General features: G+C 39.4%; 1 protein-coding gene across 12 annotated transcripts; it reads right to left on the bottom strand.

Moving 5' to 3' along the window:
- Positions 1-43,322: 43,322 nt before the first annotated feature.
- On the bottom strand, positions 43,323-132,204 carry SLC38A1 (solute carrier family 38 member 1). Of its 12 annotated transcripts, none has more exons than XM_003825760.6 (17): positions 128,767-132,204; positions 103,458-103,572; positions 99,926-100,140; positions 89,807-89,882; positions 89,396-89,511; positions 69,312-69,385; positions 67,787-67,879; positions 67,413-67,494; positions 66,336-66,418; positions 64,788-64,846; positions 64,553-64,669; positions 63,261-63,340; positions 61,335-61,435; positions 58,885-59,003; positions 58,179-58,320; positions 57,980-58,077; positions 43,323-49,312 (listed from the first exon to the last, which is right to left on the bottom strand). In XM_003825760.6, the coding sequence occupies exons 3-17, from the start codon at positions 100,045-100,047 to the stop codon at positions 49,211-49,213; spliced, it is 1,464 nt and encodes a 487-aa protein (XP_003825808.1). In that variant the 5' UTR covers positions 100,048-100,140; positions 103,458-103,572; positions 128,767-132,204; the 3' UTR covers positions 43,323-49,210. The 12 variants fall into 12 exon arrangements, with proteins under 12 accessions (XP_003825808.1, XP_003825807.1, XP_063449148.1 ...); XM_003825759.6 differs by having other exon boundaries at positions 129,106-132,204; XM_063593078.1 differs by having other exon boundaries at positions 127,466-129,271.
- Between the last annotated feature and the right edge of the window lie 11,975 nt (positions 132,205-144,179).

The raw sequence follows: 144,179 nt of genomic DNA, 5'->3' as shown, positions 1-144,179 counted from the left end.
GTGGTGTATTACTAAAGAAATCTTTGCCCAGACCAATGTCCTGGAGAGTTTTCCCAATGTCTTCTTTTGGTAGTTTACAGTTTGATGTCTTAGATTTAAGTCTTTCATCTATTGGGATTTGATTTTTGTATATGGCAAGAGATAGGGGTCTAGTTTCATTCTTCTGCATATGGATATCCAGTTTTCCCAACACTGTTTATTAAAGAGACTGTCTTTTCTCCAGTGTATGTTCTTGGCACCTTTGTTGAAAATGAGTTCACTGTAAATGTGTGGATTTGTTTCTAGGTTCTCTATTCTGTTCCATGTCTGTTTTTATGCCAGTACCATGCTGTCTTGATTACAATACCTCTGTAGTATAATTTGAAGTCAAGTAATGTGATTACTCCAATTTTGTTCTTTTTGCTCATGATAGCTTTGGCTATTCTGGGTCTTTTGTGATTTCATATAAATTTTAAGATTTTTTTTTCTATTTCTGTGAACAATGTCGTTAGTATTTTAACAGGGATTGCACTGAATCTGTAGATTGCTTTGGTTAGTATGAACATTTTAACAATATTGATTCTTCCAATCCATGAACGTGGAATATGTTTCCATTTTTTGGTGTCCTCTTCACTTTCTATCATCAGTGTTTTACTGTTTTAATTGCAGAGATCTTTCACTTCTATGTTAATTCCTGTTATTTGATTTTATTTGTAGCATTGAAAATGGGATTACTTTCTTGATTTATTTTTCAGATTGTTCATTGTTGGCATATAGAAATGCTACTGATTTTTGTATGTTGACTTTGTATCCTGCAACTTTACTGATTCAGGTCTAACAGTTTTTTGGTGGAGTATTTAGGTTTTTTCAAATATAAGATCATATCCTCTGCAAACAAAGATAATTTAACTTCTACCTTCAAATTTTGATGCCCTTTACTTCTTTCTCTTGTCTGATTGCCCTAGCCAGGACTTCCAGTACTATGTTGAATAACAATGGTGAGAGTGGGTATTTTTGTCTTGTTCCAGATCTTAGAGGAAGGGCTTTCAGCTTTTCCCCATGCAGTGTGATACTACTGTGGGTCTGTAATATATGGCTTTTATTATGTTGAGGTATATTACTTCTATACCCAGTTTTTTGAGGAATTTTACATGAAGGGATGTTGAATTTTATCAAATGATTTTTCAGCATCAACTGAAAAGATCATATGGTTTTTGTCCTTCAATTTCTTTCCTAATTTCTTAATTGACCCAGTGGTAATAAAGATCATATTGTTTAATTTCCATGTGTTTGTATAGTTTCCAGAATTTCTCTTGTTATTGATTTCTAGTTTTATTCCATTGTAATCATAGAAGATGCCTGATATTATATCAAGGTTTTTTGAATGTTTTAAGACTTGTTTTGTGACCCAACATATGGTCTATCCTTGAGAATGATCTAGGTGCTCAGGAGAAAAATGTGTATTCTGCAGCCATTGGATAAAATATTCTGTTAATATCTATTAGGTCCATTTGGTCTATAGCACACATAAAGTCCAATGTTTGTTGATTTTCTGTCTGGATGATCTGTCCAATGCTGAAAGTGGGGTGTTAAAATCTCCAGCTAGTATTGTATCGAAGATTATCTCTCTGTTTAACTCTAATAATATTTGCTTTATATATCTAGGTGCTTCAATGTTGAGTGTATATATACTTACAATTTTATATACTCTTGCTAAATTGATATCTTCATCATTATATAATAACCTTCTTTGTCTGTTTCTTCAGTTTTTGTCTTGAAATCTATTTTGTGTGATACAAGCATAGCTACTCCTGCTCTTTTTTTTTTGGTTTCCATTTGCATGGACTATCTTTTCTTCATCCCTTTATTTCCAGATTACATATATGAAGTGCATTTTTTGTATGCAACAGATCATTAGGAGTTGTTTTTTTTAACCCATTCAGCCAGTCTATAACTTTTAATTGGAGATTTTAGTCCATTTACATTATAATTACATTATATTATTGATAAGTAAGGACTTATTCCTGCCATTTTGTTATTTATTTTCTGGCTGATTTCTGGCCTTCTCTTCCTTCTTTTCTTCCTGTCTTCCTTTCTCTGGTGGTATGTTTTGATTTCTTGCTTTTTATTTTTTTGTTTATCTGTTTTATGTTTTTTGATTTGAGGTTACCAGGGAGCTTGGAAATAATATCTTATAACTTATTATTTTAAACTGATGATAACACTGATTGCATAAACAAACAAGCAAAAAAACTAATAAAATTTCTACACTTTATTACTCTGCTTTTTAACTTTTGTTGTTTCTATTTATATATTATTGTACTGTCTATGTCTTGAAAAGTTGTGTAGTTATTATTTTTTATTGGTTCATTTTTTGTCTTTCCACTCAAGATATGAGTAGTTTACATACCACAATTAGAATGTGATGATATTCTGTGTTTTTCTGAGTACTTATTATTACATTGAGTTCTGTGCCTTCAGATAATTTGACTGTTCATTAACGTTCTTTTCTTTCAGATTGAAGAACTTGCTTTAGTATTTCTTGTTGGATAGATCTGATGTTGATGAAATAACTCAACTTTTATTTGTCTGGGAACATCTTTATTTCTTCTTCATGTTTGAAGGATATTTTTGCCAGATATGCTATTCTAGGGTAGAAGTTTATTTTTTCCTTCAGCACTTTCAATATATCATGCCACTCTCTCCTGGCCTGTAAGGTTTCCACTGAAAAGTCTGCTGCCAGATGTTTTGGAGGTCTTTTGTATGTTACTTGTTTCTTTTCTCTCACTCATTTTAGGATCCTTTCTTTGTTCTTGACCTTTGGGAGTTTGATTATTAAATGTCTTGAGGTAGTATTCCTTGGGTTAAATCTGCTTTGTGTTCTATAATCTTCTTGTACCTGGATATTAATTAGATTTGGGAAGTTCTCTTGTCAAAGGTTATCCCTTTGAATAACCTTTCTACCCCTATCTCTTTCTCTACCTCCTCCTTAAGGCCAGTGTCTCTTAGATTTGCCCTTTTGAGGCTATATTTTAGATCTTGTAGACATACTTCATTCTTTTTTATCCTTTTTCCTTTTGATTCCTCTGACTGTGTATTTTCAAATAGCCTGTCTTCAAGCTCACTCATTGTTCCTCTGCTTCATTAATTCTACTGTTAATAAACTCTGATGCATTCTTCTGTATGTCAACTGCAATTTTTCAGCTCAAGAATTTCTGCTTAATTCTTTTTAATTATTTCAATCTCTTTTTAAAATTTATCTGATAGAATTCCTAATTCCTTCTCTGTGTTATCTTGAATTTCTTTAGGAATCTGCCTGGTGCTGTATTCCACTGCTGCTGAGCTGGCACCCAAGCCACAAGACAAAGTCCTTCCCAGTCTTCTCTCCCCTCTCCATAAGTAGAGAACTCTCTCCCCACAGCCATCACTGCCCCAGGACTATGGCAGTTAGCACCAATGTTCACTCAAGGCCCAAGGGCTCTTCACTCAGCTTGTGGCGAATGTTTTCAGGCATGTGTCTCTTTCTTTAGCACATTGGGCACCCTTCTGGCCCTGGGAAAGGCCAGAAATGCCATCCAACAGCCAAGGCTGGGAATCAGGGACTCCAAGAGCCTGCTTGGTGCTTTACCCGACTGTGGCTGAGCTGGTATCTAAGCTGCATGACAAAGTCCCCTTTACTCTTCCTTCTGCTTTTCCTAAGCAGAAGGAGTTTCTCCCCAAAGCAGCCACAGCTGGGAATGTGCTGGGTTACACCTGAGGCCAGCACATCTCAGAGTCTTACCCAGGGCCCATGGCAAGTACTACCTGCATTCTTCTTTGCCAGTTATTGAACAAATATTTTATGGACCCCTGCCAATATGCCTGGGACCATGCTGGGTACTAGGAATATAAGATGGTTCTGGAGACAGAGAGACCTGGCTAAGTCCCCTCCCTTGGAGCAGCTCACAGTCTAGAGGTGGAAATAGACAAATGAAGTAGGAATTACAATGCTGAATAGTAAGGGTGATGATGGGGACAGAGTAGTCAGCTTAGGAGGACTGAAATTGGGGTTTGGCTATAGTAGATACAGGGTCTTGTTATGTTGCCCAGGTTGGACTCAAACTCCTGGGCTCCAGTGTTTCTCCTGCTTCAGCCTCCTGAGTAGCAGGAGCTACAGATGTGTGCCACAATGGCCTATGAGGCTTAGCTACATTTAAACTATTAAAAAAATTCTCTTCTTAAGAATTTATTCATACAAAGAGTGGAGAAGAACTCAGAAGTGTGCTTAAAATTCGATGTGGATTGCTGGGTGCGGTGGCTCACACCTGTAATCCCAGCACTTTGGGAGGCGGAGGCAGGCGGATCACCTGAGGTCAGGAGTTTGAGACCAGCCTGGCCAACATGGTGAAACCCCGTCTCTACTAAAAATACAAAAATTAGCTGGGCGTGGTGGCAGGTGCCTGTAATCCCAGCTACTCAGGAGGCTGAGACAGGAGAATCACTTGAACCTGGGAGGCAGAGGTTGCAGTGAGCTGAGATCTCCAGCCTGGGCAACAAGAGTGAAACTCCGTCTCAAAAAATAAAAAATAAAAATTGGATGTGGACATATTCAAACATATTTGGGGTGTGCATGTGCTACATTTGGCGTGTGTTAGGGGACATGATAGAAGCCATGCTGCAAGTAGGTAGAATCTGGTATGATGAGCCAAATTCAGCAAAAGGACTGAGATATGGAGAGAAGTTGTTTTAAATAAAGTGTGGCTGCAGGCTGTAAACTCATTTGATCTTTTCTAGCACTCCTGGATTTCTGTGTGTGTAATTTTGAAGTTTAAGCCACCTGCTCAAGTGGAACCCTCTAAATAACCTACAGCAGAGAATTAAGTGCCTTGTCTTCACTTTGCAAGAAATGGCAGTGGTTTCAGACCACAGTAAGCATGTTTAGTATCAGCAGCCAGGTCAGTAAGCAGCAATTTGTGCCTCAGTGGGGACCATGCAGAGGTTGGAGTGACAGCGGCCAGCAGTACTGCATGGCTTGGGTTGTCAGAAGCCAGCAGAGGCAGCACTATACCATGACATACCTTCTCCATAGTATCACTCTATCTAGTTTTGCACCTTTGAATGTTGTCTGAAGTCCCTTGAAAACATAGAAAGAAATGGTGTCATAGAGACCAGTGTAAATGGTGACTCAGACTGATTCTTAAATGTGTGCAAGACCCTCCCTGGGAACTCCCGTGGCAGTTTGAGTGTCCTTATAAGTGGTGGGAGCTTAGTACAATCAAGATTTGGCATGAATATTAATGAGACCACCACTCTCACACTGGGAAGAACTCTTAAGCCTGAATGAAATCCTTGATTTTGTTAGCTTTCTTGCTTCAGTCCATTCCACATCTGCTTAGGTGTCTTTCCTACCAGATCCGTGAGTTGCTAGTTGTGTCAGTTCTCTTTCAAACTAGAATCCTGAATAGATATCGCCAAGGATGCATTGTCCTGATGGTCACATGTCATTGCCTGTAGAAAGCAACGGGGGATAATGATGGTGACATTCTTAAAGGGGACCATTCTCTGCCCCGCCTCTGATACGAAGTCAGAACTCCTCTTTGGTATGTAAAAAAATTACTTCTTCCTTTTTGTAGGTTGCTTAACTTATACAATAACTTATAGCTCTTCAATCATGAAAGCAATTTCCCAGGCCAGGCCCAGTACTTTGGATTCAGTCCAGTGATAAGTATAAGAATTAAATCACTTAACAGACCGATAGGAGCAAAATAAAAAAAGGAAAGGACTAAGGTTCCAAGTTTAAAAATATTTTTTCCACAAATATACAGTATGAGTCTTCTTTTTCAAGGTAATAAAAGAGTACCAAAGGGAAAGAAAACATAAATCTGCATACACAAAAAAACCAGCTTTGTTTTGCCAAATACAAAGAAAACATAAACTGAAATATTAATTCAGTCATGTGATTGCCTAATTACTCCTCATTTGAAAATTAGGTAGTATTATTTTCAAATTTTCAGGGGTACTTAAAGGAATCTGCTACTGTACATTTAGATATAGGTAATGTAGGTATACGGTTTAAAATAAAAAAGAGATCTGAAGCCAAGTTTTCTCCTAACTCATTTTACCCACAATCAGCACATATAAGTAAATAAGTAGTAGAAGGGTTCAGAAATCTTCTGCCTTGTCAAGCTTACTATCATTCTCCTACAATCAAACATCTATAGAGACCCCTTTCTTAGGCGTTAAAATACTTAGAATAAGCAAGCTCTTGTGCTCTGGTATATGTGTCTCTATCCTTCAATGGATTCTATCCCTTTGGTAGTTTTAAATAAGGCTTTATGTTCCCTCCCTTGAGTCTGGGGAGATTTGTGACTCCTCCACTAACAGAGTATTGTATAAATGGTGCTGCGTGACTTCCAAGACTACATCACAGAAGGCCATGCAGCTTCTGCCTTGTCTCTCGGAAGCCCAAGCCTCCATAAACTCCCACTTCCAGCGGTTATATGGGAAGTCCTACCACCCTGTGACTGCTGTGCGGGAAAGACCACATGTAGGTGCTTTGGTGACAGTCTCAGCTAAGCCCAGCCTTCCAGACGTCCCTGTCAAGGTGCCAGACATGCAAATGAGCCACCTTGGAACCTTCAAACCCATCGTCTGCCCACTGCTTACTTGAGTGACCCCCGCTTACACCATGAGGAAGAGAAGAATCATCCAAAACTCCTAAAAAATGTTGCTTTTCCAACCCATCTCCATTATTATAGCCTAGATTATTTACAAAGCTCATTTTCAAGTAAAAGTTTTCAAGTAGGAACTTTAAGAGGAAATACTTCAAATCTGCCCAAACCTCTCACCCACAATATCATGAGATATAACAACATGGTTGTTTTGGGTCACCGTGTTTTGGGGGTAGATAACTAAAACAGTCTCCTTTGGAGCCACTTCTGGGGAACCCTGTTGTGCTCTGAAATTATGTGTTCTTGTTTCTGAAATTCAAAATAGCATTTTGTACAATATTAAATGTATCTGGTTAAATGATGTAAAAATTATTTTGCTAACATTTCTCATTACTTTATGGCTAAATTGGCTTTTATTGGCTGGTTTGGAGACTTCATCATCAATAAAAAATCATGTGTGGGTTCTGCATATCTAACACCTAACTAATGAATAAATTTCTGGAGTTCACTTGTTTGTTGACTGGGAACTGTCTATGTGGAAAGCAACTGCAGCTCTGGGAATAAACTTAGCTCCACAGATCATAAATAGGATATGGTCAAACTAGAATCCTGAATAGATATAGCCAAAGTCAGTACTGCCTGCAAATTGAGTGGCCATAGCTGCAGAAAGGATGGCAAGATGACTTCCATTGGCCTTTTTTCTACAGGGCTCTTACCTCTCACACACTGCCCTGCATTGGAGTGAGAGCCTCATCTGCCGGCGCTCAAATGCTCAGTAACATTTCGTTTGTGTTTCTTTCATAGTGCTTGCCACACTCTGCTTGAATTTTATTTATTTCTAGATATTTATTTTCCTTTCTTCTGCTACACTGAAAATGCCTTGAGAGTGGGATTATGTTTCATTTATTTTCTATCATTTGGACAGCGCATGCTGCCTTACAAGACAGATACATATTTGTTGACTAAAGGATGTTGCTTTCTTAAAATGGCTGCAATGGCCGATGGATGATATTCTAGCCCTAAGTTGCCAGGCTGTGAACTTCTCCTCTCCTTTTTTTTTTTTTTTTTTGAATTTTTCATGATGTAGAATCACAGAATATCAGAATCGGCTGGGAACTTAGAGATCATTTACAGATGGAGGAACTGAGAACAGGGCTGCCTAGTGAGTGTGAAAGCTGGGGCTGAAGCCCAAGTCCTGACTCCAAGTCAGAGCTGTTTTCACCACACTAAGCAATCTCTTCATGTCATTGACCTGTTATCTCCATTCTGGCATTGGTGACAATATGCCATGAAGTAGCTGCTCCACAGATCTCACTCTGGCTAATTCTGTTTGTTATTGTTGTTGTTTAAAGAGATGGAGAGTCTTTTTCTGTTGCCCAGGCTGGAGTGCAGTGGCGTGATCATAGCTCACTGCAACCTCTCCCTTCTTGGCTCAAGTGATCCTCCTGCCTCAACCACCTGAGTAGCTAGGGCTAGAGGCGTGCACCACCACACTCAGCTAATTCTTTTATTTTTGTAGGGGTGGGGTCTTGCTTTGTTGCTCAGACCTATCTCAAACTCCTGGGCTGAAATGATCCTCCTACCTCAGCCTCTCAAGTTGCTGGGATTACAAGAATGGCCCACTATGTCTGGCTTTAGTTCTGCATCTTTAGCCACTGTCTAAAGTTACTCAATTTTGCTTTTCCATCTCATTTCAATTATTGTAGTTACACAGTTTTAACTCATTTTCAAATATTAGTTTTCAAGTAGGAACTTGGAAGGGAGAGTAAGTGTTTCCTTCAAAAAAGTAGTTTATCTGATGTTCTCTCAGGCCCATCTCATATGCATTCATTGATTCAGTCAACATTCATTACATATTTATCATCAGTATTGCAGGAGGTTGCTCTGTGATGATGTTTTTGCTATTTATTTAAATGTGCTATTAATTTTTTTGGTAACATATTCAACATTATCATTTGCCTTCATGTCCTACTCAAAACAGTCACTGTTGTTTTGGATGCACTTTTCATGCATTCATTCCACAAATACTTGTTGGGGCCCTCGTATGCCCTGTCCTAGGAATCACGATAGAGTGCCGAATGAAACAGGCATGGTCCTTGTCTTCACAGAAATTACAGTTTAATGTTGTCTTGGCTATCTTGGCTCTGCCTTTCCCTCTGCCTTATCTTTTTCCAAGCCTGAAATTCCCTGGGGGAAGACAAAAAGCGAGCACATTTCCCATCCGATCACATTGTGTCTTACATCCCAGGACTTGATCCTTCCCCCGCCACGTTCCCAGCCCCCGGGCTCTGCCACTCACATGCAGTCCTTGTTCATATCTCTGTGTCTTTAGGCAAGGCCATTCTCAAACTCTGGAATCTCCTCACATCTCTCTTATGTCAGAAAAACATCCATTAATCCTTCAAGATCTAGCCCAGATGTTCCTTCCTCATGAAGTTTTTCATTCCTCAGGCATTCTACCTACCTTTAAGTGCTCAATAGCACTCAGATTCTTAAGGAAACAAAGCCAGTTTAGAATACATACAAATATATATGAATGCAATTCAAATCAGAATACTAAGGTATTATAAAAAAGAAAACTCAGAAGAGATTTTTTAAACTGTTATGCATACACATGTGAAAAAATTCAGTTGTGTGAAGTTCCAACCCTTTCCCCTCCATTAAGGAAACCATGGTTACAAGTCTGTTGTAATCTCTTCCAGATACATACTCTATGCATACATGAATAGAAATCCCAAGAATTTTGTGGGAAAACTGGACAGGAAAAACAAAACCAGAGAAGAAAGAAGAGAGTGTGCATAAGAAGAATAGTGAAAGGTGACATGCCCTACCAGTTATAATAATTATAACTAACACCGATTGGCAGACTACTTCCCCTGAGCTAGGCACTATTCTGAACACTTTATTGGAATTAGTTATTTAATATTCATAACAACCCTGTGGGTTAGGTACTGTTATTATCCCCTTTTTATAGATGAAGACATTGAAGTAATGTGCACAAGATTATTACAAAGTTGATGGCATCTGAACTAAACCCAGACTTTCAGTTTTGAGAGCCCACATGCTTAACCCCGCTGCCATCCTGTTAAGCCATAAAAGCCACAGCAATAAAAAGTATGATATTGACACAGGAATAGGTAAATAGAACACAGGAATAGAACAGAGTTCAGAAATAAATTCATAGAAAAGGTGACATTCCAATTTAGTGGGAAAGGGTGGGATATTTAATACATGATGTTGGCATAATGGGATATGCCTTTAGAATAAATCAAGGTTATATATTATCCTCAGACAACATTTAAAAATCTAGATGGATGGAAAGTGTAAACTCTAAGAAAAATTAAGAATAAAAAAATTCAAGAGGAGCTCAAAGGTCATAAAAAGAAAGACAGACATACTTGACTACATGAAAATGAAACAAAATAAAAATAAAAATTATAGACTGGAAAAAATATTTATATTACATTTGAGAAATAAAGGGCTTCTACAAAATAGTAAGGCAAATAAAAAATCTGATAGGAAGATGGGCAAAGTATATGAAGAGAAAATTGACAGAACAGGAACTCAAAAAGTCCAACAAACATAAGAAATGTTATTTAATTTCCCAGATAACCGGGAAAATTTAAATTGTATCATCTTTCAGCCATCAGATTAGCAAAGCCTTTAAAAAGTGATGGCATTTAATGTCAGAGAAGCTTTCAAGGGATTCACTGTCCAAAGAGAAAGATAGATACATTTAAAAAATAAATCTGACTGAAATACATGCTGTCATGAATTACTGGTGTATGAATTACTAGGAGCTTTTTGAAATAAAATTAACATTGTCTATTAAGATTTAAAGTCCACATAGTAATTGACTCAACAAATACTTACTTAGAAGTCTGTCCCATAAAAATAAACACACACAAAATTCAGGATACACACAAGAAAGTGGTCATTAAAGCATTGTTTGTATTGGGAGGGAAAAAAGGAATAAAAACAAACTGAATGTTCTACAATAGGGAAATGATCGAATGAATTCCACTGTATGCAATATTATGCAGTTATTTAAAAATGTATCAGATCTATATTCATTGAGCAAGAGAGATATCTTTGGGTAGATGGCTAAATTTAAAAAAAAAAGAAAGTTGCTGAATAATGTGAGTAGAATGATTCCATATTTACCAAAGTGAAGCAAATGAAAAGTAAGCAAATAAAACCCTTGTGGGTGTTCTGTGTTTGATGGAGAAAGTGTGGAAGGAAATATAGTTAAGCTCCAAACCAGCTAATAAAAGCCAATTTAGCCATAAAGTAATGAGAAATGTTAGCAAAATAATTTTTACATCATTTAACCAGTCTGTTCAGCTGTTCCTTGGGGAAGTGGGCATGGAGGAAGGGGGTGGGGGGAGGTAATGAATGCCTTGTATTGTTTAATTAAATGCTTTGTATTGTTTAATTTGTTACAATGAGGATATACTACTTTTGTAAGTTAAAAAAGCCTCTTTGAGCACTCCAACCATTGTGTTATTTTCATCTGACTCTCATTATGCCTTGAAATGCTACTTATATTTTGTCATTCCCTCTTCCTTTCTGAAGACAAATTTTTATCTCTCCAGGCCCAGCTCTAGAGCTACCCCACTATGAAGCCTTTTTTGACTTGCTTACTAGGTAGACTTTCTTTGTACCCTGTGATTTTCTTTACTATTAATTTAGCGCTGATGTAGTTTGGCTCTGTGCCCCCACCCAAATCTCATCTCGAATTGTAATCCCCATGTGTCGAGGGAGGGATCTGTTGGGAGGTGATTGGATCTTGGGGGTGGTTTCCCCCATGCTGTTTTTGTGACAGTGATTGAGTTCTCATGAGATCTGATAGTTTTAGTCTTTGGCAGTTTTTCCCTGCTCTCTCTCCTGCTGCCCTGTGAAGAAGTTTCCTGCTTCCTCTTCACCTTCCGCCATGATTGTAAATTTCCTGAGGCCTCCCCAGCCACGCAGCACTGTGAATTAATTAAACCTCTTTCTTTTAAAAATTACCTAGTCTCAGGTATTTCTTTATAGCAGTGTGAAAATTAACTAATACAAGCACTTATCAGAGTTAACCATGCTATGAGTTTACTTGGCTGTCTACTTTTTGCTAGAACTTAAACCTTTCAAGGGTAGAGACTCTTGTTTCATGTATTTAGTAATGTCTGTGCCTGGCACAGAGTCGGTGCATAATAGTTGTTTGTTGAGTGGAGAAGCTAAGTCTTTGAAGGAGAGACTTACCTTGTAACATGTAGTTCATAAGCCTATTTATGGCACTGTTCAAAAATATCATTGCTCCAGTCAGCAATCTTTAAAAAAATCTGATGATTAAGAAGATTATAAACACATTTCTGCTGAATCTTAGTGGGAAAAAAGTCCCTAGGATTAATATATTTAAATTAACCTTGAGATGTTAAGTTCTCATATCAAGTATTTACTTGTAATAAAAATAGATTTTCCCCCTAGCTCTGCATTCCCTAATATTTAGAAAGGTGTCACCAAATATATACAAACATTTCTGACAGACCTAAATGACAGGAAGAAAAAGGGGATGTTGTCATACTCATTTTTCAAGGTCTATTTCTTTTCTGGTTTTCCCAATGAAAGTAGCATTTTTAAAAGTGCTATAAAAGTAATGCCTAATCATTTTTAAAATAATAAAATGCAGAAATTCACAAAAAGAAAGTGAAACCCACTTGGAATCTTATTATTTGTTGATAAATACAATTAGCATTTAACTATATATCATTTCAGGCTTTTTTCTGTACTCAACTCACAAATATTTGTACAAAACAGGATCTTAAAATCATAGTATTTTGCAACCTGATTTTTTACTTAAAATAAATCTGGTCATTTTCATATTAATACATATAGACCTACATCTGCACTTTTAATGGTATTTTTTCTCTGGATGTATCATAAGTTATTAAACCAATATCCTATTGATGATGGATGCATAAAATTAAGGTAAGGGAATCACACTCTGTGTTGGAACCCATGGTATGCCTCTTATTAGCTGTGTGACCTTGGGCAAATTTATTTAAATTCTCTGGACCTCAGGCTCCTCATCTGTAAAAGTGGGGAAAGTAATAGTGCCTACTTCCTAGGATGATCATGAGAATGAATGAATGCATGTGAGCCACCTATTGCAGTGCTGGTATACTGTAAATGCTCAGTGTTAGCCACTAGGTTAAGTATCTTTAGAATGGTAGTGGTAAAGGAGAAAGCATAATCAAATAAGCTGAATGGTAACATATTCGCAGACTAGAGAACTGAAATACAAAAGTGACATTAGGAATAGATCGGAAAGAATGTCTATCTGTAGTGTTCATTTGACATAGTGGAGAATCTTTGCCTTTGTTTTTCAGGAAACACAATTGTTCTTGGCTCCACTTTAGAGGATGCACATGGCTCAGTGCAGGGTGAGATTGATTTTGGCAACTGAATGGAACATTGGAAAGTTGAGTTTTAAGGCTCATTTGTGAAAAACAATAGCAATAAAGCAATTGACTAAAATGTCCTAATACAAGAAAATGATTGTTTAGAGTGTTGGATGTGATTTTTGGCTCTTGAATAAATTGCTTTGTTCCATTCATGAGAATAGCAGGGATTTTAACAAACATTATACGGTATTTTAAATTTTAGAAGAGCTTAAGTCTTGCATAATTTTATTTACTGTTGAGTAAAACGAATATACAGAACTATATTTCATTCACATGTGTATATATGCCACACTATTAGAGTTCCCTTGAATTTATATAATAATGATAAGAATAATTCTGCATGCTTGTATAGTGCTTAAAACTGTTGTATGAATTTTTCAATTTTTAGAGTATTGCTTCCTTTTTTTAATTATATACTCTGATTAATCACTACTTTTGAAAAAAAGTAAGAAATCAGATCAAACTTATTTAACCTCAGGTTAAAGAAAAGAAAATGTGTTTTTTTTTTTAGTTGTGGAGAAAATGCATAGCCAAGAAAATCCCTGTTGAAATGTAAATTTTATAATAACATGAACTACAAAAAAATCATATGAGTGGCCGATGCCATTAAAATCAATTGATTTCTGTCGGACACAAACTACAGAAATCCCTTGTCAGAGAGGAGGAATATAGTTATTTTTAACTTGGTAACAAAATATTAATTTTGCATTATTTTTACCTGTAAAACCTTTCGGGAAGAGACAAATTACTTCCCCGTTGCCTAAGACAAAACAAAATGAAAACCATGTAAATTCTTTCATTGCACAAACTATTGCATTCCAGATGGTGGTGCTGTTCTCATTGAAAGAACACATCCCAAAAATGGTTTTGTTTTTTTTTTTTGAGGTAAAATTTTGCAATTACTCTTTCATTTATAAATTAAACTGTTAAGACAACAATAAATTATAGATACACTTTCTACTAGCCTTTAAAACTATTGTTTTTAGATTTGGGATTACTTTAATCTATAGTGATTAATCAACCATGTACTTAGCAAAAAGATAGTGGTGTGGTATATTTATTTATGGTGGGTAGTGGTGTAAAAGTGTACAACACCATTCTGTGTATTTGAAAAGCAAAATATCCAAAGAATGCCACTATCTTTGTAAAACACAGTGCTACATTTATGAAGACACAAAAACCTATAGAAAAGGTGCAAAATTTTAAGACAAATCATTACTCAGATGGTTAAATGGAATTGCTAGTCAGATTCAAGCAGGGAAGCAGACTATTAAAGTCACACAATATATAACTGCCAACAGCTTTGCTTTCATTTTAGATAACATTTTGTTGTTGTTATTTCATTTTTTCAGTTTCATATTTTTATTCCAGTCACTTCCTAAGAAATGAAAATTTCTTTCTTTCTATAACATTTGCTTTATGAAACAATGCCCAAATATTCATATGTAGCTCTCTGAATGCCTGTGGATGCTTAAAGAAAAAATATCACCACATATTTATTTAAATTAGATGAAATCCAAATGTTTCCTGTGCAAGGACTGCAGTAGTTCTGTGAATTTGGGCTGGGATTGTCTCTAGTGTGGAAGTTGTTCCCCGGGTAGAAGCCCATATTAAAATGATTAAACACATCTTTCACTGTAAGAAAAACCAATCACTTTCTGTCAGGAAACTAGACATCCCATGTCCCCTTCCCTTCATCAAAATATCCTTAAAGGTTTTAAACTATTTTCTTTCCTTAGAAGAGTAAACAGTGCAGTTGACTCAGAAAGGAATCTGAGTCAGAAAGGAATCAGACTGGGATCAGTCTGGGATTCTGGAATCCATCAACCACTGACTTTTGGCCTTAGGCAAGATGCCTCACTTGTCTAAGCTGTTCCTTATACATAAATGAAAGGGTTGAACTAGCATATAGATAACCTCTCAGGCCACTTCCAAATCTATAACTATGATTCTAAAAGATATTAATAGAGATTTAATATATATATGTATTTACACACACAATAATATATATGTATATTTAAACAAAAAGCAAAATGAATTATTATTTGGCCATAAAAGGAAAGAAGTACAGATACATGATAGATTAAGATGGATGAGCCTTAAAAGCATAAACTTTCATTCATGCTAAGCGGAAAAAGCTAGCCACAGAAGACCACATATTGCGTGATACCATTTATATGAAATGCACAGAAGAGTCAAATCTGTGAAGACAGAAAGTAGATTAGTGGTTGCTAGAGACTGGAGGATGGGAGAGGAGAGTTTGGAAGTGGGACTTGACTGCTAATGGGTATAAGATTCCTTTTTGGGGTAATGAAATATTTTACAATTAGATTATGCTGATGGTTGCACTCTTAAAATATATTAGAAGCCATTGAATTGTATGATGTAAATATAGTGACATATAAATTATATCTGAATAAAGCTGTTTTTTAAAATGTGTATTTATATATATGCATATATATGTGTATTGTATGTATATATGTGTGTATTTGTCTATGTATGTAAACTCTGAAGTAGCATAGGTTTCCTATGATGATTCTTTGGCAAGCAGCATGATCTTAAGAGCTTTCACAAGCATAATATATTATGGGTTCCCATGAGAAAGGATGTGTAAATATATAAAGCAGTAATTTGGCTTTTCAAGTGCCGGAGACAGATGCTTTGGACAGGCTTAGGTTTATCCCTTCCTGCAACAAAAGTTATAGGTCCAATGGGTCCCTCCATCTAAGATGGCTTATTCTAAAATAAAACTTCTTTCTAAGGCCTGTTTTCATTGTTCTCAATATTCCAGGTAAGTTTACAAGGAGTGAATTTTGGATTTCCTATCATATGGTTTTGTAGATTTTGTGTTTTTTGTTGCTTATTTTCTCCTGTTCTTTGTCTTTTATTCAATTATCGAAGTTTTATTTTGTTTTTGTTACATTTAGTTTTTCTAGTTGCTTGGAAGTTACACAATCTATTTCTACTTCGTAATGATTATTCTTATATCTTTTATAATATACCTTTTAAGTATATTTTTCTCTCTATGTCTAGAGTGATCCAGCATTTAACTCAATCATGAGACAAACTTTTGCATACCTTCATTTACCAGCTTACTCTTTTTCTGCTGCTATTTTATGCTGAGATCATCTGGATTTTCATTTCTGGTGGTTATTCTCTTTCCTTACCTCCAATTATTAAGATTTAACTTAATAATTGTTAAATTATTAATTAACAATTATAAGTATATAATAACTTAATAAGTCCCCTACTTATGATGGTTTGATTTATGATTTGTCAACTTTATGATGGTGTCAAAGCATACCCATTCAGTATGCTCTTTGACCTAAGAGGTTACATCAGGATAAACCCATTGTAAGTTGAAAATGTTATCAACTTACAATAGGTTTATTGGGATGTAACTTCATCATAAGTCAAGGAGCATCTGTAATTTTTTCTAGTTTCTTTGTCCATTCCTCCCTTTTTTCTTATCCTGTGTCTTCTTCTTGAGTTCATTTTTCATTATTTGGGAGTACATTCTTTACTAATTTTTTCAGAGATAACTCATGGTTGATAATTTTTTGAGTAGTTACATTTATAAAAATGTCTTTGCCTTCACCTAAGTTATAGTTTAGCTAGGTATAGAATTTTAGGGTCAATCTTTTCTCAGAACTTTGAGGATGTTACAATCTTCTTAATTCAGCATTATTGAAGTCTAATGTCAACATGATATTCATTCTTAAATAGATCATCCGTTGTTTACCCTCTAGAAGCCTTTAGAATGCCCACCTTATTCTCTTTGTTCTGAAATTTCACAAGGGTCACTCTGAGTGAATCATTTTTTTAAAATTTATTCTGCTTGGAACCTGTTGGTTAACAATATGAATATTTTCTTAATCTAAGAAATCTTATTTTACTAATTTCTCAATTTTTTCTCACCTACGTTTTCTCTAGAATGCCTTTAAAATGAACTCCTATTTCTAGAACCCTTATTAAATGGCTGCGGAAATCTGGGTCAATCTTTCATGTCTCTAAACTTTTCTTTTTTTTTTTTTTTTTTTAGACGGAGTTTCACTCTTTTGCCTAGGCTGGAGTGCAGTGGCATGATCTCAGCTCACTGCATCCTCCGCCTTCTGTTTTGAAGCGATTCTCCTGCCTCAGCCTCCCGAGTAGCTGGGATTACAGGTGTCCACCACCATGCCTGGCTAATTTTTGTATTTTTTATAGAGATGGGGTTTCACCATGTTGGCCAGGCTGGTCTCGAACTCCTGACCTCAGGTAATCTGCCTGCCTCAGTCTCCCAAAGTGCTGGGATTACAGGCGTGAGCCACTGAGCCTGGCTCTTTGTATTCTTTATTCCTTTATGTTTTCCATTGTTTTGAGAGCATTCTCAAAATGCTATTTGTCTATGTCCACTCTACTATTTTGCCCCAAATCAATGTTTTTATTTTGTTTTTCAAGTCTTAAATTTCTACCATATTCAGCTAATGTTTTAGTTACAGTGTCCTTCTACATCTTTCCAGAGATTTTTATATGCTTATTCCAAAATGTTGTGAGCTCTTTTAACTATGATTCTTCAAAATGTTTTACTTGCTGAGTTTTTGCCTTTGTTTCAAGGTATTAGTGTTTTCCAAATGTTTGCAGATTCTTAGTTGTTTGTTCATCTTTGTATTTGAGAATTGGTTTGTCTCCTCTGTTTAAACACTGTTTATGTGGGAGAGATGAGAGGTGCTAGCTGTTCAGCTTGGAACTGGTACTTTTTGTCTTTTCCTAGTGTAACTTCTCCACCTCCCAGAGGGCATTCTTCTTGGTTTCTTGCCCTGCTTCTCCAGCCCCAGAATGCAGGTTCACTGATTTTGCCTGTAGTAAATACTACTTCTACTTTTGTCCTGCTTTTTATCTGTCTGTATCTTTCAGTGCCTTACTTGGCTTGCCCATGGCCCCTTCATGCTGTTGGCTATAATTTCCTGAGAGAAGGGAAGAATTGGGTGGTGAGACCACCTCTACTCTTAGTTTTGTTTTGTTTCATTTTTAAGCATGGTGTAGGAACTCAGGCAATTACAAATTTTGAGAAAAAAATAAAGTATGTTTAACTAAAAAAACTAGATTTCTGACTTAGGCTTTATACTGCTAACTTATTTAGCATCAAATGCTTTTTAAAACACAGGCTATGAAATAAGGAAAACTGATTTTTGAGTTCCAGTTCTGTCCCTTTTCCCAGGTGTTGTGATTCATCTGTGAACCTGAATTTTTTCCTCAATAAGTTCAGGATAGTAAGAATACCTGCTGCATATATTCTGTGATGATGAAATATAACAGTAAAAGTGAAAGTACTTTGAGAGCATCAAAGAGCCACTAACAGTTTATTATTTATGGCACTAAATAATGCCCCACTCAGACCTTTGGTAGGAGGATAAAGTAGGTAGTAGGAAAATATAATAAAAGACTGAGGTACCCAAGATGAGGAAAGAGGAGATTGCCACAGGCTCTTGTCCTGAACTCTTGTTTTATAAACTTTGCTCTCTATTCTTTAGAATTCCTAAAACCAAGATTTTCTGCATGTCAGATCCAGGAACTTTGCTTTCCTTATGGCATAAAAGCTAGCCAAAAGAATCACTGTGAAGGTTCTCATCAACCAGAGTAGATAATTGGTTATGGGGTATGAAGGATGGCTACTGATACTCAGTAGACAGGATTCTAAAATTATATTAACTTTTTCCTAGAACTTTATCAAAGTGACAGTTTTATATGTATCTCTGTGTACAAGAATTTGAAGCTAGCTAAAATCTAAATCTGAAAATATCTTCTATAAAAGAGAGGACTTTGTAGTTTTTTTTTTCTTTCTCTCTCAGTGATGAAAAACTGGATAGAACCATAAACACTTCAAAGGATGCGAAATCCACATGGGCTGGAGTCCTAGCCAGAGTCCTTGCCAAGATCACTTTCCTCAGAGGATTTTCATGCTCTTCCTTTCTTTGGGGAATCAAATTTCCCAGCCACCTCAGCCCAAGATGTGCTGTAGTTACATGTACTCACTTTGTGGCTTTATATTAAGAGGTAAAATGAGGAGTGGTAATGCTAAAAGGCAGTGGGTATGGAGAGATTTCCTTTGGATGTGCTTTCACTTGGGCTATACCAGGTACTTGGAATTCTGTGTTTTACTTTTGGATAAAATAATTCTTTGCCAGAATGTTTTCTTCACTAGCGTGAAGCCATCTAGCTGAATCAAAATGGAGCTGCTGCCTGCCTACAGATTTTTTATGTGGGTGAACATTATTGTTTTTTAGAGAGGTGAGAATATTTATTTCCCTCCATTTTCATTCTTCAGAGATTATTCTATCACTTTGGATTCAGCACAGGTTACCCAGCAATTACTACTCACTCTTCTTGGGTTCAAATAAATGAGTTTGGTCCAACGTTTCCTGTATTTTAAAATGGAGGCAGTTCATGACGATGAGGATTTGGGGAGGAAGTGGATTTAATTAGACAAGGAAAAGGGTAGGAGACTGGACACCATTCGGGGCTATTTTCAGCTAGTTGAGCCAAATTGTTATTGACCTAAAGCTGACAGCTTTTCTGTGGCCTGCACAATGTGAATTTAGTGAGCTCAGCCAATTCTCAGAGGACAAGCTCTTATATTTCTAGACATACCAGCAGTGGTTCCCGACATTTAGATTTCATGGACAAGTACAATTAAAAATAAAAGAAGTATGGAGATAGAGAGAAGCCAAAAAATCTTAGGAAAAGGTCAGCCCTTTAAATGGAATACTTTCAAATATATGAAAGAAAAAAAAAACACCTCACTTCAATGTGATCGATTTTCTCATTTTTTTCCTGGCCAGTGAAAACTAGATCCTGGGACAGCACTGGACACACACAGATGTTTGAGAACTACTGTTCCCAATCTATGAATGAGGCTGTAACTTTTCAATCTGCAAATTCACTTCAGATATTTAAGAAGAACCTTCTAAGTGAAAATATGAAAGTGAACAAAAGTTTTCCTTTTTAAATACACTTGTGTAACCAATTGTTTGGAACAAGTCACCAATGATGCCTTACTTCAGTTCACTATTCTTTAAAAGATGTATTTGTGAAATTATAATCATTCAAATAGCCATTTTGAGGGCTATGTTTTTTTTTTTCAGTCACAAATCTAAGTGACCCTGAGAATTGTAAAAAGATACTATGGAAATATCAATAGTGTTTTTATGTTTTGAGCCAATGATTTTAAACTTCCACTTGCTAAAAAAAATCAAGAAAGATGAAGTATGAAAACAAGCACGTAGATCTTTCTTTTGTATTACATGTGTGTAACTAAGAAGCCAGTACTCAGATAAATGGCTACAATCTTAATAGCTCGCTCCTGGATAGCCAAAACTGCATTTCTCTTTTGTCAGGACTGGAAGTATGTAAATTGATTGCCCAATTAAGGAAAGGTTGACTGAAGGTGAGTAAGGTTTCAATGTTCCTGACTTAATTGCTCAACAAGCTTTATTAAGGGGCTAAATGGAGCAGCAAGGGAGTGGCTGGAGTGCAAGGGACTGCTTCTCACCGAGTATTATTGGACGGCTGCCAAAGACAGTTAAAAAGTAAAATAAAATAAAGCTGCTCAAGCGTCTTATGCCGTGAAGAACAAGATTCTTCATGTTGGGGCTCGCAGTTTTAGTTATAGCAAACTGATTACAACATACATAATTTCTAGTTACAGATAAGGGGCCATTTGCACAGCATCTAGTAGTTTTCATATAATCTTGCCCTGGATTCTGTAAGTTAATAGAGGTAATATATTATTATGGAAAAAGATGGAATCTGGCAAAGATCTCAGGCACTGAAGGAACCAGCTGTTCCATAGCAATGTGATTTTGCACGCTTCTTGGGGCCTGGCATTCTTAAACTTCCACCAGCGTTAATTCTTACTGGTGAGTTTTCGCTCTACTGGGCCTGCTTATGCAACTCAGTGGCCCAAAAGTCTGATGTCACAGCCTAATGCTGCGTGTCCTCTGCCAAGAGTCTTTTCTGTGGGCACACATTTCTGATGAGAATCTACCCTGCTTTGACTCTTGACTGCATCAGTCTCTGGCAATTACCCTTGTGAAAATAACTCCTTTTTCAAGCATGCAATGTGTCTGGCTTTTATCCAATGGTTTAATCACAAACTCTCTGTGACAGCTTTACCTTGAGCAGCCCCTTAGGGAATTCAGAAGAGCTAGGGTTGCATTTGGACTCTCTAACTACAACATTCTTTTGGCTTTTATGCTGGCCTCAGATCTGGTCTAAACAATGATTTTGTATTTGCTGAGCAGAGTTTTTCACTACTTTGTTCCATGAATTCAAAGGAAGCATGGAAAATGGCACAGATAAGATCATCTTAATGTTAATAGGGGCCCTTATTGTGGGCTTACTATGTGACAGATACTGTGCTAGAAAATTTACAATATGCTATCCAGTCTAATTATTCCTTACAACCATTCTATGGGATGACTATTATTATTCCCACTTTCTGGTTGCGGACACTGAGACTGAAAGAGATTAAGGAAACCTGCCCAATGTCACTTAGCTTTTAAGTAGCAGAGGCAGGATTCCAACCAAGGTCAGTCTGTGTCCAGAGCCATGTTCCTACCTCCTTGCAAATTCTCCTAGACAATACATTTGTCCTTGGGCCTTGTGGGGGAATTATGGAACAGAAGAACAGGCATTAACACACAGAGAGAGACACACACAGACACACACACACAGACTCCAGAGTCTAGCCTTGCTTCCCATCAGACATGGGACTAGTGCTCATAGAGCTGACTGGGGATATCTCTACCTGCCTAGGACACCAAATCTCTGTAAAAGACAGCCCGCTTCCTGAAGCCTCGTCTAGTGGAGGGAGGTTCTGACATACTGTTTTGTTCAGGCTGGTCCTCCACCCCAAGAATGGAGCTCTGCTTCCTACCCTACCTACCTAAGGACTACTCTCCAAAGGAGTACAAGAACCCAAGCCAGTTCACTGCAAGGCAGGTTATGCTGGATGCCTTTTTGGGCAGGATGTAAGGCCTGTTTCCTACCTTATTTCCATTTTGTGTGGTGGTCTGATATAAGGCTTTGCTTGTGGGCAGTGCTGTAGCACTGGTTCTAGCTGAAACTGCCCCATGAGGACAGGCTCCTTCATCAATTAACCCACTTACCATAGAAGTTGGACCCTCCTTACCAAATTTGTCTCTAGTAAACGGTGTTATGAGGTTCTAGCCTAGATTTAATAAATTTACATCGTATGCTTCCCCACCCCCAACAAAGTTGGGAAAATTGAAAAAAAAAATAGTCACTTTCACAGTATTATTTTGAGAACTGAAAAGTACGAAGTAATACAAAATTAATAGAAATTTCAAAATGACAAGCATTTTGATATGTCCTTCTAAAATACTGATAAAGAGAATTCTTCTTTCTGAAAGCAACTGGGTTCTGAAGAGACAGGGTGTGTTGAAATTTCCTATGCTTTTAAATGGTTCTGGAATTCTACTTGATTGTTGGGGATTTGGGGTATCATTTGGAAAGCAAGATAACCCAAGAGCAAAAAATAGTCTTTTGGAATTATCCTAATATCTGCTGAATTCTCTTTAGCTTCGATGATAATGAAGGTGAACTGGGCAAAAAGAGTTTGCTTTGAAGTCTCCTTTAATAAAAGCCAAATCATTTTGTTTTAGAGAGAAGTTGGAAGGATAGGTATTCTGTTAGCTAAATTTCCTCTATTGAGTTTCCCTTTAAGAAATAATCTAGAAGATCTTAAGATCAACTGATTATTTGCTGAAATCAAATTATGATAACTGGGGAACCCCTTAGATATGACTTTCTACCTGTTTGGTACCAGACAGTGGGTTGCTCGGCGAGGAAAGCATACTTACAGATTGCAGTTCATGATTGCATTGTTCTAAATCATGGATGATGCTACAGATGATAGTCTGTCTACTGCAATTCGGCCTGGGGTTAATTAATATTGAGAGAGGATATTTTAGCCTCAAATTCTGCTCAGTTCCTGTATTTGGTGTGAAACTTTCACTTTCTCTGGAAAACAGTCCTTAACTTAGAAGGAATTGTTGATCTAGAGCTGAAGACAAGGCAGTTTAAAAGCTTCATCCATATCCCTACAAAGGACATGAACTCATCCTTTTTTATGGCTGCATAGTATTCCATGGTGTATATGTGCCACATTTTCTTAATCCAGTCTATCATTGTTGGACATTTGGGTTGGTTCCAAGTCTTTGCTATTGTGAATAGTGCCACAGTAAACATACGTGTGCATGTGCCTTTATAGCAGCATGCTTTATAATCCTTTGCTTATATACCCAGTAATGGGATGGCTGGGTCAAATGGTATTTCTAGTTCTAGATCCTTGAGGAATCGCCACACTGTCTTCCACAATGGTTGAACTAGTTTACAGTCCCACCAACAGTGTGAAAGTGTAAAAGTGTTCCTATTTCTCCACATCCTCTCCAGCATCTGCTGTTTCCTGACTTTTTAATGATTGCCATTCTAACTGGTGTGAGATGGTATCTCATTGCAGTTTTGATTTGCATTTCTCTGATGGCCAGTAATGATGAGCATTTTTTCATGTGTCTGCTGGCTGCATAAATGTCTTCTTTTGAGAAGTGTCTGTTCATATCCTTCGCCCACTTGTTGATGGGGTTGTTTGTTTTTTTCTTGTAAATTTGTTTGTGTTCTTTGTAGATTATGGATATTAGCCCTTTGTCAGATGAGTAGATTGCAAAAATTTTCTCCTATTCTGTAGGTTGCCTGGATGAAGCTGGAAACCATCATTCTCAGCAAACTATCGCAAGAACAAAAAACCAAACACTGCATGTTTTCACTCATAGGTGGGAATTGGACAATGAGAACACTTGGACACAGGAAGGGGAACATCACACACTGGGGCCTGTTGTGGGGTGGGGAAAGGGTGGAAGGAAAGCATTAGGAGATATACCTAATGTAAATTACAAGTTAATGGGTGCAGCACACCAACATGGGACATGTATACATATATAACAAACCTGCACGTTGTGCACATGTACCCTAGAACTTAAAGTATAAAAAAAAAAAAAGTTCAACAAAACCCTAACTGGGAGAAAAAGGGGAATTTGTGTGCCTGGTTAGGATATGGATTGGCGCTTCTTATCACCCACCTAAAAGTACATGAAGGAGAGGAAATGAGTCACAGGAATCATCGAATCAAGTAAACTTTATCTGTAATTTCCCAATTAATCCCAAAAATGGATTATTTTCAGAACAAAGTCTTCCTTTTAAAATGCAAAACAAAAAAAGGATGAGACTTAGAATAAAAGATGAAATAGTATAGACCAATGAAAGTAGGGCAAAGCACATCTCTTCATCTCTAGCAGTGGTTCTCAACCTTTTATATGTGCCAGAATTATCTAGGGAACTTCTTGAGTATGCAGATTCCTGACCCTATCCTATGATTTAATAGGTTTGAGGGGGATTCAGGAATTTACATTTTTGTCAGGGACACCCAACTATTCTGATCCAGGTGATCCACAGGCCATGTTTTGAAAGGCACTGAGCTATACTAGTACAGATTAACATCTGTAGATGCTGGTGTAACTGGTTGGATTTCCTCAGGGAGTGAAACTTGATAAAGGGTTGGGCAGACAAGCCTGAACAGAGAATCTCTGGAACTCATCTTTGGTCTGGGGCTTGCACATTGTCTCATTCCTTCTGGATTATATAAACTACATTCAGGAAAAGGTGGGAGCAAAAACACTCTATACACACACATGTGCACACACACACACCCCTCTGATTTCTGTATTCCTGAATATCTTAGGCAAATACATGCTGGGATGCATATCTTATCATTAGCAAAAGCTTTCTCTAGTTATGTCAGTGAATAAACCCTAGTACCTTATTACCTATTACTTTCTCCGCATTTGGACCTTGCAGAACTCTCCAAATTCCAACCAGCATGGACAAGGATCTTCTCAGCTGAGCCTTACACTGCTGCAAGATTGGGAGGATCTGCTGGCCTTTTTTCCCTTTCCCTAAAACTGCCTCTACCTTGGCTAGACTCTCCTATCCAGATCTATCCAGGTAGACTCTCTATATGAGTTCTGACCTGGTCCTTGATCCCATTTTGTCTGAGATAAGCAGGATACAAGCATATTTAGATTCCTCCTCCATACCAGCAGGATTTAATAATATTTAATTTACCTTCCATTCATTCAACAACATTTTTGTGCCTACTCAATACTTGAGTGTCTACTATGTGCCAGGAACTGTTCCAGGAACTTGGGATATATCAGTGAACAAAACAGAAGGATCCCCCATCCCCTTGTAGAGCTTATATTTCAGCAGACGATATAGACAACAAACAATATTTATAATTAAGGTGGTAAGTTCTCTGAGAAAATGACAAAATGGAGTTAAGGATGTGTGTGTGCATGTGTGTGTGTGTGTGTGTGTGTGTGTCTATGTATACGTAAGTTGCATTATTACACAGAATGGTCAGGGTAAGTCTTATTGAGAAAATGAGAACTGTGTAAGGATTAAAAGGATGAGAGGAAGGTAGCCAGATGATATTTGCGGAAAGAGCATTCTATTCTATGCTGGGTGAGGTGACTCATACCTTTAATCTCAGCACTTTGGGAGGCTGATGCTGGGGGATCACTTCAGCCCAGGAGTTAGAGACCAGCCTGGGCAACACAGCAAGGCTTGTCTCTACAAAAATTTTAAAAACAGCTGGGTATGGCGGTGCATGCCTGTAGTCCCAGCTATTTGGGAGGCCCAGTTGATTGAGGCTGCAGTCATCTGTGATCACGCCACTGCATTCCAGCCTGGGTGACAGAGCAAGACTCTGTCTCAAAACACACAGGTACACACACACACACACACACACACAAACACATACACCCCAAAAAACATTCTACCCAGAGGGATAAGTTACAAGAAAGTCTCTATGGCAAAGATATGCCTGGCATGTTCAAAGAACAGCCAAGAAGCCAGTGTAACTGGAACCAATTGAGCAAGAAGGATAACAGGAGACAAAATAAGGGGTACTGGTGGGGAAAGTCAAGAATAACTACAACTTTTTGTCTGAGCTGCTAGAAGATTGGAGTTGACATTAGCTGAGATAGGGAGGGCTATGGATGGAGCTGGTTTAGGGAACAGGGAAATCAAGAGGCTTGTTTTGGAAATATCAGACATTCACAAGAAGATGTTGAGTAGGCACTTGGGCATATGAGCTTGGAGTTCAACAGATTCATAAAAATGGCAATCATTAGCATGTAGAATTTATTAAAGGACATGGGAATGCTTGAGGTTATCAAAATGTAGATGAAAAAGGGGTCCAAGTCTGAGCCTTGGGGCACCACAACATTAAGAGGATAAATTAAGCGAAGCAAACAGCAAAAGAAAGTGAGAAGAAGCAACCCAAGAGGTATGACGAAAACCAAGAATGTGGTATGTTTGGAGAGTATTATGGAAGAGGGAGAGCATCAAAAGCTGCTGATATGTCAAGGCCCAAGGTTTGAGCATTATAATTAATAACATGGAATGGGTTCAAATGAAATGCAAGGAAAGCAGCTGAAAACAGTAAATATAGATAACTCTTTCTAGGAATCTTGCTGCCAATGGAAAGGAAGAGAAATGGGACAGTAGGGAATAAGTGAGGTGTTATTGTTGTTGTTTAAATGAGAGAAATATAAATGCTAATATGGCTGATGACAATGATTGGAGAGAGAGAGAAGAGAGAGAGAAAAGGTTGATGCTGTGGAGAGACAAAGGAAAATTGCTAGAGCAATGTCCTTGATTTGATAAGAGGGGTTGGAGTCCAGTCCACAAGTGTGGAGACTAGCTTTATATAGAGTAGAAATAGATCATCTGTGGTACCAGAGAGAAAAGCTGAGTATGTGGGAGATGAGGCTGCTTGTTAGGTACGTGAGATGGTGCGAGCTGGGGGAGGTTGTCTTCTGATTGCTTCAATTTTCTCAGGAAAGTAGGAAATAAAATCACCTGTTGAGAGTGAAGATGGGATGAAATTTTGGGTTTAAGAAGAGAGAAGAAGGTGTGAAATAGAGAGGAGGGGAATGAATGAACTTGAAATATGTGGTATCATTACCTGTAGCCATTAGGGGCACAGTGATAGTTCCTGGTCATAAATTTTCACTACAACTCATTAGGAGGTTGTAGTTTTTCTCCAGCCATATTTAGATGCACAGGAGCAGCCACTGAGTAGCTGAAAATTGGATTTAACCCAAGGAGGAAAGAAAAGACACTTTCAAGAGGAGTTAAAATTGAAGAGAATCTGATGAAGGGACAATTCTTGAAGATAAGGGCTGTGATATGGGGAGCCCACAGGATGATGAAACACTCCAGGGTTAGCAACAGCAGGGAGACATTACCACCCCAAGGCTAAAAGGGCAAGAGTAGTTATCAGAACCCTGTGACAAGTGCAGCTGTAGGAGAAAGGTCCCTCATTCCGATCTGTGGCCTTAAAGAAACTCAGCCATTGCCAAACTTCAGCCTGACTGTGAAGAGCAGAAGATCAATACCCCTACCACTCTTTCTCCTGCCTTCCATGCTCCGTGGTCCCTCTCATTGGCTGAACCTAACTAATAGCTAAAGGAGGGAGAATCTTGTTAAGACATCTATAAAAGGCAGCCTCCTAGGGCACAGAGCAAAGAAGGATAGAGCGAGAATCTAGAGGAGTGAACAGAGAAGAACATCCAGTCTGACAAGAGTTATGCTTTTGCCAAATGAGTACAATGAAGTGAAAGAGTGGCAAGGGAATTATATGCAAGTATGCAAGAGAGTGATTTAGAGGCATACCTTGGGGGTACTGTGGGTTCAGTTCCAGACCACCACAATAAAGCAAATATCACAGTAAGTGAGTCATATGAATTTTTTGTTTTTCAGTGCATGTAAAAGCTTACACTATACTGTAGTATAGGAAGTGTGTGATGTCATTATGTCTTAAAAAATGTGCATACCTTAATTGAAAAATACTTTATTGGTAAAAAAAAATGCTAGCAATCATCTGAGCTAGTTGTAATCTTTTTGCTGGTAGAAGATTTTGCCTCAACGTTGATGGCTGCTGACTGATTAGCGTGGTCATTGATGAAGATCAGGGTGGCTGTGGCAATGTGTTAAAATAAGACAAAAATAAAGTTTGCCTCACTGATTGACTCTTCCTTTCAGAAAAAAATTTTCTGTAGCATGTGATGGTGTTGGATAACATTTTCCCCACCGTAGAACTTTCAAAATTAGAGTCAATACTCTCAAACCCTGCCACTGCTTTATCAATTAAGTTCATGAAATACTCTAAATTCTTTGTCTTCATTTCAACTATGTTCAGGGCACCTTCACCAGTAATAGTTTCTATTTCAAGAAACCACTGTCCTTGCACATCCGTATGAAGTACCTACTCATCTGTTCAAGTTTTATCATGAGGTTGCAGCAATTCAGTCACATCTTCAGGCTCCACTTCTCTTATTTTTCTGCCACATCTGCAGTTACTTCCTCCAATGAAGGCTTAAACCCCCCAAAGCCATCCATGAAGGTTGTAATCAACTTCTTCCAAACTCCTGCTAATGTTACTATTTTAACTTCCTCCCATGAATCACAAATGTTATAAATGACATCTAGAATGGTGCATCCTTTCCAGAAGTTTTCAATTTACTTTGCCCATATGTATCCATAGAAGCTATAGTTTTATGAAATATATTTCTGAAATCAGAAGACTTGAAAGTCAAAATGACTTCTTGATCCATGGGCTGCAGAATGGATGGTGTGTTAGCAACAAGAAAACAACAGTTATCTCCTTGTACATCTCCCTCAGAGCTCTTGAGTAACCAGGTGCTTTGGCAATAAGCAGTATTATTTTGAAAGGAATCTTCATTTGAACAGTAGGTCTCAGCAGTGGGCTTAAAAATATTCAGTAAACCAAGCTGTAAACAAAAGTGCTGCCATCCAGGCTTTGTTGTTCCATTTATAGAGCATAAGCAGAGGAGATTTAGCATAATTCTTAAGGGCCCTCAGATTTTCAGAATGGTCAATGAACACTGGCTTCAACTTAAAGTCACCAGCTGCGTTAGCCTCTAACAAGAGAGTTGGCCTGTCCTTTGAAGCTTTGAAGTCAGGCATTGACTTCTCCTCTCTAGCTATGAAAGTCTCAGATGGCATCTTCTTCCAATAGAAGGCTGTTTGGTCAACACTGAAAATATGTTTTTAGCATAGCCTCTTTCATCAATGATCTTAACTAGATCTTCTGGATAACTTGCTGCAGCTTCTCCATCAGCACTTGCTGTTTCACCTTGCTCTTTTATTGTAGGTAGATGACTTTTTCCCTTAAACCTCATGAATCAACCTCTGATACCTTCAGACTTTTCTTCTACATCTTCCTCACCTATCTCAGCCTTCATAGAATTGAAGAGAGTTGGGGCCTTTCTCTGGATTAGGCTTTGGTTTAAGAGAATGTGATGACTGGTTTGATCTATCCAGACCACTAAAACTGTCTCTCTATCAGCAATGAGGCTGTTTCACTTATCATTTGTGTGTTCACTGGAGTAGCACTTTAAATTTCCTTCAAGAACTATTCCTTTGCATTCACAACTTGGCTAACTGTTTGGTGCAAGAAGCCTAGCTTTCAGCCTATCTTGGCTGTCAACATGCCTTCCTCACTAAGCTTAATCGATTCTAACTGGGTTGAAGGGAGAGACACACAACTCTTCCTTTCAATTGAACACTTAGAGGTTGGGTTACTAATTGGCCTAATTTCAGTATTGTTGGGTCTCAGGGAAGAGGGAAGCCTGAGGGGAGGGAGGGAAATGGGAACAGCTAGTTGGTAAAACAGTCAAAACACACACATTAATCAATTAAGTACACTGTCTCATAAGGGTGCAGTTTGTGGTGTCCCAAAACAATTACAATAGTAACATTAAAGATCAGTAACAAGAGGTCATGGTAACAGATGTAATAATATTGGAAAAGTATGAAATAGTACAAGAATTACCAAAATGTGACACAGATACTAAGTGAACACATGCTGTTGAAAAAATGGTGCTGATAGCCTTGCTCAAGGCAGAGTTGCCACAAATCTTCAATATGTAAAAAATGCACTATCTGCTAAGTGCAATGAAAGGAAGTATAATAAAATAAGATACTCTTGTGTAATAATTGTGGAATTTAAGCTGGATAAAGAAGTAAAAAGGACATAAAAGGCATAAGGGGCAGTGAGAATGCAGAGAACTTGTCATCTGGTGAAAATGAATGAGAGCTGGCATTCAGGTAACAGAAAGAGTAAGCTATACAGACAGGAAGTGGTGGTCAGAAAGTGGGATATATGGAACTGAGATTACGGAGGAGTTGCAATTGTTGGTGATGCCAAGGTCTAGATATTATGATGCAAGTGAGTGACTAGCATGGAGGACAAAGTCACTGAAGGAGGGGAGGTCAAGGAACCAAGAGGCCAGACCCAGGATCTGATGGCATACTGGCAGCCTTTGTGCCCAGGAGTTACTCCCAGACCACCTTGTTATCAGATCCTGCTGTTGCTGTACCTGTTTGCTGCCTCAGCTGGTGGCACTGGCTTTTGCCTCAGCCTTGGTTTCTAAGTTCCAGTCAGTACCTTGTTGAGTACTCTTGTCCCTTCTAGGACTGGAGACTTGCCCTGAGGTACAGTATGGTTGACTGTGGACCTGCTGTCTTTGGAAAAGATTCCTGGCCAATGCTTATTGTCATCCTCACCTAGGAATTGCTTTTGACTTTCTGTTGCAGTTTCATCACTACAAGGAACCTAGTCACTTTCCTTTTGGAATCAGTAGCTCCAACACAAGGCCATCACCCCTGAAGCTGGTATGACAGTTCCTATAGGCCTCCTGAACCTTCCCTCAACTGGCAGCTGGATGGCCTCCCCCAAGAACCAGTCCTCATGCTGAATCTCTTTACCTTCCCATGTGCTCTCGCTGCTGAGGCCATTATGGCTTGAATTAGGGGGCTGAGTTATGAAAATACTACTGAAGGGGAATCTATAAATGGTCACAGCAAAGTGGCAGGTGCTAGTCACACAATAGTCTTTTTAACCACATTGTGTGATGTAAAGTAATCCTATGTCCAACTCCAAATCCTGCATTCTTAGAGTTTTTTTTCTCATAAATATTTGTAAAATAACTTTTTGGTTCATAGATAAAACCTAAGTACTCTTAATTTTTTTTTTTTTTTTTTGAGACACAGTCTTGCTCTGTCACCCAGGCTGGAGTGCAGTGGTGCCATATCAGCTTACTGGCTCACTGCAACCTCTGCCTCCTGGGTTCAAGCTATTCTTGTGCCTCAGCCTCCTGAATAGTTGGGATTATAGTCACGTGCCACCATGCCTGGCTAATGTTTGTATTTTTTAGTAGAGACCGTTTTCGCCATGTTGTCTAGACTGGTCTTGAACTCCTGACTTCAAGTGATCCACCTGCCTTGGCCTCCCAAAGTGCTGGGATTACAAACATGAGCCACCACGCCTGGCCCTCTGTTAAACTTTCTCACAAGGGAAAATCACATGAGTTATATATAAAGCACATAATATAAAGCCGATATAGCTTTTCAAACTTACTGTAAGTGTTTAGAGCTAGAATAATGGCAAATTTTAGAGGAAAAAAGAATGTCAGTGATAAGTTGACAAACCTGGAAATAAGTAAGATGCTTCTTCTACCTGGCATAATAACATAAAGAATCTAGAGCCTGCTGGTAATCAGTTAGAAATGGAGAAGGAGAAAAATATTCAGTTTACAATTGTGACAAAAACGACACAATTCTCAGGAATAAATCTTAAAAGAAAGGTATAGGATCTATATGAAGCAGACTAAATTCTTTCTGAAAGATACAAAATAGCATCTACATCAATTGAGAGACATGCCATGTTTTAGATGGGAAGAAGACTTAATGTAAGAAAAACGTCTCTTTTTCCTAAATAAAAAAGGTTAATGTATTTCAATGTCTAGCTACATCCAAAAAGGCTTTCAAAACTTGCGCAAAATTATTTTAGCACCAAGAAGAAGATTATACATTTAAAAGTGACCAATAATTTTTTAAAAGAAGGGTTGAGAGAGCCTTGCTATATCAATTATTGAAACATAATATAAAATGACTGTAATCCAGACAGTGTTAGCACAGGACTAGAAAAATTAGTAAGAAGACTAGAAGAGGAAGCCAAAAAACAAATCGAAATATACTTGAAAACTTCATCAATAAACAGGCAAAGAGTGGCTTATATAATAAATGGTGCTGACTTAATTATACATCCATCTATAAGAAAAGATATGCCCTCACCTCATGTACATACAAAAATATTTTTCAGATGGATTGAAGATGTTAAATATTATAAACAAGATAATACACTAATTAGATTAAATTTTAGGAAGATATTCTTATTACTTGATACTAAGAATTTCTTTACAAAAACAAGAAATAAAGAAAACCCCAAACCTTAAAATAAGAATAGATAAATTTGACTACATGAAAACATGAAATAAAAGGATACAAGAGATATTACGAAGTCTAAAACCAAATACAGTAGACTGGGAAAAAAATATTTCGTAACACAAATAATAAGCAAGTGTTCTTGCCAGGAATGGTGGTATGTGCCTGTGGTCCCAGCTACTCGGGAGGCTGAGGCAAGAGGATTGCTTGAGCCCAGGAGCTTGAGGCTGCAGTGAGTTATGATTGCTCCACTGCACTCCAGCCTGGGTGACAGAGTGAGACCCTGTCTTAAAAAACAAAAATTCAACGAACAACAAAAAACAAGTGTTCCTTTGTTCCTCTTATACAAATTGAGTAAAAAAAAAGACAACCCTACTGAGCCATGGATAAAGAACTTGAAGAGACATTTCAAAGGAAAGGAAATGAGAATTGCCAGTAAACACATGAAGCAATGATCAGTCATGGTTTAAAATTTTAAAATAAAATGAAAACAAAATTCCATGTTTTTGTCATCACTAAGCAAAACTTTAAAAGTGTCTCAGCATTTAGTACTGGTGAGGGTGCAGGAAAAGGGGCAAATATTTATTACTTGTGTATTTGTGGATTATTACTAATAGTTTTAAAAAGTAATTTGATAATTTCTGTTAAAGTTAAATAAGCACAGACCTTTTGAATCCCCAAAACAATCTCACTTTTAGGATTTTATGAGATATTTTGGGATATTTAGAGAAACAATGCAGCAATTTACAAGCACCTGTGGTGAGGATATTTGTTGCAGCACTGTGTGTACTGGTTAAAACTATAAAAATCTGTATGTCTCTCAATAGAGGAGAGATTGAAAAAAAATTATATCCCTGGTTTATGCATACCAGGGAATGCTATGCAAGTATTCCTAGAGTGAATTAAATCTGTAGGTACTGTTTCAGAGGCATATTCAAAATCTATTAAGTGGGAAAAGAATCAGATGATTTACTTATGCTTAAACGTGATGTGTACCATTCTAAGTTGTTGCTGTTGTTTTAATTAATGTCATTTACTTCTCACAGCAATTTTATGGAAAGCTTCTCTTATTACTTCCATTTTACAAAGGCAAAACCAGGCATCAAATAACATGTCTGAGATTGCTGATCCAATAAATTTGAATCCAACCAGTCTGACTTTAGAATCCGTTTGTGTAACCACCATGCTGAAAGTCATATTCCTGATATTTAGTATCAGTCTAATATTCTAAAGACAAACAAACAAATCCAGCCCTATATCTATGTGTCTCTAGGTAGATATGTATTGCTATGCAAGCACTGGGGAAAAGGGTATTAATTTTTATTGTTTCAGTGGGTGGGATAATAAGAGAGAAGATTATTAGTCATTTCTTAATACATGTCTGTAATATTTGACATCTTGCAAGGAGGAACCTATAATTTTTGAAACCCCTAGGAAGAAATATATTTTTAAATTAAATTAAACAATTGTAAAGAGAAAGAAAAATAAATCTGGAAACAGATGTTGAATCCTGTGTCTAATTATTCCACTTTAAAGATGAAATGTGACTTAGTGTAAACACTATCATGTATTTATTCACTTAAATATTTATTTGAACCCTTACCCAGTTTCAGGTGCTGAGAGACAGCAGTGAACAAAATAAACCCTGCCCTCATAGAGTTTACATTCTAGGTAGGCATAGACCATAAACAAATAACTAAACAAACTAAAGCATTTCAGATGAAGACAAGAGTTGACTAAAAAAACAATAATAATAAAGCAAGAGAAAGCATATAGGGAGTGAAGTGTGAGTGGGATGGGTAGGTAAGTTGTTATTTGTTGTGAAATGCTCTGAGAGTGTCTTAGTGAGAAGGTGACACCTGAGAAGAGACCTGAGGGCAGTGAGAATAAATTATACATGAATAAGCGTGAGAAGAGGATGACAGCAAAGGGAACAGTAAGTGCACAGGCCCTGAGGTCAGAGTCTGTTAGTTATGTTCCAGGAACAAGGCCAGTTTGGGTGGTGGTGGCTGGGGTGGGGGGTTTCAGGATGTGGGAGGAAGAGATCATGGGAAGACCATCTGGGGAAGGGCTTCGGCTTTTTCTCTGAGTGATATGGGAAGTCGTGGAGCCTTGGAGGAATTGCGAACAATCACATGATACGACTTACTGACCTACTACTCGAAGAATCGATTATTTAGTCGGTCATTTCAAATGTGAGGGTAGTAAAGTATTTGCCATTCATTTCACACAGCACACACAAACAGTGCAGTGAGTGTCCCCTGAGAGCATTATTTGAAAAGGGGATGTGGTCTGCAAGAGTTATCAGGGAAGTCTGAGAGGGGAACTATGGGGTGTTCCTGAGAACAGTTTGGAAATCCCATGCTAGGTCCCAGGTGAACAGACACTGCAGACAGAATATGCTGTTTACCTGGTTTATGTGGTTATGTCATTCAGAGAAAGAACCTTGGGAGATTGGTAGGGGAATTTTATTCCAAAAGGAGCATTATCTATATGTTTGATATTGAACACGGGGAGGAAGGTCCACAAGACTTAGCTAAGGCCTGCCCCAACCCCATACTAAAAAAGAAAAAAAAAAGGCAAAAAACATAACCAGGATTTTATTTTACTTTTTAAGGAAAGATCAAAACAATAGGGGGAAAATAATTATTTAAAATACAACCTATAGGTACTGTGGGCTGAGGCACACTTAACGTATTAGGTTGGGTTTCCCAGAAGCAAATCCCAATACAGAATGTACGTGAAAGTGATTTATTAGGAAGTGTTCCCAAGAAGAATTCACAGAGGGTCAGGGAGTGAGGCTGGGAAGGGAAGGAGCCACACAAGGAAGGACGCAGTATCCAGCAAAACCCAGAGGGAAACTGGCACCATCCCACGGGGGAGCAGTGCAGACACGCAAACACATCTCCACACCGTCCCCATCAGTGGCAGGGCTGCTGTGCCATTTACACCTGTCAGTCACGGGTTAAGTAAGCGGGGAAAGGCTAAATACCCGGCATGTACATCACATAGTGGGCTATACTGACAATCTCTCAGGGAACAGATCCAGGAATAAGGACATCATTTGACTGTCAAAAGGGTCTTTGAAAACTATGAATGGAAAGTAGATCTAACTTTTTCCTTCATGCTGTTCCAAACCATCTGTATTCCACAGGAAAATAAACCTTTACCTCAAATAAAAACTTTGATGTTTGAAAAGTAAAAGCGAGCGGCTTCCCCAGGCAGAAAGGACTGCTTCTAAACTACTTAGAAGAGCTATCCTTTCAAAAGGTAGGGATGGTATATAACATGTTTTCTGATGCCCGATTTCCAAGTGCTGAGCTGTTCATACAGATCTAATTTGCTTCCAATGTGACTGACTGAAGAAAAAGTCACCAACTGGTGGTGGTCAGGGCCCTGTCCTGCTCTCAGACACGTTCTGTTTGGCCTGCCTATTGTTTCCGAAAATTGGAATTGCAATGTTTATCTTCATATAAGACATTTTTTGCTCATCGAGAATATATCAAAAAATTACTCTATGTCCACGGTACCCATATCATGAATAAAATAAAAAGCTGATGATCAAAGATAATAAATACCATGGGGGCAGCAAGTATGACAACATCAAATATCACAACAGAGATGAGAATTTCACATCCTATGAATAGTATTCTTTTTTCCTTTTTTTTAAGAGGCAGAGTCTCACTCTGTCACCCAGGCTGTAATGCAGTGATGTGAATACAGCTCACTGCAACTTCAACCTCCTGGGCTCAAGTCATCCTCCTGCCTTGGCCTCCCGTGTAGCTGGGACCATAGGTGCATACCACCATGCCAGGCTAATTAAAAAATATATTTTTTTGTAGGGGCAGGATCTCACTTTGTTGCCCAGGCAGGTCTCAAACTCCTGGGCTCAAGCGATCCTCCTGCCGATATTACAAGCATGAGCCACTGCACCTGGCTGATAGTATTCTTAACAAAAATAATAAGACAAAGGCCACACACAGGCAATCTGAAGTAGGATGGTAAAACTGGTTCAAAGAACATTTTGAGGCCAGGTGTGGTGGTTTGCACCTGCAATTCCAGCACTATGGGAGGCAGAGGCAGGAGGATTGCTTGTTCTTATATCCTCTTGTAAGTTAGTAAGACCCCATCCTTACAAAAAAAAAAAAATTTGACAGGTCTGGTGGTGTGTGCCTGTGGCCCCAGCTACTGAAGAGGCTGAGGTGGAAGGATCACTTGAGCCCGGAAACTCAGGCCTGCAGTTAGCCGTGTTCTAGCCACTGTACTCCAGCGTGGGTGACAGAGTGAGACCCTGTCTCAAAGAAAAAAAAAAAAAACTCAGAGCATTTTGAAGAACTGGATGTTTACAGGCATATAGAAATAATAGAAAAATATAACAAGATTGTTAAGTTAGATACGAACCTTTGAGGTTATTTTTCTACTGGGCAGAAATCATTTGCATCTCTACCAGATAAAAATCTGAACAAACAAAAGTACATTCCTCTAGATAATTAAATAACCCTTGGCTAGGACTGGTAAATAATTTCCCAGTTTCATATTATATCTTCTCTTCATCTTAAGTTTGGAGTAATTTTTTAAAATAATTTTTTTAATTTAACTTTTAAATTCAGGGGTACATGTGCAGGTTTGTTACATAGGTAAAGTTTTGTCACGTGGGTTTGTTGTACAGATTATTTTGTCACCCAGGTATTAAACCATTGGTTATTTTTCCTGATCCTCTATCTCCTCCCACCTTCCACCCTAGAAGATTTTGAAAATATCTCGACTATACCACTAGAGATTATGATTTAATTGGTCTGAGGTAGGGCCCTAGCATAATTATTTTTTAAAGCTGTCCTAAATTCATAAATTTCATAAAAACTACCCCTATCATTTTGAAACTGGCTATGCAGAAACAAACTAGAGTTGAACAGGGATTTACCAATTAATATTTTCTGATGCATGTGGTCAAATACCATCTCTAGTTTCTATCTGTGGTAGGGAGCTGGGCTAACTGCGAGCTTGAATATGGAAAACAGGGCTGGGGCTGGGTTTAGTTAGGGGAAGTATAAATATAAGGACTGTTGAAGAGCTTATTGAAAAAACAGAAGTGGTGAAAGAACAGCTAGGAGGACTACAGAAACATAAAAGAAGAGAGGCTGGAATATGAACTGAGGTAAACAGACAAGATGAGAATCTGACATTCTATTGTTCATATGTTCTTATACCTTCTTGTGAGTTTAGAAAAATTCACAGACACAGAATTGATGGGACAAAAGTAAAGAGCACTTACAATATTCATAGATATTGCCAAATTGCTCTCCAAAAAGGTTGCAACAGTTTACATTCTCACCAACTGCATACACAAATGCCTGTTTCTTACATCCTTACCGGAACTATAACAGCAACCATTTTGGTCTTTGCCAATATGAAAAAGAAATAAAAAGGTATCATATAGATATTCTAATTTGCATGTATTGATTTAAGAGTTAGAGCGTTAGATTGAACACATCTCAAGTGTTTATTGTATTTCTTTTTCTGGTGGCTCCCTTTTTATTTTCTACAGCTTATTTTTTTCCTTCTTAGTGATTTTTAGAAGCTCTTGATTTATTAAGGAAATTAGCCTTATGCTACGTAGCCAAGGGCTGCTTAGGGAAACTTTAAGAAGCTTCTAGGTGCTTCTTTGTGAAGACAATTAGTCACTTTTAAACAAGAGAAAAGTAGAATGGCCCTTAAATTCTGAATAGCAGCCAAATTTTCTTGAAAAGGGGATTTTTAAAAAAGGAGCCAATCAGGCAAGCACCACTCCAAAGGAAGGATGTGACAGTGTTTCTGTGGTTTAACATGAGTGCCCCAAGTCAGACATTTCTGCACCAAAAATTATTGAGTCAGGCAAAGTTGCAGAGGCACCAGGACAGCTCCTGGGAAAATAATATTGTCTCCTACTCAATTTTTTCCCTTTTGGGTTTTGCTACTTTTCATACTTCACTTGTGGATTAAGATAATCGTGGAAGGAGCAAGAAACAGTCAGAGTTCTACAGGGGAACTCACCATGAGGACATCAGGAGTAGAACCTGGAATCAGTATCAAGTTTCAACTCCCATGCGTTGGGGGAAAGTGAGAGGGTTGGTTTTAACACAGTGTACAGCTGTAAACAAAAGGCCCCCCTGAGCCAGACAGGGTGGAGGGTATGGATTGGGAGTGAGCTGGTGGCAAACTGAGGAGCCATTCCTTGCTTGGGCTCCGAAAGTGACAGCTACCACAGCACTGTGTGGATTGGGGTCAACCTTCCTCTGCTGCTTCAGCCCTCCTCGAGTTGTGGACCTATGAGGACATGATTGCAGCAGCAGACACAGATGTAACAGATTGCACAGGGCCGGTGTTCAACAAGGACATCATGTGGCAGTGGCGGAAATGAATGAGGTGGGAAGGAAGCCTGCTGTGAAGCCTACATTCACCAGTTCTCTCTTTGCCTGGAGTTTGGAAGCAGACACCTCTGGGTTCTTGCACCATTTGGAAGTGGGAAAGAAAGAGGTGTTAGGCATCCTGGAAATTTGGCCAGGGGAATATTTTGAATAATTTGAACCTCAAACTGAAGAGGCAGGTCCCATCCATTGCAACATGTGAGTGGCAAATATTAGTTTTGTATCCCATTTGGATTTTCAGATTTTTTTACATGTTAGCACTATTGTATGTCATACAGAGTTTTAAAATATTTACTGATCGATTACTTCCTCTGTGGCTCCTATGTTTTGTAACAAGAGAGATCTTCTGCACTCCAAGGTATTATCTATATAAGATATAGATATATATATATTGCAAGAGAAAAATTGCGAAGGACTTTGAAATGGGCAAAACAGATTATTAGGTGACCTTTCAGTGGAATACCACATGGTCCTTCAAGGTTATCGATAAGGATACCTAAGATATAATGGATAACTATTAGTTACTGAGGTAAATTAACTACAACTTTTGGTCTTATTATCAAATAGGTTTCTGCTTCCTGAAACTAACCTTAGTCTCTGCTATTAACTACAAGCCAAAATTTGGTTCTTCAGCAAAGAAAGACAGCCTCAGAATCTCATGGAAGAAGACTGCACCAAGTACTTTAAACTATCGAAGTCTATTCGAAGAATAGACTCTTGGGTACAAACCCTGAGCTGATGGTATTTAGACAATTTTCAGTCTGTACCTGTGTAATGAGTATGAATTTACAGGAGTCTTTTCAATGCAGAAGCACATAGCTTTCTGAATGCAGAAATGCCAATCCAAAATTCAGCAAAACACAATTACAAAGGACAGAATGAGCTGATGAGGAAAATTTTTACTGTGGTTGTATTGATGTTGTTTTAAGGTTGTATTTGCTGGATATATAAGGAAGACATTTCTCTTTCTTCTTCGGCTATCTTCAGTCTACAACAATTCAGTAGACTCTGCTTTTGTAAAATGAAACTAAACATTTTCTTCCTGCTTTTCACTGAACTCTCCCCCACCCCGAGTTTAAACACTGTGACTGAGTTACCTTTTTGACAGCAATGTAGTTATTTGCATAGGTTCAACAAGAGTCTTTTTCTTTCCCGGTGCATAACTGGACAAAATTGAATGTCACCATGGCCTTACTTGGAAGATCATATGTGAGGATGATGGTCATTTAACAGGTATGTCAAACAACTCCAAGGAACAAAGGTTAATTTTATTTCTGTAGCCAATGCCTACAAAACCCTGGCTTAGTACCAACCTTCTAGGGTTGTAACCTAGAGCCTAGTACCTAAACTGGTCTATAGGATCCTATTATGATGGGTGGTGACAAAGAGCACTTCCTGGCAGGCCATGAACCTTAGTAAATTTAAGCGAACTCAAGTAGAAAGGAATTCATCCAAATCTATAGATGGTATAGGTGAATATGGTGGAGTCTCTCGGGCTTGCTTTCCTAGCCCTGAGCTAGCAAATGATGGAGACTTTTTCCTCCTCAACCCATAGAGACTTTTAAAAGTGTAGTTCTATGGCTCCAGTAGCTGTTCAATAGTACATAGCTCTAGAATTGCAAACCAAACTCAAGGAAGCTTATGTGGTTAATTAACACCCTTGCCGCACCCATGCAAATAATCAGGCCAAGGCTAATGGGACCATTCTTTTTATGACCAAGAATAATCTTTGAGATTTTTATAGTCACAAAGGGGAAGTTGTTAGGGAAACTGGAAAGACTTTAAAAGAAGCAAAAAAGATTACTGGGTGGGTGTACTTTCAACGAAATATTATATGCTGCTTCTGGGTTATCTGATTCTATAAGAATTTTGCCTCGCACCGCCTTTTTTTGGTTTTTGAGCTACTTTATAACCCTCTAAATTGTAGAAAACTGAGAGATGGAAATGATTATTGTCCAGACATACAAAATAATTCTGTCTGATTAAGATGCAATTAATTAGATGATGAGTTAGTGGGTGCAGCGCACCAGCATGTCACATGTATACATATGTAACTAACCTGCACATTGTGCACATGTACCCTAAAACTTAAAGTACATAAAAAAAAAGATGCAATTAATTTCCCCCTGTGGACAGGCCAGTTTTGCATCTATTAGCAAATTCATTTTAGAATTCCTGATTGCTGATATATGTATCTGTTCTTTGAGTTCTCCTTTGGACCAATTTTTAAACACATTACTTGTTCCTTAATTAATAAGCTAACTAAATTTTTTGACACATACTTTATTTAAGTCATGGTTTCATGCTTATAAAAATAGATATATTTACACATGTGTTATTTAAAGTCTTTAATATATCTAAGTTCTCTTTAGACATAAGGGGTAATATAGAAATCTGGTTTCATTTTCTTCAAAAACTATGTATTTTTTCCTATCATTTATTAAGTAACCTTTATTTTTCCCCATTGATTTGAAAGGCCACCTTTCTGGTATTTTTTGGATCATTTATGCATTCACTATTATGATCTATTTATTTATTTGTACCCAGTTCAATTCTAAGTGCTATGGCTTTATATAATTTGGATAATTTGGCAGGTTATTTTGGTGGTGTACTGACTCTCCCAATGAGCAGATTATTCTACCAACTTGGATTAGCCTAACATGTAAACTAATAAAAGATTTTTAAAAATTGATATTCAAAAATTGGCCTAGTTATTTGGGCCTCATCCACCCTTTCCAAACTAGGTAGAACACAATTATAAATCTAGAAAGTAAGACAACAGGACATCTGAGTTGCAAAGTTATCATTAAGCCCCGTGATGGTTAATATTAGGTGTCAACTTGATTGGACTGAAGGATGCCTAGATAGCTGGTAAAGTATTGTTTCTGGGTGCATCTGCAAGGGGGTTGCCAGAGGAGATTGACATTTGAGTCAGTGGACTGGGAGAGGAAGACCCATCCTCAGTGGAGGTGGGCACCATCCAATAAGCTGCCAGCATGGCTAGAACAAAGCAGGTGGAACAAGACGGGCTAAGCTGGCTTGCTGAGTCTTCTGGTGTTCATCTTTCTCCCCTGCTGGATGCTTCCTTCTATTCCTCCTGCCTTTGGACATCAGACTCTAGGTTCTTTGGCTTTTGGACTCTGGGACTTACACCAGGGGTTTGTTGGGGGCTCTCTGGCCTTTGGCCACAGACTGAAGGCTGCACTGTCAGCTTACCTACTTTTGAGGCTTTTGGACTCGGACTGAGCCACTACTGGCTTCTTTCTTCCCCAGTTTGCAGACGGCCTATTGTGAGACTTCGCCTTGTGATCATGTGAGCCAACTCTCCCTAATAAACTCTTTCATATATACACATATCCTATTAATTCTGTCCCTCTGGAGAGCCCTAATACAAGCCCATAGTTAATTCCATGGGAAAGGCGGAGAATAGCTCTTCCCTGACAATTCTGTGTAAAAAAGGACGGAATGGAACAGTATTAGCAAATACTCATGGAGGGAGAGTAGAAGGAAGAAGCCAGAACTATCAAAGGCACTGCAGGACTGGCCCTTTCAATTTGGAACAAAATCTGCTCAGATTCTCAATAGTCTTTTAACTTTTACCACTGCTTGAGTTTAAAAGTGCTAATTACCCACTCACACCCTTTGCCCTTGGGGTTTTGATCAATTAAGAAGTAGGCATAGGAGGCATGTAAGGATAAAAATATCAGCTTTATTCCTAAAGAAGTTATATTGGAGAACATGACTTGGACTCCCGTACCCCAGGTTTCTACTTTGAGTTTTGCGTGTGTGCCACCGAGGCCCTACAGAATGCACTGCTGTCACCTGGGTAGGCCAGAAGAGTTCATCAAGGGGGTCTTCATTCCCAGCCGTAAAAGACCCAGGCTATTCCTGTGCTAGCCCTGTCCACAAGAAGAACTTGGATATCAGACTTTGGCCATCTTGCTGGTCTGGTAAAGCCTTTCTAAGATGCTGGAGAGGAGTTGGTGATGGATAAAAAGACAAGGCTGCACTAGCTTTGACCCAATAGTTACTGAGAATTGAAGTGTTGATAGAATTTCTTCTTTTATAGGTGGCAGCAATGTGGGTAGAGGAAGACTCAACTCCTTCCTACAACACAGGGCAGAAATTAATACTTATAAAGGTAAACTTGACTTAAAAAAGAAAATATTATGGTGAATCTACTCTGATTATGAAGAATGGAGAAATATGGTATATGTTTCAGACCAGATAGACTTCTATCAGAAGTATTTTTTAAAATATTTACGTTAGGGTGCTTAAATATATAACCTTCTATGATCTAGAACACTGACAAATATGTATAACCCTTCTCCAGCAATCCTGAATAGTGTATATAGTACACGACTGCCCCATTTTAGTATTGCATTGCAAAAGAACAAACACAAAATTTTTAAATATTTTTAGTTCACATTTTTTAATGTTTAAAAACTATGTTAACAGAGCAGTTATAGAACAGAACTTCTTATATTTCTTTATTTACACCACACCCTGAAAAAAAAAACCCAGTTCTATTTGATTAACTATGAATAGCAAAGTTTTGTGACTTGTGACTCACTTAAATCACCCATCTGAAATTCATTTACAAGGTTTTTACATTAATAAAACAGTAGTGTGGTACATGTACTGGACTCAGATGAAGTCTAAAGTACACTGGACTCTAGAGAGTGGATTACATACCAACGACCAAGATTCAAGTGTTTGGGGAAAAAAATACCTTAGACAGTCTATGTTGGCGTCAACACTAAAATAAAAGGCAAACATGCAGGACTTTCAAAGCTTGATTAGATAATGGTTGTTTTCTTTCCTTCAAATTTGTGCTCATAATTAATATTCAGGTTCCCTCTCCCCGCTTTCATAGATCCCAAAGTTTGAGAAATGCAGCAATTCAATTGTGAAAAAAACATTCTTCTCCCCAGCTTCTGTTTTCATATGTACTGTGTAGTGGTATCAGTGTTAAAAATAGAAGATCATTATGAAGAAACAATTTGTCATTTGGGTATATCTGTTTCTATAGGACAAGGATTTGTGTCTAAATATTCCTTATTTGTATCTCAGAGGACTATCTGTTAAATAATTGATCTTAATGCCAGCATAAGAAATCAAGGGAACTATTTCTCAGACATTTCTTTCTCTAAATTAAGTAGGGTTTCAGGTTCCAAGTTTACATTGAGAGAACTATGTTACCTGGGAGAGAATGTAAATTTTTCTAATTCCCAAACAAAACCGCTAATATCTAGGAAACATTTATTGTTTATATGCAGATCCTAGAGACTTCTATTTCAGTGCGGATCAACAACTTCAAAAATATACAGCCTCCTATTTATTTACAATAATATTTACATACAAATGAAGTATTTCCTGCAGTAAGCCTCAGCTGCATAGATTCTTCCTTTAAAAACGTAAATTTGAGCCTGTATACAGATGGGCCCAGTTTCATAGCCCTTCCTTAGATAAAAGCCTAAAGAAGGAAAATGTCTGCACCTTGTGAACTTTACATATTTTGCAAGAACTTTCTCTTTGAGATTTAGTGATAGTTTTTAGTTGTTAGACACCCCACCTTCAGCTTGTACCTGAAAGCTTTATCTCGTTATAAATAATTCACTGTAATTTAGGGGAAGTATGTCCTGTTGCTAAAGGATTCTCAAACCTGCCATCCCCAAGGAAAATCATGTATTAGTATTGCTAAATGATGGTCTGTATCTTCTTTGTTTTGAAGGTGGCTAGATGTTTGCTGTAAACTTGAATGGGAGAATTATAAAGTTTATACCCCCTATAAGCCTAAAGCCATTTAAATTGATAAACTGAGACAGACTAATAGATTTTGCTCTAAGGTATAAAATCCATTATCTGATCATATTCCTGACCTCCCCCCGACTCCAACTAAATGTGCCATAGTCCAACACTGTGCCCCACTGAATTGGAACTCAGTATTTCATTCTTTTGAGAGCAGTTTGTAGCTCCTTAAGCAGAGCAGACCTTTCAGTAGAGAATTCGCTTTAAAAGGAGGACAGGATTATCACCACACGATTAACACAAACATTGGAGAACTTCTGACACAAATTCAGTATTTCTTCTAAGTCTGCATTTACAAAGGGTCTTTTATTTTAATTTCTTTCACAACTGCCTCGCCCCAACCAAAGCCTCACTTTCATTTCCTCACAGCTTTAAAAAATAAAATATTATCATGCCTCAGCCCGAGGTAACACCGAGTGCAGGCAGCCAGTGTTTAGGAATTTGCACCTGCGCTGCTATTTTCAACGAGAAGGGGATAACCAGGTGGCAGCGCTGGATTCACTCACTTTCTTGCCATTGCAGAGACCCCTGCCGCCAGGCTCCTTTCCTCCCCTCCCTAAAGCCTGGCTCCTGTATGTTGCACCATGAGTCCTAGGAATCATCTGGTGAGGTAGGACTAATGGAAAGTAAAAGGGAGACTCATTGGCTTACGGTGGTTCTCAAACTTGATGCGCTTTAGAATCATCTGCTGAGTCCTTCCCTGAGAGCTTCTGACTTCACCATGTCTGGGAGGGGGCTGAGAATCTGCATTCTAATGAGGTCCCCGATGATGCTGATGCTACTGGTCTAGGGGCCACACTTTGAGAACCACTGGCTTAGAGGCATGAATCAAGCTCTAGAAAGCAGTCAGTTCCAGGGTAACAGTCTTAGGTGCTCTCCGAAGCACTGAGGAATCTTACCACAACCCTGTGTCCACCACAAGCCCTATCACCATCACCCATCTGGGTGCTTCTTTTTCTCAACAGGGTCTGTAACTGTAAAAAAGGAAAGTGGGTGGAGAGGTTTTTTTTTTTTCCTTTTTTCTTGTTTTCTAACCTCCCAGCTTATTCCTGGAGAGTTAAAACACGGTTACTAGCACTAAAAACATTAAAAGTGCTGCGCGCTGGCCTCAATGACTGGTACATTGGAGAAGCTGTGCAGCAGCATCCTTTTCTGTGGTGGGCAGGGCAGGAGATGAACCATAGGAGCCAAAAGTCAGACAAACAGAAGAAGGCAGACCAAGCCTGAACCCTCCGGACAACAGCAGAGTTACCAGCTGAGGGATGTCCCTGGAGGTTTCTGACCCATGAGAGGCCCCCTCACCCTCCTTCACCCTCCTCCTACCACCAAGCTCTCCGGCAGTCATGGACTTATTCCTCCCCGTTTTTACTGGACACCATGTTTCAGGCCAATCTGGTCACCTGTAGTCTGGTGGCATCTCTACCCCTACTGTCCAGTAGGCGGGATTTGGCTGGGATGGACAGTCCAGATTCTACTAACAGGCAACTCTGAACAAACACCCTCCCTGGAAACAATATTATATTTGATGGTTAGATTCTTTAGCAAACCTATTACATTATTCGATGTCAGCTAACCTATGGGTTTGATCATCTTTTCCAGCTGCTCTAGGGGCCTAACCACCATGGATAACCAGGTCTCTAAAGGAAAATACATTCCAGGTTGCAAACAACCAACTGACAACCTTTTGGAATATGATCTCCTTATACACTGGGGCTGCCTGTGCCTAAACACAGTAGATTTCCCTCCTGTGCGTATTTCATCAGCCCCACTTCCAATAAGTAACATTAAGTAAATTAGGGATTGACAGTATTCTGTGTTACAATAACTAGAGAACAGTTCTAAATCCAAAGTGTGAAACTGGCACTGTTCACTAGTATAGAGATCCTACCTACCAAAGGAAAACATGCTGCTCCCCATGCCTAGGGTATAGTATTCTTTAATCTACTAATTTAGCAGAAAAACTTCCATAGCACTTGACTGTGCTGTTTAAATTCGACCTAACATCTGTGATACATGTATTTCTGGCTACCAATTAACTATTCTGAATAAGAATAAGAGCAGTATACTTTACAGCTAATCCCTCACAAAGGATGTAACTAATCAGTGATATTTGACAAATTATGGTAGGGTCTATTATATTCAGTCAACAACAAATTTAGAGAAACATACAAAGGTTTTTAAAAATATGGGTGGTGTCACACAGATCAACAACACTGTGCCTCCTCTAAATAAATCTATTTTAAATAAATATTCCTTGTATTGACACATGAAACCCAAAGGCCCAAAAATATCACTACACATCCCAGTTAATGATAAGGTTCTAAATTGACTTTGTGAGGGTAAAATGAATTGCTATAAAGTAACGAGGAAAATAGAAAGTAGCATAATATAGCTTGCAAACTAAATTATGTATTTTTAAAGGTACGGTCATCCCACTACCTGGCTATTTCATTACTTGGTGCTCTAGACAAGCTCCCAAGAACTGACTGGATCTTGGCTTGTTCTGTTTCTGTCATTGCTAATATAATATGGAAAACATTGCTGAAAAGGACAGAGATGGCCATGGATATGGCTCGGTTAGGTATTCATATCCAAATATCTGAACTCTAACCTAATGTGGATATGATTCTGTAGCATTATATTAAAAGCTATGATGATGCAATGCAGGAAATAACCTTTCATTCTCCCCCCTAGAGGATCACGACAGGTGCTTCAATGCCTGCCTTATCTATGGGACAGTAGTGTGATTCTCAGTGAGAGTGAAGGCCTTTGGGGATTTGAATCAGGAAGGGAACATGGCTAAGAGCCTGGAAACTCTGCCAACAGTCTGCGGTTAGATTCTACTTGTCTCTGGATAAGAAATCTGTGCTCAGTGAACTTATGTGTTTGGAAAATTTAACCAGAATATAGAGGAAGCATAAGTCCTGTTTCAAGAGACCAGCTCACGGAGCATGCACATTTCTCACCATAGGCAAGCTATGGACAATTCAATCACATGGGATGGCCCCACTTAGGGGAATGCAGTTCTGGGTTTCCTTGCTATCCCTATTCTTTTTCAGCTACAAACTCTTCTTTTTCAGTCTCTTCAGTTTCCTTGTGCTCCCTTTAGGAGAGGGACAAGGGTAAGAGTACCAGGCAACTCTGTCCTCCTGCATGGACAGTTGAGATGGGCAGTAATGGCACAGTCCTTGGTTGGGGAAGAGAAGAGGAGACAGCACAGACACTGAGACCCCCTTGTCTTCCTCATCTGGGGGAAGGAAGGTACTCAGTGATTCTGTCAGAAGCTCTTCAAAAAGACTATCTCTGAGGGTTTTTTTTTTTTTTCACAAGACTAGATGGAGAATTAATGAAGAAGAAATAGAAATGAGGCTTATTTAAGGTACAAAATTCTTGTATTTGTAATAACCTAGCTTTATAGATATAAAACAAGTCTTTTAAAGACTTCCCTAAAATACTCAATATAAAACAGGAGTTACTTATCCTAGATCATCCTTAGTTAGGTACACATGATTCTCTGTGCAACTAGCTGGTGGACATGAATAAAAGCTGCTGGGCCTATAATGTACTAAAACATTTTTCTCCCTTCAGCAAGACAGGTAGGGTTGAAGGCTAAACGCATCAGAGGAGTATTTTCTTAGGCATTTTGGACAATCTTTTTGCAGTAGGTTCCATAGGTTTTCCCCAGCGAAAGCTGACTCAGACCAGAGTAACTCTGACACAAATTGCCAAGAGGGAAAAAATACTTCATTTGCTAGATTACCCAAATGTGTAGCTTCATTTAATTACCAAGGTAAGAATCATCCCCAACCACTTTTCAGCTGAGAACACTTGCCAGAGAATGTCTCTGGATGGGAATAGATGTGGTACCAGCTAGGCCACTGGACTACCCGAGTTCAGCTGCCAGGAAATCAGAGCCACCTCAAATATTGGGCATGCTCTGATTCAGCAGTGGCAGTGCCCTATAACTTTCAGATGATTATCTCCATGTGCTATGTTAACCAAAATAGGCAAATTATTTACGAAACCATTTTTTTCTGTAAAGCAAAATAAATATATACAATTCAAGATTCTTTTCTCTTCTAAAAAGGTACAGATAGTGTGAGCTGAACATCAGTAGGAAAATTATTTCAGAATCTGGATGTATAATAAATAAACATGATTGTATATCATGTTTTCAAAGTTCTAAGAGACCGGGAAGCCACAAAACATAGAGTTAGATGGGTAAAAAATGATTGTGAAAAGTACTGGGAAATATGATTGTATGAAATTTGAAAAAAAAAAATTCACAATCCCTAAATTGATCTCAAATCTTGGAGGGACATGAAGCATTATAGAACCATGTCTCTGTTTTGCAACCAAAAAGTTATTCCATTTTAAGTATCCTGTACATTTGTTTGCTTCTGTAAACTTGCAAAAGAAGTGGTGAGAGATTGCTGATGTGTGGGGACTTGACTGAGCAGACAACAGGGATGTTTCTTTTTCTCGGCGGGTTTCAGTGGCCTTCGTCACTACTCGATGAGCAGGCCCAGTCATAGATGACCAAGGGAATGCTGACCAAGGAGAACAACACCCCCAGGCCCAAGAAAAGGGCAGCCTGGAGCAAGAGAAAGGCAAGGGTTATTTTCAGTGCAGCAAAAATTTTCCACATGTACCTGGGGAAAAAAAATAGAACAGTTTTTCCTCTCCCTTTGTGTCCTCTGGTATTCAGAGTTTGTCACAACCATGGCTGAACTGTGAGAATCTTTCTAAAATTTTATGAATCTGATTCTGCAAGGATGGGAAAATAGGGAAAAAAAAAACAAGCTAAGCAGAGTAGTCCTCTATGTCCCATTCTTTGACTTCATGGTCACCTCAAGTGTATGTATCCATTCTACAAATAACTGGGTATCCTTATGGCTTCTCTCAAACTAAGATTACAACCAAGGGGGAAAAAAGGCCTTAGAAAATATCCAGGTCATTTTGTTATTCATTACCTACCAACTTAGCTTATCACTGGCAAGCAAACATTTCTGTTTGAAAAAGTGGAAAAAAAACATACAAAAGCAAAATAGATTTGATTAAGTGAAATAGGAAACAGGTGTCAAAAACTAAGTTACCTGAAGGGCTGATGAAGGCCATAGGTGGACAGATGATGATATGGTTTGGCTGTGTCCCTACCCAAATCTCATCTTGAATTTTAGCTCCCATAATTCCCACATGTCATGGGAGTTACCTGGTAGGAGGTAATTGAATCCTGGGGGCGGGTCTTTCCCATGCTGTGCTCGTGATGGTGAATAAATCTCATGAGATCTGGTGGTTTTATAAAGGGGAGTTACCCTGCACATGCGCTCTGCCTGCCACCATGTAAGACATGACTTTGCTCCTTGTTTGCCCTCCGCTATGATTGTGAGGCCTCCCCAGTCATGTGGAATTGTGAGTCAATTAAACCTCCTTCCTTTATAAATTACCCTGTCTCAGGTATTTTTTTTTATTATTATACTTTAAGTTCTAGGGTACATGTGCACAATGTGTAGGTTTGTTACATAGGTATACATGTGCCATGTTGGTTTGCTGCACCCATCAACTTGTAATTTATATTAGGTATTTCTCCTAATGCTATCCCTCCCCGGGCCCCCCACCCCACAACAGGCCCTGGTGTGTGATATTCTCTGTCCTGTGTCCATGTGTTCTCATTGTTCAACTCCCACCTATGAGTGAAAACATGCAGTGTTTGGTTTTTTGTCCTTGTGATAGTTTGCTTAGAATGATGGTTTCTAGCTTCATCCACATCCCTGCAAAGGACATGAACTGATCCTTTTTTTATGGCTGCATACGATTCCATGGTGTACATGTGCCACATTTTCTTAATCCAGTCTATCATTGATGGACATTTGGGGTTCCAAGTCTTCACTATTGTGAATAGTGCCACAATAAACATACATGTGCATGTGTCTTTATAGTAGCATGATTTATAATCCTTTGGATATATACCCAGTAATGGGATTGCTGGGTCAAATGGTATTTCTAGTTCTGGATCCTTGAGGAATCGCCACACTGTCTTCCACAATGGTTGAACTAATTTACACTCCCACCAACAGTGTAAAAGTGTTCCTATTTCTCCACATCCTCTCCAGCGTCTGTTGTCTTCTGACTTTTTAATGATCGCCATTTTAACTGGTGTGAGATGGTATCTCATTGTGGTTTTGATTTGCATTTCTCTGATGACCAGTGATGATGAGCATTTTTTCATGTGTCTGTTGACTGCATAAATGTCTTCTTTTGAGAAGTGTCTGTTCATATCCTTTGCCCACTTTTTGATGGGGTTGCTTTTTTCTTGTAAATTTGTTTGAGTTCTTTGTAGATTCTGGATATTAGCCCTTTGTCAGATGGGTAGACTGCAAAGATTTTCTCCCATTCTATAGGTTGCCTATTTACTCTGATGGTAGTTTCTTTTGCTGTGCAGAAGCTCTTTAGTTGAATTAGATCCCATTTGTCTATTTTGGCTTTTGTTGCCATTGCTTTTTGTGTTTTAATCATGAAGTCTTTGCCCATATCTATGTCCTGAATGGTATTGCCTAGGTTTTCTTCTAGGGTTGTTATGGTGTTAGGTCTTACCTTTAAGTCTTTAACCCATCTTGAGTTAATTTTTGTATATGGTGTAAGGAAGGGATTCAGTTTCAGCTTTCTACATATGGCTAGCCAGTTTTCTCAGCACCATTTATTAAATAGGGAATCCTTTCCCCATTTCTTGTTTTTGTCAGGTTTGTCAAAGATCAGATGGTTGTAGATGTGTGGTGTTAATTCTGAGGCCTCTGTTCTGTTCCATTGGTCCATATTATCTGTTTTGGTACCAGCACCATGCTGTTTTCGTTACTGTAGCCTTGTAGTACAGTTTGAAGTCGGGTAGCATGATGCTTCCAGCTTGTTCTTTTTGCATAGGATTGTCTTGACTATGTGAGCTCTTTTTTGGTTCCATATGAATTTTAAAGTAGTTTTTTCCAATTATGTGAAGAAAGTCAGTGGTAGATTGATGGGGATAGCATTGAATCTATAAATTACCTTGGGCAGTATGGCCATTTTCACGATATTAATTCTTCCTATCCATGAGCATGGAATGTTCTTCCATTTGTTTCTGTCCTCTTTTATTTCGTTGAGCAGTGGTTTGTAGTTCTCCTTGAAGAGGTCCTTCACATCCCTTGTAAGTCGGCTTCCTAGGTATTTTATTCTCTTTAGAGTAAATGTGAATGGGATTTCACTCATGAGCGGCTGTTTGTCTATTATTGGTGTATAGGAATGGTTGTGATTTTTGCACATTGATTTTGTATCCTGAGACTTTGCTGAAGTTCCTTATCAGCTTAAGGAGATTTTGGGCTGAGACAATGGGGTTTTCTAAATACACAATCAGGGATCATCTGCAAACAGAGACAATTTGACTTCCTCCTCTCCTAATTGAATACCCTTTTCATTCTTTCTTGTGCCTGATTGCCCTAGCCAGAACTTCCAACACTATGTTGAATAGGAGTGGTGAAAGAGGGCATCCTTGTCTTGTGCCAGTTTTCAAAGGGAATGCTTTCAGTTTTTGCCCATTCAGTATGATATTGGCTGTGGGTTTGTCATAAATAGCTCTTTATTATTTTGAGATATGTTCCATCAATACCTAGTTTATTGAGAGTTTTTAGCATGAAGCACTGTTGAATTTTGTCAAAGGCCTTTTCTGCATCTATTGAGATAATCATGTGGTTTTTGTCATTGGTTCTGTTTATGTGACGGATTACATTTATTGATTTGCATATGTTGAAGCAGCCTTGCATCCCAGGGATGAAGCTGACTTTATCATAGTGGATAAGCTTTTTGATATGCTGCTGGATTTGGTTTGCCAGTATTTTACTGAGGATTTTCAAATCAATGTTCCTCAGGGATATTGGCCTAAAATTCTCTTTTTTTGTTGTGTCTCTACCAGGCTTTGATAACAGGATGAGCTAGCCTCATAAAATGAGTTAGGGAGGATTCCCTCTTTTCTACTGATTGAAATAGTTTCAGGAGGAATGGTACCAGCTCCTCTTTGTACCTCTGGTAGAATTTGGCTCTGATTCCTTCTGGTCCTGGACTTTTTTTTGGTTGGTAGGCTATTATTTATTGCCTCAATTTCAGAACCTGATATTGATCTATTCAGAGATTCAGCTTCTTCCTGGTTTAGTCTTGGGAGGGTTTATGTGCCCAGGAATTTATACATTTCTTCTAGATTTTCTAGTTTATTTGTGTAGAGGTGTTTATAGTATTCTCTGATGGTAGTTTGTATTTCTGTGGGATCGGTGGTGATATCCCCTTTATCATTTTTTATTGCATCTATTTGATTCTTCTCTCTTTTCTTCTTTGTTAGTCTTGCTAGTGGTCTATCAATTTTGTTGATCTTTTCAAAAAACCAGCTCCAGGATTCATTGATTTTTTGAAGGGTTTTTTGTGTCTCTATCTCCTTCAATTCTGCTCCGATCTTAGTTATTTCTTACCTTCTGCTAGCTTTTGAATTTGTTTGCCTTCGCTTCTCTAGTTCTTTTAATTGTGATGTAGGGGTGTCGATTTTAGATCTTCCTTGCTTTCTCTTGAAGGCATTTAGTGCTATAAATTTCCCTGTACACACTGCTTTAAATGTGTCCCAGAGATTCTGGTACATTGTGTCTTGGTTCTCATTGGTTTCAAATAACATCTTTATTTGTGCCTTCATTTTGTTATTTACCCAGTAGTCATTCAGGAGCAGGTTTTTCAGTTTCCATGTAGTTGTGTGGTTTTGAGTGAGTTTCATAATCCTGAGTTCTAATTTGATTGCACTGTGTCTAAGAGACAGTTTGCTGTGATTTCTGTCCTTTTACATTTGCGGAGGAGTGTTTTACTACCAATTATGTGGCCAATTTTAGAATAAGTGCAATGTGGTGCTGAGAAGAATGCACATTGTCTTGATTTGCAGTGAAGAGTTCTGTAGATGTCTATGAGGTCCGCTTGGTGCAGAGCTGAGTTCAAGTCCTGGATATCCTTGATAACCTTCTGTCTCGTTGATCTGTCTAATATTGACAGTGGGGTGTTAAAGTCTCCCATTATTATTGTGTGGGAGTCTAAGTCTCTTCGTAGGTCTCTTAAGGACTTGCTTTATGGATCTGGGTGCTCCTGTATTGGGTGCATATATATTTAGAATAGTTAGGTCTTCTTGGTGAATTGATCCCTTTACCACTATGTAGTGGCCCTCTTTATCTCTTTTGATCTTTGTTGGTTTAAAGTCTGGTTTATCAGAGACTAGGATGGCAAGTCCTGCTTTTTTTTTTTTTTTTTTTTTGCTTTCCATTTGCTTGGTAGATCTTCCTCCATCCTTTTATTTTGAGCCTATGTGCATCTTTGCAAATGAGATGGGTCTCCTCAATACAGCACACTGATGGTTCTCAACTCTTTATCAAATTTGCCTTTCTCTGTCTTTTAATTGGGGCATTTAGCCCATTTACATTTGAGGTTAATATTGTTATGTTTGAATTTGATCCTGTCATTATGATGTTAGCTGGTTATTTTGCTCGTTAATTGATGCAGTTTTTTCATAGCGTCACTGGTCTTTACCATTTGGCATGTTTTTGCAGTGGCTGGTACTGGTTGGTCCTTTCCATGTTTAGTGCTTCCTTCAGGAGCTTTTGTAAGGCGGGCCTGGTGGTGACAAAATCTCTCAGCATTTGCTTGTCTGTAAAGGATTTTATTTCTCCTTCACTTATGAAGCTTAGTTTGGCTGGATAGGAGATTCCGGGTTGAAAATTCTTTTCTTTCATAATGTTGAATATTGGCCCCCACTCCCTTCTGGCTTGTAGGGTTTCTGCAGAGAGATCGGCTGTTAGTCTGACAGGCTTCCTTTTGTGGGTAACTCAACCTCTCTTTCTGGCTGCCCTTAACATTGTTTCCTTCATTTCAACCTTGGTGAATCTGACAATTATGTGTCTTGGGGTTGCTCTTCTTGGAGTATCTTTGTGGTGTTCTCTGTATTTCCTGAATTTGAATGTTGGCCTGCCTTGCTAGATTGGGGAAGTTCTCCTCGATAGTATCCTGAAGAGTGTTTTCTAACTTGGATCCATTCTCCCCGTCACTTTCAGGAACACCAGTCAAACGTATATTTGGTCTTTTCACATAGTCCCATATTTCTTGGAGGCTTTGTTCATTTCTTTTCACTCTTTTTTCTGTATTCTTGTCTTCTCACTTTATTTCATTAATTTGATCTTCAATCACTGATATCCTTTCTTCCACTTGATCGAATCGGCTATTGAAGCTTGTGCATGAGTCTCGAAGTTCTTGTGCTGTGGGTTTCAGCTTCATCAGGTCATTTGAGGTCTTCTCTACACTGGTTATTCTAGTTAGCCATTCATCTAACCTTTTTTTTTTCCACAGTTTTTAGCCTCTTTGCGATGGGTTAGAAGATGCTCCTTTAGCTCAGAGAAGTTTGTTATTACCAACCTTCTGAAGCCTACTTCTGTCAACTTGTCAAACTCATTCTCCGTCTAGTTTTGTTCCCTTGCTGGCGAGGAGCTGCGATCCTTTGGAGGAGAAGAGGTGCTTGTTTTTTGGAATTTTCAGCTTTTCTGCTCTGGTTTCTCTCCCCATCTTTGTGGTTTTATCTACCTTTGGTCTTTGATGTTGGTGACCTACAGATGGGGATTTGGTGTGGATGTCCTTTTTGTTGATGTTGATGCTATTGCTTTCTCTTTGTTAGTTTTCCTTCCCACAGTCAGACCCCTCAGCTGCAGGTTTGTTGGAGTTTGCTGGAGGTCCACTCCAGAATCTGTTTGCCTGGGTATCACCAGCAAAGGCTGCAGAACAGCAAATATTGCTGCCTGATCCTTCCTCTGGAAGCTTCATCCCAGAGGGGCACCCACGTGTTTGAGGTATCTCTCAGCCCCTGATGGGAGGTGTTTCCCAGTCCAGCTACATGGGGGTCAGGGACCTGCTTGAGGAGGCAGTCTGTCTGTTCTTGGAGCTCAAATGCCATGCCGAGAGAACCATTGCTCTCTTTAGAGCCGCCAGACAGGGATGTTTAAGTCTGCAAAAGCTGTCTGCTGCGTTTTTTTCTGCCATGCCCTGCCTCCAGAGGTGGAATCTATAGAGGCAGTAGGCCCTGCTGAGCAGCGATGAGCTCTGCCCAACTTGTGCTTCCGGGCTTCTTTGCTTACACTGTGAGCTACTCAAGCCTCAGCAATGTTGGATGCCTCTCCCTGCATCAAGCTGCAGTGTCGCAGGTTGATCTTAGACTGTTGCGCTAGCAGTGAGCAAGGCTCCATTGGCATGGAACCCACTGAGCCAGGCACGAGAGGGTATTACCTGGTCTGCCAGTTGCTAAGACTGTGGGAAAAGTGCAGTATTTGGTCAGGAGTGTACCGTTTCTCCAGTTACAGTCTGTCATGGCCTCCCTTGGCTGGGAAAGGTAAATCCCCTGACCCCTTGCGCTTCCTGGGTGAGGTGACGCCCCACCTTGCTGCAGCTCGCCTTCCATGGGCTGCACCCACTGTCCAACCAGTCCCAATGAGATGAACCAGGTACCTCAGTTGGAAATGCAGAAATCACCCATCTTCTACATCGATCTTGCTGGGAGCTGCAGACCAGAGCTGTTCCTATTTGGCTATCTTGGAAGCAACCTCAGGTATTTCTTTATTAGCAGTGTGAGAACAGACTAATACAGATTACTAAATCCAGAATCCAGAGAACACAAGATTATAAGTTCCTTGCGCTTGAGCATGTTCAGTGAGAGTGCTGCAGGGAGAAGGATGATGCATTCTGAGAGCCAACAGGACTGGACTGGAAACTGGAGGAAGAGAAAGAGCTAAGGAAGGAGAGGAGCAAATTGGGGGTTGACATGGCTGCACATGGCATACCATCCTAGGTCCAGTCTAACTCCCAGTGGTCCTTACACAGATGGAACCCTTGTCTAATGCCATTTGGCAGACCCTACTACTAGTTTCATTATGGGACCAGGGTTGGAGAGGCTCAGAATTCATGGGCAGCAGGCCTCCACCATTTTCAGATTTAATCTGAATATATTGTCCTGTTGTGCCAGAGTGACTGTTTCTTCCTCTCTGTCCTCATTAAGCCCCTACAGATAAGGCTTGGAAGGATTTGGGAATTAAGGCTTCAGGGGTGATCATGTTGGGGAACTGGATGCTCTACTAACATCAGTGCTGCTTTTCCTAAATGCACAGGGATGACCCTCCTGCCTACACCTCTCATCTGGATCTGTTGACTCAGGTAACAGGTACAATTGCAGTGCTTACACTAGCTGGGAGGGCAGCTGAGAAGCCTTCTCCAAGACCAAGCAAAATGGAGCTCCAGAAGGGACTCAGGTAGCAGCCACTTCACCCCTGCTTCCCTCACTGTCTCCAAGTGCACCACGTTCAAGATGCCCTTGAACTTCACCAGACCTGGAAACAAGAATCCCAATATAGAAAGGTAGTTTTTGAATCCAGGTCTGTTGTTCCAAAGCATATCTGTCAAATAATAAAAAAGACTATTTAAGCTAACTCAGACATTTTAATTAAGGCATTGCATGTTCCCTGGGCTGTAGGGAGGAGTTACATGACTAGAAATCATATGGAAACAGTGGACTGCATAACATCTGTGAGTCCCTCGTCACTTCCTCTCTTGCTGAAGACTAGACACTGTCCTATAGAGACACAGGAGGATGAATGTCCATTCTTCTGACTGGCCATGCCCTGGATCAGAACAAAAGCTGAGGCACAATAACAGTAAAACCAGAGGGCCAGGCGCGATGGCTCATGCCTGTAATCCCAGCACTGTGGGAGGCCGAGGCAGGCGGATCATGAGGTCAGGAGATACAGACCATCCTGGCTAACATGGTGAAACCCCGTCTCTACTAAAAATACAAAAAAAAAAAAAAAAGAAAAAAGAAAAAAAATTAGCCAGGCATGGTGGCGGGCGCCTGTAGTCCCAGCTACTCTCTGAGGCAGAAGAATGGCATGAACGCGGGAGGCGGAGCTTACAGTGAGCTGAGATCTGGCCACTGCACTCCAGCCTGGGCGACAGAGTGAGACTCCATCTCAAAAAAAAAGAGTAAAACCAGAAAAGATATTTGGAGGGATGGGAGAAGATTCTGATATGATATTTTAAATATCTCCCAAGTGGCAAAGCTAGAGGGCTTCTGCCTCCTTTCAAGGCAACTGAAAGTAGTCTTGATAGAGAGATGGACTATTTATTTTGTAAATTTAAATGGAAAACTAATCAGAAAAGTTAGAGTGGCTGGCAAGAGACATACCCAAATTCTTTGAGTTCCTTTATCTCCATCCTGGTCTGTGATTTTTAAATAAAGAGATGAAGGAAGAATGAAAATAAGCATGTTAGCAGATGTAACTCCTGTAAAATAAGACAAAAGAGAAAGTTTAGCATTGCTATTGTGAAAATTTCCCTGCAAACAGCTACTGTAGAATGACAAGCACAAAGTCATGAAGCCATACCTACGACTCCAAAAATATCCTTCATGGAGGGTATGAAGATCACCAACAAGTTGATAACAACCAAGAGTATGCAGGTAACCACAGTATGACGACATAAATTAAACTTTGTTTTCTTAGCCAGTTCAAATAAAGATGAACGAACCTGCAAGAAAAGAAAACAAAGATTCTGTAAGTGCCTACAGCATGCCAACATTGACATTTCTCCACAGAGTAACTGATTTATTGGTGCACAGGAATTCATGAAATGTTTTGTAATGCCTAGTGAATTTATAGATAGCTTAACAGTTTTGGAAGTACGGGGGCTTGACTTAAGAGGGAAAGTATTTTTATTTATGAGTAGTAGAGTTTTCTTGTTGGGGGGTGTAATTTCTGTCTTTGGTTTATCTAAGACTTGAATGTTCATTTCTGTTCTTTTTATATTCTCTCTTCATGTCTACTGAGATTTGAACATTCTATTGTCATTTCTTTGGAAAGAACAGGGTCAGATTAATTAGAATGGAGATTCACTGCATCAGAGGCTCCCTGACGCACTGAATGCCACTTGCTTTTCAAAGAGCCTGAACCGAGTCTTGGGATCTTTCCCAGATGCAGATTCAATAACCCAGGAAAGTTACCTGGGGCAGGCTTTCTCTGCAACGGGCTCCTGCAGGCAGAAGGAAAGCCGAGACCTCAGCTTTTCTCATATTGCACAGAGGCCCTTACTCACCGTGAAAAATAACACTGGCACTGTGAGGATCACAGCAACAATGACAGCCAGCCGCACTGTCAGGATGAGAATGTCATCTTTACTCTGATATTTGTGAAGGAGGTCGGACTGCACGTTGTCTAAAATGAGGGAAAAGCAAGAGGGTTTTAAAAGGAGACAAAGTATATAGCTGAATGACAGTTTTTCTGAAAAACAAAGAATCTGTAAACTAAAGGGCAAGAAAAGCAATGTTTCAAAATGTCTATTAAAACAATCAGGTTGGAAAGAAAAATCTCTATGTAAGACATGCTCCACTGTGCATACGCGACTTAGCAAAGAAATTTAAAGTAATCACTGGAAGAAGCTACACGGAGTGGGAATGCTTAATTTAGACTAAATTAAACCTAGGAGTACACTGGGCTTGAGAATGAAACATACAGTTGAAACGCGAAGCTGCTCTTAATCTAGACTTTCCCTCCACTCTTCAAACCACACCAAACTGCCACAGGCTTGCTCAGGGAGGGGGTGGGGTGGGGGGTGCTACAAGCCACCTTGGGGCTTGTTTCAAACTCTTCTCTTGTTAAGTCAACTTCAAGTGGCCAAGCAGCAGAGACACTAGTTGAAATTTCACCATCAGGAAATAATTCCACTCTTTCATGTATGTTGTTCTTGTAAAAAAAAAAAAAAATTAGTTTATGTACTACTTTGTGTGTGTGTGTGTGTGTGTGTGTGTGTGTGTGTGTTGAGACAGGGTTTTGCTCTATCACCCGGGCTGGAATATGGTTGCCATAGTGCCATTTTGGCTCACTGCAACCTCTGCTTCATGGGCACAAGCAATCCTCCTGCCTCAGCCTCCTGAGTAGCTGGGACTACAGGCGTGTGCCACCATGCTTGGCTAATTTTTGTATATATATATATTTTTTGTAGAGATGGGGGTCTCATTATGTTGCCCAGGCTGGTCTCGAACTCCTGGGCTCAAGCTATCCACCTACCTTGGCCTCCCAAAATGCTGGGATCACAGGTGCAAGCCACCGTACCTGGCCTTATGTACTACTTTGAACTTTTTCTCAATCCAGAACTTCAGAAAGTGTTATTTCAAAGACTAACAAAGCTAGAATGGCAGTCACATAGAGTATGAAACTGCTCACTCTTTTGACAAGAGGTAATTTCCCCTCCTGTCTCCTGCAAGGGCCTCTCACTGCGCCAGTCTCAAGGTCCTCAGCATGGAATTCAAATGCTAATCTGTACCATAGAGCTTGGTCTCAGTTTCCAAAAAAGAACCATAAGTTATAATACAAATCTCACTAGTTCTAATTTCCTTAATTCAAAATAACTAACCACTTAAAAATAGCTAATCCTTTTTATTTAATCCAAGAGTAATAAAAGTGTTTAGTGTTCTATTCTATGTGAAAAATAATGCATTTACAAAGAAAAATTATAGCTTCAACAAGACAACAGTGAGACTTCAACTAACATTAAGTTCTCCGCCTCTCTCTCCCTGTACAACTCTGTATGCACCTTAGCAACACCATTTTTATGTAAAAATTAAATGTGGTATTTATGAATTCATTAGACAATGCCATTCTCTATTGCTAGTGAAAACAATAATAATATCTGTATAATCAGAGTAGCCTTTTTCTCCAGGCTGAATTAATAATTTTTAAATGTGTTTAATTTTGAGACATTTGTGTTTATGAAAAAAGTCCCAAAGAATTATTATTTAGTAGAGAAGATTGTGAAATACATCCATATATATATACACACACATATATATACACATATATATAGACACACATATATATACACATATATATATTTAAATTAGGTCCCCAATTATAAAGATAATGAAAGATGTTAAATCAAGCTTCAGGATAATTTGAATAGGAGAGGATGAAGAAGCAGTAAAAGCTGGTAAACTGTTCATTCAGGGTCAGTAAAAGTTACATATGAAAACTTGTTCCCTTTTTCAGATTTCATTTTTAAAAATTTTCTATCATTCCTTTGGATCTTTGCAAGGCTCCGACTCCCAGTGAACAATTAGAAGTTTCATTTTTAATTAACTCAGAGTGTCATGAGTGTAGCACTCTGCTCTTTCTCACTTTCAGCATCTGTCTCTGTCTCTCCATTCTATTAATGGAATCTGACCCAATTTGCAGTGTCAATTAGGAAAGCCTTCTCTGATGTAGTTTTAAACCTTCCTCAGTAAAGGTAGCATGCTTCTAAAATGCAATTTCTTTTAAGGACACTGTTAGGAGAAAAAAATTATAAATATTGTTTTAGTAATTATTTTATTCGGCAGTCTGCATGAACATGAAAAGATCACCATTGCTTTAAGTCGAAGAAAAAACTAGAAAAACCAATGGATAGCTTTGTTGCTTTCTTTGCCTTTCATGTTAAAAGTTATTTCAACACTAATTTTTACTAATTTGTTTACAAATACTTATATTTATGTACCAGTAGAAATTACTTACCATAGAATGTCAAGTAGCCAAAAATGGCAGTCAAGAAGTACATAACAAACATGGCGAAAAAGGAGATGTTTGAAACCATCTGCATTTTTTTCTGTGATCGGCTAAAAACAAATAAATGTTAAAAATCAAAAATCATATGACTGAATTTAAGCGCCAGTGTTAACATTGAAGAATACCAATTTAACTTTGCTTCTATCAGGTTAGGGAAGATCTGAACAGCTGAAATTACCCCTGGCAGTTATGCCAGTTGAAAATAACCTCTCTTATACTGAATTGGTATTGAGGGTGAGATCTGTGGAACTACACTCCCGTTAGCGTTCTTCCCCATTCTTTTAAAAGAATATCGAGTTCTCATCGGAAGGGCAGACAGCATTTTTTTAATATTTGTGCTTGATATTATCTCCACACTAGCTGGGCAAAGGAAAAAAGGCAGAAAAAAATCAATGCTGTTCTCCTAGCTCCAGAGATTAGTGGCAGAGCTGGAACTTGACCTCAGGTGTTCCGTCTCTAAAGCTGCTGTTTCAGGTTCTGATTTTCCCATTGGGTGGCCTCAGGGATGCACCTGAAAGTCTGTAGGTCTCCAGCGCACCAAGTGCCCAAGAGATCATAGCTGGAATGATGAAGGGCTCCATCTCTCAGGTCAAGTTCACTCTGGGGTTGGGATGACCCTCTAAGTTTCTTTAACTGCCCAAACAATTAATCTGCAACACTTGTATTCAATAAATAACAGACCACAGATAGTCATAACATTTGGTTATGTCGTAACAAGGAATCTAGGATGCCATAGAAGTATGGAAAACAAGAAAAACGGAGAAGTAGGCCCCGCACGGTGGCTCACGCCTATAATCCCAGCACTTTGGGAGGCTGAGGCAGGCAGATCACCTGAGCTCAGGAGTTCAAGACCAGCCTGGGCAACATGGTGAAACTCTGTGTCTACAGAAAATACAAAAGTTAGCTGGGCATGGGGGCATGTGCCTGTAGTTCCAGCTACCTGAGAGGCTGAGGTGGGAGGATTGCTTGACCCTGGGAAGTTGAGACTGCAATGAGCTGAGATCACACCATAGCACTACAGCCTGGGTGACAGAAGGAGACTCTGTCTCAAAAAAAAAAAAAAAAAAAAAAAAGTAAAGAAAAATTGAGAAGTATATGCTTGAGAAAATTAAAAACTAAAACTAAAAGCTGAACTATTAAAAGATGCCAAAGATATATGAGTGGATTCAATGCTAAATGACATCAACTTTGTTTCAAACTGGAAATAAATACTGATATTGTCTATCTTTTCTAAGTTTTTAAGATACGCTATTGTGACTATTTTTGTTTATGTTTGATAACCATAGGCTAAAAAGAGACATGAAGAAGTTTATAAGCAGGCCTTAATTTTCTCAAAACCAGCAATCAAAAATAAATCAATAAATCCATAGAATTTTCTTAATAGTTAAAAATGAACAGCAATATTCTCTTTTCCTAGTTTGTGGTCTTAACATTGATTTCTTATTGTCTGATTTACTAGCCTTTTCACCCAAACCCACAGGCAAATCAGAGACGATGTATTTAGCAGTTTACAGATAAATCTGAAGATTATCACCCACTTGCAAAATACGCATACGTAATGGAAAGCAACACAAATACTTAAACTTTCCTCGGTGATACAATATTTGAAAAACCAAATTAATGAAAAAGCCCACATGGTTGGCTACTTTTTATGTTTATGGCCCCCCAAAATACTGCAAGTTTCTGATTTTTCTTGCTTTCTTGTTTCTTAAAATACAATGCTTGTTTAAGAATGGCACAATGTGAGTAAATGTTGAAGCTGGGTGATGAATCCGCTGACGTTCATTAGACAAGTCCGTTTATTTTAATTGCATACTTGCCTATTAATGAGGGGATGTAAAACGATTAAGATAAAAAATTAAACAAATTTCTTACTCTTTAAGCTCACTGTAAATTGGCAGGACTGACGGGTGGCAAACAAATGCAAATGCAATGGTGGGTAAAGCATACACGGTCTATTTGAGAGAAAAGAACAGACATTAGGAAAAACACTTTTACCATAAAAATGACATAGCTCCAGTATTTCTGAGCTGTCTTTTTTATCTGACAGCTCTTCAGAATCCCTGGATTATTCGGTTATTAGGAAGGTTTTGATCTCTAAAATAGAAGCAGCTTTTCTAAGACAGCTTATCTAGCTCGAGCCATTAGCCACTTGTCACAGAGGGACTTCGGATTTGGCTCACCTATGGTGTATTTTATATAATCCAGGTATACAACACCCCCTGTTTATACAGCATGAGCCAGTTACATGGCACTCTTCCTAGGATAGCTCGCTGGGTCCCCACAGCAATCCCAAGCAGTAGTCAGACTGTGGCTGTTCTCCTGGCTCCCTCCAACAGGTCAGGTGACTGGCCCAGCACTCCCACCTCTAGTTTACTGCTCTTCGCTCTACATCAGGTGCATGGAATCGGACTTAAAAGATACCCTCTGAAAAGAAAATCTGTTCCATATTGCACTACTTTGGCTATATCCTTACAATCAGAGAGAAAGAGAAAGATCGCGATCTATTTAGTTTTCTTAGATAAGGCTCTTTGAAACTCTCACACTCAATCTAACTTCCTATGCAAAAAGAAGTGAAAACTAACCTATCATATGCCCTAACTCTGCTGATGCACTATGCCAGGCACATTCTAACAAAACCTTGTAAGATACAGAATAGAATCCTTATTTTTACTCAAGGGGTTGGGTGACTTGCCTGAGGATTCAAATCCAAGCCTGACTGACTCCATAATCCTCTGTTTCCCATTGTATCAACAATATTTTAATAGTATGAGAGTTTTTTAAGTGCCAGTTTGTGGTGGCATCTATATTTCAACTGTGCAACCTGAGGAAGTCTGCAGTATTCCTTTCTGTCATCGCCAGAAGAAGGGACCTAAGGATGTTGTTAGTCTGTTTTTGAAGTATCACCTAGCACTCTACACAGAAAAAGCTGAGACAATTATCCAGAATGGGATTTTCACAGAGAATGCTTAATGGTAACAGAGAGTGTAAAATATAATATTTGTATATTTCTCAAGGATCTCTACATAGATGTGTAATCTGGAAGCAATGGTATCATGTGTTCTTTTGAGAACTAATACGTTCAAACCAGTGCAATTACAAGCATGAGAAATAGAATGTCCTTAATAAAAATGCTTGTTTCATCTGCAAAGGATCAGGAAACTTACCTTTGAATTGAAGGTAACATATTTTGGCGTACACGTGTCAGCATTTGTTGAATTAGCACTTATTGTTGAATTTAGCTCTGGAACAATGCAGGGAATTTGAAATTTCTTGTAAATAACCTGGTATTAAGAAGTATAGTAGAAGCAATATGGACTTTAGTAAAGCCAAACAATGAATAATTATTACATGCCATTGTACTATCACAAAACCAAACCAACCATTTCAATCAGCACTTACCACTATTAGGAAAAAAACCATACAGCTCAAGGAAAATCCACTAGTATAGCCAAGATACCCTTTAAAAAAAAGTAAAAAATAAATTATTTCATTTTTTTCCATTTTTAAAAATTTTGGAGCTACCCATCATAAACTGTTATTATTTCAAAATTCATCACCTCACTTATTTCAGTGCATTATTTGAAGCATATTTTAGAGATCCAATAATAAACATACATGCCCAAGTGAATACAAGATTTATTATTTGACAGTGCTACTTTATTTGGCAAAAAAATGGGGCTCTGAATAGAAACATTATATTACGTGTTTTGATTCCAACTCTCCCTGGCACACTAGAGAACACAGATTCCCAGAATCCAGCAGAAAAGAGCCTTCCAATTTTTGCTGTAAGTCTGTGTTGGTGGACTCTGATGGAGTCCTATGGGCAAACCCATTTACTCCTTGATCCCCTCAATAGCTCTTTATTATGCACTTATTGTGTGCATACTGAATGTCAGTTATAATACTTTTCTCCCCAGATGACAGAGAGTAGACGAAGTGAATTTCTAGTGGTAAATTGAGTATCTGGGGCTCTTTAGTAGCTCCCCTTAGAATGCCTGGGAGATCTCCAATTGCTACCATGACCTCCAGAAAGGTAGAGTTAAGTAGCCTCTTGGGACTGCATTATTTTCAACCCAGGGGAAGAGCTTTTCTCTACTTAACTGAAAAGAGCTACCTCTATAGGTACAGAAAACACAGAGGCAGAAACCAGAAAATTAAGTAGTTAAAAAAATCTATTTATAAACCTCACAGAACAACTACAGAGCTGTTTTGTTTTGTATCCAAAACAAAACAAAAAACTGAGGCTCATAATTATTGTTTGGAGAGCTTTTATCCAAACTTCTGTTTGAATTAGCCCAGAATTAAAGTAAATACATTTTACAGGTTTTTGACTAGATGGCAGTCTGGCCACATTATTCAATGTATGAAATTCCCTTAACATCAGGCATCCTTGTCTCCAAATACAAGCATAAAAACAAGTAGTAGATCAAAGCCAAATGGATATGACTTGGAGATTATCCACCATTTCTGACTTTTGATTTCTCTCTCCCACTTCGAAGAGAAATAATTGAGGCTGGTCAGACTCTCTAAATTTATAATACTCGTGGGTATAAATCTAGGCAGCTTTCTGTCTCCATATTAGATTTGAAAATGTATTTACCTAAATAATGAGGGTATTTAAGACTTCGTATGAAGAGAATTCCATTTTCTGGACTTTTCTTAGAGTAGCATATAAGTTGTACTACTGAAAATAGCCCTGTCTGTCCTGGCCCCAGGACCTCCCTTCTCCCCTCCACAGCTCAGTAGAGGGATTGTTTAGGAGGTCACATACTGACTGTTATTTTTATCCCATATTAAAGTTGGGACCGATTAATACTTGCAATTTATCATGCGCTTAATCTTTGAGTGCATGCAGAGGGGAAGCAGAGGGCAATGCTGTCCATTTTTATTCAGTTTCTGATTCACTTGGGCACTGCAGAATATGATAAAAGCAAAATCTGTCCTTACCTAAGTTCTTCAAGAGACACAGAGGGAGAATTATGCCAAAGGTGACTATCACCACCAGAACGCGGCCATCCACGTACCAGGCTCTGAAAGGCATTTAAGTGATTAGGTTATATTTTTTTAGAAAGTGACTTTTTTCCCCTCCAGTGTAAAATTTCATGATATCATGATATATATTTTTATTAATTTTTACTATATGCATTAATTTTTAAAATCATTATTCAGGTCTTATCCAAACACTTTAACCCAGCCACTACTTATATACTACAGCTTCACTCCTCTGTAATGGAAGAGGGAATATTGGGTTTTTTTTTTTCCCATTGGCTAAATGTGGCATTCTTTTGAATTATTTACATGGTTTCAAAGCTGAATGCATACATTTCATTCTGTCAGATTACAACTTGTCCTATCAATTATTTAAAGAGAAAGCTCCTTTTTGTTTTGCTGGGCTAGTATCAGTGAGAAACAAGTCACTACAGGTAGACATTTCTCTCTCCCTGATCCCTTGGATTTGACCTTGAATCCTGAGAACACTAGAGACTCTGGCTTCTACGATTCTCCCTTGAAAGAAAACAGAGAAACTAAGACTGACAAGAACTGTTAAACAAGAGGGAGTCAAAACACAATTGTGCCAAATGTAGCTGCAACATTTTCCAGGGTTATCTACATCTTTAATGAGGTTGGCTCATGTAAATTTTGCCCCCAAAATGCTATGTCCCTTCTTTAAGTAAGAGGCTAGGGTCTTAATTTTTGTTGCATGTTCCACTTTTGTGTTAAAAATACTGCATATCTGTTCTATTTCACAGAAACTAGATATAGATTTCAGGCTCTGGGGAAAATGCAGTATCTACCGCTCATAGCATGACAGACAAATCTACTTTTCAAATGTGCATATGCAAATGGCTCTCCTGCTTTTTTCCTTTATATAGCCCCAAAGAAATTTATTGTTGAAACAACAAACAAACAAAACGCAGCCTAGGAAAAACTTTCTGCAATATTCACAAAGCAAGAATTTTGATTGGCCCATATTTAAATTAAAAACATTTTAGTTATATCATAAAAAAATGGTCTATAACTTACGAAAATGTCTCTTCCTTTCCCATTAGAAACTTTATGGCAGAGGGTAGTTCGTTTTTTACGATGAAGAGGTAGCTCAGCATTGCTGAAGGAAAATGAGAACATTTTTAGAAAGAAGATACGAAGGCTTATGTTGCAAGCTACATAAAAAGTTATCAGCCCGTTCTTAGACCAACCGTCAGTAAGACACAAAGGCAACTTCAGCTACTCTAGCAGGATTTGTGGCTTTAAATAAGTGACTGCTGTCTCTGCTTTACTTTCCCTGTGCCATTTTAGCAATGAGGATGATAACTGCTTGAATTATGTCAAAATTCATGTGGCCACTCAGCCACCAGAATTAGTTTCAAGTTATGTAAAGAAAAGCATGTTCTTTTTACCTCCAGTGTTCTGTAGAGAGGTGGCTCCAAAGATTACGAACTTCCCTGTGGTGCCAAAGACTTGTTCCCCCAGCTTTTCATACACCATGCAGCCTATTTAAAAATCAAATTTGAGAACACAAGAAATGACAGGGTTCAGAAAGTTAAAATAGTCAAGATTTTGTCATTCTATTGACTGTTCCCCAAGTTACTATGTGCCTTTCTCAAACTCACACAAATAGTCATTTTGGCCTTCAGGGGTTAAGGTATCCTCATTACAAAACAAACTCTTGACATTTTAAAATGTGAGATGCAACCATCATTTCTCCTTTTTCAAGTTGGCTACCAGAGCATTACAATTAACCTATTAGGTCATAAGGCTTATTTTTAACTACCTCTATCTTACAAAGGGGAAATTCCTTCTGTGATCTTTTTCTTCAGGTCTGGTATATACCATTAAAATACATATTTGATTCAAAAAGATCCTAATAGTTGAAACAAAAAGATTCCTTTTGAATTAACGACCTGAACTGATTAGGCAAACAAGGAATTATCTTAATAACATCCCATCAATGCCTCCACGTTCTAAATGTAATAACAAGCTTAGAAACATTTTAATAGCCACGACATACAAAACCTAATTATTCATAAAATGTAGTTCAAATACATGCAACTCACAAAAGAGAGCAGAAGACTAATCTGTCAAAAGCATAATTTGTCTGTAGCAAAATTTGAAAGTGTTCGACTAGCTCATCTCAATAAATACTGAAACTCTAAAGCATTCACTTTTTAAAAAGTGTTTATATTTCTTTATAACTGTTCAGTTCATGTTTTCAAAAGGTTCACGGAGAGCAATATGGGACAGGCTATAATTAAACCTTTGTTTAATCTCTCATAAGACTGGTGTTTAAACTAGACAATGGTTAGCTCCTCAATTTATTATAAAATGTTCCAGTTAAATGGAGTCATGTATATACAGTAATAGTTGGCCAACGTGGTTTTAGTTAATGTAAAAGTCAAAGAATTACAAACATAATCCAGTGTCCCAGAAATAGAAAATAAACACTTCAGGTATTACACTGCCCAGAGTACTTGAAGTCTCTTCATAGCTTGCTCACTCCCACATTGCCTCAGGAGTAACACTTTCTCCTTGGAATACGCACAAGAGAATGAAAGGTCTGTTTACTTTTAAAACCTTGGAAGTTATAATATAAAAACATGGGATCTTTGTTCTGGATTTATAAAGACCTAAGGAAAAACAAGCTTTTAAAATGAAGTCATTTTAAACCAGAAAAACAGGTATAATTGAGGGTTCACTTTAAGTGACAACATTATTTTCTCATTGTCCATGACAATTTAATTTATATTTTGCTGCAACTGTTTCTCTAGATAAATACTACTATAGGTCTTCCAATCACTCTAGGTCAAAATAGTCTTTCTTTTTAATAATCAAATTGCTGTACAGAGAGAACATCATTGTTCCACAATGCCACCATAAAAATAATTCACCCTGGTTTTAAGAAAATCAAACATGTCCTCAGCTTACCTGTTTCTTTTGAACAGATCAATAGGAGGTTTATTGAATATATAGACAGCAATGTCACTGAAGTCAAAAGTACCCTAAAGCAAAGAAAATAAATCTTATTGTAATATCTAGAAAAGAATATATTCTGGCATTACAGTTTAGAAGGGCAAAGGTTTATTTGTATGGTTAACACTATTTGTTAATAGTATCCAAATTTTGGAACCTATTAGTCATCCCTGCTTTAAAATCCTCAACAAAAATGTCCTACCAAATAAAGAAGTGCTCATTAGAATCTGAGTAACAGTTCAAATCCTTTATGTAATTCGAAGCCCAAATAGCTCTCTGGGAGCATTTCGGTTGAGATGACTTTAAAACAACATTATGAAAGAAGGCTTTTGTAGTCTATGTTGCACTCTCTGTTACATCCGGGTGAGAAAGTGTGAGAATGGGGTGGGAGGGGCGGAGGGAAGGCTGGCAGTGACCTTAGGAGAATGACCACCTGACTTTGGGCAACTTGCTTAACATTTCCATCTCTGGATTCCTTGCCCATAATATAAAGATACAAGCCAAATGATGTCTAGGGTTCTTTTCATCTATTACTTCATGGCTATTTTAAAATCTATATATTGGGCTACTAATGTAATTCACTTTTTTTGCACCTGGTTCCTCTTAGATGAATAAGCACCACTTGCTAACCAGTGGGAAAATTTGACAATCAAGTATAATGAAAAGACTTTTTTGAATGATGAACTCATGTTTTTGTTTTAGTACATCTGGGTCATTATCACACCCTTCTCAAGAAAAAGTGCAGTTAAAATGATGTGGGAGATTATATAGATGATTTCTGAAACATTTGGTTAAAACAGACATGATAATTGAAAATAAAGTTTATTTATTAAAAAAGAAGAAAAAAAATCCAGTCCCCAGATGAAACCGCTCACTTCCTGATGTGGGAAAATATATCCCTAGAACAATACATTACTGCAATTGACTCTACGTTTGAGTCATTAAAGGCAATTATTTTTCCACCAAGTGCTGTTGAGAGGCACTTGGCACATCATGCCGTTCGCTCTGCGTGGGCTGCTTCCTTCTGGCCCTTCCCCCTCCCAGCACACCTGTTGAAGGCTGCTCTAGGCCCCAGCTCAGATGCCAGCTCCTCAGTTGCCTTCCCTGGCCCCAGGCAGAATGACTGCTCCTCAGCTGTCTATGATCCTACAGTGTTTTGTTTCTCCTGCATACGGGGCAACCATGAGAAGATAAACCAGGAGTACCGAATGGTCAACAGCAGAACAGATGAACTGCCAGAAACTGGCCAGCAAACAAAAGAGGGCAGAGCTCAGCAGAGGCAAAACAAACACTAGGAGAAAGAACAGAAGACCTAACACTTTGGGTAAAGGCCCAACTGATCTGCCAATAAACAGGAATTTAGGTTAAGATATGATTGGTAAGGAAGTACATTCAGATCTATACTTATTTCCCTAAAATCCTTGAGTGAGGGGGCTGATTGATATGGTTTGGCTGTGTCCCCACCCAAATCTCACCTTGAATTGTAACTCCCATAATTTCCACGTGTTTTGGGAGGGACCCGGTGGGAGATAATTGAATCATGGGGGCAGTTCTCTCATACTGTTCTTGTGGTAGTGAATAAGTCTCATAAGATCTGATGGTTTTTTAATAAGGGGAAACCCCTTTCACTTGTCTCTCAATTCTCTCTTGTCTGCGGGCAAGTAAGATGTGTTGTTAGCCTTCCGCCATAATTGTGAGGCCTCCCCAGCCACGTGGAACTGTGAGTCTGTTAAACCTCTTTTTCTTTATAAATTACCCAGTCTCAGGAATGTCTTTATCAGGAGCATGAAAATGGACTAATACACTGATTAAGAGGGTAGGTCTCTTATCTCTTCAGGTTGAGGGATGTGAGAAATGGACAGCAAGCATTTATTAGCCAACCCAGTAGTTCTGAGATACGTAATGGAACAGGATTTGATATGCTCTGCCACAGAATAAGATATGGGACCTAATTGTGGCATGATTTTTTTTCCCGTCAAGTAAGATAAGCAATATTTATGTCAAAGAAGCAAGCTTTCGGTTTCTTGCAGAGTTCACTTGTTTTGAGGGACACAATGCTAAGTAGCTACGTCTACACGAACATGTGACAGGCCCTAGAGGATTTCCGTGTGGCACAGAAGAGCACAGGCTTCCTAGTAGAGTAAAATGAGTGACATCTTAGGATGAGCCAGATGCTATTCTGGAATGACTATGTGCCCTGTTGGGTCTACTCTGCTAGGACCAAAGGGATTTTCCCATGGGCCCAAGGCTAATGTATAAAGAGTATGACCTTGTAGGAACTATCTATGTGCCTAGCAGGAGGGGATAATTATGAATATCTACACAATTATTTACAAAGGGCCCTAACCCTGGAGAACTCGGTATTTATTAGCAAAAGAAACATTCTAAGGAAACATTTGCTGTGTTCCCTCAGTCAGTAGCCTCTGCAACCACGTGGTTCTTGCACATGGTTGTGTCTTAACACAATCTATGTGTTGAATCTCTTTGCAGATGATGCTCAGTGGCATCTGGCCCTTTGAGCATCATAAACTGCTATCCCCCCTTTTCAAGCAGGAGAAAAGTGTTGATTAGGGAAGATTTTAGTAGTGTTCACTTATCTTCTTCCCCCCACTTAAACACAACAGAATGAGGTGCTCCCACAGTGGTGAAAACAACCCCCTCCCATGTTTAAGAGACGTAACATTGCACCCCAGAGTACTTAGAGTCTGATAGTTTTTGCCTTTAACTGTCTGATCTGCAAAGGCTCTCTTCTTAGTCCTTTCCCAAATGCAGATCTTCTCTTCCAAGACTGAAAATTAATATAAAGCAAAACCCCCTTTTCTATCAGATCACTAAGAGGCAAACTGTAAAAGTAAAATTCTAAGAATACTTTAGCCTATACAAGAATCTGGCATTAATAGGATTAAAATTTAGAAAAGTATACCTCCTTGTTCAGATTCTTAGAAAGAAGGAATATGTTGTCTAATTGACTCTAATAGAACCTAGAAAGGGTTAGAAAAATCAAATCATAAATGTCTTGAGACACAGAAACCATGACATCTAAGAGAAAGAAGAAAGAGGAATAACTGGAGAGAAGGTATTGACTTGTTTGAACACTTTTATTTAGAGCATGATTATGCCCCTAATTATCCGGGTAGATATTTGTACATATAATTATGGTTTCCTGGAAGAGAAACACATGCTGGGATTCCTGTGTTAACACAGAGGAACACAAGTGATTCCTTTTTAAAATTTCATCTGGATATAATTTAAGCTTCAACATTGTTAACCACCGACCACAAGTATTGATATGGCTGGGACAAAAACTGGTTGCTAAAAAAGGCGTACTTACATGGGGACTACAGATCAGCAATTGATAATAGGGCTGCCAAGGTGTTGATATTTCAGACTTATGTTCATCTTTGAGGAGGAGATCTAGAGCATGTAATTGTACATGGGTCATGGGGAAGGGGTGGCAAGAGAGTTAGAATTGTGAATAATGTGGTCAGGAGCCTTCAAGAGTCTTTGAGTCAGCAACATTATGAAAGATGTGGTTCAGGACATTCTAGTAAATTTTGGAGTCTCCTGAGAAGAAACTTAGAATTCTAGACTCCTGAAGCAGGGAGAGACTTTCAGAGAGAACCTAGTCCAGCACAGCATGTTTACCCAGGACAGGAAACCTCTATGCTCCATGCCAACACACAGGCATCCAGGTCTGCAAAGTGTCTTTTAAAAGGGGACATATTATGCAACCCATTCTGTTTCTGAAAAGTTCTGTGCTTGGAACTGAGGCTCAGCTGAAATCACTGTCGCTACTTCTATCCTTGGGTCCTCATTTTACCTTCTGGACCTATTTGTATCTACTTGAAATCTAACACCTCTCGTACCTAACAGTCCTGAGGGTGCTCATTTTAAGATTGTGCTCTTTAACTCAAACATCTTTAATTCTTTGAACTGTTCATCTTGTGATGAAGTGTTTGGGCTGTTTACATCTCAGTCATGGTCCAGTTCCTCAACCATCCTTTTTAAAGGCTGTGTGCTGAGATGAACACAATGCTATAACATCAGATTTGGTCCAAACAGCGCAAAACATGACAGGATTTTTAATTTCTCTGAGTCAGACATCTTTCTTCTTTCAAGGTAATCTATTTTGGAATTCATTTTTACGGCAACCACACACTTTTCATTCTTTTTGAGCTTCTGGTGTGAATGCTACTAGGCTGTCTTCCTGATTCTATCTTGTGTACTTTTTTTGTCTGTTTTTGAAGCTAAGTGCCAGTCCTATATTTGTTTACATTACATTTTATCTTTCAAGTCTCATGATCTCTTCTTAAATTGTTGATCCTTTTTACTTATATATCAACCACTGCATCTAACTTCATATCTTAAGTGTACCTTCATCCAAGTCACTGGCATCAACTTTGAATAGAGCAAGACCATCTGGAAATGGCCCATTGTCCAGCCAATTGCTTGAAGCCTGGAAGTCGACCTTATCTCTCACCCATTCCCTCATCCTTTATATCTAGTTCATTGGCAAGTGCCCTATCATTTCTATCTCCAAAATTTATCCCAAATCCATAGGCATTTTGTTCCCATCTCCACTCTAGTGTGAGCCATCATCTTTAATTTCTGGATAACTGTGATCATCTTTACTTGTCTCCTCACATCCGTCTTCCACCCAGCAGCCAGAGTAATCTTTTTATTTTATTGCTTTATTATGTGTCTCCATCACTAGACTGTAAGACAGACCATGACAGTTTAATTCAACTATTTACCTATTTACATTCAACATCAAACACACACATAACAGAGTCTTCGCTGAGAATCAGTGAATTTAGAAATATTAGAACCTCATTGGCAAGTTATGTGAGACTATGCCAAATATCTTAACTAAAGTCAAAACTCCCTCTATGAAGATAGTCCCGTGATCTACTTAGCTCACCGTATCTCAAAAGATGATATTAGTGACTATTTAGAAAAACTTTGTTGTTTTCTACAGAGCAATCTTTTCTGCAGTCATTGCACATAAACAAGCTGTTTAATAATTTTCTCTACACTATTTCTTGGCATCTACTTTTTGCCATTTTTGAAAGTTGGGATTAAATTAGCCTATTTCTAATCCTCTGGGGATACTCTTGCTTTCCATGATTTTTAAAAAGATTTCTGATAGTATCTTAGACAAAGTGGCATGAGCAAAAAAAGAAAAAAAGAAAAAGATTTCTCACAGTGGTCCTAGATATATTTACTCTTTTTGCTGCAAGAAAATTTTGACTCATCTTTTAAACAACGAACATCTAAACATCTATTTAAAAAATGTTATTTGTCAATGTTTTGAATCATATTAACAGAATTGTAATTATTTGGTCTTCCATAATTTACCCAAAGATTATATGAATAATGTTGTTATTATTTTCATATTTAAAAGTACCATATGCTAATAAAGTGGAAAGCTGTGACAACAAATAAAACCAAAACATTTAATGTGATTGAAATGTTCTATACCATGATTGTGGTGGTGATTTCACAACTGTATTTGGGTAAATTTAACAAACCTCACCCTTTAAATTGGAGAATTTTATTGTATATAAAGTATACCCCAAAACAAACAAACAAAAAAAACAACCAACAAACAAAAACCAACCTCAGGACACTTTAAGGGAGATAAGACTATATTTTAAAAGCCTAGCTACACAGCAACAAATCATATGACATCCTCCCAACACAGCATCAGAACCTTTGGTAGGGGTGGAGGTAAAGCAGCCGTCACTGCATCAGATCCAAAAATAGCTCAGATGGGGGTGTTTGGGGCTGCCTTGTAGCTGAGTGCTTTCAACTCCTCCAGGACCCATTCCTCCCAAAAAAAGAGAGAACCATTACCAGCCCTCCCTAGCATGACTCTCCCTTGCAAAGTTGAAAGCAGCTATTCTCAAACTTTAACGTGTGTGCAAATTAGGATCTTGTTAAAATGGATGGGTCGGGACCTGAGATTCAGCATTTCTAACAAGTTGCCAGATGCTGCTGCTGCTACTGGTCCACTGACCTCCCTGGAAGCAGCGAGACTGAAAGCCCTAAGCTCTGGCCCTGTGGTGTATACATTCCAGTTCTTTCTGTTTCTCACTACACTGTGCTGTGCATCACCCGCCACACTGTCTGTGGTGAGGTGCTGTGCCAACACTGCAGCTCATTTACCTGTAAACACAGACCCCACGGCTACCCAAGTAAGGTGACAGTGAAGAAAAGCACTTACAGCTGAATCATTCTCATTGCTGTGGGATGCTGACTAGCTTCCAGTGTGAAAAGTAAGGTCTCATCTACTTCCTTTGGTTGACTTCCTCAAGCATTACTTTTTTTTTTTCTTGAGACAGAGTCTTGCTCTGTCACCCAGGCTGGAGTGCAGTGGTGCAATCTTGGCTCACTGCAACCTCTGCCTCCCAGGTTCAAGTGATTCTCCTGCCTCTCCTGAGTAGCTGGGATTACAGGTGCATGCCACCGCACCCAGCTAATTTTTGTATTTTTTAGTAGAGACGGGTTTCACCATATTGGCCAGGCTGATCTCAAACTCCTGACCTCAGGTGATCTGCCCACCTCAAGCATTATTTACTTCAGCAGGACATATATTTAAATACTATTTTCAACCTCCCCTCCCCCATATTTCACTCCTTCCAAAAGGGATCTGAGGCTTACTAAACTATGTAATTCTTCCTCTTCTAGATCCAGTTAGAAGTATAAAACTTTTACTATCCTCAATTAAACAAGCAGGCTAGTACATATAAAAACTCCTTGAGCTGGGGTAAAAGTGGTCTTTATTACTAGTCCTCCTTTGATCTATCACTGTCTCCTAATAACCCACAGCCCTCACTCCAAAACTTACAGACATACTGCTTGTTGAGGCAGAGTATTTACAAGAAAAATTTAAAATCCAGGACAAGGAACTTAGACAAACCATAGGAAATGCATCGGTTCGGGCTAGCCTATCTTTCTCCACTCCTTTCTGCTATTGCTGGCCTCTCCCTCACCCTCTTCTACCTCTTACTTCTAGTTTACCTTTCTCAAGGGTCTCAACCCTCCTGCATCTTCACCTTGCACTTTCCCATTCATCTTTCATCTCCACCAACTCTCCCTGCTTCTCCATCCCCACCCCCAATTATTCTAGGGGAAATACCTGTATAAAGATGTGAAAACACTGTTGAAGAGACTAGAACACTAGCTGAAAATGATGGAGGGGCTGGACTGTGGGGAGGACCCAATTGAGAATGCAGACCAAGAATTTAGTGTTGCCGTGTCTGTGTGGTTGGAAAGCTCAGCTTCAGGGGTTTTCCAGGCAAGTGTGACAGCCAGCCAGTGGAAACAGGAAGTAGGGCATGAGTAGAAGGTTTAAGTGAGGGACCAGAGGCTCTCAGTGAGGCTCGAGGACAGGAATAGTGGTTTCTGGCCTAGGGAAGCAATGCCAATGGAAGACTTAAGTGGTGAGGAAAGAGACACAGAAGAAGAATCCTGGCCAGGCGTGGTGGCTCACACCTGTAATCCCAGCACTTTGGGAGGCAGAGGTGGGCAGATTGCCTGAGCTCAGGAGTTCGCGACCAGCCTGGATAACATGGTGAAACCCCGTATCTACGTTATCTACTAAAATACAAAAAATGAGCTGGGCATAGCAGCGTATGCCTGTGGTCCCAGCTACTTGGGAGGCTGAGGCAGGAGAATTGCTTGAACCCGGGAGGCGGAGGTTGCAGTGAGCTGAGATCATGTCACTGCACTGCAGCCTGGGTGACAGAGTGAGATGCTGTTTCAAAAAAAAAAAAAATCCTTTGTTTAATGAGAGCTCAGATGGAAAGAGGCAGGCCCAAAAGCGAAGAGACAGGGACATGGTGTTCTGAGTCCCTAAATTCATATGAAAATGTTAAATATTTTGAAAAATTCAAAATGATCTTTTATATGAAAATGGGTTTTGTCAAGCTCTTTAATTTACCTTAAGGGATTCAATATAATTAATAAAACACTTTACTGATCATTAATAGTACCAAATGTTGGGGTATTCATTATATATCAGGCCCTTTCTAAGCACTTTTTAAAATACTTCACTTATGAGTAGTACTATTACTATCCTTATTTTACAGATAAGGTAAATAAGGTAACAAGGAGGTTAAGTATTTTGTCTAAGGTCACACAGCTAGTGTCAGAGCACTCAAACCCTGGTAGTATGACTCCAAAGTCCCTACCCATCACGTTGCATTGTCTATCAAAGTCAAACATCCAGAGAGGAATAACACTGTAAAAAATAAGACCTAAGCGGCAAACAAAAATCTTAGAATGAAATACATTGAAATGTTAATGGAGCTTGTCTAAGGTGAGCCTGAACACTCTGAACAGAGAGACTTTGCGTGTTTTCTTTATACTTTATTTCATTTATTTTATGCATTTTCAAAATGGTTTAATGGTTATCTTAGTTTTACAATAAAAATATAAAGAACTTTTCAAGTGACAGTATTATTATTTTAACCCCTTTTTAGGGGAGAGTTGCATTTGTTTAAGTCTTAAGCTCATTAATACAATCCCTGTTTGATTAAGGAGCTCACAAAATACTTACAGAAAGGAGTAGAAACATAATTATTCAGTCCTAAAGTGGACTTCTTAGTCACTAAATTCTGATCAAATTTCAAAATTCTGAGGGTCAGAAGACCAGCACACGGTGACCTTGTAGCATGTGATCATGTATAATGCTTACAAATTAGATTAGGGAATTAAACGGGTGGTTTTAAAAGGCCAGGCAGGAAACAGGTGGAGAGCAATTATTTGTACAGTTCTTTCCATTTCTTTCCTTGTAGGTAAATCTAAGCTCTGTGGTGCAAAGCTTTTCTTAAACTAGCCTCACTGTCAGTTAGGTATTTTGTTTTGTCTAGAAAAAGAAATATGCATTGCTGATGGCCAATTCAAATAGTATCTAATATAATCCTAAAAAGAAAGAGGAATCTAAAAGAAGTATCCTGGTAAAAATAGAATTTTAGTTTAGTTGGTTCTTTGTAAAAAAGTTAAAGAGAGGTCTGAGCTTAAATGAGGATGTTGTACCAGTGAGAAAGAGAGCCATGTACCACTACCACTTCCTGTTTTTAACCTATAGTGGGTAGAGGGCTGTGGGTTTTGTGGGCACTCCATTTATAACTCTTGACACTCTTGATGTGTCCTTGTTCCTCTTTTCCCACTCCACAAGGACAAGTTGTTTCCCTTCTCCTCAAACCTAGATCCCTACTCTTTATCATATTCTAAAGATGTTAACTCTTGAGTGACAGAAAAATCCCATGTGACTGTTGAAATAAAGGAATATGCTGTTCTCGGTGGGTATTTGGGACTTTTGTTCTGGTAGAAAGGTGGATTGGGGGCTTCATTCATATTTTCCCATTCTGTTTTTGTGGTAACAAGGCACATTTAAGGAGAAATAGGAGGTTTAAGAGGAGCACCCAATGGACTTGTTGCTCTCCTCCCCACAGATGTCAGTCATCTTGGGCAAGTTACGTAGCCTCCGTTAATTTTAGTTTTGTAGTCGCCCAATGGGTTCACCTTGCCCGCTGCCTAGACAGAACCACTTTATTGAGGCAGGGGAATTGCAATGGAGAAAGAGTAAGTCACGCAGAGTCAGCTGTGTGGGAGACCGGAGTTTTATTATTACTCAAATCAGTCTCCCAGAGCATTCGGGGATCAGAGTTCTTAAAGATAATTTGGCAGCTAGGGGCTTGGGAAGTGGGGAGTGATGATTGGTTAGGTTGGATACGAAATCATAGGGGGGTGAAGTAAGATTTTCTTGCTGTCTTCTGTTCCTGGGTGCAATGGCAGAACTGGTTGGGTGAGATTACCAGTCTGGGTGGTGTCAGCTGATACATGGAGTACAGCTCTGCAAAATATCTCAAGCACTGATCTTAGGTTTTACAATAATGATGTTACCCCGAGGAGCAATTTGGGGAGGTTCAGACTCTTGGAGCCAGAGGCTGCATGACCCCTAAACTGTAATTTCTAATCGTGTAGTTAATTTGTTAGTCCTGCAAAGGCAGACTGGACCCCAGGCAAGAAGGGGGTCTTTTTGGAAAAGGGCTGTTACCAATTTTGTTTCAGTCAAACCATGAACTGAATTCCTTCCCAAAGTTAGTTAGGCCTATGCCCAGGAATGAACAAGGACAGCTTAAGGGTTAGAAGCAAGATAGAGTTGGTTAGGTCTGATTTCTTTCACTGTCATAATTTCCTTGGTTATAATTTTGCAAAGGCGGTTTCAGTTTCTTTATCTATAAAATGGGAGTGATTAACAGGGTTGTTATAAAGATCTCATGGAACAATGTACACTTTATAACTATCTTTTCTTTTTTAAAGTCCTTTATAAAATTAAAAGTCAATCTTACCTAGCCAGCCACACAAAAGGAGGCTGCGGGTGGCTTTGGTCTGCAGGCTGTCCCTTGCTGACCCCTGATATAGATGCAGATCTTTGAAATCATGTGCCTGACATAAGGTAAAGTCTGTGGCCAGAGAACAAAGCAAAACTAACTGGCCCACAAAGGAGCAGTTTTCCAATTAAACCAACTACCACTCTGTGAGTAATAAAAGTTCAAGCTAACCTTGAAAATCCAACTCTCTGCACCATACTTAACCTGCTCTACTGTGCTAACACGCACCTGGCCTACTGTAAACCAGATGAGTGAGCAGAGAAGGCATTCTACCAATCATGGAGGTAAATAATGCTGTAAAACCATAGCCAGTATAGTTAAGTTGTCTGTTGCAGGCTAAGAAAAATACACTGTACCAAAACAGAGATCACACTGTTGTCCTTGGGTAGGACCAAGGCACCTGATGCAACTCAGCATAAATAGGACTGAGTGAACTCAGGGTATACACTCTAGCGCATGCGCGTGCACACACACACGCACACACACCCCTACCTTTCTGGGGCTAAGAGAATTGAATTCTTAGAACCCCCTTATCAGATGCATCACAGATGACTCATAAACTAGCAATAGCTGCTCAACTTCTAAAAACAATGAGTGGGACTCATCTCCTACGCATGCCAACTATTTCTGTTTACAAAATAGGCACTCATTGTTAACGTAACGCTAACCACTTTCCCATTTCCCTATTTCTGAAAAGCTTCTTAATCCAGTGGATTTCAATAGAGTTCAATGGCACTGCCACTGTCCCTTTTCCATGTATTTCAAATGTTGGCAAGCCTGAATGTGCCATTTCTCCCTCTCCCGGGTTATTACTCCCAAACAACAGACTCTGATGTCAATGATTTTTGCTGCCAGCCAAAGGACAATTTTCTCTTCAAATCATTTCTAAGGAACTGTGACTATAACTCAAAGAATTCTAAAAACAAGAAACTGATTGGCAAGAGGAAAGATGAATGTGACTAGTCCGATGGACCTCCTAGGATCATCCGGAAGAGTAGGGTTTCCTTATTGACTTCCTCTTAACTGCTCTGTCTTTAGATCACAAGGTCCGGTTTGGTATTTCCTAAGGAGGCAAAGAACTGCTCACTTAGGAATGCACAGAGGAGATGACTTACCATTTATAAGGAATAACTTGATAAATAGCACACAGACCATCTTCGTTGCCACTGAGAGCAAAATTATTATCTTGGTAGGTGTCATTCAACCTTTTTGGCATATATGTAAAGTAATAAAGCAACGATAGCTTAAGAGCAGGCCAAGTTTGTATAAAGGTATGCTGCAATCTCACTGCAACTTAGTAGAATTTGCTGAAAAATATTTAGAGACATCAGAAAGTGATGCTGGTGCAATTGGTTAAGAATATAATTCTCCCGATAGAATGAGAAGACTATTTTTTGTGATGGGATAGTAATGATCAAATTCCCATAACATACGAGCAAGGACTTAGGGCAATGTGCTGATGGGTCTATACTTTTACTTCTATTTCTATTTACTCCTTATGTAGGCTCAATTGTAAAACACTAAATTTAAAGAGAGAAGGGACCTGGTAGTCTGATCTCAGTTTACAGAGACCCTTATATTTTTCGACTTATCCTTACTGGAAGGGGTACTAACTGATTTGTTTGTAAACATGGATCATAGACAATACAATGGTGCATAGTTTTGCTGGTAGGATAATTACAAATGGCCCACAAAGGCGAATATTGAGAGACAGACAGAGAGACAGGGAGGGAGAGAGGGCCAGAGAATTCACCTACAATTAAGTAAACAATCCACCAAAGTGAAGATAATTGCTGTAACTGACAATGACAATTACTGTCCTTTTCCCAAACAGCAATTTAACAACAAATGCCCTTTTGCAATACCAACCTCATCTAGTATTTCTTAGCAGTCTCAGAACTATTTTGAATTTTCAAATGAAGGAGGCATTCCTAGGAAAGTAGACAATGAGCAGCCAGTCCCATGCTGACTCTGTGATTATTATCACATCTCCACAGCCTACTAAAAGTCTGAGGGTGAACTAAACCTTTCAGTTGATCTTTTTCCTCTCTGATAAATTTGCAACAATAATGAAAGCCACTGTTTTGCCCTAAAGCCTTGATTCTGGTTTTGCAAAATCTAATTCTTACATATCCATTCACTCATTTCAGTAAAACTTTGCTGAGGAGCAGCTACGTGCAAATGCTGTTCTAGATCGTGTTAGCGGGAGGAGGATGATTTCAACAAGGAAGAATTTGGCATTAATCCTGCCCTTGTAGGGCTCAGCATTCAATAGGGAAGGTAAAATGTATGCTTAAATAATGGAAGTGATACTTACTATTAGAAAGATACAAATGACACTGAAAAAGAAAGGAAGAGAGACCTCCCTTCCACCTGGGAGGATCAGACAAGCAGTTTTGGAGGAGATAACATCTGATCTAGGCCTTCCAGGACCATGAGGATTCAGAAGACAGAGATGAGACAGGGTACGGGTGGGCTCTGGAAAGACCAAGGTAACAGTTTTAAGGCAGGCAGCCTCTACAGAAAAGGGAAGGTTAGTGTGGCAGAAGCTGAGGTCATCTGAAGGGAAAAGAGGTTGAAAATACAGTCTGGAACAAGTGGCACAGCATTGACAGAGTCCTCACTCTAGCTTCATGGTCTAACTATCTACACCAAAAATATATTTTCTCTCTCAAGTTTTTAGCAGGTAAGAGGAAAAAGAAAAAGTCTTACTGCACTGGTGTTAAGTTCTTCAAAAAACCAATTTTTTCAACTAGCTTTTTTTCCTCTAAAAGCAGGTTAAAAATAAATTCAAAGAGTCTAAACATTCCATCTCCACTCCACCTCTAGACCCTTTCTCACTCTCCAGAAGTAACCACTGCCAACAGTTCTCTTGTGTACCCTCCCCAAATATTCTGGGCAATATAATGTATACATATAGACACACCCTCCTTCCATGCTCACTTCCACCCAATATTCAGTTTGTATTCATGTAATAGTACTATGCTACACAGTATTAATAATACTATGCTACACAGTAACATAGTGCTACACACTATGTTCCCCGTTACAACCTAGGAGATTTTTCCTCACCTGCCCATATAAGTCTATTTTACTCTTTTAAGTAGTAGTCTAATACTCTATTTTATGAAAGTACCATGGTTATTTAACAAGTTTCCTAGGGTTAAACTTGGTATTATTTGATTTTGCTATCACTTGGTGTTTAATTCTTAACAACAAAATGTTTAGTTACTTCTTTCAGGAGTTCAACAGCTCCGAAAGCAATGGGAAATCTTAAATTGCACATGCAGGAACCCACATGACAAATATGAAGCCACTGAGAGGTTTATTGGTTTCACAATATACTTTAAGCATACATTTTACTTGTTGTGAACAGGAACCTGACATCCTCGGTCTACAGTTTGGTACACTTGATATTGCCAAGCTGTTTTCATGACAGTAAAGGGGATGGTTATTGGTGGAACACTAGCAAGATAATTCAGGAACACTGGCTGATTTTATAAGGTGATTTTAAAGGTACATTATATTGGAAAGTAAAAGGTAAGTACTAACTTGCAAGCATCCGTTGACAAAAATAAAGTTTTTCTCAAGTTGTAGAGTAATAATGCAACTTTGGTGTCTGAAGAAGGCATCACCAAAGGCGGTATGGTGTTTTAGATCACGCTGGCTCTAGAGTCAAGCAAGCCTGGATGGGACGCTGGCTCCCCTACTTTCTAATGTGTGATCACAGGTAAGTTATTGAGCCTCAGTTACTTTATCTGTAAAATGGGGCTAATACCTACCTCATAATGTTGTTGGTGGGGATTAAGATAGTGTAGCATATATAGATACTGTTCAGTAAATGTTAGCCATTACTTAGTGACTACCTAATACTAACTGTAGTATTTTAACAAATACCTACAGTGTGTACTATGCACCACTCACTACTATCACTCTCTCCATCTCTCTTTCTCTCTCACATTCACACACACACACACACACACACCACTCATTTATTCTTCCTAGTAGCTCTATGCGTTGGTACTAATAAAAGTCTCCTTGCATGCCACTTTTCAAAGTCTGTTTTTAGATAAATTATCTTTTTCACTCCCACAACCACAACACAAATGAGATAGAAAATGGAAAACAAGAATCCAAAAGGTCTGGTATTATAATCAACCAAATAAAATTTAAACTATTGTTTTACACACATTGTACTTTTGTTTCACAATTAACATTTCGAAGAGATTGTTCACAAACTCAGTGTTAATAATAAACTGATATCTCAGAAGTGTCATGAATTCTACTTTTGTTTTTCATGGTTTTCAACTTAAGGACTACATTATTAAAATAAAAATAATAATACATGTTAAGAAGTTATGGAAAAATAAAAAGCATTTATTGCTTTATCAGATTCTGTGTAGTGTAATAAACATTATACTTACCTAGTACTATGAGATGTGTTCTAGAGATTAATTTCCTGTAAAATGTATGCCTTTAATAGAAATCTTCAGAAAATGTAACAAAATGTAACAAAACAAAACCCACCATTCTTCCATGTCAATATTGATTTCTAATTCCTACTTCTGCTATGATGGAGTTATGGGTAAGACTCAGATAAAGAGGAAGTTATGGTGGCAGGAAATTCCTTTAGCATCTATTGCCTTTTATTTGGGTCCTCACTCCTAGGAAAACAGCTCAACAAGTACTCTTTACCCTGAGGTACTTGTGCCTCAGTACATCCCTGACTTGCAGCCTCAGGGTCCAGCCCCACTTTGTTACCCATAGAGGATATATACCTGCAGAACTATGATAAATCGAGAGTGCCCACCAGCATCCTCAGAATTCAGAAAAATGCAAAATCCAGCACCATTCTTACAACAGGACAGGACTCATTGAATCTAACTGAATTAGAGTGTGTTAAACAGGGATGACAGCCATTATGGATAGGTTTAAAAAAAATGAGCTGCAAACTCATCCAAGAAAAAGAAATCGCACCAACAAGTTTCCAGATGACTGCAGAGAAGGCTCCACACCCAGCCTCAGGGAGACACTAAGGAGCCTTCCCAGCTGCTGGTCCAAAGAAGCCTGGACAGTCTTGGACTCCTTTCCTGTGTTGGCCAATGTGAGTCTGGAATGGAGCCCTGTACCAGATGAAATATCTTGATCCTGCCAACTGCTTCTTGGCTTTGAGCAGTTGTAGGAGCAGCTGGTTTTACAAGAGTCACAGAGTGAATCCTTGTCCTGAGGTAGGAGAGTCCTAAGTTTAGTGAGAAACTTAAAGTTTGAGCCTTTGTACAACTACCTTCATGACATTTAGCTGAAGACTTGGTGTGTTGCGCTTGTTATCCATGAATCTTACAAATAACTAAATGATCTATAATAGTTTCATCCAGGAAAAATCTTCCTTCAACTACAAAAGTAAATTTTTCCAATTCCCCGCTTTAATCAGACACTAAAGTGTCATGAGATAGGAGGTCAATTATCCCTCAGCCAGTATAGTTAAAAATCAATTGAATTCTAGGAATAGTAGATTGAATACAAGGACTTACTCCCTCTCCCTTGATATCCCAGTAAAAAGATTTTTTAAGGCGTAAAGCTGCTAGGATAAAATATAATAGTAGACAATAATGAAATTTTGAAAGCTGGAAAGCAGACAGACCTGAACCATAAATCGGCAGTGGAAAAAGCCAAGACCAACTCAGTTTACCTCACAGAATCTCTAAAAGGCACTGCTGGCATGACTGAAAGTTGGGGATAATGGAAGGGGTGAGCTAAAATAGTGAGGATCTGTTGAACTTTTTTCAAGAAATAGCTAGATTCCCCAGACCAGGTCCTACTCCATAAAGCTGACTGGTTGGTCCTCCCCCATCCTGGCAACAATCTGAATATATGTTCTCTGGAAAGTATACAATATATGTTTCTAGGTGAGAGACTAGGCACAATTTGTGGGCAAGAGGCATACTCTAATGAAAATTGGGAACTGAGTGAACACATGCCTGCTGGGATAATCATTCCAGCCCTTTCCCCCTACTTGGTTCCCAGAAAGATGGCGGTGAGGTCTAGGCCCCCAGAACAGGGGATTGGGAGCTGTTCTCTGGGTGATCTGAAGAGCCAAAGAAGAGGGTCTTAGACAAATGACCCTGGTGGTTCCCAAGTAAAGGGCTCGAGAGCATCTTAAGTGAAGCTATTGCGAACAAGCCCCACTCATGTGTGCCAGGCTCAAATCAGCCTTGTTTTCCCCCCATTCTTGAAGACAGCAGATAAAGAGGAACTATCTGACATCTGGGCAAAGAGTCTAAGATGAAAGACCCCAAAACAAACAAAAATCAGCTTGTACCTCAGGGATACAAACAGCAAAATCCAGATTGTGGAAAACTTTACACAAATGGCCCTGTTTCTTAAATAAGTGGCACAGAATAAAAGGAAAGAAATGGGAAAATATAAATTAAAAAAGACTTAAAATACATATCAACCAATTGCACTGTGTGAACCTTATCTGAGTACTGATTTGAACAACCCATATGTTTAAAAACATAACATAATCAAAGCAATTTAAATACTGATTGTATATTTGATGATATTAGGGAACTGTTGTTGACTTGTTTCTAGGTATGACATATTGAGTTAAAAGAGTCCTTATATTTTAGAGATATATACTAAAATATTTAGGGATGAAATAATAAAATAGCTGAGATTTGCTTCAAGACAGTCTTGGTGGGGGACTGACTAAAACAACCATCCATAGAAGGAAGGAAACATAAAAATCTTTTTCTACTATTCTCTCTACTTCATGTTTTAAATTTTTCATAATGCAGAAAAAAAACTATCATTAGAATCCTCAGAGAAGATATTGAAATCATGAAACAGAACCAAAATAATATTAAAAAGAAACATTCTTAGAGTTTTTAAGCTCCTATAAATATAGTAACAGAAATAAAAAATTCAATAAAGAGGGGAAAAATTGAGGACATATCCCAAAAATTACAGTGAAACGTTATAGAAATGAAAATAAAGGAAAGATTAAAAAACTTAGAGGACTAGTCTAGAAGTTCCAAAATCTGGGGGTAATAGGAATTCATCAACACAATAATGTAAAAAAATTTCCCAAACTGAAGGTCATGGATTTCCTTTTTTTTTTTTTTTTGAGACGGAATCTTGCTCTGTCCCCCAGGCTGGACACAATCTCAGCTCACTGCAACCTCCGCCTCCCGGGTTCAATCGATTCTCCTGCCTCAGCCTCCTGAGTAGCTGGGATTACAGGTGCCCGCCCCTACACCCAGCTAATTTTTTGTATTTTCAGTAGAGACGGGGTTTCACCATGTTGGCAAGGCTGGCCAGGCTGGTCTCAAACTGCCAGGTGATCCACCGGCCTCAGCCTCCCAAAGTTCTGGGATTATAGGCATGAGCCACTGTGCCCGGCCAAGGCCATGGATTTCTAAAAGAAAAGATTGCACCCAATGCCTGACACAATTGATGAAAACAGGCCCACATCAAGGCACGTCATTGTGAAACTGCAGGATACTGGGAACTAAGAGATTTGACAAGTTTCCAAAAAAAAAAAAAATTAACAAAACCTGGCTGTATATAAAAGATCAGGAATCAGAAGCATATAGGGCTTCACAACAGAAAAAAGCTAGAAGGAAATAGAGCAATACCTTCAAAATTCTGAAGGAAAATTATTGCTAGTATAAAGTTCTATATCCAACCAAACTACCAATCAAAGGTAAAAGTAGAATAAAAATATTTTTCAGAAATAAAGGTCTCAAAAATTTTATTTTCAGTCACCTTTTCTGAGCAATAACAGCACATAAGCAAAGCCAGAAAGAATAATAAATGGAATATAGGAAACAATGGATCTAGCAAAGAAGAGAGGTAGAGGAAATCCTCAGAAGGGTGATCAAGAGAGATTCCAAAATTAAAGCTACCCTTTATGCCTCAGTTTCCTTATCTGTGAAACAGGAAATTAATGATAGCAGCTACTTCATAGAGTTATTGTAAGGATTCTGCATAAAACACTTGGAATAATGCCTGGCACTACCAGATACTACTTGTATCTCTTGTAGAGATACAAGAATTACTGTTGTTACAACCATCAAAGAATTGACTTTTTACACTAGGTTAATTTATAACTTGACATATTGCAATAACTTTTAAAAAAAGAAATCAATGTAATACACATTCTGAACTGAACATATTCCCAGCTTTGGAATGACTGAAAATAGTCACAGAACCATAGCGTTTTGGAGGTTGGCCTGGTTCTGAAATTTTTCTTGCACAATTTCCTTGTTTTGAAGAGGAAGGAACTGAAGCTCAGAGTGGCTAAGAAAGTTGCTTAAAACTACATAGCCATTTAGAAGAGGAGTTGGGAGTAGCGCTCAGGTGTCTCATGTAAATGCACTGAAAACCAGAAGTGTAGCTCCTCAAGCAGTCTACTATCCTCAGAGAGTCAGAATTTCACATATACTCAAAAAAATCACCATAGAAATATGTTGTCCAATTCTTCCATATTACCCTAAAACCTGGCACTCAGCTCAAGCGGAAAGGCAACTTAGAAAGATGCATTCAGAGTGATCAAGAGAGGAGGCTAGAGTTAGGTTCACTGAATTAGGCTGACAATATGGAAGACAATGTATTGAATTCACCATCTTACACAGTCTTTTAATTTTAGAAAGGACATGTTAATTTACACACACACAAAATTAATGCCTAACATAGGGCAGCATGGATGGGCATTTCTGTTCCTGGAGTAATGGAATGGGCAGTAATATTCTTTTATCTCAGTTTTTGATGTCTTTTTTGAAAGGATATCCACAGTTTGTAGGATTAGTAACCATTTCGGTCACTGCTTGTAAGGAAATGATGCTCCTGTCAAAAGGACATGGCAACAAGGACTATCTAGCCAGGCCAATGAAAAGCGTGAGTTTCAAGTCAGGGAACAAAAGGCAAGATCCTCAGAGAAGCGCTTTCTCCCTCACCTCACCACTGACACTCGTGTGACATTTGAGAGGGAATCAGGCTGGGCGAGAATTTTCTTAGTACAAATTCTATCATCTCTCTTAATCTTGTTCCAACTAAAAATAAGCCCTCCATACATTTGCAGAAAGTCCCATTCAACAGTTTGAGATAAAGTTATTTAAAAAGAAAATTGCCCATTTTCTTTTCATTGAATCTCAGTGGGAAAGTACATGCTAATTTCTCATCTTCAAAACACTGAAAATTTCTATGCTTCTTGAATATTTATTACAAACAAATTTGTAATTGCCCTTTGATGTAGTACACGCTTCACAGCAATCCAAATGCCAAAGTGGTGACTGGCTGGGGTTAAACGCCTCTTAATATTTTAACTGAGATTTAAAGTCACAGGTAGACTCCAAAAATACCAAAAAAAGTTATTTTCAAATGCTTTAATCCTTTTCACAAATGCTTATTTCAGTATTTTTGATTAATAAAAAGATTTTCTCCTTCCTCTTTGTTGTAAGCATTAGGTACATTTTGGAAAATCACTCAAGCAATAAATGTCAAAGTATGTACTTGTAACTTAGCCAAGTTAATAAAAAAACTATTTATAAATATTTCACATTTCTTCTATGTAATAACAGAAACATACAAAAAGTTCAGTTTTAAAATGGAAAGTACTGGCACGTCAATACTCACAGAAAAAGTAGGATTCCAGTGTTTGCCAGGGCAAAGGCGAGTCCCAAAATCCCACTGCCCATAATGGCATTGCTTAGGTTAAAAACAGACATGCCTAAGGAGGTTGTACCTGGAATCTGAACAAAGAAACAAACGTTGACACTAAGCAAAATAATCCCCAAGAAAGTTCATCAAGCCAAAGCCTTTAATGCACTCTCAGGAACCAATATGGAAGTAAAATTCAAGAAAATCCATTGTTAGTTATCTAGTTATTTCCTTGAATGGATTTCAAGAGAAAATACATAAGGTATGAGGAATATCCTGGTGAATACAGGTAGTTATGCTTTTGGTACTATGCTACTTGAATTAAAAAGATTTGTCCCAATTTATATGATTAAAAAAATAAGCATACTACATTATAATGATACTTACATACTCATCACACTTCTTTTTTTCCAAATGGCTGTTTGTGAGACTTCTTCTACTTTCACGATCAGAAATAAACTTGCTGTAAAGACATGCGTAATATATTTAACCTTATGATAATGATTTGAAGCTTGACATCTTTACTAAATGATATATTACTCACCAAAACATACATGAACAGTTACCAATCAGCTAAGAGTTTACAGCCCTATTCAACCACCAACTCCCCCCACCTTTTCTTCTTTTTTTTTTTTTTTTGGCATTATGAGTTGTCTATATTCTCGTTTTACCAAATAAACTATAAGTGCCCCAAGGGCAGGCACTTTGCCTCATTCATTTTTATATCCTGCACTCTAACTTGTACAAAACAATGCCAATAATAGGTGCTCATCTTGAGATGAAATGAAAGACAACCATAAGTCAAAAACAGCTATACATTTTGAATCATTTTAATAATAAATTTAAACACTATATACAACATAAATTAATTTTTGTATAGTTTTCCCCTAAGTGGAAAATTAGATAATATCAAGACTACTATAAACCTGGTATTTAAAAGGATACTAGAGGCAAGTTTTCTTTTGAGCTCAGGTTCTTGGACTACAAAATTGTTAAATAGAAATTCCCACCCCCTTGCAGAAAAGAAAACAACTGTTTCACCATCAAACATTCCTTCAGCACCTGCTATATGCAAGTCACTGGAACAGGCACTGGGGAGACATGGGGGTAGGTAATAAGTGATGCAAACAGGAGGCTACAGGAGTTCAGACTAGGAAATTACAGTGGGAGGCAAGGCATATGGTCGACGGTGAGGGTCAGAGCCAAGGCTTTGAGAAAGCAAGGGACTTAGAACTTGAATTCAAATCCTCACTATCTCTGAGGGCCTGAGCATGCTACCTTAGTTTCCTCATCTGGGAAACAGAAGTTAACACTATTACATCATCTTTTCAAGTTATTGGGAGACTTAAATGAGAGAGTACATGTTAAACATCAGTCCAGCACCTGGCACAGAGTAACAGCAATAGATGTTAGACAGTCTTCTCCATGGGGAAAATAGGACTTGAGATGGGAACAATTCAGCCAGGCTAAATGGAGTAAATGATGTACAAATATACAGAAGTAAGAATTTAAAATGCTTTAAGAATCATCAAATATATTCAGGGTGAGTATCAAAACTTTATAGCCTAAATTTCTAATTTAAAAAAATTATCCAACAAATGACTTTGTCAAAGAAAAGTCCAACAGCAGATGTTGGCGAGGATGTGGAAAAAAAGGAATGCTTATACACCATTGGTGGGAACTTAAATTAAGACAGTCTCTATGGAAAACAGTATGAAGATTCCTCAAAGAACTAAAAATAGAACACCATTCCATCTAGCAATCCCACTACTGGGTATCTACCCAAAGGAAAGGAAACTATTATATCAAAAAAATACCTGCATTCATATATTTATCACAGTACTATTCACCATAGCAAAGTCATGGAATCAACCTAAGTGTCCATCAACAGATGACTAGATAAAGAAAATGTAGTGTAGATGTATACCACGGAATACTATGTCACCATAAAAAATAATAAAATCATGTCTTTTGCAGCAATGTGGGTAGAGCTGAAGGTCTATATGAAATGACTCAGAAACAGAACATCAAAACCTGAATGTTCTTACTCATAAGTGGGAGCTAAACAACGGGTCCACGTGGACATAGAGAGTGAAATAATAGACACTGGAGACTCCAGAGAAGGGGAAGGTGGGAGGGGGCAAGGGATGAAACACTATCCAATGGGTACAATGTTTACTATTTTAAAAGCCCAAACTTCATCACTATGTATTATATTTGTGTAACACAACTGGACTTGTACCTCCTAAATCTATAAAAATAAAAAATTAAATGAAATTAAAAGTCCATGCATAGGCAAATTGCTGCATATATTAGTAAGATATGTTAAGGATGCTTTTTGGCTCTTCTAGTCTGGAAATTCAATTACCTGATCATGGTTAGAACAAATGACAGTGAATTTTGCATTAATAAATATAAAACCACTTGAACTGGACTAGTTTAATGAAGCAATGATGCATGCCTATTTAAACTGTACATTAGATTTTAATATACTTTTTTCTGAGACAGAGTCTCACTCAGTCACTCAGCCTGCAGTGCAGTTTTGTACAATCTCCACTTCCCAGGCTCAAGTGATTCTAGTGCCTCAGCCTCCCAAGTAGCTGGGATTACAGGTATGCACCACCACGCCCAGCTAATTTTTGTATTTTTAGTAGAGACGTGGTTTTGCTATGCCAGCCAGGCTGGTCTTGAACTCCTGGCCTCCCAAAGTGTTGGGATTACAGGCATAAGCCACCGCACCTGGCCTCATACACTTTTTTCAATGATGCTATATTTCACAATAAAACATTTTTAAATGAAACATATGTATCATTGATGTTGATTTTATTCACTGACGTTTTTCATCTTTATCCAAGGGATCTGGTTCTTTCAGGCATTATTTCTCCAAGTTTGTGTTATTTCAAACAAAATAACCAAAGTTAGGCAATACACTTACTACAGACTTACTCTGGGATTATCACTTGGTATAAGCTATACAATCTGCAGACACTGCTTTTGGCTAGGACCTACTGGGGATCAAAAGGATGTGGAAGAAAAACCTTGGTCTCTTGAAACACAGGAGCTGACATTCGGCCAAGGAGAGACCATACCAGGTAACACCAGTATAGGAACGTCAGGCTGTGCAGATTAAGATGAGGTAAGGAGTCCAGAGAAGGAAAAAACCAGCACAGACTGGGATTAGCCAGAGGAAACTAAAAGACAAAAGCCTGAGAAATAATATAGAATGTTCTTAGCAAGAGATTGACATAATAAAAGCAATATATTTGCAGGCAAACTCTGGTGGTTTTATATAGCATTGCTGCTAATAACTGGTTTGGCTTTTCTTTTGTCGTTAATGTTTTGAATCTTTCCACAGAACTAAGGTTTACAGATCTGGCTGCAGAATGGCAGGGGAAAGCAGCCTTCCCTTTCACACAGGCCGCCCTAAGAAAAGTGGGGACTGGACTTTCCAAAATGAAATTGAGTCAAAATATTTAAGTGTTGTTGTCAAAAGACTGTACAGTGTCCCTTGGTATTTGTAGGGGATTGCTTCTAGGATACCCCTCTCTCTTCTGAGATACTAAAATCCAAGGATGCTCAAGTCCCTAACATAAAATAGTTATAGAATTTGCATATAACCTATGCATATCCTCCTGTATACTTTAAGTCATCTCTAGACTACTTATAATACCTAATACAAATGCTAGGTAAATAGTTGTTATACTATATTTTTAAATTTGCATTTTTTAAATTGTTGTATTGTCAATTTGTGTTTGTTTTCTCAAATATTTTCAATCCTGAGTTAAATCTGCAGTTGCAGAACCCAAGGATATGGGCATCCAAATGTATTTCGTCAAGCTAATTTTATTATTATTATTATTATTATTTTAGAGACAAGTTCTTGCTTTGCTGCCCAAGCTGGAGTGCAGTGACACAATCATAGCTCACTGTAACCTGGAGCTCCTAGGCTCAAGTAATCCTCCTGCCTCAGCCTCCCAATTAGCTGGGACTACGGGCACACACCACCATGCCCAGCTTATCTTTTAAAAAAAATTGTGTAGGGATGGAGTCTTGCTATGTTGCCCACGCTGGTCTCGAACTCCTTGGCTCAAGTGATTCTTCCAACCTCGCCTTCCCAAAGTACTGGGATTACAGGTGTGAGCCACTGTGCTTGACCTAATCTGGCTAATTTTCATAACCAACTCAAGTCTACTAAGTCTATCCAGCAGTTTTCCTTTGCCTTTCTTGTGGAGGGACTTGTTTTCCAGAGAATTTCCATTATATTTAAATTAACAGAAAAGCAAATATTTTCAAACAAACCAAACGAAACACCAATAAACTACCTGTTATGGAAGATCTAAATTCCAGGCCTGGTAACACTCCCCTGGGCTGGTAGCAAAGCATAAGTGAGCAGAGAAGAAAGAGATCCAGGCACTGTGACATGAGGGGGCATTCAGCCAGGTCAAACATTGTACAGTTGAAGCAGATAAAGAATAAGTCCCTGTATGACTGCCAGCTGTTTCCTGCAGAACTTCTGCATAATGAGAATAATGATACTGACAGAGCTATTTTAATGAGTAACCGTTAAATAGCACATTAAAACACATTATTTGTAGAGTGTCTCCTTGATTCTGTCTCTTTCACTCTACTTTCTGCAACAAGACTTAATAGGTTTTCCCAAAAATCTTCACTGCCTCACCCACTGAATTAGCTTCAAGCACAAATTCCTCACCCTGCAATTCCAGGTACTACTTAATTTGATTTTGCCTCAATGTTCCAATCTTAGCCCCCCCTGCTCCTCCTGAGGTGCTGAGGGCTGAGATACAACCAGTGCATTCTGAGAGCAGAGAAGGAAAAACAAGATGGCAGTAGGAATTCACTTTCCCTTGAGGAGGTCCTCTTCCTTCCTCTCAGCCAATCTTTCCCTATCAGTTCAAAACCCTCATCATCCACAAGTCTTCCACACTCTGGTTTGGAATTTTTGGACTGTGACCTACTTATTACTTTATCTGTACCACACTCTGTCAACACTGAACTCATCTTGAATTGTGGTTGTCCAGTGCTGTCTCTCAGCTCCTTCTAATATGTACCTAACCACACATTAGCAACTCAGAGGAGCTCTCCATAAGCTGAATATGCATCTTCTGTTTAGAAATTAGGGAGTAGCTTAAGCTGGAGGGAAATTTAGCTCAATAAGAATGAAGTACTTAAAGCGTCCCTATTCTCTTTATGGTGTTTCAACTTTTTCTTCTCTTTAAGTCTTTACATCTTTGCTTTGTATTTCTTTTTTTCTTTCTTTCTTTCTTTTTTTTTTTTTTTTTTTTTTGTTGAGACGGAGTCTCTCTCTTTCGCCCAGGCCGGACTGCAGTGGCGCTATCTCGGCTCACTGCAAGCTCCGCCTCCTGGGTTCACGCCATTCTCCTGCCTCAGCCTCCCGAGTAGCTGGGACCACAGGCGCCTGCCACCGTACCCGGCTAATTTTTTGTATTTTTAGTAGAGACGGGGTTTCACCGTGTTAGCCAGGATGGTATCGATCTCCTGACCTCGTGATCCGCCCGCCTCGGCCTCCCAAAGTGTTTGCTTTGTATTTCTATGCATTTAAAAAATATATAAAACTAACTAACTTTTTGTAATGGAAAAATTCCATTCAAATACTAGGTCAAGCAGCGTATCACAAGTTTCTGCTATCTCACCATTTAAAAGATGCACTTGCTTGTTAAAAAGCACGACCTCTGGCAATATAGCTGATGTAATATTTCTCTTTATTGACTTTAAATATGCTATGGAAGAAGGTGCCTTTGACATGTTATCTCAGGATGATAAAATATTATTAAAAAAAGAGTTCTCACTGGGTGTGTCTGTACCCATAAAACAGAATTTAATTAACCATTAGGTAGCCAATTGCTCTGTGAACAAACAAAACAAAACAAAACAAACTCTGCAATGGGTGATTGGGTGACCCTGAACAGACAAAGCCTTAAAAAATGATGTAAGCTGTTATACTAAGGTACATTGTGAAGAGAGGCAAGCAACAGAAAGCTGTTATTTAAAACCAGAAACAAATCAACAGTAACAATCTAATTAAGGATGAGTTGTACAACAGAAAGATAATCTTCCTATTTTAATCAGGTTCTTACTAGATTATACTGTTTCCTCTGAGAATTCATAACATAAAAGAGATGAGTGGTTGAACTTAAATGACCTTTCCTACTCCTTTCTCTGAAATGCTAACATTGTATTAAAAAGGAGAATAAAATGAAAGGGAAGAAGCAAGTAACAAAGATATTGGAAAACATGAAAAGGGAGAATTGAAGAAACAGGAATCTAAAGAGAAGAGAAGACTGAGAGGTAAGCAAAGCCTTATTTGACGGACAAATTCCACTGAAAATAGGAAAAAAAGACTTTAATTGTAACAGGAGAAATGAAAGCAAGAGAAGAATTTTCTGACATGAAAATTGAATACAGAAAGAAGCTATGGAATCTTCTTCCCTAAGGTATAGAAAACATAGAAGAAGAGGGATAACTTTTCAAGGGTCCTCTCAAGTGATAAAAATTTAGCCCACAAACTCCAAAAGATATATAAAGACAAGTGGATTCAGGGTGTAGTGACAAGAGTTGCCTCGAATTCTTTTAAAAACAAATCTTAATGAAAAAATCTCAAATTTTGTTAAATAGTTCCTGGGTCATAATAGCAATAAGTATACAGAAAGAACAATAGCAGATAAATATTAAAATACATGCATATTTGTCTGGGTACACCTAGAATAATCTACTAATGTTTCACCAAATTTAAGGTGGCAATAACCAGCAATCATCCAAAACCTAGAGCAATGTCATTGCTTCTTGAGGTGAAGAAGAAAGAAGTGCTTGCCAAAGAAAGGGGACTGCATTTTTACCGATAGACTTTTCTCATACTAAGAGGCTTACTATTGCCAGACACTGTGCCAAGTACTTTACATGGATTTCCTCATTTATTTTCACAATAATTATATGTGGTTGGTATTATTTTTAGCCCCAGTTTGGAAAAATTAAGTAACTTGACCTAAGTTACATTACTATTAACCCATTTATGCCAGGGGTTGCAATTTTTTGTGTGTGAAAAATTAGACCTTGGCAATGACCTTGAGCAGTAGGATATAAATAAGTCCCACAAGCTTAGCGTTCCAATAATGGAACACTAGGCATAAATGGGCTAACTAACCTGTTGTGGCAGGATTTGAATATAAGCAGGCTAAGTGCAGAGCCTATGTTCTTAACCTACAGATAATAGTGCATTAAACATTCCCCAACAATCCCATGAGGAAAGGTATTATTATTATCCCCATCTTAAAGGGATGGGATTGAGGCTCAGAGCACAAGATCAATAAGATCTATGATAGAGCTGGGATTCAATGCAAGTCTAAATCCAAAGCCATGTACTTTACTCTCTCTCTCAGTCAACACATAATTTGTAATGTCCACCCTGTAGACATTACCTAGACACTAGGATAGGCAGTCCACCCTGCCTAGACACTAGGATAGGCAGAAGGAATATAAAGATGATTAAGACAGTCCCTTTTCGCAAGAAGTTCACATTTAGAGGAACAGTCTAGAGCTTTCTACTCAAAGTTTGGTTCATGGATCAGCAGTTATGGGCGTCACCTGGGAATTTGCTAGGAATCAGAATTGCAGGCCCCACCCCAGACTTACAGAATCAGAATCTGCATTTAACAAGGTTTCCAAGTGTTTCATACACACATTAAAACACCAGTTGGCAGCACTGGTCTAATGGATATTTTAAAAGGTATTGCCATTCCAGGTATAGGTTTCTATGACTACAACCCCAAAATTTGGGCATGAAATAAAACAACTGAACTGGAATAATGGCAGATGTCTGAATGCTCAAATGACTCCACTTTTATTTTCAACCAAACTTAAAAGAATAAAAGGTTCTTATTGTATCCAATTGCGAAGTTTCCAGGCAGAGCTATCAGCTAGATGCCAAGTAACACACCATCAATGTTTGTTTTCAACATTTTCTCCAGCTTCCTAAAAGTTCACTGTTTGGGGAGAAGTGGTTTTCTTAGATTCATATAATTGGACCTACCTTTCTCCCACAAATTTGAGAAAGCCGCAGGAAGAATGAGGGGTATTTAGGTGTAGTTTTTGCAGGAATCATGGACTACTAAAATATGCCAATACAGTAAGCCAGATAACCCAGTAGGGACCTTCAATAAAATTGGCAAGGGTCTTTTTCTTTATTAGCTTCATGCTATAACATGTTGTTTTTAATTGTGTTAGAGCGAGAAATGAAGCAAGAGTCATGAACTGAGTCAGAGAAGGAGGGGAAATAAAGAAAAACAAACAAACAAACAAAAACTCATCACACTGCATTTGCAATACAGGAACCAAAAGCCAACAGACCTCCCTCTGTACCAACGCTTGCCCTGGTTGGAGCCTATAGGGAAGTGAGCTCATCCAGGCAAGATGCCTAAGTTGCGGGTGAGAATAGATGTTTCTCCCATCTACTGCAAGTGGTAATCATCTAAAAACTTGACATTTTTAGTAAGTGACACTTTTAAAAATCAAGTTCAGATTCTAAACTGACTATTATAAATGACTCCCACCTTTAAGGCCCTTGAGGTTTGGATTGCTTTGATAATGGATTGCTTTGATAATTTTATAAAACCACAATGGCCTACTTGTGGTGAGAATTCCTTCCACTGTTCAGTGGAGGTCAGCAGGGACTACTGAACTGTCCAGGAGTACAGCACATAAAATGGCCCTGGTAGCATTTAATAGAACTATTAAAGACTAGCTTTTTACCAATGCCCAAGCATTATAACCAGAGGGAGGAGGGTAGAGTAAAAATACACAAATTTTAGACAGACCTGTGTGTACCCTTGGATAAGTTATTTTCTTCCTCTGAACCTTAGTTTCCTTATTTGTAAATGGAAATTTTACATTTTTCTCACTTGCAGAAGAATACTTGTGCATGGCAGTTATTAAGGATATGTGGTAGCTTATGTAAAATACCTGGCACTCAAGAAATGGGTATTATTATTAAGAATTACTCAAAAAAGATGAAAGAAGTAAGTACACTTGAGTCCCATAGTAAGAAACATCACCTAGCACAGTTGACCGTACTTGGATAATAATGAGGAAAAGTGTCTGAGTGGGGGACTTAACCTCTTAAGAACATTTAAAGGAGGAAAAAAGGAGAACATCTGTGTTAATAAATGATGGTAGCTAAATCCTACGCTGGGCTTTTAATCACATACTTTATCAGAATGTAGACTATCAGAAATGATTTCTACAAAGATGCCTGATTAGTTGACATAATGTTCTTATCCTCTTCCATCCCAATTTCCTTTTGACCCTCCCAAAGTATAACATTGTAGGTGTTCTAACAGTCCTGCATATGTCACTCTCTTCTCCTAATCTTTCAGGAGGCTGTGCCGCTAACTCCCAAGCTGGAGGCTTCCTGCTAAGCCACCTAGACAATCAGTGGGTCTAAGAATGCCCCAAATCATTTTTTTAAAAAGACATTTGGTTCTACTCTTGTGATATAAGCAATAAAGACCCAAGGGTTGGAAGGACTTGCCTGAGGACACAGCTAGTGGCTGGGAGCTTCCAGGCCAGCACTCTTCCTACCCTGACCCTCTACTTCTTCCCCATTGCTTCTCTCCTCAGTTGTGGTCGCTTTCCTTCTCTTTTTCTTTTATGTACTATGTCTCTATTATAGTTCCTCACAGAGTCATTTGGGCTCAACCATTATTATTATTTAAAATCCATACTACAAATGATGCTTATAAGGATGACACACTTGTAGTTTAACACAGATTCATTAGCAAATGCAACTTTGACCATTTCTTGATTAAAATATGTACAGATGACTGTAGTACACATTTGGATATGGGATGCAGTGAAATTCCAGTAGTCTGTTTAATTCATAACACAGAGCTTGGTTGGGGTTCAATGTATTCATACATTTTTATTAGTCTCAATTGAAAGATTTTAAAAGATGAATAAATTACTTTCCTATTTGCTTCATCTGCTATTGCAGACTATGCCCAACAGATGTCACATAAGAAATTCAAATTATATCTTCAAATGGAACATAACTTTAGTAATGAATAATTCAACAGAATAACTAAAAACCAGAATAATTTTTAAAACCATTTCTTTTTCTTTACTTTTTTTTTTTTTTCTGAGACAGAGTTTCACTCTGTCATCCAGGCTGTAGTGCAGTGGCATGATCTCGGCTCACTGCAACCTCCGCCTCTCAGGTTCAAGCGATTCTCCTGCCTCAGCCTCCCAAGTAGCTGGGACTACAGGCATGCACCACATGCCTGGCTAATTTTTTGTATTTTTAGTAGAGACGGGGTTTCACCATGTTGGTGGGTTTCACCATGTTGGTCAGGCTGGTCTCGAATTCCTGACCTCAAATGATCCACCCACCTCGGCCTCCCAAAGTGATGGGATTACAGGTGTGAGCCACGAGCCATTTCTTTCACTGGATAGAAATGTTAGTGGAAAAATACTCACCTATTTATCTGACCATTTTCTACTTCGGTGAAATCATTGGAGTCATTGCTAATGTTATCATCCTCGGGCACTGTCATGTTTTGCAACTCAGTTAATTCGAGTCCACTTTTGAAATGCATCATGATTAGAAAGTATCTGTAGTTTGAAAATTAGTCCAAATTTCTCCTGTTCTGAGTGTATTTAGAAGTAGATACCAAAATGGAAGCTTGACACCCCTAAAATATAGCAAAATAAAAAAATAACTAAACATATGAAACGCTACTGATTAAAAATAAATTACCACAAATAAACAAGTAGTTAATTTACTGATTATACAATTTTACATGTTGCTACTAGATGCATTAAAGCAATCTTTGTCTATCAAGTTATGGAGGTGTATCTAAATTTTATGCCTTTTATAGATTTCCTTCCATTTTTAACTATACAGTGAATCATGCCCCATAATCTTACTGATCAGGTTTATAAGAATATCATGTTAGCTGTAGGTAACAGAGACCCCCTTTTATGATATGAAGCAGTGTTGTTGTTGTTCTTTGAGATGGAGTCTCGCTCTTGTTGCCCAGGCTGGAGTGCAATGGCACAGTCTCGGTTCACTGCAACCTCTGCTTCCCTGGTTCAAGCGATTCTCCTGCCTCAGCCTCCCAAGTAGCTGTGATTACAGGCATGCGCCACCAGGCCCGGCAAATTTTTGTATTTTTAGTAGAGACAGGTTTCTCCATGTTGGTCAGGCTGGTCTCGAACTACTGACCTCAGGTGATCCGCCCTCCTCAGCCTCCCAAAGTGTTCAAATTACAGGCGTGAGCCACCGCACCCGGCCTGAAGCAGTGCTTTTAAAATGAAAGTGATTCCGTTATTTTAATGTGTCAGATCGCAGAGCACACACATAGCTGGTACAGACTGCACAGACACAAAAGCACCTTCGGTTTAGCAATCCCAGCTTAAAGAAAAATGCAAATCCTGGGATCAAGCACGCAACCCTGGTAGTCAACCAGTAAACAACAAATTTATGTTTTGAAATTTTGCAAGTAGTGTATCCATCAACTGCAAGAGATTAAATCAATCTCTTCAATGAAATCACTTTATCTCAGGGAATTAGGGAATTAAAAACTCATACTCAAAGGATTTGGTTTAATCCAACTGCTACTATATTACTCATCAGAAATGAAAAACTTCCAGAGTTCACATTTTCTCCCATATGGATGACTGTGGTTTAAGTTTCTGAGGGATCACCCATAGTAAGTAGGGAGGGAGAAAAAGAATTTTGGGGGCACAGCAGCCTCACGAATTAAAAAGCAGATGGCTTGTCTATGGCCATGCCACCCTGAATGTGCCCAATCTTGTCTAAAAAGCAGATGGCCACAGAGGCAAATGCAACTTCAAAAGCAAGGCGTATAATGCATGGGGAGCCTCACCGTGATACTCTCAGCAAAGTGATGGGGACCATGGAATGAAGCAGAATGTCAATGAGCTGGTTTTTTTTTTTTTTTTAATGTCATTAGCAAATCCCCTTGGACAATGTTTTGAATTTTGTCTGATCCTAAATTCCAGAAGATGGCTATAGCCTAGTTAAGGGTCAAACCCCAATGCGCCCAACTAAGTAATATTTCAAGAAGCATCTTACTAATTTCTATTATTTTGAAGACCCACAGAAAGTGCCTTAGAATGATAACTTTTCCAGGTATCCCCCTCTTTTCCTCTTTCCACAGCCAGGCCACACATTATTCTTTTCATTCACACAGTCTCCTATCTAGAATAAAACTTCCCTGGTTTCAGGATCCTGTAATGTGTCATAATATACACATGTTTATAACATCTCAGATTCTAGGAACCTTGTCTTGTCTTCAGGGCAAGGCACCTCCTCAAGAAGGAGGAGAGCCAGGACAGGGAGATTTGACCTCATGACTCCTGGTCTGAGGCTGATTCCTCTAACCACAGTGGTGGTGCTAGAGACTGGCCCATTTCTGATTGTTTCTGGTACCTTCATGCAGTGGTGATGTTTTACCATCTGCCTTATGTTGCAAAAGCTGAAATGAATTAAAATGGTTGAACCCCACTCTTACCCCTTGGCCCTCTTTGATGAAAGCTGTCCAAATGGGCTAGACTGGGTAATTTCTAAAAGTCTTGCCACACTGACTCCCTCTTGTGTGACTACATCCCAGGCTACTGAAGTGATATTACAGGGCTGATAGAAAGTTAATTCAGTGGATGGCATTTCCAATCTGGGTTAAGGAGACTTTTCTCTCTACAAAATGGAAGGAAATAGGGCACCAGACAAAAATTTTCTGTGGTAAGAAAGGATTGACTAATAATAGATCCCGAGTCTACTGTTTAAATTTTCATATTAAAAATACATATGTATGTATATATATGTGAGTGTGTGTATGCATATCACACACACGTGCACGTGTGTAAAACTAGTAAGAAACAGAGAAGAAGGCAAAAGAATGAAAACAACAGATGAAGTCCTGGTCACTAAAATTAGGTCAATATTATGCAAATACTAGTACAAATTAATCACAAAGAATAATTTTTTATTATTATTAAATAACCTCTCTGAAACCTAACTTGTTCTTGAAAATCAAAATGGAAATTGAAGAGAAAAATTAACAAAATTAATGACACCTATCACCAAGGCCACACTTGCAAAAATAGTATCAGTTCAACTTATCATATATTTATTGAGCACTAAGTGATGAAAGGATTGAAAAAGCTTGAAAAATGTTAAATGCAGGGATCTCAGGCAGCTTCATAGAAAAGTCACATTTGGATTGGACCTTGAAATTTTTTTTTCCTAATTCTAAAAGTAATACAATGGCTGGGCATGGTGGCTCATATTTGTAATCTCAACACTTTGGGATGCCCAGGCAGGCAGATCACTTAAGCCCAAGAATTTGAGACAACATGGCAAAACCCCGTCTCTACAAAAAACAAACAACAACAAAAAAACAAAACAACACCAAAAAAAATCAAAACAAAACATTAGCTGGGTGTGTAGCACGTGCCTGTGGTCCCAGCTACTTGAGAGGCTGTGGTGGGAGATCATCTGAGCCTAGGGAGGTCAAAGCTCCACTGAAATGTGATCATGCCACTGTGCTCCAACCTGGGCAACAGAGTGAGACCCTGTCTCAAAAAATAAATAAAAGCAACACATACTCACTGTAGAATCTTTAGAACAGATATTGTAAAAGAAATTCTACCACCCCCAAATGGGCCACTGTTAAGATTTTTCTTCCTTTTCTCTTTTCCTTTCCTTTCTCTAGCTCTAGCTCCTCTTCCTTCTCTTTTTTAAGTTTAGCATTGGTGATTTTAGATTGTTTTTAGCCTACTTTTTTCATTGAGTATCATATTGTAAGCATTTTGAAGAACAGAAGTGATTATTCTAAAAAATATTAGTTATTTATTAATAAATACTAATTTATTAAAAAATAAATGAATAAATGAATGAATTAATTAACTAATATAGGTTTGGTAGAAAAGTTAGAAAATACAATTTTTCAAATGGAATAAAATGAGCAAAAAGAAAAAAGTTCACCTGTTAGCTCAGCAAGCAGAGACGATCACTCTATATATATTGTTGTATGACCTTCCAGGGTTTTTCTATGCACATAGATATAGTGCCTGGCACACAGTAGACACTCAATAAATATCTGTCAAATGAAAGAATGAGCACAAATAAAAAATATATACACATTTACAAAAATGGAAATTATACCAAACATTGAGTTTTTAAAACATTTTTTTCACTTAACAAGATATCATTTCCTATCCTGAGTTATGTCAGTAAGCACAGGTCTACACCATTACTGTTGATACTTGGTTAACTCTGCCAGAAATTGACATCTAACTGGTTATTGCTGGACATTCAGACTGCTTGGTGGAGAGAAGACTGACAGATGGAGATGGGGCCTGAGCTGAGACTTCTCAGTGGAGGGAGAACATGGTCAACGGCACAGAGGCAGGAAGTGCAGATTGAGTTCAAGAAACAAAGAACTATAGTTTCACTGAAAAATAGAAATAATCATCAGGCTATACGATTAATTAAAAGGCAGACTAGGGTCATCATGTGAAGATCTTGGTGTTAACACAACCGTAATTACTATCTGTCAACATTTATAATAGGTTATGAATTACAATTTATTTAGCACAGAACATTTCTGATCCTTACCACAACCTTGTGAGGTACTTAAGGAAGGCATCAATTTCTTGTTATGCTTATTGGTACAATTTATTAATAGTACCAATGTAAAATACATAATCTTGCTATTTATACTGCATGGCGTTATAGATCAAAGGAGAGGATACACAAAGAAACTTATCTGGCCTTAAGTCACTTAGAGCCTATTTAACCAAGCAAGACCAACCCATCTAAAATGACACTGTACCTCAAAACAATTGCATGATATAGACTAAACTACATGGCAGAACGAAGAATAAGTCTGGTTCAGAGACACACATACCTACACAGTGCATACATGCATGAAGGAGGGAAGGAAGCAAGGAAGGAAAGAAGAAAGGGAAGTAGAATGGTGGAGAAATCAATGAGGCCAGGAGAGATCAGGTAAGTCTTAATTTAATAAAGAGATAGGACCTGAACTGTGTCTAACAATAGGTAATATTAGATTGGGGGAGAGAGAAGACTTTCCTTGTACCGAAGACAGTACTGGCAGCCTAATTGCTAACACTTTGTGCTGGATTGGTCCACTCAATATTTGTTCCCACCTCTTTTTAGTCCAGTTCTATAAAGGATAGAAAGTTGAAAACTACATTTCCCACACTCCCTTGCAGCTAGGTTTCTAGATATAATTTAGATTCCACCAATGGGAGAGTGGTGGTGGCCAGAGCAAGGCATCCACTTTACTGGTACCATTCTAGCAGGTGCTGCAGCAGCAGGTAGCCCTGGAGCCAACAGTTGTGGCTATGATTCTTGATCATCAGATTTGGCTCAAGTGATGTGTTCCTCTAGCATGCACTTGAGATAATGGTTTCCTGATTTCCAGACTTCCTGAAGGAGGCACAGATAGCATTTAACCTTAGCAAGCCAGTTGAATGTGTTATGTTAATTATTCCTAGAGGCCCAGCCTAGAGCCTGCACTGCCAGTAATTTTAACAAATTTTTAGGCACTGAATTCCCTGTATTAAATCTGTTTTCCTTAGCATAAACAGATCTCTATTAAATGAAACTAAACCCTGACTGATATCCTTAATTTTATTTCTCCCTTAAAATTTTTTTTATTACTGGAAATTTTAAACACATGGTAAAAGTAGACAATGGTATAATGAACTCCCATATACCAACTTCAATTATCAATTCAGGCCTGTCTTGTTAGATTTTTTTATGCCCACCATCACCTGGAATTATTTTGCAGCAGGTCCTTGATAACATATCATCTATAAATATTTCAGCAAGAATCTCTAAAAGGCAAGAACTTCCTTCTTAAACAATACCACTGCATCACTATCAAACCCAAAAAATAACAAAAATTGGGTAGCACTACATATCTTGCCACATACACTTAATTCTAAAACTTGTTATGAATCATCATTGGTTTTTTATTGTGAAGAACTAATATAATCAGACCTCTGCTAGCTCAATTATATAAGCTAGGTCAGTGATTTTGAGAAAGTATTAGTAGACATTTCTCCAAAGAATACACAAAAAAGGCCACAAGTATGTGAAAAGGTGCTCAACATTATTAACTGTCAGGGTAATGCAAATCCATACTGCAATGAGCTATCACCTCACAGCTCTTAGGACAGCCATTATCAAAAGTCAAGAGATAACAAGTGTTGGCAAGGGTATGGAGAAAAGGAAATCTTTGTACACTGTTGGAGGGAAGGTAGTTTGGTGCGCCATTATAGAAAACAGTATGGAGGTTCCTAACAAAATTAAAAGTAGAACTTTACTGTTTCATATAACACAGTAATCCCACTTCTGGATATATACCCAAAGAAAATGAAATCACCACCTCATAAAGACATGTGCGCTGAGCCTGGGGAGGTCAAGACTCCACTGAGCTGTGATCATGCCACTATGCTCCAACCTGGGTAACAGAGTGAGACCCTGTCTCAAAAAATAAATAAAAGTACCACATACTCACTGTAGAATCTTCAGAACAGATATTGTAAAAGAAATTCTACCACCCCCAAATGGGCCACTGTTGAGATTTTTCTTTCTTTTTTATTTTTATTTCCTTTCTCTAGCTCTAGTCCCTCTTCCTTCTCTTTTTAAATTTAGCATTGGTGATTTTAGATTGTTTTTAGCCTACTTTTTAAATTGTGTATTGTATTGTAAGCATTTTCAAGAACAGAAGAGAATCTTTTAAAAAATATTATTTCTTGATCTCTGTCACGGTCCGTTCAAAGAGGGCCAAATAGGAACAGCTCCCTTCTGCAGCTCCCAGCGTGAACAAAGCAGAAGACAGGTGATTTCTGCATTTCCAACTGAGGTACCTGGTTCATCTCATTGGGACTGGTTGGACAGTGGGTACAGCCCACAGAGGGTGAGGCGAAGCAGGGCGGGGTGTTGCCTCACTCAGGAAGTGCAAGGGGTCTGGGAATTTCCCTCGTCAGGCCAAGGGAAGCCGTGACAGACTGTACATGGAAAAACAGGACATTCCCACTCAAATACTGCGCTTTTCCAAAGGTCTTAGCAAACAGCAAACCAGGAGATTGTATCCTGCGCCTGGATCGGCAGGTCCCATGCCCACAGAACCTTGCTCGCTGCTAGTGCAGCAGTCTGAGATTGACTTGCCAGGCAGCAACCTGGCAGCGGAAGGGGTGTCCGCCATTTCTGAGGCTTGAATAGATAAACAAAGCAGCCAAGGAAGCTCGAACTGGGTGGAGCCCACCACAGCGGAGCAAGGCTTGCTGTCTCTATAGACCCCACCTCTGGGGGCAGAGCATAGCTGAAGAAAAGGCAGCAGAAACTTCTGCAGACTTAAACGTACCTGTCTGACAGCTCTGAAGAGAGCAGTGGTTCTCCCAGCATGATGTTTGAGCTCTGAGAACAGACAGACTGCCTCCTCAAGTGGGTCCCTGACCCCCGTTTAGCCTAACTGGGAGACACCTCCTAGTAGGGGCTGACTGACACCTCATACAAGCAGGAGCCCCTCTTGGACGAAGCTTCCAGAGGAAGGATCAGGCAGCAATATTTGCTGTTCTGCAATATTTGCTGTTCTGCAGCCTCCACTGGTGATACCTGGGCAAACAGGGTCTGGAAAGAACCTCCAGCAAATTCCAACAGACCTGCAGCTGAGGGACCTGACTGTTAAAAGGAAAACTAATAAACAGAGGGGAATAGCATCAACATCAACAAAAAGGACATCCACACCAAAACCCCATCTGTAGGTCACCAATATCAAAGACCAAAGGTAGATAAAACCACAAAGATGGGGAAAAAACGGAGGAGAAAAGCTGAAAATTCTAAAAACCAGAGCGCCTCTTCTCCTCCAAAGGATGGCGACTCCTCGCCAGCAATGGAACAAAGCTGGACGGAGAATGAGTTTGACAAGTTGGCCGAAGTAGGCTTCAGAAGGTCGGTAATAACAAACTTCTCCAAGCTAAAGGAGGATGTTCTATCCCATCACAAGGAAGCTAAAAACCTTGAAAAAACATTAGATGAATGGCTAACTAAAATAAACAGTGTAGAGAAGACCACAAATGACCTGATGGAGCTGAAAACCATGGCACGAGAACTATGTGATGTATGCACAAGCTTCAACAGCCAATTCGATCAAGTGGAAGAAAGGGTATCAGTGATTGAAGACCAAATTAATGAAATAAAGTGAGAAGAGAAGTTTAGAGGAAAAACAGAAAAAAGAAATGAACAAAGCCTCCAAGAAATATGGGACTATGTGAAGAGACCAAATCTACGTTTGACTGGTGTACGTGAAAGTGACGGGGAAAATGAAACAAAGTTAGAAAACACTCTTCAGGATATTGTTCAGGAGAACTTCCACAACCTAGCATGGCAGGCCAACACTCAAATTTAGGAAATACAGAGAACACCACAAAGATAGTCTTCAAGAAGAGCAACTCCAAGACACATAATTGTCAGATTCACCAAAGTTGAAATGAAGGCAAAAATGTTAAGGGCAGCCAGAGAGAAAGGTCGGGTTACCCACAAAGGGAAGCCCATCAGACTAACAGCAGATCTCTCAGCAGAAACTCTACAAGCCAGAAGAGAGTGGGGGCCAATATTCAACATTCTTAAAGAAAAGAATTTTCAACCCAGAATTTCATATCCAGCCAAACTAAGCTTCATAAGTGAAGGAGAAATAAAATCCTTTACAGACAAGCAAATGCTGAGAGATTTTGTCACCACCAGGCCTGCCATACAAGAGCTCCTGAAGGAAGCACTAAACATGGAAAGGAACAACCAGTACCAGCCACTGCAAAAACATGCCAAATTGTAAAGACCATCGATGCTGTGAAGAAACTACATCAATTAACGAGCAAAATAACCAACTAACATCATAATGACAGGATCAAACTCACACATAACAATATTAACCTTACATGTAAATGGGCTAAATGCCCCAATTAAAAGACACAGACTGGCAAATTGGATAAAGACTCAAGACCCGTAAGTGTGCTGTATTCAAGAGACCCATCTCACGTGCAAAGACACACATAAGCTCAAAATATAGGGATGGAGGAAGATCTACCAAGCAAATGGAAAGCAAAAAAAAGTAGGGGTTGCAATCCTAGTCTCTGATAAAACAGACTTTAAACGAACAAAGATCAAAAGAGACAAAGAAGGCCATTACATAATGGTAAAGGGATCAATTCAACAAGAAGAGCTAACTATCCTAAATATATATGCACCCAATACAGGAGCACCCAGACTCATAAAGCAAGTCCTTAGAGACCTGCAAAGAGACTTAGACTCCCACACAATAATAATGGGGGGCTTTAACACCCATTAGACAGATCAACGAGACAGAAGGTTAACAAGGATATCCAAGACTTGAACTCATCTTTGCACCAAGTGGACCTAATAGATATCTACAGAACTCTCCACCCCAAATCAACAGAATATACATTCTTCTCAGCACCACATCGCACTTATTCCAAAATTGACCACATAGTTGGAAGTAAAGCACTCCTCAGCAAATGTAAAAGAACAGAAATCACAACAAACTGTCTCTCAGACCACAGTGCAATCAAATTAGAACTCAGGATTCAGAAACTCACTCAAGGCCAGGCGTGATGGCTCACGCCTGTAATCTCAGCACTTTGGGAGGCCGAGGCGGGCAGATTACGAGGTCAGGAGATCGAGACCATCCTGGCTAACACATCGAAACCCCGTCTCTACTAAAAATACAAAAAATTAACCAGGTGCGGTGGCAGGTGCCTGTAGTCCCAGCTACTTGGGAGGCTGAGGCAGGAGAATTGCTTGAACCTGGGAGGCAGAGTTTGCAGTGAGCCAAGATCGTGCCACTGCACTCCAGACAGGGTGATAGAGTGAGACTCCGCCTAAAAAAAAAAAAAAAAAAAAAAAAAAAGAAACTCACTCAAAACTGCACAACTACATGGAAACTGAGCAACCTGCTCCTGAATGACTACTGGGTAAATAACAAAATGAAGGCACAAATAAATATGTTCTTTGAAGCCAATGAGAACAAAGACACATCATACCAGAATCTCTGGGACACATTTAAAGCAGTGTGTACAGGGAAATTTATAGCACTAAATGCCCACAAGAGAAAGCAGGAAAGAGCTAGAATCAACACCCTAACATCACAATTAGAGGAACTAGAGAAGCAAAAGCAAACAAATTCAAAAGCTAGCAGAAGGTAAGAAATAACTAAGATCGGAGCAGAATTGAAGGAGATAGAGATACAAAAAAACCCTTCAAAAAATCAATGAATCCTGGAGCTGGTTTTTTGAAAAGATCATCACAATTGATAGACCACTAGCAAGACTAATAAAGAAGAAAAGAGAGAAGAATCAAATAGATGCAATAAAAAATGATAAAGGGGATATCACCACCAATCCCACAGAAATACAAACTACCATCAGAGAATACTATAAACACCTCTACACAGATAAACCAGAAAAATCTAGGAAAAATGGCTGAATTCCTGGGCACATACACCCTCTCAACACTAAACCAGGAAGAAGTGGAATCTCTGAATAGACCAATAACAGGCTGTGAAATTGAGGCAATAATTAATAGCCTACCAAGTAAAAGAAGTCCAGGACCAGACAGATTCACAGACGAATTCTACCAGAGGTACAAAGAGGAGCTGGTACCATTCCTCCTGAAACTATTCTAATTAATGGAAAAAGAGGAAATCCTCCCTAACTCATTTTATGAGCCCCTCATCATCTGATACCAAAGCCTGGTAGACACACAACGAAAAAAGAGAATTTTAGGCCAATATCCCTGATGAACATTGATGCGAAAATCCTCAATAAAATACTGGCAAATAAAATCCAGGAGCACATCAAAAGCCTTATCCACCACAATCAAATTGACTTCATCTCTGGGATGCAAGGTTGGTTCAACATACGCAAATCAATAAACCTAATCCATCACATAAACAGAACCAACCACAAAAACCACATGATTATCTCAATAGATGCAGAAAAGGCCTTTGACAAAATTCAACAGCGCTTCAGGCTAAAAACTCTCAATCAACTGGGTATTGATGGAACGTTTCTCAAAATAACAAGAGCTATTTATGACAAACCCACAGCCAATATCATACCAAATGGGCACAAACTGGAAGCATTCCCTTTGAAAACTGGCACAAGACAGGGATGCCCGCTCTTACCACTCCTATTCAACACAGTGTTGGAAGTTCTGGCCAGGGCAATCAGGCAAGAGAAAGGAATAAAGTGTATTCAATTAGGAAAAGACAAAGTCAAACTGTCCCTATTTGCAGATGACATGATTGTATATTTAGAAAACCCCTTCATCTTAGCCCAAAATCTCCTTAAGCTGATAAGCAACTTCAGCAAAGTATCAGGTTACAAAATCAATGTGCAAAAATCACAACCATTCCTATACACCAATAACAGACAGACAAACAGAGAGCCAAATCATGAGTGAACTCCCATTCACAATTGCTACAAAGACAATAAAATACCTAGGAATCCAACTTACAAGGGATGTGAAGGACCTCTTCAAGGCGAACTACAAACTACTGCTCAACGAAATAAAAGAGGACACAAACAAATGGACTAACATTCCATGCTCATGGATAGGAAGAATTGATATTGTGTAAATGGCCATACTGCCCAAGGTAATGTATAGATTCAATGCCATCCTCATCAAGCTACCAATGACTTTCTTCACAGAATTGGAAAAAAAACTACTTTAAAGTTCATATGGAACCAAAAAAGAGCCCACATTGCCAAGACAATCTTAAGCAAAAAGAACAAAGCTGGAGGCATCACGCTACCTGACTTCAAACTATGCTACAAGGCTACAGTAATCAAAACAGCATGGTACTGGTACCAAAACAGATATATGGACCAATGGAACAGAACAGAGGCCTCAGAATTAACACTACACATCTACAACCATCTGATCTTTGACAAACCTGACAAAAACAAGAAATGGGGAAAGGATTCACTATTTAATAAATGGTGCTGGGAAAACTGACTAGCCATGTGTAGAAAGCTGAAACTGGATCCCTTCTTGACACCTTATACAAAAATTAATTCAAGATGGATTAAAGACCTAAGTGTTAGACCAGAAACCATAAAAACCCTAGAAGAAAGCCTAGGTAATACCATTCAGGACATAGGCATGGGCAAGGACTTCATGACTAAAACACCAACAGCAATGGCAACAAAAGCCAAAATTGATAAATGGGATCTAATTAAACTAAAGAGCTTCAGCACAGCAAAAGAAACTACTATCAGAGTGAACAGGCAACCTACAGAATGGGAGAAAATCTACCCATCTGACATAGGGCTCATATCCAGAATCTACAAAGAACTTAAATAAATTTTCAAGAAAAAAACAAACAACCCCAGCAAAGAGTGGGCAAAGGATATGAACAGACACTTCTCAAAAAAGACATTTATGGAGCCAACAGACACATGAAAAAAATGCTCATTATCACTGGTCATCAGAGAAATGCAAATCAAAACCACAATGAGATACCATCTCACTCCAGTTAGAATGGTGGTCATTTAAAAAGTCAGGAAACAACAGAGGCTGGAGAGGATGTGGAGAAATAGGAATGCTTTTACACTCTTGGTGGGAGTGTAAATTAGTTCAACCATTGTGGAAGACAGTGTGGCAATTCCTCAAGGATCTAGAACCAGAAATACCATTTGACCCAGCAATCCCATTACTGGGTATATACCCAAAGGATTATAAATCTTGCTACTGTAAAGACACATGCACACGTATGTTTATTGCGGCACTATTCACAATAGGAAACACTTGGAACCAACCCAAATGTCCATCGATGATAGACTGGATTAAGAAAATGTGGCACATATACACCATGGAATACTATGCAGCCATAAAAAAGGATGAGTTCATGTCCTTTGAAGGGACATGAATGAAGCTGGAAACCATCATTCTCAGCAAACTATCACAAGGACAGAAAATCAAACACTGTATGTTCTCACTCATAGGTGGCATTGAACAATGAGAACAGTTGGACACAGGGAGGGGAACATCACACACCGGGGCCTGTCACAGGGTGGGGGCCTGGGGGAGGGATAGCATTACGAGAAATACCCAATGTAAATGACGAATTAATGGGTGCAGCAAACCAACATGGCACATGTATACATATGTAACAAACCTGCACGTTGTGCACATGTACCCTAGAACTATAATATATATACCCTAGAAGTATAATAAAATATATTCATTCTTTATTAATAAATAAATGCTAATTAATTTATTTAAAAATAAATACATGAATGAATTAATTAATATAGATTTGGTATAAGTGTTAGAAAATACAATTTTTCAAATGGAATAAAACAACCAAAAAGAAAAAAGTTCACCTGTTATCTCAGCAAGCAGAGATGATCACTGCATATATATATATAATTGTTGTATGGCCTTCCATGGTTTTTCTATGCACATAGAAATGTTCTTTCTATGTTCATTGCAGCATTATTCACAATAGCCAAGATATGGAAACAATCTAAGTGCCCATGGATGTGAATGGATAAGAAACACAGGCACATATAAAATAAAATGTTATTCAACCTTAAAAAAGAAGGGGATCCTCTCATTTGCCACAACCTGGATGAATCTGGAGGACATAATGGTAAGTAAAACAATCCAGAAACAGAAAGAAAAATACTGCATGATCTCATGTATACATGGTATCTTTTTTTGAAAAAAAAAAAAAAAGTCTGATACACAGACATAGAGAATAAAACAGTTGTTATAAAGAGTTTGGGGAGGAAATGTGGAGATGTAGGTCAAAGGATATGAAGTTGCAGATGTGTAGGATGAATAAGTCTAGGGAGCAAATGTACAACATGAGGACTGTAGTTAATACAGTTTGAGTATTTCTTATCAAAAATGTTTGGGACCAGAGGTGTTACAAGAAAGGGGTCCTGATCTGGACCCCAAAAGAGGGTTCTTGGATCTCAGGAAAGAAAGAATTCAGGGCAAGCCCAAGGTGCAAAGCAGAAGCAAGATTATTAAGAAAGTAAAGGAATAAAAGAATGGCTACTCCACAGACAGAGCAGCCCTAAGGGCTGCTGGTTGCCCATTTTTATGGTTATTTGTTGATGATATGCTAAACAAAGTGGATTATTCATGCCTCCCCTTTTTAGACCATATAGGGCAACTTCCAGATGTTGCCATGGCATTTGTAAACTGTCATGGCACTGGTGAGAGTGTAGCAGTGAGGACGACCAGAGGTCACTCTCATCACCATCTTGGTTTTGGTGGGTTTTAGCCAGCTTCTTTACTGCAACCTGTTTTATCATTAAGGTCTTTACGACCTGTACTTTGTGCTAACCTCCTATCTCATTCTGTGACTTAGAATGCTTTAACCATCTGGAAATGCAGCTCAGTGGCTCTCAGCCTCATTTTACTCAGCTCCTATTTAAAATGGAGTTGCTCTGGTTCACATGCCTCTGACATTTCCCCCCTCCCTTTTATAAGAGAACCCTTAATCCTAAGGGCTGCACAGGGATGAAAATCCATCTTTAGTAACTTCTTCAGGCTGAATAGGGGTGATGGTATTCCTACCTAACTATGAGAATATCTTGTGTTCAGGGTAGAGACGAGCTCAGTCAGAAAGCATCAGTATGGTGAGGGACATTCATGACTCTTAAGTTCCGACAAAAAGTAATATTTGGAAGATGAATAAGTGTTCAATTTAAGAAAACATTGAGTAAGCTTATCCTTATGCCTATACAGAGTGCCATAGCAATGTATTCCACAAGAGTAAAGCAAAATAAGTAAAAATTATCTCAAGTAAACTAAATTATAAGGCTTTCCAAATTATAAGGGCAACTGTTGGAACCAAGCTGATATGACATTGCTAGATGATTCCAATATGTCCAGAATTGGAATATTGATCCAGATTTTTACATTACTCATCCCTCTTGTTTCTTCTGAGCAGCAGCTAGAGATCACTGGTTGGTTCACAGGAATAAATTGCAGCAACTAACTTAAAAGCAACTGATGAGACTAGAATTTAATAACAAGTGTAGCATAATTCTTGAAACACAGTTTCTCTCTCCAGTTTCCCATTTTTTACTAAAGACAAATCATAGTAACACTGATTTGCTTTATTATACTTGGCCTGATTTTTTGTATAAAGTGCAGCAAGAATAATTATTTTTCACATAAGCCTTTTGTAATTTCGCTTTGATGGAACTCTGCTCCATAGAAGGAATCTCAGATAAGACTTTTTAGAACCAAGCCTTGCAATGAGTTTGAACCCTCAAATACCTATGAGTTGGGTAAATTTCTCTCCTTTTGAGGTCTGTGTAGGCAAGTATGAGGCCAATTCCCCAAAGGGATTTGCTTGGCTTTACAAGTCAAGTTTGATTCCTTAAAGGAAAGCATGCTGTTCCAGTCAAAGCCTTGGTAAAATAACCAGTTTCTCCAATTGTGTCCTGTTACAAAAGAAAACAGATTCTTATTGCACTTATGCAAATAACTATATTGCTAAAAGTTGAGAATACTCCCAGATAGTTTCCAGATTCTGGGGAAATCAGGTAGAGAGAAACAAACATGCTCCAAATTTTGTTCAGAGGAGTATACTTTACATAATTGCTACAAGCTGTAAATAGCTCAAAAGTTTCCTTGACTCTGAAAAACAAAACAAAGGGTCAGCAACATTTTAAGCAAAATCAAAAAGATTACTTTAGTCTTCCATTGTTTCGGTTAATTTAGTTAACCCCTGTTCTTGATATTCATGAACATTTCACCTCTCTGTGAGAGTTCTGAAAGTTTTTCTTCTATTCTAATGTCACAATTTCCAAAGTTATCAGAAGCTTGCATTTTAGAACATCTGTCAAAGTCCTATTGTTGATTATAAAACCACCTTTTAAAGAGGATTAAAACAAGAAAACGATTGTCTGTGGATAACAAAATCTTTTAGGACAGCCACTATTAAAGCCACGATTGACTAGGAAATTTGGGTTACCTCTGTGCACACAGTAATTTTATGTAACAATTATAATTATTAATAACATACAGATCATGAGAAGGTTTTTCCTCTAAGAAAAACCTGTTGTGCTTTTACTCCAATGTCTAACTTATGGAAAAAATGAATAATACCCCTTTAGTTTTAGCCAATGTCCACATACAGAATCTTTTTTTACAAGATTAGTTTTTTACACTTTCCATAACTTGCTTAAACCTTCAGCTTTATTCTATCTAACTGAAAACAATTCTTTAATCCTTTAATTTGGGCAAGAAAAATCCACATTCCCATACCTTCTTATAATCTTTCACCAAAAACATATTTCACTTTTCTTACACACTTTGCATGTAGAACTGTTTTTTCAGTAGTCTTAATTATATGTTACAATGCTAACTCTTTTACTTTTGATGAAAACCTTGGTAACTTTGGGATTTTAATTATGTACTAGGTGTGCAGCCTAGGATAGCACACGGAAGTGCAGATAAGGACTGACTTTTTCCAGCATAGCTACGGGGTGTGGCTAACTCCACATGTCCCTGGCCTTATCTAGAATCTAATGCTCCAAAGTAGCCAAAGTAGGTAAACTGAACAATTTTCAAAAGTCAAAGGGCTGGGTGTGGTGGCTCAAGCCTGTAATCCCACCACTTTGGGAGGCCAAGGCGGGTGGATCACAAGGTCAGCAGATCAAGACCATCCTGGCTAACATGGTGAAAGAAACCCTGTCTCTACTAAAAATACAAAAAATTAGCTGGGCATGGTGGCGGGCGCCTGTAGTCCAGCTACTTGGGAGGCTGAGGCAGGAGAATGGCATGAACCTAGGAGGCAGAGCTTGCAATGAATCGAGATCGCGCCACTGCACTCCAGCCTGGGCAACAGAGAGAGGTTCTGTCTCAAAAAAAAAAAAAGTCAAAGCAGCAGTTTATGACCTTAAGGCATTTAGCAAACTTAATATCTGACCTGCATAATTTAGACCAAATGTCTTTATTTTACCAGTAATCTTTAAAACTGTTTTTATTTCCCAAAGATTACTTAAGTCACATGAACTAAAAGGCATTACACTTTTTACTTATGTGACAAAATATTTGATTTAAGCTTATTATTATTAAAGCAATTAATTAAAATTCTTTTATATTACACACACATAATACATATAAATACATAGACAAACAGAAGACAAAGGATGATCCCTTAAGCTGGGAATTCAACCCCGAACCCGGGCTGCCATTGTGATGGCAGAGACCAAGAGAAAGTACTGCCACGTGGTTGCAAGGTCAAGCTCCCAAGGACATGACTGACCGGAAGGAAACCTCATCCAGTTTGCGCACGCGTGCGTGTGCACACATACACACACACACACACACACACACACACAGAGAGAGAGAGAGAGAGAGAGACCAGAAGTCTGGCTGGTAAGAAATTCTTACCCTTTGGCCAGCATGCCAGGCTTCTGGGTTCCCTCTCCCTGAGACCTGGCTGGCTGCATCACAGCCCTGGGGGCCAAGCTGCAACACAAAGGAAAATTATCTTTTTCCATCTGGCCAGAACAAAATATGTGTGACAAAACATAGACATTACCACTGTGCTTAACACCCAATATCAAACTGGCAAGGCTCAAACTTGCCCCCATCATTGTTAATCCAACCTCCAACCAAGAGTTTCAACATGTGGTCTCTGGGTAAGATGGTCGCCCTGAGTAATAGAAAAGATAATAAAGGGAAAGGAGAGAGAGAAAAGCATTGCCTGTGGCAGGGTGGAGAAGGCGAAATGCTCAGGGAGGCCAGAAAAAGACCCACCCATTGCAGCACCACCGAAAAGTTCAGGCGGCCACTTGTCAGTCAAGAAGTGATCTTTTCCAGCAGTCCCATCAGCTCTCAAGTTTCCCCTTTTAGGGAGGAAAAAGCATTCCGTGTCCCAAGATTCTGTACATGCCTAATCCTGTCACCCACAGCCATCAGCAGAGACTGCCAGGCAGATTAATCCAAAGAGAATAGCAGTTAACAGGCTGTAGTAACAAGCCCATTCTTAGCCAGGAGGGATTTTATGAGAAGGACTTTACTGAGAGGGACTTCTAACCCCCTAAATCTTGGAAGGATTTCTAACACTCCTAATTTGGGCCTCTAACCCATTTGGGTGTCCTTGTCTTTTATCAAGAGGAGGCTTTAACCCTCTCTGTCTTAGGAGAAACTCTAACTCTCCTAAGTTGGGCCTCTAACCCAATCCCATTCTTTACCCAGGTACCCCACCACTTACCCCAAGTCGGCTGATCAATCTATTGCCTTTGGGTTGGGAGGCTTCTTCAGTATTGAACCTTCCGGGTTTGGCAGAAAAATGTTACCAGACCCCACCACTTACTCAAAGTTAGCTTTTGAGTTGGGGGTTTCCTCACTAGTTGCTTCTGCGGTGGCCAGAAAGATGTCACAGGACCCCACCGCTTACCCAAAGCTAGCCTTTGGATCAGGGGTTTCCTCACAATAGTCGCTTCCACAGTCGCCAGAAAGATGTTACAAGACCCCAACACTTACTGCGGGTTTCTGCACTATAGCCCCTTCGTGGTTGCCAGAAAGATGTTACAGGAAAAGGGTCCCAATCCAGACCCCAGAAGAGGGGGTTCTTAGATCTCGCACAAGAAAGAATTCAGGGTGAGTCCATAGAGTAAAGCAAAATGGCTACTCCATAGACAGAGCAGCTTCGAGGGCTGCTGGTTGCTGATTATGATTATTTCTTGATGATTTGCTAAACAAGGGGTGAATTATTCATGCTTCCCATTTTTAGACCATATAGGGTTCCTGACATTGCCATGGCATTTGTAAGCTGTCATGGTGCTGGTGGGAGTGTAGCAGTGAGGACGACCAGAGGTCACTCTCATCATCATCTTGGTTTTGGTGGGTTTTAGCCATCTTCTTTACTGCAACCTGTTTTATCATTAAGGTCTTTACAACCTGTACTTTGTGCTAACCTCCTATCTCATTCTGTGACTTAGAATGCTTTAACCATCTGGAAACGCAGCTCAGTGGCTCTCAGCCTCATTTTACTCAGCTCCTATTTAAGATGGAGTTGCTCTGGTTCACATGCCTCTGACAGAAGTAGTTCAGATTTTTGATTTTTTGGATTTTGGAATATTTGCATACATATTATGAGATATCCTGGGGACGAGACCCAAGTGCAAACTTGAAATTCATTTGTTTCATATACACCTTACAAACATACCCTAAAGGCAATTTTACATAAAATTTTAAATAATTTTGTGCATAAGACAAAGTTTTCACTGCATTTTCACTGTGACCTATCACAGGAGGTTAGATGTAAAATGTTCTACTTGGGCATCGCGTCAGTGCTCAGAGTTTTAAGTTTTGGAACATTGTGGGTTTTGGACTTTTTAAAATGTGTTTATTTATTTATTTATTGAGATGAAATCTCACTCTGTCACCCAGGCTGGAGTGTAGTGATGAGATCTCTGCTCACTGCAACCTCCGCCTCCCAGATTCAAGAGAATCTCCTGCTTCGGCCTCCCGAGTACCTGGAATTACAGGCACATGCCACCATGCCCAGCTAATTTTTGTATTTTCAGTGGAGATGGGGTTTCACTATGTTGGCCAGGCTGGTCTTGAACTCCTAACCTCAGATGATCCACCTAACTCAACCTCCCAAAGTGCTGGGATTACAGGCGTGAGCCACTGTGCCCAGCCAGGGTTTTGGATTTTTGGATTAGGGATGCTCAACCTGTAATATTGTATTATATATATGGGATTTTTGCTAAAAGAGTGGATTCTAGGTGCTCTTGCCACAAAAAAGAAGTGACCACGTGAGATGATGGATATATTAATTTTCTTGACTCTAGTAACCATTTTACCACGCATATGTATACCAAAACATCACGTTGCACACCTTAAATACATATAATTTTTAAAGCGGAGAAAGTGTTAAGCCTAAGGTCAACAATGGTTCTATAATTCCGGGCCAGCTAGTCCCATAACTGACTGTGTCTGTTTACCCACTTGGGGTTCTTGGATCCTCAGGGTTCATAGATGATAGTGATAAGGATCTAAGAACTAACATGGATCTATATTTCAAAAGGCCTCAAACAGGCTAAACAGGTTAACTAAATGGTGAGGTATCCATACTGTTAGCAAGACTTCATTAACTTGATGTGATAATCCTAAATTTGATTGGCAATTTTATATACCTTTGAGTAATAAAAATGGGAAATGAATTAATATATTAAAGTCAACACTCAAAACTCATTAAATAGTATACTTAATATCTGGACGCTGCATTGCATATAATTTATACTTTAATTAAAATAAAAAATTAAAGCCGATCATCAAAATCTTTGAAAATCTGGGGCTTTTGGAAGGTGGGGAATAATAAAAATGGCCTTTGGTAGTGAAAAACCTGGGAAGCTAGTAAGTGGTCTCAGAAAAATAAGTGGTTTTACTCTCTTCTTGCCCAAGACTAACGGTTTAACCTGTGCTTAAGGTCCTGGCTCTTCTGCTAGGACCTTGTTTCTCTACTTCCTCTCTCTGCCTTCCCTTCTTGACATCCATCATCCTCAGAGCTCTTTATCTAGAACATAAATCTGTCTAGAACCTTGAGCTATCACCACACCCCTCTCTTTACTGCTAGCAGTCTCTAAACTACTTGCTCCTGCCACCACTCCCCTGAAATCATGCCTGATTAGGAAATTCTGGCTCCACCACTTAGAAGCTGTGTAGCCCCAGGAAAGAAGGTTAACTTCTCTTTGCCTTAGTTTCCTCATCTGTAAAATGGACTTAAAGCAATACCCATCTGATACAGTCATAAAGATTCCATGACTTGGTCCATGTGCAGCACTTAGAACAGCGTCTGGCCCGGGTTTTGTAAATTATTGTGACCATTGTTCCTGTTTTCTGACTTCTCCCAAATAACTCCACACTGCATCCTCCCAAGACCTTCTTGGTCTCCTCTGCCAGATCCCTCCTCCTCCCAACTTTCTGTGTAGAAGTAGCTCTTTGGGCCTCGACTCTTCTTGCTCCACATATTCCAAATTCTTTCCTTTTTAGGGCTTCAGGGCTGTAGTGTCAAGTTTCATTCTACAAAGGCATCTTTCAGATCTTTCTTCCCAGTCTTTTTCACTTTATAAAACTAGAATTCCTTTGCGTTATGAAATAGGATCTCCCTCATAAATACAACTTGATCATGATCATGCCACTTAACATGTCACATGTTTCTTCATCTGTAAAATGAGAGGGCATGAAAGAGAGGTTATCTCTCAGGTTCTTTCCTTCTCAGAAACATTTCCATAAATTCTTTTCAGACTCCTGCTGCCTTCTGGACTGCTCCATTAGGATGTTTATCATTACCTCACATTCCACATGCCTAAAGCAGAACGCATCACCTGACCTCACATGCCAGCATTCTATTTCTGTTAAAGATATAATGCACCTTCTCCTTGTCACTTAGACTTGAAACTTGGGTATGGCTTTCATACAACCTCATATCTAATCAGTTGCCAAGTCCTGCCAACATTCCTTCACAAAATCCTTTTCCTTTCCCTTATTCCTTACAGTTTCACAGCCTGAACTTTGCCACAGTCACTCTCCGCCACGCTACCTCCTGCTTCTTGCCCTCTCCCACCTATAGAGGCAGATTCTTCCTGAAAAGACAGTCTTGCACATTCCTCTTTCTGCCTTGCCAATCATAACTGTTCCCTCTACAGGATGAGGTCTAATCTCTAGAACCTCGGACAGCTTTCTCTTTAATTTATGCTCCCACTACATTCCTTCTAACTTTCCATTCCTGCAATGGGTCTACTCTTATGCAGTTTTCTGCTTTGTTCACACCATCCCCCTGGTCCTGGACACACCCTCTCCACCTTCCCATGAAGCCTATGCTAACTTAAGTATGACCTTTCTTTCAAAGCCCAGCTTGCTTGCTTTTTTAAAAAATTCAAGCCAACTCTTCTGTGATGACTTTCTCCAATGACCAACCCAGGCATTGCCAAATACCTCCTGGGGGCAGGGAGAGGGACATAATTGTCCCAGTTGAGAACCTGCTTGACTGTTTACCTGTGATGAATTCTTACAGCAGTTTTGTGTAGATTACTCACTGGCTTATAGCAAGGGCACTCATATTTCAGTAATCTTTTTATTTACAATTTCAATTCCTTGGGGACAAGGACCATACATCTCAAAGGTCTAGTATATGGTGACAGTAAACACATGTTAACAATAAAAATGAGGACTAAATTTAAAAAGAAAGCTATGATCACCTGCCTGCAGACAATATATTCAGTGAGCATCACGAACACCATCTTCCCATGGAAAACAAAACAAAAATGGGAACATGAAGCAATGTGGATAGCCCTACCTCATAGTTTTCATTAAGTTTACCACCTGATCTCCTTTACATTTGATCTGGGCATGTGGGATTTATGTAAAAATGCATTTAGTATTGTAAAGAACTATATAAACGGAAGGTATTTATCATTACTGTCCCAGCCACTATGCCTGGAATGTTTAAGAATTCTTGGCATGATTTCTAAAAGTCCAGAGAAGGAGTTGTATTAAAGAAGTGGTTCTCAACTGGGGACAATTATGTCCCTCTCCCTGCCCCCAGGAGGTATTTGGCAATGCCTGGAGACATTTTGGGTTGCAATAAGTGAGGGGGTGCTGCAGACATCTAGTTGAGAAAGACCAGGGATGCTGCTAAACATCATACAATGCACAGGACAGCCATACACAACAAAGAGTTGTCTGGCCCCAAATGTCAGTAGTGTGAAGGGCAAGAAGCCCTGTGTTACAGAAGCTCACAGGGGATGAGTATGGACCCCCTCTTTGTGGGGCATGGAGATGAACCGCTAACTTACTTGGACAAATTGCCCATTGCATCCTATCTTAACAGGATCCCAAAACCTGCTCTTAATCGCTCCATAATTCCTCTTGTCTTCAAGTTCCCATATGATCTTTTAAATGTCTGTTATCAACATGACTGGCTTATGATGCTGGTAACTAACCTGTCTATATCAGAAATTTTGAAACAATTCCAATTTATTTAAGACAGAAAAAATAAACTCTAAAGTTAATGAAGTCAACCTATAACTGGATATAGGAGGACAGACTGTATATTACATTTAAAAAAAAAAACACCAAAAGAATTGAATCTTAATTAATTAGAACAGTGAGTGTATATGAGTAGTGTGAATACCAACAAAATTAAAAACATTTCTCATCAATTGAAAATTAGTGGATTTAAATAATTACTAAAAACTCATGCAGTTGAAAACAGCCTGGAATATTTCAGCCCTTGAGAAAAATCTCTTTATTTGCATATATGTTTTTTGTTCTAAAGATATTTCTGATCAAGGATTGCTATTGTACTAAAAACGATGGATACAGTTTTGTGTGTTTGTTTTTAAGCCCTAGCTAAGTTATGACTCCTAACAAAATACTCAAGGAAAAACAGAAATAATAAGAACTTTAAAGCATCACAAAGTGGTGCATATAAAGAGGATCATTTATAAAAAGAAATCTTAAAAATAGACTTTTATTTGAAAAGAGAAAATGTAATAAAAGACACTATATAATTCAATACCAGATGATGGTTACAGTCTCAGAACAATTCCTTTCTCCTCTCTGGGTCTCTGTCTCCTCACCTTAAAATAAGAAGATTGGATTAATGGCTGCTCTTTCAAAGACCTCTCCCAGTTCTCTGAATTAATGATTCTATACACTATTTCTTAATGAATCACTTCCAAAGATAAGAAGGTGGACTTGTAGACAAATCTCTTGAATAGTTGCCTTTGTAGGCCAATAGGCCTCAGTTCTAACAGGACATTGGAACAAACTGGGGAGCTTTAAAAAAATAAAAGTGATAAGGGGACACTACACACACAACAGTCTCTGACTTAATTGGTATAGGACAGGATCCAAGCATGGTTATTTTAAATGCTCTCCAGAGGAGAACATTCTTATGTGCAGCCAATGTTAAGATCCCCAGATTTAGAATAAAAGTTAAAACAAAAGAAGCTAGTGCTCAGGTAGGTAAGATAAATGGGCAAAGCAGACTGGGCATAAGGAACTAGAGAACACATGTCCCATCTATTTCCCTCCAACTAGTGGCAGGAATGAGCCTGGTCTTTTTATTTTTATGTTTTTCAATAAATGCCAGAAATCAAAATTCTAAGTGAAATTCTGATATTTAAGAGTTGGCAACTAATTTCAAATAATTTTAAAAGAAAGCGTAAGTCACATAAAATATGCCCACAAGCTTAATTTGGCTCTCTAGCCACCAGTTTGCAACCTAAACAAAACCGGTTCAATAAATTAAACAGTGTTTTCTCTGTGCTCTGCCCTGTCTGTCTCCTGCTCAGAGCCTCTTTCTTCTATACCTTGGTCCATAGCCTATCCCTTTCTTTTTCCTTTCCATTGTCGCTTTCTTTTCCAACCTTCGCCATTCCTAAGAGATGGAAACTGAGATCTACACATTAAATCTTCATGTGGCTCTGGCTGTATCACTGGACAGGCATCTATGCCTGGGAAAATTCAGGTTATAAACTGTAACTTGACGCTGTGGCTCCATGATGTCAACAAATGGTTGGTTTAGTAAAAGTCAGTCAAGCTCATAATTTCACACTACTAAGACTAAGACTTTGTCAAGCAACATATGGAGGTCCTCATTTAATTTCTGATGTTTGTTTTGTTTTCCTTGCTTTAAATCTAAACCAATGCATATCAAAATCACCCCTGATATTTTCTAAGCTCCCATATTTGGGCTCCATCCCAGGCCAACTAAATCTGAATCTCTGGAGATGAAGTCTTGGCACTGACAGCTTTTAAAACACCCTAGATGAGTCTAATGTGAAGTCTGCTCTGAGACTCACTAATCTAAAACCATCACCTGACCCTGAAGATTAGCAGCATGCTTAATGCCAGATGACTATCATCTTGAATAGTTTTTTTAAACTTGTTCAAGGACTTTCTCAGCTCTGCTCTCGTTGTATCTTCACAACTCTGAGGTACGCAGCACTGATACTATTATTAGCATTGGACAGATGAGAAAATGAAGCATAAAAATGTGAAATGAGTTGCTCAAGGGTACCCAGCTAGTTATTGCCAAAGACACATTGTAACCTCACTTGAAACAGAGTTACTTACTAATAGTAGAGGAATTCAGTGACTGGGAAGGTAACATGGTTAGGGGAACTCCTCTGTTATTAGTAAGGTTATCACTAGAAAACAAATGTGATCAATTTTCAGAAATAAGTACAACAATATTTTTAAATTTAAAATCTTATTTTAAATCTAGGGTCAGTGTCTTTTTTTACGTTATTGAAGTTAATCTTTTAATTTTACTTAAAATTTTTTTATTTCAATAGATTTTGGGGTATCAGTGATTTTTGGTGGTTATATAAATGAATTGAAAGTGATGAAATCTGAGACTTTAGTGCACTTGTCATCTGAGTAGTATACATTGTAACCAATATGTAGCTTTTTATCTGGCATCCTCCCTTCCAACCTCTGGCTTCTGAGTCTCCACAGTCCATTATATTACTCTGTGTGCCTTTGCATACAAGATGTCTTTTTCGAAGTCTGTCACACATTCTTCAAAGTACTTCTGCGCACATACTTCTCCTACCTCCTCACCACCTTTCATAGGTGTATATTCTCCCAGAGACTAAAAAGATCCAGGCAGTTTCCATCAAGATATATTTTCAGAAAAGTATTTTTAAAAGATTACATAGTCACAGAATTTCAGAGGTAAAGGGAACTTTACTGATCAACTTTCTCTCCCTCCTCTGGTAGATATGTTTAATTCAATACATATGGAATGCTAACACTATACCAAATACTTCACATTCATTATCTTAATTAAATCTTTACCATCACTCAGTAAAGTGGGTACCACCAACACTACCACCAGCATCATCATTCCCATTTAGCAAAAGAAAAAAACTGAGGCTTAGAGATGCCAAACACCTTGCCCAAGATTCCTGGGTGAGTAAGCTGAGGCCTGATATTTATATTTGACTCAGAGCCTAAGCCCCTATTCACCACCTTCCATCACCTGGAGTAACAACAGTCCAAAATATGAAGGATAAACAAATACTTATGAAAATGCCAGTGAGGTGATCAGTGAACACTTCTCCCAAGAGGTGGAAAAGTGGCATCAGGGATAGGCCATCACAAGTACACAGGATTTCAGTAGGCATTCTGGACTGGAATCCAATCCACACAGATATTGAAGCAGAAAAGTGATAGGGAGGGAATAGGGTGAACTGTGAGAAAGAAAATATCAAGAGAAAAAATTGGAAAGAGATGAGAAGGCAGATTGTGAAGGGTCCTAAGTGTATGGCTAAGGAATGTAGACTGTATTTGTGTGCAATGGAAACCCTCAGAGGTTTTTAAAAGCAAGGTCCTTTAACAAAATGTGAACTGAGTTTTAGAAATATAAACCTCATGAAAGAATGGAGATTTAATTAGGGGAGCATAACTTGATATGGAGGAGACCAACAGGAAAGCTGTTCCACCTCAGTAACTGGCTGTTTCACTCTTAACCATATGTTGTGCTTGCATTTTTCTCCACCGCCCACTCCCACTGCCCCTAGGTTGTTCAAGGCACCTCTATATCTGTTTCATATGTCTCCAAGTCTAGGTAAGGTGACAGGGACCTGAACTTGGGCAGTGGAAATGGAGACAAGAGGACAAGTGTGAGGGGTATTTTCAAGGGCCTGGTCACTGCTCAAAGTGGGAAGGGCAGTAAGAGAAGGAGAAGCAGAGAAGAAAAAGACTCTCATTTTCAAACTTAGGAGAAGGGGAACAGATGAGATATAGAACGGAAGGGATGGCCAATAATATCACAAAGAGATGAACAAGATGGCCTGATCAAGGTCTCAAGGTCTCAATCCAACAAGTATTTATTAAGCAGGTACTATGTGCTGGACATTAGAGGAACAATGAGTAAAATCGGTTTTTGTCCACAAGCATCACCCAGAGTAAAGAAAAGAGTAGCAATAGTCAGATGTCAGAAACATGGTGCTCCTTTCATTAAATGGCCTTAATTCATGAAGCATCATAAAAAATATACATAAACAACATACATATAGGTTTAAAGATCCAAAACACCTTTAAAATCTATTCATCTATCTGTTCAATTATATTACAGTCAAAGAAGAGTGCAATAAGTACTTGCTGTTCCTTCTTCCTGTTCCTTCCGCTGGCCTTCTTCCCTCAATTATGGAAATAGCTGATCCCTTTTCATCATTCGGGTCTGAGGACAAATGTTATACCCTCACACCGCCCCTCCCGGTGAGTCACTCTATTTCAAGCATCCTCCCCCATCACATGATCCTGTTTTATTTCTTCATTGCACTAAGAATACCTGAAATGTATATGCCTACATTTATATAGTCTATTTCCCCCTGAGAACGGAAGCTTCATAGAAGGTGAAACAAATCTTCTTAGTTGCTGCCAGTCGCAGAGTAAGCCCTCTGTAGAAAATGTTTATTGGCCACATTTTTTTAAAAAGCGAATAAACTTCAAGATTAAGACCTCAAACCAAACTATTCCAGTTTCCAATTGCTTACAGCGACATACTGAGAACTCGAGTGACTCTCAAGAGAAAGGCCATTTTGAGGCTGGGGTCGAACCAAAATCCAGGGGGTCCACACCAGGTCAGTACCCCGGAATTGGCTGTTTTGCAAGATTTAGGGAGTACCAAATTGGCATGAGACATTTGACAACGAGGCCAGCCATGCACCGAGCTCAGGTTTTATTTCCGTTGTCCTTCTGACGTCAGAAAAAGCACGAGTTGCTGCACAGTTTCTTTTATCAAGGTGACAAATTACACCCTCGCTGGGCCCTGCATTCTGCAAACCATAAATTTATTTTCCTCCTCCCCCTTATATTGAAAAATGTAAAAACCCACTGCAGAGAGGTCAAAACCCCTTCCAAACGCAAATAAATACCGTTTTCTAGCAGAGGCGTCTTTTTTCACTTTTGCTACACACGTCACCGCGGATTCGTCCGAGAAAGTACGTGATCCTGGCGGCAGTTAGGTTTCTAACAGAGAACGAGGGTTTGTACAAACCCCGGGTCCGCGCCGCAGAGCAAGACAAAGGACTCCGAATTGTAGCACCACCTTCCCCAGCCCAGGGCAGCCTGTGAAAGGCACTGGGAGCGGCGTGACGCGGGTACCGCGAAATTCCTTTTGCTGCCATATGCACTTATGCCTTCTCTGACTACAGTTCAGCACAAACCTCAGGCGGGCGATTTGGCAGGCAAACGGTGCCCAGGCAGCCGGGTAACCTACTGGGTCCCAGTGGGTGCTGGGGAGCCCCATGCGCCGGGAGGTGGATAATTTAGGGGGCAAGGGGCTCGCACAAGGGCGAAGATGCGCTCTCCTCCCGGCACCGACCCACGCGTTTAAAGGCCTCTGTGGCAACGTTTAGGGACGCGAACTAGGTGCCGGGGGTTGGGGAGGAGGTGGGACTGGAAGCGAGAGCAGTCTGCGCCCAAGACCGCGCAAGAGGTGGCCTTTTGTTCGCTGGTTCCAGCACATCCCGGCTCTCGAAAAAACACTACCCCTGTCCCCTGCCACCATCTGCATTTTAGAAAATCCTCTTCAGGGCAGGAAAGGACAGTGAGTCACTGCAAGCATCCTTTAGTAATTTCTCCCCGCGCCCTCCTACTTCCCCGCGTTACAGAGGGGCAGAGCACCAGGAAGGACGGCAAACATGCCCCGGTTTACTGGTGGTCCGCGGCCGCTACCCAGCCGGTCGCACGCAGCACCCCCCGGACATCACACGATCTCCTCTGGGCCTTGCGGACACAGGAAATTTTCACCAAAGGCCGGGGATTCAAACACTCCCAGAACACGGTCGCGCCCTCGGGTCAGCTGCGCTCTCCCTCCAGACGTGCGTGGTTCCTGGCTCTCGTAAAAACGGAACCAGATCTGGTACCACACTCTGCCACAGCCACAGGAAAACACACCAAAGTCACAGGAAAACAAACCAAAAAGTAAGCCACAGCCCACGCAAAGATGAACTCGGGGGCCCTGGCGCTTCCTCCCGCTGCCGCGTGCGTTCGGGAAGCACAGGAGACCTGGACTTTTCCTCTCCTAAAAGCAACATCCGAAAGCATCGGGCACAGCCGAGCTCTCTCTGCTTTCACGCCCGCAGAGATGATTTCTACGTTACCTCCTCCTCCGACATCTAAATCTCCCCTTGCCGCTCGCCCAGCCCTCCCCGGGAACGGATAATCACCTTACCTCCGGAAATAAAGGGAAAGGTGGCAAAAGGCGATGTGGAGGTGTCCGCCCTTCCGGGGTTTTTACCCTCGGCAGTTTGATGTCCTTTGTGTCACGGTCTGGCTGCGGAGGCCGGGAAAATGTGGCCCCCGTCAGTGAGGGCTGGGCAGGGAGCTTGGCGTGGCCTGGCGGATTTCCGAGGAAGGTGAAGGGCGGAGGCTCCTGGCGACCTTCAGGCGGAGTGGCGTGGCTGCCCCAGTCCGCGCTCGCCTAGCTCTCCTCCTTTCCGGGCCGATTGCATCAGAATCTCCCCTCACCACCAACCCCCACTCACACTCTGCTCGCCGGCCTCGCACTTACATCGACATGCACCGGCGCTGAGGGTCACGAATCGGAGTCATTCTCCTACTGGGGGACGCGTGGCCCTTCCGCAACCATGGCTTGTGATGGTTTAACGCGGACAGGCCATTCCTCCCCGTCCCGCGCGCGGTCTCCTCCCCTCCTGTGCGCCCGCTCTTTAACCAAAGCTGCGTGTCAGTGAGCCGTGCCGGTCACATGGTGTCACTGCTGGTGGCCGCGCCTTGCTGCCTCCCTCTTGCAGCTCTCTGACGGTGCAGCGACCGCGGCTGGCGGAGATTGAGCAACGGGGAAAGGGTGAGGGAGGGGTTGCGGGGCGCGCGTGTGCCCGGCGCACTGAAGCTGGCACCGGGAGCAGAGGCTGCGCGCCGCCCTGGCACCTGCCCCTCTCCCTCCCGGGGCCCGGCGGCGTGTTCGGAACCCAGCTGCGGCTGCAGCTGGAGAATGAGAGCCCTTAGGGATGGGGGTGGGGCGGCTAAAGGGGCACCGGCGGAGGACAGGAGGGCTGTGCGTTCCGCTGGGGCCTGCATTTTGGGTACGCCAGAGCCCCGCCGGGGCCGAAGGAGCGAGGGAGTTGCATTGTGGGAAGGGCGCAGCATGAGGATGGCCGCGGGAGTGGCAGGTCCGAGCGCAGCCCGGAGAGCAGCGGGCAGCGCCTGGGACTACGGGCAGCGTTGGAGCGGAGGGCTGGCCCTGGGCACAGCCTGCAGATGGCCCGGGTTGGCGGGAAGGGGACCGAAGTGGCAGGGGCGGCGGGGAGCTCGGGCACCTTTAGAAACCCTTTGTCCCTAACCTGAAGCGGGAGGCACCTCCCCTCTTCCGGATCCAGCACCCGCAGACCTGGTCAGCCCTTCCTGAGATCTGCCCTGTGGAGCTCTGCTTTGGGGACTGGGTGTGAGGTGAACCAGAAGGATTTGCTGAGCGCCGAGAAAGCACCGGCCTAGGCGCAAAGAGGCGGGGGCCAGCTCTTGGAGGGCCTGGAGACCCCACGTGGTCCCGACTGAAGGACCTGGTGCGTCCAGGTTAACGGAGCTGGGGCGCTCCAAGTCCGGGGGACGAGGGAGCGGCATGGAGGGGAGCAGGGGCAACTGGGCCTGGTTCCCTTTTTTCCCGCTTACTCTTTGTTTCAGACACAGCCCCCTTTCACTGGCTGGGCACTTGCTTGCAGAGGAGTTGTGTCTTAAAATGGCGACAGGAAATCCCACCTGCGCCTCAGCCAATTAGACTGTCATAGCGCGAATTTGCAGGGTGGAAACGCGAGCTTTTTATTGATAGGGAAGGTTCAGTCTCCTGTTCATGGTTCATCAAAACAGGAAAGGGAAGGTGAATCATAATTCAAAAATTAACTACCTGGAGCGTTTCAAGTAGACAGTAGTCATTGTATTTGGGTGAATTTTGCTTTTTCATCACCACTGGAAAAGCAAGATGATAACCAAATTTGAAACTCAACACGGACTAAACTTCTTATTCCCTTCGAATGGCAGTAAATGGCCTTTATTAGTTCAACAGTGGCTTCCTGAGAATCCTATTTAGAAGGCATGCTCTTGAGAAATACTGAAAAACAGAAAGTTCAGAGCAAACAAAAAGGGCAAACACATGGGCAGCCTAGCTCAGACAGACCTGCATTCAATTTCTTCCTCTGACACTTACTGCTTCCCTCATCTGCTTTACTTTTGTCCTAATCCTGTTTTCTAAATTTGTGAAAAAGGGGAGAAGAGTACACACAACATAGCAATATTCTATAGGTCATCAAAAAGTTGGTTCTTTCTATCTTACTAGAGGAAGCTAATTTATTGTGAAATTAATGATTTTAAGTAGTGTGCACCTTGCCTGGCACAAATAATTCTTATCAATAAGGTAAGAAATCTGAATAGGTAAAGTAGATGAACTGTGAGCCATAGCTTAATAGGCCTGTTGGAATATTTACCTTATTAAAGGCAGAATGTGTATTCATCGCTGTTTGGAGATTATCTGAACCAAGCTTGTCTTTTGGTTCCAATTTTAACTTACTTGCTAGTTTCTGTATATCAAAACGACTGCAGTTATTTAGCACTTTTTGAATTGGAATCAATAGTTATGAACTGAGCTCCTATGATATGGCAGCTATTGTGCTAAGGACTTTACATGTAAATATCTCATTTAAAGCTTTCAATCCCTCAGTTGGGTATTATCCTCTTTAAGAAAACAAGTACAAAGTTGAATTGGCCATGTTCACCCAAGACAGTAATTAGTGAAGGGGAAGCGATTCCCTTTCAGGTCTGAATTCAAAATCCGTGCTCAGTCTTCACAGTGGTGCTACAACCATTTGCAGTCAGACATTCTTGGGCCTAGAGTTAGAAGGATCTTCACCCCTTCTCTGGATTTTAGTTGACAACCTAGAACCAGAGTAAACATCAACATGGAGGCTGCTGTTTTCTCAAATTGAGGCCAGGGATGTCTAGATGATTCCTCTATTCACTGTGTGCTTACTGAGAGACAAACAGCAGGTTAAACACTTCACAGATGGTCTCTCGTTTAATTCTCATGACATTCCTGATAGGGCAGCCTATCCTAATCCCTGACTCAAAGGTTAGGGAATTTATCCCAAGTCCACACAGCCCTAAGTGGCACATCCAAATCTTGCATCCAGAGCTGACTGGTCAGCCAGTTTTCTGTGGCTGGATCTAAAATTGTTCCCTGATTCTGGAATAACCATCTTTGGAGGGTTAGTGGGTGGAAGGGGTCTCGGGCCACTCTGTCTCTGAATAGGAACCACTGCCCTATTTCAGTAGAGTCCAGGGAGTTAGTTTTCTCAGTAATAGGGTTGTGAGGTCCAAGAGACTTGTTGATAGTATCTAATGTTATTTGTGGACCTTTCCCATTTGAACAGATTTCCAATGTTATTAAGGTATTCAGGACACATTACCAGGTTTGACTGCAGACTGCCCTATGGAACTGAGAAAATTCTGTATCTGCTCTGAAAGTGACGCCAGGGAAGGAATTTGTACTATGAAAGTAGAATTGGGTAGCTTTAGGTCACCTGAGAGTTTTCTTGTAGCCCCCATAGCTTGTTTTTGTATGGTTCCAGGAAGGTGGGGCAGCTTTGTGAAGAAAAATCAATTATACCCCAAAGAGGATTCAGCCTGAGCTTAAGCCACATCTGCTCTCATCCCAGTTTCACCCTGTACTCACCCGGGTTGCACTTGCTCCCTACCTGGGTTGCCCAGTAGGACAGCTGCAGAAGGGGCCACTACCAGCTGTGCGCTTACAGAGAATATGTGTTTTCCTGCACTGGTTTTCAAAGCTTTCCAAATACATCTGGTTTGATACCAGCAGTCTTCTTGTATAAGAATTTTTGGGTAATAAGATCAAAACTATTTTCTGAATACAGTGTTTTTTAAAAATCTGTGAAGGACTATCAGTGGAAAATCTGATTTTTAACGATGATGAAAAAGTAGGAAAGTCAGCTGGTGAGATTATCTCAGAAAAAGTGTCCTGCATATCTCCTACTTGTAACAGAAAACACTGCAGCTGTTAGATGAACAAATCCAATCTCACTAGAAAATAAATTGTTTATTCTGCAGTCTTTTGTTCCTATTTATAGGGTCTACCCTAAACAACAAATGGTCTTTAAGATTATTGGTTTTCCTTGACTTTCACATTTCTTTGCCTGATTAACCCTTTTTATCATCCTTGATGTTCTTTGAATCTCATCCATAGATGACAATATTTTGACGCTAGAAATTAGTAAAGCAGCCACAGGAAAAAGCACATTTGCAATTAAAAGAGCTCCCAAATTGTGTTGGTCAGCCTTCTGCAGATACATGGCACTGTGTGCCCTAACATTCCTTGGTGGGTAGCACTGTGTCAGGGGCAATTGTTACCTCTTCCATCATTGAAATGAACATTCTACCTCACCAGATTGAAAATTGGTTCTTGCAAGAGGTCAAATACCCCCACTGATTCTAAACTGAAGTTAAATTAAAATCCCAGAACAAAACTATCTTTTATTATCTTATTAGTTAATTAATTTTAGAGACAAGGTCTCATTCTGTTGCCCAGGTTGGAGTGCAGTGGTTCAATCATAATAGCTCGCTGCAGCCTCAAATGGAATCAGGGATCTTCCCGCCTCAGCTTTCTGAGTAGCTGGGACTACAGGTGCGTGCCACTATGCCTGGTGGTTATTATTGTAGAAACAGATTCTCACTTTGTTGTCTAGTCTGATCTCAACCTCTTGGCCTCAAGCCACGCTCCTGCCTCGGCCTCCCAAAAATACTAGGATTACAGGCCTGAACCACCATTCCTGACCCAAGATGCTTTAAAAATGTCTGCTGTCTCTGATTTTGGCCTGAGTCATATTTGTAAGGTCACTTATTTATTTTTTATCTGTTAGGGGAGCTGGGAGTGGAGTTTATTAGGAATTGCAACTGTATGGCAATACTGTGACATTTGTTCAAGTTAACTAAAGACCCAGGACCAAATAATCAGTCCTGGAAGTTTAATGTCTAACTTGTCTGATATGCAACATTCTGCAGGTCAACTGTGAGTGCAACTCCCTAGCTTGTTGCAAAATGGGGGAAATGATATGGACATAGTTTGGACGTGTGTCCCCACCCAAATCTCATATCGAAATGTAATTCCTAATGTTGGAGTAGGGCCCGGTGGGAGGTGATTGGATCATGGGGGCAGATTTCTGATGTATGGTTTAGCACCATCCCCTTGTGTGCTTTCCTCATGATAGTGAGTGAGTTCTCCAGAGATCTGGTTGTTCTCACTCTCTGGCTCCTGCTTTCACCATGTGAAGTGCCTGCTCCTGCTTTGGCTTCTGCTACGAGTAAAAGCTCCCTGAGGCCTCCCCAGAAGCAGATGCTCCCATGTTTCCTGTACAGCCTGCCAATCTGTGAGTCAATTAAACCTCTTTACTTTATAAATCACCCAGTCTCAGGTGTTTCTGAGACTGGGTGATTTATAAAGCAATGCAAGAATGGACTAATACAGATATCCATCTGGTGATCAAATGACTCAATGCCTACAGAATACCTAAGCACAATGCTTGGTATATAATAAGTGTCCAATAAATGGTACCTGTTATTATTTTGCACACTTTGCAGAAATAAAAATGGGGCAATTAAGTTTCAAAGTCCAAGTTTATAGGCACAAAATATTCTATTATGTTCACTTCATGCTGAAACAGCTGTTAAGCCCACACCTCCACTCCCATTTCTCCAACAGTGGGAATGAGGAGAGAGAAGGTATTAAAGAAGAGTTAGGCCTCCAATTCAACTCTCAATCTTAACTTTAAGGTGAGAAAGATAAGTTTTGAACCTATAAGAATGTGTTAATTAAGAAGTAGAAGTGGGCCAGGCGCGGTGGCTCATCCCCGTAATCCCAGCACTTTGGGAGGCTGAGGCGGGCGGATCACCTGAGGTCTGGAGTTTGAGACCAGCCTGACCAACATGGAGAAACCCTGTCTCTACTAAAAAAATACAAAATTAGCTGGATGTAGTGGTGCATGCCTGTAATCCCAGCTACTTAGGAGGCTGAGGCAGGAGAATCGATTGAACCCAGGAGGCAGAGGTTGCGATGAGCCAAGATCACGCCATTGCACTCCAGCCTGGGCAGCAAAAGTGAAACTCCATCCCAAAAAAAAAAAAAAAAAAAAAAATAGTGGAAGTGTTCCAAAATGGAGAATAGCATTTGTATTTACTAATGGTGGCAATATAAATTGGTACCACTTTTTGTGAGGTAGCAAATTTAGGGGTTAAGAATGTGGGCTCTGGGGCCAAATTTGCTGAGTTCTAATCTTGGCTCTTACAGCCTGTTAGCTTTGTGACATTGGGCAAGTTACTTAACTTCTCTGTGCTTCAGTTTCTTCATATTTAAAATGGAAATAGACAATAATACCTACTTCATAAGGCTTTGTGAAATATATATGTTAATACATGTAAAGCATTAAAAATTATTAACAATATATCTTAAGTATTCAGTCATTAATAATTATTATTACTGGAAATCAGTTTGGCAATAAGTAGGAAGAATTTAGATACCATCGGTGTCACTTCTGGGACTCTATACCCTAAAAATTATGCACAAAGTAGTTTCCTAATAACACAGGATCTACAAGCACAGGCTTTGGAATGAGTCAAGTAAAGGTAAACAGCATGTTTAAAATGTTTCTCCAAAGCAAGTATAACATAAATCCATAAATTTACAGTCCAAATTAAATATGCATTTGAGTAGACTTGAGGGCAGCTGTAACACTTCCATAAGCCCTTAGAGATACTTTGAGAAACAGGATACAGGGCTGACTGTTCCTTAGTTCTGATCCTGTGTGATAATCCTTACTTTCTCATTTATAAGTGGACATCCAAAGGTGATACAGCTGGAAAAAGGATCTTCATCCAAGACAAAGAGAAACAAAGTCGATAGGAAAGTGATGAAAGGCATCAAGCAAAGTGAGGATGCAAATGAGAAAACAAGATCAGAAGACAGGAATATCTGAAACAAGTCACAAATGCATAGTATGACCTCTCAGGTAAGGACCAGGGCTGGATCATCCCAGGATGTTCAAGGCATACTCTTAGGGGGCGCTGTGTTATACTGAGATCTTGCTAGGCAAAAACATGGTTTTTGTCTTTTCTGTTGAAAAGGTACCTTTTGGGAGGCCAGGCGCGGTGGCTTACTCCTGTAATCCCAGCACTTTGGGAGGCTGAGGCGGGCGGATCACCTGAGGTAGGGAGTTCAAGACCAGCCTGACCAACATGGAGAAACCCTTTCTCTACTAAAAATACAAAATTAGCCAGGTGTGGTGGCACATGCCTGTAATGCCAGCTACTTGGGAGGCTGAGGCAGGAGAATCGCTTAAACTCAGGAGGTGGAGGTGGCAGTGAGCCGAGATCATGCCATTGCACTCCAGCTTGAGCAACAAGAGCAAAATTCCGTCTCAAAAAAAAAAAAAAAAAGAGAAAGAAAGAAAAAGAAAAGAAAAGGTACCTTTTGGGAAGAAGCATTAAAAAAAATTTTTTTTCCGCTGGCAGTATTTAGGAAGAATTCTATTTATTACTTCAGTAGAGTAAGATGCTTTACTAAAATAAGCTTCCATTCTACATGGTTTTTTTTTTTTTTTTAGACAGAGTCTCACTCTGTTGCCCAGGCTGGAGTGCAGTGGTGCGATCTCGGCTCACTGCAACCTCTGCCTCCTGGGTTCGAGTGTTTCTCCTGCCTCAGCCTCCCGAGTAGCTGGGACTACAGGAGTACACCACCACACCTGGCTAATTTTTGTAATTTTAGTAGAGACGGGGATTTCACCATATTGGTCAGGCTGGTCTCGAACTCCTGACCTCAGGTGATCCACCCGCCTTGGCCTCCCAAAGTGCTGGGATTACAGGCATGAGCCACTGCGCCTGGCCCATGATTGTTCTTAAAATAAGAAACACCACATAATATTCAGTGTTCCTTATTTTGAAGGGCTCTTTATTTGGTTATATTTTAGGCATATGAAGCTATTTCATAATCCCAAAAGGGGTATTTAATGAGATTTAGAATTGATAGTCTTCTGTTGATATATATTTATAGTTATTTATACACATATTTGTATGTTCTTAAAATAAAATGTTCAAAGTTTTTGATTCAAATGTAACATGTCTAAAATTGAAATCATTGTTTTTTTGTTTTTTTTTTTTCACAACTCAAACCCTCTTCTTTTCCCATAAACACCATATTGGGAAATGGCACCACTACGGGCATAGTTGCTCAAGCTAGAAGGATGGGGGTATTTTGGCTCATCCCCTTCACTCTTCACATCTAATTAATTCCCTCTTTTGAGTAACATTTACTAAGTGCCAGGCCTTCTGCTAGTCTTTCGTGAAGCTTGGAGTTAGAGTGAGAGACCAATATTACTCAAATGATCTTGCCAGTGAATGTACAAGTTACAGGTGGAGATAAGTGCTCTGCAGAAAGGAGCATGACTCTTGTGAGAGAAACAGAAGACCATGTTCTGAACTGGGAATCAAGGAAGACTTCCCTGAGGACGTGACCCTTGTTTGGACTCTATTCTGTTTATGCTAAGGATTTTAATAAGGAGCAGGTGATGGACATGATCCAGCGTACATTTTTAGAGGAATATCACGAGTCCTATCACTTCATCTCCTAAATATTTCTGACATCTGTTCCCTTTCCTCCATCCTCACGACCTTCACTGGCATGGGCCTCCAACAGCTCACTGTGGGGGAAGTTTCCCTCAAAGGGCACTGATAACACATCTTATTAAAACTATACCACATCATTATACCTCCCCAACATAATATGTACATGTATGTATTTGACAATAATATATATGTATTACTGTCCTATTTATTATATACATTAAAAGCATTCACAAAAAATTAAAAATCCAAATGGTAAGATTTTACATTTTTGATTTGATAACAATACTTTATTATATTACTAAACATATATTCCTAATTGTCACTAAGATATTATCATGTTAGAGAAATTTGCTTCACTATACTATATCTTTTTTTAAATCTTAGTTTAATACTCTCTGATACAGCAATTCACAAGTCTACTTCCAACTCTGGCTTATTTTGATTCTTTCATGTAATGGCTGTCATAGCTGAAAAGGGACCTCACAGAGACCCAATGGAGGCAGTGTCCTATTGGCTATACTTCCCAAATCAAGCCATTCATTTCTCAATCCCATTCACTAATTTACAGAGATTTACTTATTTTTCATTGCTAGTCTGCAAATGTACACTTAAATGAAGGTCATCCTTAATCATTATGAATGTGAACCCATGAAACCTACTTCATAATTCTGAATTTGTTTTGACAGATTCTTTTCCACAGTTAGAGGGCCATTGCTATACCTGACATTGTGGCTGACAAAAGAGCTCTTATTAGGACTGGAAGTGTCAGTTCTACTTTTTCTTCTTTCTTTATGCTCATGTTATTATTATTTTTTAAATCTGAAGTTTAGAGGAATCTTTTAACTCTACTTGTCTATTTGGGAAGACACACTAAACTAGATAATATAATTTATAAATTCCCTCAACTAAGCACACGGAACTGTAATACATTGAAATCTGCCAAAGAGAACAAATCAGTGAGGGCACGACTGTATTCCTTTGTGTCTTTTTCAAGACACCTTGAGTACTGTAAGTGACAGGGAGCCATCTGATGTACAGGCTGAAGGGGGCCACCATCAACCTAGTAACCTAAACAGAAGTTCCAATATTTTCACCCTGCAGTCCACTTTGTAACCTTTTCTTAGCCTTCCACAAGAGTCTCCTAACTGGACTCCCTCCATCCACTTCTGGGCACCTAATGTCTCTACTACAGATTAGAAATTACTTTCACAGAAGGCCATTTCTGAAACCCAAACTAGCTTATGTGTTACCCTACATTGAAATTATTCAGACGCTGTCTTCCCCAGTAATCTGCAAGTTTCACAAAGGTAGATGCCATGTTCTTAATGGTTTCCCAGCACATAGCACATAACAGAAGCTCAATAAATATTTGTTGAATGAATAAATGAGTAAATAGAATATTTTTACAGTTAAATACCTTTAATTCTTTTATTTTTTTTTAAATTTCAAGTCCTTAGAGGAGGAAGAATTGAAAAAATATGAAATATCAAATATACATTTAGCTAAATTTTTAAAGTTTAGTAGGCTATATGCATAAATCAAATGAATAGCAATATTTGGAACTGTAACTATTTTTGGAATCTTGTATGAATAAATTACAAGTTTAAAACATCAAGAGTAAGTGCCTATTGAATGTCATTTTTAAAGGAAAAAAGAAACCTCAGTCTGTATTTAAAAAGTAACATACCTCATTTAACAGTTTTCTAATTTATGCAAATTATCTGGAAAATTCAGAACCCCAATCACCTAAAGATTACCTTCCTTAAGAGTAAGTGTGGTTTTTGCTTCCAGAATCGTCTGGATAAGTGTCAGCATTCTCCAAGTCACTTTCTTGGTATGAAATGAACATTTGTGGCCAGGTGCAGTGGCTCACACCTGTAATCCCACCACTTCAGGAGGCCGAGGTGGGCGGATCATGAGGTCAAGAGATCGAGACCATCCTGGCCAACATGGTGAAACCCCGTCTCTGCTAAAAATGCAAAAATTAGCCAGGCGTGGTGACATGTGCCTGTAATCCCAGCTACTTGGGAGGCTGAGGCAGGAGAATCGCTTGAGCCTGGGAGGCAGAGGTTGCAGTGTGCCGAGATCGCACCACTGCACTGCAGCCTGGTGACAGAACGGGACTCCGTCTCAAAAAAAAAAAAAAAAAAAAAAGAAATGAACATTCGTAAATGGAGTCTAATTAAATTTTGTACTTTAAAAGAAAAGTTACAAGTTAATTTGTTCTGTTGTTTCTCCTTGTTATTTTTATAACAATTAGTATTTAGGAATAACACTGTGGTTCAGATATGAACTATTTCACAAAATCAACTTAATAATGAAGTCAACAATTATTTCTCTTTATTCAATCTTGTCACTTAGCTCAAAAAAGAACTGCACTGCTCTTTCCTTTTCAGTGATGAAAAGGAACAGAATGCTAGAAAACCATCTTACAGCTTGGCATTTTTTCATTTGTTTATTTATTCATTTATTCAATGAATGTATTCCAAGCTAATTCCTTTTGCAACATTCTTTATCTGATTCATGTCTCCTCTGAAAACTTCCTCCTTCTATTTATTTTTTGCTTTTATATGTTCATCCTCATTTCTATTGACTGTAAAGTAGTCAAACCTCTCATTAAAAAGGAAAGAAAGAAATGGGGAGAAGAGAGGAAAGGGGAGACAAGAAAAGAAAGAGAGGAAATATCCCTTGATTTTACATTTTTCTCTATGGCTCTTATATTTCTTCTATTTAAGAGCCAAGATTTTCCAAAGAATAGTTAATAATATAAGTTTCAAAAATTTATTTCCCATTCACTCTTTAAGTACCCACACCAACTCGCAAAATTAATTTATTCTCACTGTAGAAAACTTGGAAAATGCAGCAAAATGTAAAAAAGAAAATCAAAACCATCTATAAATTTATATACCACAGTTACCATTGTTGATTTTTAGTTCATTTTGTTTATATGCATGCCTTTTTTACATTCAGAATCATGTCCAATTTCATATTTGTATATGACATTAAATTATGATCATTTTATTATATCATTAAAATTTTTCAAAAACATAAATTTTAATAACTACAAAATATTCTACCATATAGTTTTACAATAATTATTAATTTCAGATTTTCATTTTGTATAAGTGTGTGTAATACTTTGTCCCTGTCTCTGATTATGTCCATAAGATAAATTTCTGGAAGTAGAATTACAGGGTTAAAAGAGCAACATTTAAAAATACCTGATACGGAGGAGTGGCTTCTGGATGGCTGACAGAAGTACCAGGTACTCACCTCCTCCTAAAGAAAGGAACTAAACAGCAAGTAGGTAATCACACATCAAACAGCGTGTCTATGAGGGAACACTGGAATTCATCAGGAAAGTGACAGGGAACATCTGAGGCATCGAAGGAAAGAGAAGCAAGGCAGCTGGTCCGGCTGGCATCAGCTGGGAGCCAGGAGATGCTCCTCGGTGCAGCAAAAGGGTAAGTGAGAGACTCCCAGTGGTCCACATTCCCACCATGGACTACTACAGCGCTAGCCATAGGAAAGCCCCTCAGCCCTCACAGGCCCTGAGACTAGTGTAGGGAACTGCCTGAGGTCCATACCACAGCATTGTTCCAGACAGATAGTTCGTGCTGGGTCCCACACATCCCTCAAAACCCAAGCAGCTAGCCAGGTGCAGTGGCTCATGCCTGTAATTCCAGCACTTTGAGAGGCTAAGGTGGGCAGATTGTTGACCCCAGGAGTTTGAGAATAGCGTGGGCAACATGGAGAAACCCCATCTCTACAAAAAATACAAAAATTAGCCAGATGTGGTGGTGTGCACCTGTAATCCCAGCTATTTGGAAAGCTGAGGTGGGAGGATTACTTGAGCCCGGGGGATCGAGGCTGCAGTGAGCCATGATTGCACCACTGCACTCCATCCTTAACAACAGAGTGAGACTTTGTCTCAAAAACAAAAACAAACAAAAAAACCCAAGCAGCTGCAGCACCATGCCATTTTGAGAGCCCAGCCCCCACAAGACTGCATCCTGCCCTGGGATCCAACAATCCCTGCATCTCCGCATTCATGGAGCCCTACTGACCCCCTCCCAAGTCTGCCTGGAAGGCTGCAGTGGCACAATGCTGACTGGACCCAGCAGTGTGGCCAGGTCCCTAGCACTCTAGCCCACGGTGTCCTACACCCAAGAAAATGGGCAGTATAGCACACCAGAGAAGTTGCCACCAGGACAAAAAGAGCTGAAGTGTGCATTCCCCAGAGCCTAAGGCCATGGCCACTGACAGCAACTCTGCTCTCCCACACCCCCAGTAGTGGGCCTGCCATGCACCTGCACATGCCTGCAGTGGGCCTGAGGACTGACCTGCCCAAATGCCATCCTGGGGCCTGAAGACAGGCTTACGCTGCTCACTGCCACCACTACTAGGTGCCTAGGGATTGCCTTGCTCTGCCTACCAAGCCTGGCCTATGTGCACCATTGGGGTACCTGAGAACAGGCTTACCCTGCCCTGTGCTACCCTCTACAGTGCCTAAGTGTTCAGGGCCCTAGGGATCAACCTGTCCTGCCTGTCATATCTGACACATGCATCTGGGGACCTAACACAGGCCCAGACTGCCTGCTGCCAGCATCCAAGCATGCAATGCCATAGAGGAGCCTGAAGAATGCCCAAACCCAGCCACCACAGTTGCCCCTGTGTGCACCATTAAGGGACCTGAGGACAGCCCGATTCTATCTGACATAGCTCCCTGCATTCCCTGAGTGTGGCATCTGGGGGCCCGGGGATCAACCTACCCTGCCTGCCACTTCTGATATGTGCCTACACCATCAAGGGGCCTCATAACAGGCCCAGACTGCCTGCTGCCAGCACCCAGGCATGCTATCTGAGGGGCCTAGAAATCACTTCACCCTGCCCACCATAGCCCATGCCTGAGTGCATTATCAGGGGCCTGAGGACAAGCCCACCCCACATGTACTACTCAAACCCCCACCTGCACAAGCATGTTGTCCAGAGGGATGGGGATTGTCACATCCTGCATACCACCACTACATAGACACACACACACACACACACACACACGCACGCACACACGCACTCACACATCCCAGGGGCCTGAGGATGGGCCTGCCCAGCATGTTGCCACCACCACCACCAGCACCCACCTGCACCATCCCACAAGGGCTGAGAACAGGCCCACTCAGCCCATTGCTGCCACTATTGAAGCTAATGTATGCTGACTGGGAGCCTAAGGGTTGGCCTGCCACCACTACTGCAATTGCTGATGCCATGCATACTGTCCAGGGGCCCAAGAACCTGCCCACCCACCCAACTTACCCCTGTCATTGCTGGTACATAAACAAGCAACCTTGAGGCCCAATAATTGTCCCCCCAGAACCAGCTAAAACTGTACCCAAGAGCTCAGGGAAAGGCATGTTGGCCTACTTCCACCACTACTGGGGCCTTAGGACAGGTCCATTTGGTATCCCCATCCCCAGCAAAGCCTCATTACAGCCTCCACTAACAACTGTAGCCTAAGCCACTGAGGAAATCACATGATGCTGTCTACAGCCAAATAAATCATACAGAGATTACACTGCTGCATCCACCCAGAATCAAAGCTAAAGTGCCCTACCCAACCAACACTATAGATACATCTACAGGAAAAAATATTTACCTGTGAAAGCCAGACCAAAAAATTAGATGAGGTGACTGTCATAACAGATTGAGTAGATATCAATGTAAGTACAAAAATGAAAATGAAAAGCCACAAAACAAGATAAATTCAGAGAAACACAATAATTCTCCAGTAGCAGGTTCCATCAAAAAATTTATGAAATGCATGAAACAGAATTTAAAATAATAAAGAAGCTCAGTGAGATACCAGAGAACACAGATAAATAACATGAAGAAAGCAGAAAAACAATTCATTATGTGAATAAGCAATTCACCAAAGAGATAGATGTCATTAAAAAAGAAAAACAAAAACAGAAATCCTAGAACTAAATAATTCAATAAATAAAATAAAAAATACAATTGATAACCTCAACAATAGACTAGATTAAACTGAAGAAAGACTTTCTGAACTTGAAGACAAATCTTTTGAAATAACTCAGTCAGACAAAAAAAAAAGAAGAAAGGAAGAAAGAAAAAGAGTGGAAAATCATAGACACCCTATGTGACATGTGGGACACCATAAAGTGACCAAATAATCAAATTATAATGTTCCATAAGAAAAGAGATGGACAAAGGCACAGAAAATCTATTTAACAAAATCATAGGTGAAAAATTCTCAAGTCTTGCAGAGATATAAACATCTAGACACAAGAAAGTCAAAGAACCTCAAATAGATTGAACTCAAAAAGGTCTTTTTAAATGCACATTACAGTCAAACTGTTGAAAGTCAAAGACAAAGGAATAACTCTTAAAAACAGCAAGAAAAAAGTGTCAAATCACAGAAAAGGGAATACCAATCAGACTAACAGCAAATTATCAGCAGAAACTTCACAGGCTAGGAGAGAATGGAATGATATATTAAAGTGCCAAGGGAAGGCCATTCCAAGATGGCCGAATAGGAACAGCTCCAGTTTGCAGCTCCCAGCGTGACTGATGCAGAAGAAGGGTGATTTCTGCGTTTCCAATTAAGGTACCTGATTCATCTCATTGGGACTGTTTGGACAGTAGGTGCAGCCCATGGAGGGCAAGCCAAAGCAGGGTGGGGCATTGCCTCATCCGGGAAGTGCAAGGGGTCAGGGGATTTCCCTTTCCTAGCCAAGGGAACCCGTGACAGACTGTACATGGAAAAATGGGACATTCCCACCAAATATTGAGCTTTTTCCAATGGTCTTAGCAAATGGCACACCAGGAGATTATATGCCACACCTGGCTTGGCAGGTCCCACATGTATGGAGCCTTACTCACTGCTAACACAGCAGTCTGAGATTGACCTGTGAAGCAGCAGGCTGGAGGGGTAGG

The sequence above is a fragment of the Pan paniscus genome, chromosome 10, assembly GCF_029289425.2.
Source record: "Pan paniscus chromosome 10, NHGRI_mPanPan1-v2.0_pri, whole genome shotgun sequence".
Classification (NCBI taxonomy): domain Eukaryota; kingdom Metazoa; phylum Chordata; class Mammalia; order Primates; family Hominidae; genus Pan; species Pan paniscus.
The sequence above is the reverse complement of the archived record's forward strand: the minus strand, read 5'-3'. Positions and strand labels throughout refer to the sequence as shown.

Bases quoted from the DNA above. Each gene is read 5' to 3' on its own strand.
- SLC38A1 (XM_063593076.1), bottom strand. From the start codon at position 100,047: ATGATGCATTTCAAAAGTGGACTCGAATTAACTGAGTTGCAAAACATG. The intron at 89,512-89,806 runs GTAAGTATCATT...TTCTTTGTTCAG, and splicing joins AAAAGAAGTGTGATGAGTAT to ATTCCAGGTACAACCTCCTT. The intron at 58,078-58,178 runs GTATGGCTTCAT...CTTATTTTACAG, and splicing joins GGATATTTTTGGAGTCGTAG to GAGTTACATCTGCTAACATG.